At 47.0% G+C, this 124,768-nt stretch overlaps 2 protein-coding genes across 2 annotated transcripts; one reads left to right on the forward strand and one right to left on the reverse strand.

The window, feature by feature from the left end:
• Positions 1 to 12,261: 12,261 nt before the first annotated feature.
• On the forward strand, positions 12,262 to 113,653 carry EFR3B (EFR3 homolog B). Its single transcript, XM_055400291.2, has 23 exons — positions 12,262 to 12,507; positions 54,223 to 54,299; positions 55,307 to 55,434; positions 63,334 to 63,484; positions 77,493 to 77,614; positions 86,800 to 86,949; positions 88,408 to 88,542; positions 88,991 to 89,069; positions 89,806 to 89,941; positions 90,219 to 90,380; positions 91,573 to 91,684; positions 92,247 to 92,298; positions 94,532 to 94,704; positions 95,227 to 95,302; positions 95,770 to 95,931; positions 97,414 to 97,545; positions 98,971 to 99,038; positions 99,886 to 100,013; positions 100,761 to 100,852; positions 106,375 to 106,423; positions 107,677 to 107,783; positions 109,109 to 109,158; positions 109,601 to 113,653. The coding sequence occupies exons 1-23, from the start codon at positions 12,501 to 12,503 to the stop codon at positions 109,704 to 109,706; spliced, it is 2,454 nt and encodes an 817-aa protein (XP_055256266.1). The 5' UTR covers positions 12,262 to 12,500; the 3' UTR covers positions 109,707 to 113,653.
• Positions 113,654 to 115,516: 1,863 nt separating this feature from the next.
• Positions 115,517 to 118,896, reverse strand: POMC (proopiomelanocortin). The gene is made up of 2 exons (XM_055399757.2): positions 118,750 to 118,896; positions 115,517 to 116,349 (listed from the first exon to the last, which is right to left on the reverse strand). The coding sequence occupies exons 1-2, from the start codon at positions 118,879 to 118,881 to the stop codon at positions 115,690 to 115,692; spliced, it is 792 nt and encodes a 263-aa protein (XP_055255732.2). The 5' UTR covers positions 118,882 to 118,896; the 3' UTR covers positions 115,517 to 115,689.
• Between the last annotated feature and the right edge of the window lie 5,872 nt (positions 118,897 to 124,768).

Genomic DNA, 124,768 nt, shown 5'->3' on the forward strand with positions numbered 1-124,768 from the left:
TTTTACTAATTTCAATATAATATAATATTACACTTGGATAGTTTTTGTTTTTTAGCAGATATATCATACTGTTGAGTTATATTGACCTTGCATTTAACAAAACCTTCAGACCTTTCTGTGTGAGTTTCTGTCCAAATAGCACTTACCCTTTCTGTCTCTGGACAGTTGATTTTTTAAAAAACAAATCCAGAACTTTAAGATTGTTCCTATCAGTTTTAATTTTGTTGGTTTGGACCAAGTGTTTTAACTCATACAGATCATTTTGAAGTTTGATAACATTCTACTATATTTGTTATTACTCTTAGATCTATCTCATCTGAAAGTTAAGTATGTCTTTTAATGTTATATTTAAATCATCCATAAAGTTGTTGAACAGAAGAGACTTTCCTGGTGGTCTAGCGGTTAGGAATCTGCCTTGTAATGCAGGGGACGTGAGTTTGATCCCTGGTAGGGGAACTAAGATTCCCACTATGCCACAGAGCAACTAAGCTGGTGTGCCACAGCGGCTGAGTATCACAACCACTGAGCCCAAGCACTGCAACGGAAGATCTGGGATGACACAGCGAAGTTCCCATGTGCTGCAACACAGACCCAATGCAACCAGATAAATAAATAAATATTAATACTTCTCCTCTTTAACATTATTTTTTTAAGTTATTGAATAGAAAACAGACGGCCAAGGCAAAATCAACATAACTTTAGTAAAGTCTCTGTGAATCAGTATCAATGAACAGCAGCATTTTTCATATGTAATCCACTCAGCCTACAAGTTCCCAATTTGTCTATAAATGATGACCAAAATGACCACTCCTTAATAAAGATGTCTGCAAAAATTGGGCTCTGAGGAAGTTTGCTGAGGCACTGTTTATAAAAGCAAAAAATAGAAAACAACTTTAAAGTCCAATAAGAGGTCATTGATTAATACATTTTTTGTACATACTTTTGATGGACTACTCTTTATAATTGCAAAACCAAAAAATAGAATTCTGCAGATTCATAGTTTTCTTTTGTCTCTATATCCGACAAGTCCTTTTTACTGTTGATTTGTCTTGTGTTTTGTTCTCTGTCCTTCATGTTAGATGCTTTTCTTAAAGGTCTGATTGACTGTTAGTTTATATTTAAAAGCAACTCACTAAAATGATTATCAGAAATGTAAACAGGCAGGGCTTGTACCCGGTTCTTCTATTTTTAACTCTACTCCTTACATCTGAGATTCATATTGCCTTTTCCTGAGCCTTTCTGGGGTTCTACTGCCCAAATTGTCTTTCTCTCTTTGGCATCTTCTGTACGCACCTGCTTTCAGCTTTTTTTTTCTCTGCCAAATCAGTTACCACTCCTCCATTTATTTTTCACCTTCCAAACATTTGTTGTCATTACTGCTCTTTTTATCTCCTCTCCTAATCACTTTGTCTTTATGAATTTTTATCTTTCTTGTTCTTTTATGGTAATTTTAGTGTTTTTCAGTGGGAAGGAAGCACATAATAGTTGGGGTTATTAAACTAGAATATCTACCTTTTCTATAATTTTCATATTTTACTTTTATACTAAAAGCAAATTAAAGGTATTTTTAATTCTAAAGCTAACAATCTTTATAACAACCTCCTGTTTCCATCAATGGTCTGCAAATCTATTAATTGATTCAAAAAGGAAAGGAAAACATTTACTTTGATTTGTCCTTAACAAACTCATACGGGCTCCAACTGTTCATTTAATTACTTTCTAGGTGTTCACAGCGAGCAACTCTGTTTAACCAGGGGATTCTATTAATTGTCAATATTTACCACCAAGCTGGTAATTAGCAGAACTTACTGTTTCCTTTCATACAAGGTCAACCCTGTTTCAAGTCCTCTCTAGTTTCTCATGAATTTTTAAGGTTTATCAATAGTTACTCTGCAATCCATTTTCCAAGTCTGTCTTATTACATTCTTAGGAAGAAGAAATTTGTCTAGACATGGGAGGCTTTAATTATCAGTTTTGAATAAATTAAAAAAATTAAATGCATTAAAATAAGTTGCTTTAATCAATTATGTTGCTTTAATTCTTTCTTTGCAATGTTTGTTCTAAATCCTTTCTGTTTAAGGATTACAGTAGACTTTTTCTGGGATGAATGCAGTGGGACTACTAGCATGCAAACACCCTTCTCATTTAAGGGAATCCAAAAGATGTGGGAGGGACTTCCCTGGTGGACAGGGACGCTGTGCTCGCAGTGCAGGGGGCACAAGTTCAATCCCTAGTTAGGGAATAAAATTCTACATGCTGCACGATACAGCCGAAAAAAAACAAAAGATGTGGGAGACAGAACTCCACCTCCCACTGTAGAAACCAAAGGGGACAGCTCTTGTTCTCTACTGAAGTTATCAGCATGTGATCTCATCTTGGTGAGTCAGATGCTACTGCACAGGATTTTTAATATTGAGGGAGGAATATGAAGACAGGAAAGGAGAGACTTCTACTGTTGCAATAGTAGAGAAGTCTAGAGTACTAATATGGGGAGGGGGCATCCTTTGTGACACCAAGAGTGACAGCAGCCAACGGCGGTGGTGCCAGTGACGGTGGCCTTATTCTGGTGGCATAAGCTTGACTGTATTTGGACGCTCCATCTCTCTTGGTTCCTGGCTGGATTTTTATCTTGAGCTTCCCATTGACTCTGTGATCCTATACCATTCCAATGAATTTTTTTTTCTGCCTAAGTTAGCCAGAGTTAGTTTATGCTATTTGGACCAAGAGCCTTGACTAATACAGAGAAATTGGTGCTGGGAGACGGTTGTAGGCAACAGGACCTTGGGGAAATGGATGGGAAAGGAACTATGCTAGCTGGTTACTTAAGACCGAGAGCAATAAACATTATGTTAGTATACAGCATAGAGATGATACGTCCATGACATACTGTGGTAGAAAAATTAAAAGATAAATAAAGTCTTTGATTGTTGCTCATTAGAAGCAACTATTTGCTCCTGCCAAACTACAGGAAAGTCAGAAAGAATTAAAGGACTATGGATGGTGTCACTTCTTCTGTTGCATCTAGTTTATTTAAACAAAAATAAATGACAAGCTCAAATTCTTAGGTTTTCAGCTCATAATGGAAATTGTAACATTTTCTAAGACTGTGCCAAAAAAGAAACGCATTTCTCACAGAACAGAGGTGACTGAAAGCCGAACTCCGTGAGTCGTCAAATGACAAAGTCCACTGAGCCCACAGCCTCAGCAGGTCACTTATGTGAATGGGCACTGATCGAGAAAGTGCTGCCGCTCAAGAACTAGGGTGGGGGTCCATGTGAGTGTTTGAAGAACTCGGGACCCTTGTGCCCCTAAACCTCACTGGGCACTTCACCAGTCCAAGCACAATCCGCCCCTTATTTAATGAGGCTGTTATTGCTTTATGTGAAGCGTCACCAAAGGGAGTCATCGAGCAGAAGGAAGCCGATTATCCTTATTCTCTACTCCCTTTCCTCCTCATTAACTCCAAACATTTGACTAAAATTAGGTACCAGCACGCTCAGGGAGGCCAATTATAAAGGATAACCTGGGATTAGTGATCAGCACATGCTGTAGACAAGGTGTACACACACACAAGCATCCATACACCAAGACTTGCTAATTTACAACAAAACAGGGGAAACACACATGGGGATGGATTTTCTAAAGAGGAAAAAACCCAAAATTTTAGATACAGGCTGAATTTATCGACAAGGGTATATTTGCTAGAAATTTGTATTTAACTTGTTGGCTTGAGTAGTTGGAAGTATTTCTAAACATTTTCTTGGTGGGTTGCCTAAAACCTAAATAGCAGAAAACACTAAACACAGCTGAGGTACAGTAGGGTATAAAGTTGAGGACAAAATTCAAAGACTTTGGAAGACAGAAATATCGGAGTCTACTTATCATGTCCTCTTTCTGTGTCTCTAAGATAGCCCAGAGAATGCTCATGAAGGACGCCTTAGAGAGTGCTTTAGTGGCTATTCTAAGTAGGCCAGGAATGCCTGTGATATCTACTATGGCAAAGCTCCCTCCCCCCTTATTTCAGTCACAATGGACAGATTCTGGCTCAGCAGAGGCTGTATGTTGATGCTTAATTGCCAGTGATATGGGGACATAATTTCCATTTAGGGCATCAAGGTCACCATGATAATCAGAAGTTTCACACCTTCATGGTTTTGTTTTTTTTAAACATGGGTCCTCAGTACCAAAATAAATAATTAACTAGTGGGATCTCGTTTGATTTAAAATATATTTTAAAAAATAAAATTCAAAAATTTAAAAACCAGACTCCAGTCAAAAACATTTGATTCAGGCAGAGGTTCCTGCAGTGGTCACTGGCTCTAGGGTGTGGAACTGTTCTCTACCCTTCGATCAGACCCTTCCAGTGCCTGGCTCCCATGCCAGCCTGCATTGCTTCTCAGTACCATGACCTCTACCACCACCTTCAAGGGCATCGACCTCAGCAGGAGGAATAGCTCCTGGGTCTTGCAGCCTCCACAGCTTTCAGGTGGTGGATCCAGCTTTTCACTATATATATATATATATATATTTTTTTTGTAATATTTATTTGAGCTTCCCAGGTGGCTCAGACAATAAAGAATCTGCCTGCAATTCAGGTAGATTTGAGTTTGATCCCTAGGTCAGGAAGATCCCCTGGAGAAGGGCATGGCTACACACTCCAGTATTTTTGCTTGGAGAGTCCCATGGACAGAGGAGCTTGGCGGGCTACAGTCCATGAGGTTGCAAAGAGTTAGACATGACTGAATGGAACTTAGCACACACATCTCAAGAATTTTAGGTTTTTTTTTTTCCCTCTAAGAAAAATGCCATTGGAATTTTAATAGGGATTGCATTGCATCTGAAGGTCATTCTAGATACTGTGGATACCTTTTGTTTTTTTTAACTTATTTAACTGTCCTGGGTCTTAGTTGTGGCACACTGGTTCTTCTGTCTTCATTACAGCATGTTGGATCTTGGGTTGCACCACGCAGACTATTAGTTGTAGCCTGTGGGATCCAGTTCCCTGACCATGGATTGAACCCAGGCCCCCTGAATTGGGAGTGCAGAGTCTTAGCCACTGCACCACCAAGGAAGTCCCTGGACATCTTAACAATATTAAATCTTCCAATCCATGAACATAGATGTCTTTCTATTTATTTGTGTTTTAATTTTTTAAAGCTGCATTCTGTAGCTTTCAGAGTCTACATCCTAGGACTATTTTTATCTCTCCTCTGACATGTCATTTTTCTGTCTTCACTTACCTACTCTCCTAGACTGTCACTTTTCTGGATGGCAAGGATGTTCTTAGTTCTCTCTCTTCTCTGCATCTTACAGAATCTCTTGCATGTAATAGGCTTTCGATAAATGCATGTTCTGTAAATTAGAACACAAGTCATCCTGACCTAACAGGCATCAGATATTAACAGGTTCAAAATCAAATTGACTTTTTTGGTTACATGCGTGTTGGTATATATTAATAGATGTCTGAGCTTCTCCATTATTTTCACCTGGGAATTGCTAAGCATCCTGTCATGAGACTGAAGTGAGCTGTCATCCCTGAGCCAGCAAAGAGAAAACTGGGCTAGAGATTTAGAAGCTGATAATTGGGTTGCTTATCAAAGAGGAGTCTTGTGGCCTCCAGAGTCCAGGGAGTAGAAAAGGAGCCAGGGATTTCTAACTTCAGGGCTGCCAAAAGCTGAGCAGGTAAACCAGCATCATTTGGGGGAGAATGAGGGGTGATTTCAAGGTCCACAGCCACTGCGAGGCAGTGAATAGACATGGTCAAGGAGCCAGGGTTTGGCTCAGACTGGCCAGGGTAATTTCCTCAGAGTGTTGGCATCTGGCCCAATTGAGGTCCTAGGGATCTTCCTCCCCAGTGCCACTTTTCAGGTCTTAGAGTTAGGCATCATCTTCTATTTTCTTCCCCAGTAGCCAGGTTTGCAACTTTCTGGAGGTGTTTTTCTTCCTCTCACCCAATTTCATCTAAACCACTCTTTAGCCAGGTTGGCCAGTCTCTGTTCAAGCCTGTTCCTTCTGGATGTGGTTTGTTTGATGCAGTTCTCCTTAGCCATGGCCTGGAAAGCCAGATTTGATCTGAGATCATCTATCTGACCAACTAGATGGTTTTTTTTTTTTCCCCAGCTGTGCATTTTCCTGTGTTTTCTTTTCTAAGTCACATCTATCAGTAAATGAAAATGACACAAAATGGGCTTTCAAGTCATTCAGAGTGTGAGTGGGCTTTGGTCTCCCTGTGAGGGCAAGGATCACACTTGGAGATGGGAGGTAATTAGTGGGGAGCAGGTGCCTCCCGACAGCTGGGAGCAAGGAGAGAGTGCAAGAATGGAAGAGTCAGGCTAAGGGCATGATAAAGCTTGAGCTTCTTAACTGCAAGCAGCATGGACATGGATTTGAGCTTCAAGTAGAAGAGGAAACTCTTCTCCAGGGACCATAGGGAGCCGCAGCCAATGAAGGGAGCCTGACCTGTCTGGAGAGTAAACACAGGGTAAACAAAGGCAGAGAGGAGGATGGCGGCCGGAGATCTGACTTAGTACTTTTAAACCTCAGCTTGTCAATAATCAATATCTCAAACTTCACAAACTCTCTGGTGAACTCTGGTTTAGAGGAGGTAAAAATCTGTCTGAAGTAGCCTTCTCCACCCTAGACAATCAGGTCCTGCTCTCCCAGCAGCAGGAAGCTCTCTGCCCTCTCAAGACCTCCCTTCAAGCCAAAGCAGCTCTCAGGGATCTGGCCAAGAGCATGTTCCCCTGACCCAGCTCCTGAAGTGTCCTGTGTTGTGGAGATGCTGTCTTCAATCAGCCCTTGGATACTTATCTGCCATTGTATTTGGCTATGGTTTTTATAGGCTGCTCTTTCCCTGCGGCTTCTGAGAAGTAGGTCAAGGTACATGCTTTAAGGGAGAGGTGCCAGGGGTTCAAGTCACCAGGCCTGGAGTCAGGAATCCTGACTATTTCAAGCTTCACAGCAAATCAGCTACCTGACATCTCAGGGGCCCATTCTCCCCTCTGGTTCTCCTTCAACCCTTCACTGGGTCTCCTGACATATTTTCCCTGAAGCTGAATTCCCTGGAGCTGTCACTTTCTTCCCTCTTGCATCCCTCTGGAAGGCCCTTTAAAGCTGTTGGCTGCTCAAGGCAGGTACCCAAGCAAAAGCTGCTGCAGTTGTGTGACTTATGGGGAGATGAGAAGCTTCTGTGAAGGCTTGGATGAGCTGGGGCCGGGAGTGGGGGTGAGGGGCTGGGGGGGTGGGGGGGCGGGGAGGGAGGGTCATGGGAGGCTGAAGATTCAGGAAGCCGAAGCCTTGGACTAAAGAACCGGCCTGTTGGCATGGAATCTTGGGTACAAGTGAGGGACCTGTGTTTTGTGTGATTGTGGGAGACTGCTTCCTGCTTCTAAGCCTGCCTTTCTCTGTTACACAGAGCAATTTAGTCTCTGGTTCAAAAGGAAACTGGGAATTGTGGTGCTTGCTCATGGCAGAGGGGATTCTTTGAGCTGCTGCAACAAAGGACATTGTTCAGAGTGACTGTGCTAATCAGGGCAAGTTTGGCCAAAGAATAATAAGCTTTTCTAAGGCAAGTTCCTCTGGCCTGATCCAACCAGTCCCAGGAGGCCCCTGGGCTCTGAAGGCAGTGGCTGCCACAGCAGGTGAACTGCTGTTAGCCCAGGAATGGGGTGGAAAGTAGAGCAACTGCTTTGGTCTGTTCAGCCCAAGACCCTCTCCAGTCCAAACCCAAGTAATGAGGGAGGGAAATACAGGTGAAGAGGAGGAGCAAATGCCGGTTAATTGAGGAAAGGGGGCATGGGACTGAACCTGCATCCCCAGAAAATGGAAGGTAGATTCTTAACCACTGGACCCCCAGGGAAGTCCTTGCTCTTTTGTTTTGACCTGTGAGCTGGAAGACTGTGTTCCAGTTTCCTTGTATGTAACATCACTACCCTAGCCTTCTACAGCACCATCTTTTGCACATATTGTATCTAAACTTCTTGATTATACTTCAGAGAAGCTGAGTATGGGCCAGATTCCTTCACCACTGAATGTATAGACCCAGAGGGACCTGAGTGCTCAGACCAAAGCACCCTGGCAAAGGATGCAGGCTGGCCAGAGTGACTCCATCCCTGGGCCCTTAGGGGCCACATACCTATGGGATCTAATTGGGAATAGAGGTTGGGGGGAGGGTGAGGACCACTCCAGATCTGGTTCAATTATGAGGATCCAGAATCACTTTCCCAAAGGATGGTACCAACTAAAGTTGCCAGATAAAACATAGGTTGAATCTAAATTTCAGATAAAAAATTTTTTTAGTATAACATGTCTCCCATATTTCATGAGACATACACTAAAAATTATTCCTTATTTATTCAAAATTCAAATTTAATTGCTAAATCTGCCAGGCTTCGATTGAACAGGGAAACCTTTGGATTGGGTGCGCAAGGCCCTCCCGATATGGCCCCAGACCACCTTTCTTGCCTCCCTTCCTACTTGGCAGCTTGTGGGTATTTAGTTCTCGGACCAGGGATTGAACTCGAACTGTGAGAGCAGTGAGAGTGCAGAGCCCTAACCACTAGACAACCAGAGAATTCCCCTCCTTTCCCACTTCTGTTCCTCATCCTTAACTCTGTTCCAACCAGATGAAACTCCAGGCTGTGTCTCACATTCTCTCCCCTCTACCATCTTGACCTTTGCAAACTGTTGTCCCTCTGGCTGAAATTATTAATCTTTACATTATCTCCACATCTAATATCCTACCCATTTCTCAAAGCCCATCGTGAATGTTTTTTCCTTCCTGAAGCTCTACTCTGCTTCCTCTATGGATCTTCACCATAGTAATTATTACATTTTGTTATTATTTTTGCATGTCTCCCCTCTCCTAAGCACCTTCCACTGTATAAAACAGATAAAACAGAGTTATCAGTAAATATTTGATAAAAAGAATGAATTAGCCTATCAGCCCTCTGAAGGCCTAAATAGGGTCTATATTGTAATGTCTAAATAATATCTGTGCTATATTGTATGTCTAAATGAGATCTGTTCTTCTTATGCACAATTTACCATATTCTTCCTTGTCATGTAATATTTTTCTCAGCATTTGTCTTGTCATCTCTGCTAGAGATTTCACTCTAAAGGCAGACACTGGGTGATGCAGACACCAATGTTTAATGAATATATTTTGTGCTGCACAGATTGCAGGGGTAGGAGTCTCTCTGCGTGTCCAGACCAAGCTAGACTCCACTCTTTTGCTTCTGCCCTGGTTCAAGGGCATAAGTGACTCTCAGTAAATTCAAAGTCACCTGACCTGATCCTAGAACTGAACAACAGAAGATGAGCTTCTTTGAGCCACCTGAGGGTCTCCGTTAAATGTGAGCTCCAGGAACCTTCTCAGAATTTCCCATGGGGCCCCTAAAACTTGCATGTGCTGCTAAGAGAGGTAAAGAGACAAAGGGAAGGTACAAAACCTGGAAACATCAAGGGAGTGGGAGAGGGTGGTGAGGCCATAGAGAAAGGGGAAGTATGGGTTTGGGATAAAACATAGAGCACTGTTCCAAGAGTCCAGTGACCTGGATTCTCTCCCTGGCTCTGTCTCTGCCTTGGGTGAAAAAGGAAAGAAAAGGTACACAGGAGGGCCAGTGTGTACTTACATAGGTTTTACATAAATTTTCTAACACCCCTGTAGGAAGCTGATGTTCAGAGACAGAGATGACTGGCCTATGGACACACAGCTCAGTGTACCAAGGAAAAGAACACAGATTAACCTCTCACAGCCTCAGGTTCCTCTTCACTAAAATTAGAGACATGATATCATCTTTAAGGGTCAGTTCAGTTTAGTTCAGTTGCTCAGTCGTGTCCAACTCTTTGAGACCCGATGGACCGCAGCACACCAAGCTTCCCTGTCCATCACCAGCTCCCAGAGCCTACTCAAACTAATGTCCATCAAGTTGGTGATGCCATCCCACCATCTCATCCTCTGTCATCCCCTTCACCTCCTGCCTTCAATCTTTCCCAGCATCAGAGTCTTTTCCAATGAGTCAGTTCTTCGCATCAGATGGCCGAAATATTGGAGTTTCAGCTTCAGTACCAGTCCTTCCAATGAATGCTCAGGACTGATTTCCTTTAGGATGGAGTGGTTTGATCTCCTTGCAGTCCAAGGAGCTCTCAAGAGTCTTCTCCAGCACCACAATTCAAAAGCATCAATTCTTCAGTGCTCAGCTTTCTTCACAGTTCAACTCTCACATCCATACATGACCCCTGGAACAACCATAGCCTTGACTAGACAGACCTTTGCTGGCAAAGTAATGTCTCTGCTTTTTAATATGCTATCTATCTTGATCATAACTTTCCTTCCAAGGAGTAAGCATCTTTTAATTTCACGGCTGTGGTCAACATCTGCAGTGATTTTGGAGCCCAAGAAAAGAAAGTCTGTCACTGTTTCCATTGTTTCCCCATCTATTTGCCATGAAGAGATGGAACTAGATGCCATGATCTTGGTTTTCTGAATATTGAGTTTTAAGCCAGCTTTTTCACTCTTCTCATTCACTTTCATCAAGAGGCTCTTTAATTCTTCTTCGCTTTCTGTTATAAGGGTGGTGTCATCTGCGTATCTGAGGTTATTGATATTTCTCCTGGCAATCTTGATTCCAGCTTGTGCTTCATCCAGCCTGGCATTTTGCATGATGTACTCAGCATATAAGTTAAATAAGCCGGTGACAATATACAGCCTTGGCGTACTCCTTTCTTGATTTGCAATCAGTCTGTTGTTTCATGTCCAGTTCTAACTATTGGTTCTTGACCTGCATACAGGTTTCTCAGGAGGCAGATCAGGTGGTCTGGTATTCCCATCTCTTTAAGAATTTTCCACAGTTTGTTGTGATCCACACAGTCAAAGGCTTTGGCGTAGTCAATAAAGCAGAAGTAGATGTTTTTCTGGAACTCTTTTGCTTTTACAATGATCCAACGGATCTTTAAGGGTCTCACCTCCTTAACTTTTGTTGTTACTGTTCAGTCGCTCAGTAGTGTCCGATTCTTTGGGAACCCATGGACAGCAGCACACCAGACTTCCCTGTCCTTCACCAACTGCCCGAGCTTCCTCAAATTCATGTCCATTGAGTCGGTGATGCCATCCAACCGTTTTATCCTCCGTCATCCCCTTCTCCTCCTGCCTTCAATCTTTCCCAGCATCAGGGGAACTTCTACTAGCAGAATTTTGAGGACAAACCCCTTCAACCATGCTGCTGCTGCTGCTTCAGTCGTGTCCGACTCTGTGTGACCCCACAGACGGAAGCCCACCAGGCTCCCCCGTCCCTGGGATTCTCCAGGCAAGAACACTGGAGTGGGTTGCCATTTCCTTCTCCAATGTGTGAAAGTGAAAAGTGAAAGTGAAGTCGCTCAGTCATGTCCGACTCTTTGCGACTCCATGGACTGCAGCCTACCAGGCTCCTCCATCCATGGGATTTTCCAGGCAAGAGTACTGGAGTGGGTTGCCATTGCCTTCTCCGCTTCAACCATGCGGTAGATGTGAAATGGAGCCTGGGTGAGAAGCCTTAGGGAAGCCATGAGCTGGGCTAGAATTTGTCTTCAGGCTATGGGCATGAGCCTTCTGCCCCTCTGTGTCTGAGTCCAGAGAGTGATCCCTGAGGCACAGGTAGAGAGTATCCTGGACACGGAGCATGTGAGTTACACGTGTGAATCCGGGAGAGGAAGAGCAAGTGACTTCCTGCAGCGCTTGAGGGGTAGTCCGGGATGCATTTCCTGCATTCCTGGCCCAGGAAGGACGGGATTTGGTAGTGAGCATTTGACCAGAGAGTGGCTGGGAGGGTAATAGCTAAGGGCTTGATTAGGAAACGGGGTCTATTAAGGGGGCCAAGGGAAGGGGTGATACTCCCCCCAATTCCTCTTCCTGGCGCCCCCTGGCTTAGCCAACACATTCTGGATAAATTTGGGGGAGGGGCAACATCTGCAGTTTCCAGCACCCCTGCCGACCCTCGGGGCCCCCTCACTTTACGGGAGCTCTTAGCTGTCGGCCTAAGCATTCCAACCAGAGCAGGGCGGGTCACTTGCCCTAGGGGACGCTGCCGTTGGAAAACGCTCTACCCAGCACCTGGGGGCGACAGCCTGGGAAAGGTGCTTCTAGGGACCTGGGTTTCTAGGAGGGTGGGAATTGCAGGGTGGGGGGCGGGGTGGGGCGTGGGCGGGGCGGCCAGGCAGTGACTGAGCCCGGGGGGAGGGACAATATTAGCATAGCCTCCGCCCCTCTCGGCGCAGCCCAGCCCAGAAACCCGAGCGGAGGCCGGCCGCGCTCAGCCCGGGCTGCTGAATGGGCGCGCGGCTCCCGTCCCCTGCCCTCGCGCGTCGGGCCCCCGCTCGAGCTCCCGAACCCGCTCCGGCTCCCGCCCCGCCCGGGCCTCCGCCGCCCGCCGCCATCCGCCAACCCGGCTGTGAATGAAAGGCCGGCGCCGCCGGGGGCTGGCTGCAGGCGACGCGGCCTCCCGGGAGGCGCTCGCCCCGCCAAGATGTATGGTAAGGAGGGCTCTCTGCCTCCGGGCTGGCAAACTTGCAGGTCGCGGACCATTGTCCCCCTGCGGGGCCCTGGCGAGGCCAGGGGGTGCGGACTCGGTGCCCGGCTGGGCTCTCTCTGTCGCTCGGTGTGCGCGCGCCTGCGTTGGGAGGACAAAGATGCTCAGGACCGGAGACCCAGGGGTCCTTGTGGTCCTTCGGGCCGCTTGTTTGAGGGCTCTGGAGCGAGTGGGCGGTGGTCCGTCGGGGTGCGGCGGGGCTCGGGGGATCCGAAGCAGCTGGGTTTCGGGGAAAGCGAGTCTCCCTTGGTGCCGAGGAGACAGGGGGTGTTGGTGGAGGTGGTCGTGTGACAGCATTTGCAGAATTAACAAAAGCAGGTTGTACTGGGGAGTTTTATGCGGGAAACCGGTCCGGAATTGCGGGGAGACGCTCACTGGCTGCCTGGTGCCGGCTCCGAGGATGTGGGAGGCGGCGCCCGCGGTGCAGAGGGCTGGCCAGCGAGCCAGTTCTGGGAGACTGGTCTCGCCGCCCCTGGATGGACCTGGCCTCTGCCCGCCCCTGCCCCCCGTGGGACCCAAGCTCCCGAACTTCCGGGTATACCCTCGGCGGTGCTGAAAGGCAGAGACGCTGCCGAGGGTGCCAGGCAGCTCTGGGTGGCCACCTCTGTCTTTCACCCGATCTCTCTTGCCCCCTTCCACGGCCATCCCCTCAACTGATGTGCAACAGTTAGCCAGACCCTCATGATGCCCTGCCCTGCCTTAAAATGGTCCAGGAATTCCTCTGGGTTTGGAGGCAGCGTGGGTGAAGAAAAGAGCACTGGGGGTCCAGATTGCAGCCTGGAGGAATGGAGCACGGGAGACCCAGACCAGTTTAAAAATCAACTGCATTATAGAGCCTCCAGCTGCTGTGTGTGTGTCAGAGACCAGAGACAGACAGGCAGGGACAGAGAAGAGAGAGAGGATACCTATGGACTAAAGTCGTCAGAACTCAGGCTCTGGTAGCTATTTAGGGCCAGCAGAAGAGCTGGAGCTATGCTCAGCTCCCACCCCCGCAGCCAGGTAGGGGCTCAGGTGGCACCCGAGGGGTGAGTGTTGGAAGAAAAGCACATTCTGGATTTAATCCATCACCGAGTCTGCTTGGCTGCCTCACTCTGCAAACACTGAGTCACAAAGTTTGTTGGAGGCACAGGAAGCTGAGAGCGGAGTGCAGAGAGGCTCAGCGGTCGGTGAGCCTTGTCATTTAGAGACACTCCACCTTATGATCAGCCTCCTCTCCTGCCCTCTTTGGTCACACATGTGCATTTCTGAACCATGGGGAACATCAGCAGGTCCCTTCAGCAAGTATCCTTTCTCTCCCAATGGACCAAGGTCGGGGAGTGGAGTGGGAGGGGATTGACTTCAGAGCGTGTGCTGCTGGCCAGTGTGGACTCTGCAGAAATGGTAGCAAGGCAGTTATGTTTTATAAACTTGAAGCTTGTGAGGTTCCCAGGAGAGAGCTATATTTTCTTACTCTCTGTCTCCCCCCCCCGCCCCCCCAATTCTTTTCTGCAGAGTGAGCAGCCTAAGGCTGCAGATCACTTGACCAAAGCATGTGACTGCAGGGGCACCTGCAGTGGGGAAGGAGTTAGGACAAGGCCCATCAGAGTGGGTAAGAATTAAGAGTGCTAGTTCTGCTGGGTCACCTGGCAGCATGCAGTCCAAGACTGTTTGATGACTGATCCCAGGATACCTGAGCAGTGGGGGTCCCAATCTACCCCTGTTGCGTGAAGCAAGTCAAGGAAGAGTTGGATAGTACAGAAAGGTGAGCTGGGAAGCTGGCGTATCTGGGTGCTATTTTTGGATACATCACAGATTTTCAGGTCTTTTTTATAATATGTTCTTATTCCTCCAGACACAAACAGTGACGGTCCTCACCCCTGAATCATTCATAGAAAGATTATAATGAAGGAAACCTCTGGGCAGTTGCCTGCAGCAGAGTCTTGCCAGTGCTGGTTGGGAGATGATTACTGAGTTTTAGTGCAAAGCCTTGTCTCAGGAGTTGTGAGAAGCACCCACTCTCCAAGGGGAGGGCTCGTTGGCCTGGATTTTAGTATTTTCTTGATGCTTATGAAAAGAAAGTGTCCACGTCATACTTTCAGTCATTCTGTCCTCAGAGGCAGTCAAATGATGAAATAAGAAGTGAATAAGGAGATTGGGAAGGTGTAGAATAATAGACTTCTTATATTTGGTTCTTATTTTTCTAGTGATTTATCCAGGATGACACAATTATATAGAAAGGGGCAAAATGAAAATGGGGGCTTCCAAGCCCAGTACCCCACCCCTCCCCTAATGCCCTAGGTAAGTGCTCATTAGGAAAATGCCACCAGGGATTTCATTCACTGTTGGGCAGTGAGGCCTCTGTGTGGAGCCAACAGTCATCTAAGAGCTTTAGGTAAAGATGTCCCTCGACCATGCACGTGGTTACGGGATCCATTACCAACGTGCATAACCTCACTCCCATTGCCGCCTCTCAGTTGCATGGTGATGCTGGACAGATCTTCATCTCCCCTCGTGTCTCCTCCTCACTTCCCTCTGTCCTCGACATCTCAGTCTCTCTGGGTCCTCAATGTCCCCCATCTTCTTCCTCCCATCTATGGGAGAATAAGGGTCCCTTGTCTTTGCTAGAGGACATGGTATCATCTGGGACAGAAAGAATCCTAGACCTGGCATCAGCCCATCTCAACCCACAGTCAGATGATGGCTATTTCACCTTAGACAGGTGGGTTTGTCTCTTGGAATCACATCTCTGTTTTAAATGACAAGATACCCATGTATCCCCCAGTTCTGTGCGAGCCTCAGGGCTGGCCCCTGGGTGTGACAGTGCATTATAGGAGGTTCTGCACTCACAAGACAAATCACTCAAGAGCCTGTGTCCTTCAGGTTCTCCTGGGCCTTTGCCCTTCTCTCTTCCTCTCTGAGGCTCCTGAAGATGCGTGTTTGCATCATCTTCCCCACCTCCCACTTGAACACACAAGTCACCTTGACCTAGCTAACCACTCAAGCCATTGAACCACTTCTGCTTCCCTTCACCAGCCTTACTCATGCCTCTCTGAACCATCACTCATTCCTAAACCCCAGTCACTTTTTGGAAATGGCTCTCCAAAAGGTCACAGGTGACTCCCCACAATCTTGTTTATACCTATGAACATAGATTGACAAGGGACCTGGGAAAATAAAAGCACTTTATACTGGGATGGGAAGACTGTGGGCAAATTCTCTGCAAAAAATGGATTCCCAATAGGTTTTTCTGTGTGTGTGTATATGTTAGAATTACATAATTAAAAGTTTCCCTAACCCTTTCCCCGGGGATGAAGCCACAGTGGTCTTGCCTAGAAGCCGCCAACTGAGCCCCCGAGGTGAGGTCAAGCTCTCTAAGAAATGCTGCACTTGGAATCAGGGCAGCTGGACGTGAAGACAATTGGGATGGCTTTCCCCAGAACCCCTGTCTGGGTGGCCCCAACCCCCTAAAACTAAAGCTGCCCTAACAAACCCCTCCTCACCTCTAGGTGCTGCCCGATCCCCAACACATGCCTTTCTTCATGCTTTGTGAGCCAGAAAGCTGACTGTAGGGAAAATAGCTGTGGCACACAGCTTCCTGTAAATGTGCCTTACAGAGCGCTTGTGTGTGACTTGTGGATGGTGGGGAGATGTGCAAGGGGGGGCTGACTCCACCTGTGACACAACGGCTCACCTTTGCAGACAGCTCCATGGATCCTGCTGCTCCTCATCACAGGAGACTCCCACAACATGCACACAGGCACACACGCTCCACCCTCGTCCCCTGAATCCTGAGGCGGCCCCATGATGCAGCATGTGGTTGTGAGACTCCTCCCCCCTTTCCCTCTGACCCCTGTATTCCCCTTAGGAGGGGATTCAGGATGAGTAGAGCTTATTTTCTCTCTTGTTGCTCACAGTTCAGTGATTTCAAACGGCTGCAGTTTTCTTCTTGCACATAAATAAAAACAAAAAGTTCATATCACCTTGTGGAAACCATGGAAAAGTGAGGAGGGGAAAAAACCACCCGCAATCTTACCCACTAGAACCACCCTTTTATACTGTTCTATAAATTACCCCTGAGATTTTGTGCTCACCTGCCTTGCCCTTTCTTTTCTCTTTCTCTTGCCTGATCCTGGCGTAGTAGCCTGGTTGTGATGGCACCTCTGCCCCTCAGGTAACCTTGAACTTGACTTTCTGAGCCTGTCTCCTGGCTCTACAAGATGACAATGCTTGTTTCATGGCAAGGATTAATCAGAGTCAGAGAGCTGCCCTCACTCTCCCTCTCCTTCCCTTTCTTCAACTTTCTCTCATCTCTCTGTTTCTTAGCTTTAAAACAGGTGCAACAACAAAACAAATGAAAACTTATGTCTCAAAGCTCAATAACAAACGGTGCTTGTGATGCTGTTCCTGGTATAAAGAAAAGGAAAAAAAAAACCTACTTGAAAAGCATCTTTTGGGAATGCCCTGGCAATCCAGTGGTTTGGACTCTACACTTCACTGTGGGATGTGGGGGTGGGGTGGGGACAGATTCGATCCCTAGTCAGGAAACTAAGATCCTGCAAGCCACGGCACACTGCCAAAAAGGAAAGAAAAGCATCTTTTCCGCACCCCCCTCCAGTAGTCATCCAATCTTTCTAGAAAACCTGGAAAGCACAATAAACTATAAGCAAGTATAACTGCTTTTACTGTTTTGATATCGTTTCTTTCATGCATTTGTTTATGTGGTTAGAATTATTCATTTCCTATAATCTGGTATTTTATTTTTTTTCTACTTTACATATAAGCATTCCCCCAGCCCCAAGTTAACACAGAATCATTGGCTGCCATTTTTAATGCCCTGTAACAGTCCACTTAATGGACATATAATTTCCTTATTGTACATTTAAGTTATTCATAAAGATTCAGTATTATAACCCTGGGAGGAGTCCCTGGTGCCCAGGGCTTTCTCTGGACTTTGAAATATGTCCCTAACCCTCCAGTGAGTTGGGACTTCCCACGTGGCTCAGCAGTAAAGAATCTGCCTGCAATGCAAAAACTGCTGGAGATATGAATTAAATCCCTGGGTTGAGAAGATCCCCTGGAGGTGGGCATGGCAACCCATTCCAGTATCCTTGCCTGGAGAATCCCATGGACAGAGGAGCCCAGCAGGCTATAGTCCATGGGTCGCAAAGAGTCAGACACGACTGAAGCAACTTAGCATGCATACATAAATGCACACACCAATGTGTATAGACATTTTAAAGCTTTTACATATTGACAAGTTGTTTTCAATTTGTACTGATTACACCAGCAGTTATGAGAGTATCTATCTCCTTTCGCTCTCAAAAGCTTTAAAAATTGAGATTTTTTTCCTTATCTTTGTTAATTTGATAGCAAACAACATTTTAACTTGTATTCTTTATTACTAGTGAAGTTAAACACTTCCTATGTTTTTTAACCTTTTGTGTTTTAGTGAATTATCATATGAATATGACTAGTTTATTTATTGAGGATTTAACCTTTTGTCTGTCATTTGCTTTATGCTTTGTATTTTGAAGGGAAAGAGACATGAACTGTCAAGTATTTGTGGAGTATCAACTTTATATGATACTACACAGAGCCACAAAAAGATGCCGATTCCAGTGGGCAAATGAGTTCTAAAGACCTGCAAAAAATTAAACAATACAGAGACACGATCGGTAAAATTACCCAGTTTTGCAAGGTGGAATGGAGTTACTCTTCAAATAGTCAGCCAGCAATATTTTGATTTGGAAGAGACCCCTGGGAGGTGGAGCCATTAGGAGAGCTTCAGAGGACAGCAAGCATTTGTGTGAGGTTTTGCGGGCTGTGAGGATGGGTCCCCGGGGTCGGGGGTCGGGGGTGGAGCGTGCCAGGTAGACACAGCAGTGTCAGCGCACAGAGGTGGGGAAAGAAAAGACATATCCAGGGACAGTTAGGGGAGCTACCTGGGATTGGGCAGAGTTTAGGTGATGGAGTGTGTGATGAGAAGGAGATTTTGTCAGGATAAGGAGTTTTCACTTATCCCTATGAGCAGTAGGAGCCAGGATGAATTTGAAACTGTCAAATGGCTGATTTTGCTCAACTAATGCTTTAAAGAAATGAAAACTAGGGGGCACTGTGCAGAATGTGTGTGGGCGGAGGGGGGCAGATGATGGGAAGATGAAGAAAAGAGAAAGAGATAGCTGCTACAGCTGCAGGAGTGAGAAAGTTTTGGACCAGTTACAACTGTGCATATGTAGTAGAAGATGTTCGCCCCTTAAAAAAAATAGTGATGGGAGTGGGTGGGAGGGAGTGGGCGCAGGTGGGGATAAGGTGAACTGAACCTTAAAAAATTCCCATGGTACATAAAATGTGGGTTATATAAGAAGATATAAAAAATAGTTTGTTTATTTTGAAATAGGTGCTAAATTACCTCAAACAGTACATTTATTATAATCTAGCTAGTACTAAGGAGAAGGCAATGGCATCCCACTCCAGTACTCTTGCCTGGAAACTCCCATGGATGGAGGAGCCTGGTGGGCTGCAGTCCGTGGGGTTGCTAAGAGTCAGACATGACTGAGCGACTTCACTTTCATTTTTCCTTTCATGCATTGGAGAAGGAAATGGCAACCCACTCCAGTATTCTTGTCTGGAGAATCCCAGGGACGGGGGAGCCTGGTGGGCTGCCGTCTATGGGGTCGCACAGAGTCGGACACGACTGAAGTGACTTAGCAGCAGCAGCTAGTACTAAAGAGGATTTGGAGCGTATATTTTAAACATGCACACACAAACACACACACCTGTGCTATGATAAATAAAGAGATCAACTCAAAGAAAATCTTAGAGTAAAACAGAGGGAAAAAAGCCAAAAATAAAGTCGTATCAGGGAAAAAGTACCTACCACCTAGCCCTGTCGCAAATTCAGTTTTGAGCTTCCTGAGCTCACAGGAGAAAAGTCATTTGCAAAACTCATGGCATCTATAAATTTTTTTTTAAAGATGCAGTTGCCTTGGACAAATACAGCTTTTTGAGATGCTAAGATAAATTCCTCCCCGAGTTCCTCCTTAAGGAGGAGATATTTCAAAAGTATTGACCTAAATTCTATTTTTCTTTTGAAAATATAGTTCCCCTCATTGGCTGTATTCCAGTTCATAGAGTATGAAAGAAAAGAAAGAAAGAGAAAGTCTCTCAGTCGTGTCCAACTCTTTGCAACTCCATAGACTATACAGTCCATGGCATTCTCCAGGCCAGAATACTGGAGTGGGTAGCCTTTCCCTTCTCCAGGGGATCTTCCCAACCCAAGGATCGAACCCAGGTCTCCAGCATTGCAGGCAGATTCTTTACCTGCTGAGCCACAAGGGAAGCCCCTTGTAGAGTATGAAGACTGGTTCAAATTGGAGTTTGTGGTTTTGATTCCTCCCTCAGACTCTGCTTGTGGCTTCCTTCCTAGTTCGGATAAGCCAGGACTTGCCGAGGCTCTTGCCCACATTTGAAGCTGTGGATATTATTTTCTCCCTCCATGGATGAATGTCACTCCGTGTGTCTTTTGAGAATATGCTCCCTGGAGAAGCTATTCTTGCCTCTACAATCCATGGAAGCTGTCTATCCCTCTCATTCACTTGCCTTACAGTAAGTCCCCTACATACGAATCTTCAAGTTGCAACCTTTAAAAGATGCAAACATGTATCTGGTTCCAGCAAGGAACCTGAACCTGTGCCATCGTGGCATGAGTTAAATTGCAGCTTTCCCTCCGTCTCCTTTTGCTGAAGATCCTTCGGCTCTACCGTCTCCCACCTTGTCTCCCTCCTCCAATCAGTAACTCTTCTTACCTGTTCACTTGAAGCCAGCTCCTGGGTGCCAGCTGTTGTACTGTACTACTGTACTTTTCAAGGTTCTGAACTCTTAGATTTAAAATGTTTATTTTTGTGTTTGTTTTTATGTATGTATTATTTATGTGAGAATTATTAGAAACCTATTACAGTACAGTACTATGTAGCCAATTGTGTTAGTTGGGTGCCTAGGCTAACTTTGTTGGACTTATGAACTTGCTCTTCAAACCAAACCCACTTGTATGTAGGGGACTTAATATATTTTAATTCACTGCACAGCCATTGACCACAATCTAATATTCCTCTTGTCTGCGTTTCCCACCGTTCACTTCTCTTGTTCCTTACTGCATCTTTAGGGCACAGAGCACTGCCTGGTAAAAAGCAGATGCTCAAAAACCTACTCTTTCATCCTCATTGAATGAATGAACCCTGAGCTAGAGGTCTTTTCTAAAATTTATCTCTTTATAATTTCGTTTCCATTCATTGGGCACCACTATGTGCCAAGCAGTAGTCTAAGCACTTTTTAAGTATTTACTGATTTTTTTTGTTGTTCAGTGGATAAGTCATTTCCAACTCTTTGTGACCCCGTGGACTGCAGCACACCAGACTCCTCTGTCCTCCACTCTCTCCCGGACTTTGCTCAAATACATGTCCATTGAGTTGGTGATGTTATCTACCCACCTCATCCTCTGCTGCATCCTTTTCCTTCAGTCTTTCCCAGAATCAGGGTCTTTTCCAATGAGTCGGCTCTTCTCACCAGGTGGCCAAAGTATTGGAGCTTCAGCTTCAGCATAAGTCCTTTCAGGGTTGATTTCCAGATATTCAGGGTTGATTTCCTTTAGGATTGACTGGTTTGATCTCCTTGCAGTCTGAAGGACTTTCAGGAGTCTTCTCTAGCATCAGAATTTGAAAGCACTTATTGATTTACTCCTCCCCAAATTCTGGGGATTGGGAATTATTATTCTCATTTTAGAAATGAGAAAATTGAGATGCTGAGAGTGTTAGTGACTCACCTGTGGCTGCACACATATGTGACTGCACTGGGATTTGAAGCTCGACTTTCCAACTCCGGACTGTGGGCTCACCCCTGCCCCCACTCCTACACTGCTGTCCCTAGAATATTCCAAATGTTTCAGAGGCTATAGGTCTTTCCTTTGCAGAGCTCCCTGTACCACAGAGAGTGACACATGTTGATCTGGGGAGAGAGGAGAGTGCACACAACATGCATGAACTCCTGAGGGGACATGCCTTCTGGGTGGTTACAGGCCAGTCAGCAGAGAAGCTGGGAGCTGTCACTTCTGGTTGGAGCCTCTGCTTCTTGGCACCTTGCCCACCTCCTTTATGACTGTTTACTTTGTCGGAGAGAGAAAGGGCCCCAGGAAGAGTCTGGGGACCTAGATGAGGAAAGGGCAAGCAAGAGAGGAGTCAGGAGAGTAGGCTGGTGAGAGTGGAAGACAGAAGGCAAGTGCCAGGGACGTCATGAAAAACGGGAGCGTGGGCTGCCTCTCGAAAGAGAGAGAGAAGGGGATATATGTATACCTATGGCTTATTCACATCGAGGTTTGACAGGAAACAACAAAATTCTGTAAAGCAATTATCCTTCAATTAAAAAATAAAATAAAATTAATGATCCGGAAAAAAAAGAGAGAGAGATGGGCAGACAGGGCGGGGCTGTCAACCAGCACTGAGTCACACACATGCCTGCTTTGCAGTGTTCTTAACAACATGGTCCATGGTCAGGGCTTGGAGAACCGAGAAAGATTCTAGAGATTGAGACGTTCATTCACGGGAGGAGCTTCTGCTTTTCTGATAGTTTGTCCATGAATTTAAAACTCCTTCCCTACATCTTCAGGTCCACCCAGTCTAGAAGCAGCAATTGCTGCCTCTAAGAGGCGGGTTGGGACTTGGCTGTGTGTGAGAGAGAGGGATGGTGGTCCAAGTCCCCAGTGGCCACCTGCAAGCCATGGGTCCCTAGTTCTCTCTCTGAGCATATTTCCTCCCCGATAACAATGGGGATAATTAATTTGCTTTGTATGTGCATGCTGCATGCTAAGTCACTTTTGTTGTGTCTGTGTCCAACCCTTTGCGGCCGCATTGACTGTAGCCCACCAAGTGCCTCTGTCCATGGGATTCTCCAGGCAAGAATTCTGGAGTGGGTTGCCATGCCCTCCTCCAGGGGATCCTCCTGACCCAGGAATGGAACCCTCATCTCTTACATCTCCTGCATTGACAGGCAGGTTCTTTACCAGTAGCAACACCTGAGAGAGGGGTCAAATGAGAAAATGTCCCTGTGCGTGTATTTACTTTACAAAACATGGTACCTATGAAGGGGGATATTGTCACTGTTTGAGTAATTTTTGTGGATGCTTCTGGGGCATGGCCATGCCCTCTCCAGAAACAGTGATAATCCCTGCTTACGAGGATGCATATGTCATACTTCGACTGTATTTGTTAAAATCCTTAGACAGAAGTTTTGGTAATAAGAATACAAACCCGAGAGCTGCTGCAGAATTGGCAAGCTGAGCCCCTGGCTCTGGGAAGTCTGCCTGCCAGATGGGAGCCCTGAGAGGGGACATAACACCCATTCTGTTGAGCACTTGCTTGTCTCCAAGAGGACCATCCAGAGACTGGTGGGCCATGACTGTGTCCCTCTCATCTCTGTACCAGAAAGAAGAAAAAATCTCTTAGACCACAAAGAGGACAGGAATGACATCTTCATCTAAGTCCTTAGAATATGCTGAATCCTTGTGCGTTAGTAAACTGTAGCGATGTTTAGTCATTTTGGGCAGTATCTGCACTCAGAACAACCATTATGGTGGTGGACGTCAGTGGTTATATCGGTGGCTGAGCTGGGGACACAGAGATTCGGAAGACCAATCATCTGGTCAAGGTCACGCAGCTGGGTGAAGTTCATTCTCTCCACTGTCTCCTGAGCAAGTGTTCACATGTGAGATTAAAACACTGCTTTTGTACCTGATGGCGTTGACGAGTATCTTATGCCAAACAGCACATTTCACCACAAGAGAATTCCAAACAGAATATTTTAGTAGCTTGTACGTAGTTTAGCTGTGGCTTTACATCTAGGAATATGAGTGCCTGGTGAGGACTTGGAAGCTCAGTGCCCTAATGCACATCCAGAAGTCTGCCTATAAATCTGAGAATTAGGATTTCTGGGCTCAAATGCCAACTTTTTCCTTACCCTAGAGAATGACTCAGGTAAATTCAAGCACCTGGGAATCAGGAGATTCGTAGTTTGGTAGGGCTCCAAGCTTCATCATAACTATTTGGAAAGACTTCTCTCCATGTCCCAACTTTGTTTTTAGGTGAATGGTATGTGAAATAGCATTTATGAATCAGAACCTCTAAGGTACAACCACATTTATAAAGATCTTGGGTGAAGATCTGTAGAAAGGCCTTGCTTGTAATAAAGCGATGCCTTCCTAGCATCACTCCTAGCCTCTCACTACTTGTGCGGGAGGTGCTCCTGGAGCTGAATCATACAGGATGGATGCTGAAAAAATTCAGAGCTCTGCTGCCTCCGCCAAGTCCTCTTTGTGTTCCCAACTGTATCTTATACTTTGCTGTTATTTTTATCATGTATTTGTCACACTAAATGCCATTTATTTCTTTACACAGTAAATCTGTGAACCTCTTGAGGACACAACCTCTATCTTAATCTTCTTTGTTTTTCCTGGCACCTAGGGGAAATCTCTGGTATGTAGTAAGAGCTCAGATATTTGCATTGAACTGTAAAATATTTATATGTGTCATTCATCCAACTAAACATATACACGTGGCAATCCAGGTTTCCAAGAAACCAGTGATGGTGGGCTGAGGAATCTCTCCAAGGTCAGAGACAATAGTATTTTATCATCTTACTATGCCTTCCTGCATAGATCATAATTTTGTATAGAATAAAATATTCTTTATAGAATAAAGAATATGCCAGAATATAACCATTTTGCTTTTCCTCCAGATTTTAATGGTGTTAGTCATGAGAAAGAGCCACTTGGCCTACTGATGAGATGGTTAAGGCAGTTAGAGAGTCATTCCTACACATTTCTTTCTTGGTTTGTGGATCTCAGAATAAATGGCACAATCATTTTCTTCAAAAAGCAAGGTTACTTAGTGGCATAATTATGGGCAAATCTTTATTTTGATTGCCATTCATATCATCTGTGCATTATTCCTTCACAAAACAAGAAAGATGAAAAGGCCTTTTGAAGCAAAAGCAATGAAATGTCTGTTTCTCATTGCTTGGAAGCACTTGGCCAGAATGTTCCTAGATAAAGCACTCTGCTCCCTTGTGCTCCTTCCGTCTCAAGGCTGGAGTGCAAGGGCACCTGCAATAATTGGTGTGCTGACCTTGGCTGAGGGGCTTATACAGCAGGGTAGACAGGGTAAAAACTTCCAGCGTCATCCCATTGTTTTCCTCAATACCCGAGAGAGGCCTGGCCCTCCTAGCAGGCCTGGACCCAGGGGCTGCTAAATAAACATGTCCAGTTGTCTGTCTGTCTTGAGAAATTTCACCCCCAAATCTATTCTGTTCCCCAGCACTGCTGAGAATGTCCTATTCTCCCCCAGACAACACTGTCAGAGGAGAAAAGGGCTGAGCGTTCTGGGGAGGAGTGGGTGGTGCTGGACCTGGTACAAGGCCTCCCTTCTGCTCTCTCAAGGGCATTCATTGCTGCACTGGGAGGGAGGGTTGGCCGGCAGGGTGACTCAGGCAATGTTGCTGTGTGAATCTGGGCAAGATTCTCAACCTCCTCATATTCTCTCATCTATAAGGTGGGAGAGCTGGACTGGATGCTTTTTAAGGGTTTCCCAGTTCTTATGTCTGCACCGGGGTTGGCACCACTGGTCTGTCCTGTGCATGAGACAGCAGGGACTGGGGGTGAGGGGTCCACCCATAGCAGAAGATCTAAGTAGTAACTGTATAGGCGTTGCGATCTTGGGTTCTTTATGTAACCTGGCCATGCACCCATTTCCTCATTGATAAGACCAGGATAGTGATCCCTTTGTTAATTCAAACAGTGCCTGTCCTGGGTCCTGTTGAATGAATTGATACTTGCTGACAAGTATGCTTGGGTAGGCGTGGAGAAGAGGCGTGTGTCTTCCAAGTGCTGGGCACTCTGATTCTTGCTCTGTGTGCATTCACATTTCACAAAAACCTTACGTGGTAGATATTCTTTTCCCCTCTCCCATCTTCATATAGGGCTTCCCTGGTGGCTCAGATGGTAAAGAGTTTGCCTGAAATGCAGGAGACCAGGTTCAATCCCTGGGTTGGGAAGATCCCCTAGAGAAGGCAATGGCAATCCACTCCAGTATTCTTGCCTGGAAAATCCCATGGAAAGTGGAGCTTGGCAGGCTACAGTCCATGGGGTCACAAACAGTCGGACATGACTGAGTGACTAACACACACAGTCTTCAAATAAGGATAATGAAGTTCAGAGAAATTAAATGCCTTGTCCAGGGTCATCCAGCTCATTAAGTGGCATAACTAAGAAAAAACCCAGGTCTGGATTTTTTTTCCAATACTTTTTTCTTCTAGTCCAAATGTATTCTTATTTAAAATACCATTATTAATTGGACTACATAAAAATTTAAAACTTTGATGTACCAAAGGATACCATCAACAGAGTGACAAGGCAGCCCGTGAAATGGCAACCCAGAAAATATTTGTAAATCCTGTATCTAATAAGGGAATTCTATCCAGAATATATAAAGACTGCCTACAACTCATCAACAGAAAAACAACTTGGTTAAAAATGGGAATAGGACTTGAATAGATATTTCTTCAAAGACGATATCTAAATGGCCAACAAATACATGAAAAGATGCTCCATATCACTAATTATTAGGGAAATGCAAATCAAAACCACAGTGAGATGCCACTCCACGCTGATTAGGATGGCTATTATATATTTTTTTAAAAAGCAGGCAATACTTCGGCCGCCTCATGCGACGAGTTGACTCACTGGAAAAGACTCTGATTCTGGGAAAGGTTGGGGGCGGAAGGAGAAGGGGACGACAGAGAATGAGATGGCTGGATGGCATCACCGACTCTGTGGACATGAGTTTGAGTGAACTCCAGGAGTTGGTGATGGACAGGGAGGCCTGGCGTGCTGTGATTCATGGGGTCGCGGAGAATCGGACACGACTGAATGACTGAACTGAACTGAACTGAAAAAGCAGGAAATAACAAGTGTTGATGAGTGTGTACAGAAATTGGAAGCCTGTGCACTGCCAGTGGGAATATAAAATGGAAATAATTTGCACAATGGAAAACAGTATGGCAGTTTTTCCAAAAAATTAAAAACAAAACGACCATATGATCCAGTAATTCCATCCCTAGATATGTACCCAAAAAAACAAAAACAGAGCCTCAAAAAGATACAGTACACCCACACCCACAGCAGCATCATGAGAAACAGCCGAAAGTGGAAGCTAGCTAAATATGTCTAGACAGATGAATGGATAAACAAAATGTGGTATACACGGTCAGTGGAATATTATTTAGCCTTGAAAAGGAAGGGAATCCTGACACATGCCATGAAAGTGATGAACCCCAAGGACGTTGTGCTAAGTGAAATAAACCAGTCACAAAATGACGCACTGTATGTGATTTCATTCATGCGAGATACCTAGAGCAGTCAGCTTCATGCACAGGAGGTAGAACAGAGGTCACCAGGGGGTGGGGGATGGGGTGTGGAGAGTTGTTTAATGGGTACAGAGTTTTGCAAGATGAAAAGAGTTCTGGAGCAAAATTCATGCTGGGAAGAAGACCTAGCATTGGTTACGTTGTTGCTTGGGATGTATATAAAAGAAGACTCAGCATCTAACACCATCATATTCTTGGGATCCTTAGAAAACTCCTCCAACTTAAAATTAAGAATGTTATTAAAGTGCCATCTTTCAAAGAAAATCTATATAATATCAAGGGCATGTCTGTGACTGCGTTCTTACGAAAGTAGCTAGGGAAAGATTGTCCAGTTTGGAGATTTTGTTGCAGATGATCTTTGTGTGTGCTATGTCGCTTCAGTCGTATCCGAGTCAGTGTGACCGTATGGACTGTAGCCCACTAGGCTCCTCTATCCATGGGATTCTCCAGGCAAGAATATGGACTTGGTTGCCATTTCCTCCTCTGGGGATCTTCCCGACCTAGGGATCGAACCTGCATCTCCTCTGTCTCCTGCATTGGCAGGCGGATTCTTTACCAACAGTGCCACCTGGGAAGCCCATAGATGGTCTGATTTAAAGGCAAATGTGTTTTTCACATTGTGGAGGTATCAGTTCAGTTCAGTCGCTCAGTTGTGACCGACTCTTTGCGACCCCATGAATCACAGCATGCCAGGCCTCCCTGTCCATCACCAACTCCCGGAGGTATAGCTCAAGGTACATCTCAAGGAGCTAGCCACTGTCCTTCTGAGCAGTAAAACTGAGGTACCAGGAGAGGTCATATGACTGCCAGTGGAAAAAAGAGTGCCAGACATATCCCACCAAAGAAAACAAGCAGTGAACTCAGATGTTGGCCCCAAATGAACCACAGAGTTGGTGCTTGAAATTGAAGATTGATTTTTGGTGGAATTGTCTCTTACACAGGCAAATCCAAATGACCTGCTCTGAGGTCAGCAGCAACAAGCTTTATTTATTTACAAAAAAGGCTAATGCCATGCTAGAGAACCTATCGTCGATGCCTGTGTACCAGCCCTGAAAGAAACCCACTAGATACTAATAGTGGTTATTTCCGGGTGATAGGATCCCAGGTGACTTTTAAACTCTTTTAAAAACTTTTGGTATATATCTAGGGATGGAATTACTGGATCATATAGTAGCTCTGTTTTTAATTTTTTGAAAGTTTTTAAAAGAGTTTATAAGAGTTTTTAAAAGAGTCACAGATGTAGAAAGCAAACTTAGGCTGCTGCTACTGCTGCTGCTAAGTCGCTTCAGTCATGTCTGACTCTGCGACCCCATAGACAGCAGCCCACTAGGCTCCTCTGTCCCTGGGATTCTCCAGGCAAGAATACTGGAGTGGGTTGCCATTTCCTTCTCCAGGGAATAAATGGGGGGATGAACAAATTGAGAGATTGGGATTCACATATGCAAACTATATAAAATAGATACCTAATAAGGACCTACTGTAGAGCACAGGGAACTCTGCTCAATACTTTGTAATGGTCCATATGGGAAAAGAATCTAAAAAAAGAGTGGCTATATGTATATGTGTAACTGATTCACTTTCCTGTACACCTGAAACTAATACAAAATTGTAAGTCAACTATGCTCCATTGAAACTTTTTTTAAATAAAATAACACACACACAAACCCTCTTATTTTATATTTTTCACATGTTGTATAGTGAGCATGTCTTTTAATGGCAGAACATAGATATGATCCAAAGTGTTTTTCATCATCAAAGGCCCGTGGATGGTTATTGAACATCTTCTAATTATGTTTTAGATATAATTAGGCAAGTTCAGTTCAGTCACTCAGTCATGTCTGACTCTTTGCAACCCCATAGACTGCAGCACGCCAGACTTCCCTGTCCATCACCAACTCCCAGAGCTTACTCAAAATCATGTCCATTGAGTCAGTGATGCCATCCAACCATCTCATCCTCTGTCGTCCCCTTCTCCTCCTGCCTTCAATCTTTCCCAGCATCAGGGTCTTTTCCAATGAGCCAGTTCTTCACATCAAGTGGCCAAAGGATTGGAGCTTCAGCTTCAGCATCAATCCTTCCAATTAATATTCAGGACCGATTTCCTTTAGGATGGACTGGTTGGATCTCCTTGCTGTCCAAGGGACTCTCAAGAGTCTTCTCCAACACCACAGCTCAAAAAGCATCAATTCTTCGGCACTCAGCTTTCTTTATGGTTCAACTCTTACATCCATACATGACTACTGGAAAAACCATAGCTATGACTAGACAGACCTTTGTCAGCAAGTAATGTCTCTGCTTTTTAATACACTGTCTAGGTTTTTCATAGTTTTTCTTCCAAGGAGCAAGCATCTTTTAATTTCATGGCTGCAATCACCATCTGCAGTGATTTTATAGCCCAAGAAAATAAAGTCTGTGACTATTTTCATTGTTTCCCCATCTATTTGCCATGAAGTGATGGGACCAGATGCCATGATCTTAGTTTTTGAATGTTGAGTTTTAAACCAGCTCTTTCACTGTCCTCTTTCACTTTCATCAAGAGGCTCTTCAGTTCTTCGCTTTCTGCCATAAGTGTGGTGTCATCTGCATATCTGAGGTTATTGATATTTTTCCCCACAGTCTTGATTCCAGCTTGTGCTTCATCCAGTCCAGCATTTTGCATGATGTACTCTTCATATAAGTTAAATAAGCAGGGTGACAATATACAGCCTTGACGTACTCCATTCCCAATTTGGAACCAGTCCATTTTTCCATGACCAGTTCTAACTGTTTCTTCTTGACCTGCATACAGATTTCTCAGGAGGCAGGTAAGGTGGTCTGGTATTCCCATCTCTTTAAGAATTTCCCACAGTTTGTTGTGATCCACATAGTCAAAGGATTTAGGGTAGTCAATGAAGCAGAAGTAGATGTTTTTCTGGAGTTCTCTTGCCTTTCCTCTGATCCAACGGATGTTGGCAGTTGGATCTCTGATTAGGCAAGAATACTTGCAAAAACAAATCAATGCTGATAGAAGTTAGAAATCAGATAGTGGTTGGATGCAGGGTTTGGCTGGAAAAGAGAATTCTTTGGGGGCATCCCAAAGTTTTCTCTCTCATTTGGGCGGTGGTTACACAAGTGTACAAACAGTTGTCGAGACTCTTAGCACTGAACTGGTAAGATCTGTGCATCTACTGCGTGTGAATTATATTGCAATAAGACAGCAGGAAAGCCGGGGAAAGAAGAAAACAGGCATGCAAACAATCGCGGGTCTGTTTTGCATCGCTGGCAGTTGGTGTGCCAGAAGACAGCCAGGGACCTGTGCCAGCCAGCACCGAGCTCTTATCCGAAGCCCAGCAAGGTCCCCAGCACCCCAGTGAAAGCCTCATTGAGAGCTGCTGGTCGGGGCACACACTGCTGGAAAACTTACATACTGAGCAGAGAGTGAAAGAAGCTGACCCAGGAAGTCCAGCCTGGCATTGGCAGCTGGGAGGCTGATGGTGCTGACTGATGGAGTAGGCAGAGGGCCTGTAAAGAGAGCCATCTGGTGCAAGGCCTTTTGAGCACTGCCAATGGCTGCTGACTGTCGCTGGACCTTAAAGACAGAACACAGGCCGGCTTGACCAGGCCTGCAGCCCTGTCTCAGCATCAGCACAGACACGGCCAATGGCTAAGCAGGGCTGGGTGTTTGTGCAGGACTGATTTTTCCATTTCTTCCTTGGGGCTTCTGTGACCTCCCAGGGATGTCATTCTCCTAAAAATGCATAGCTTTTAATAGCCTTATTATTCACCTGTTTCTTAATAATATGCTGTCTTGTGACGTCTCTGCACAAAGATCTACATCTTCCTAGCTAAAATTGGATTTTTTTTTTCTAATGGCACATGGAAGTGGATAAATCTCAGTATCTCCTTTGCAGCCCTGGGGTGAAGTGTGAAAACCCTATAGTCAGATAGACCTGGATTTGAATCCCACTATCCCAGGTAACAGTTGTGTGATTTTGGAGAAGTTTCTCAACTGTGTTAAGCCTCGTTTTGCTCATCTGTGAAACAAGGACATAGATCCCACCTCAGTGTTGTTGGGAGGATTGAATAAAATAATTCATTCAATGCTGTTAACAGTTCCAGATGCAAAGTGCAAACTTAATGTTAGCTGATGTAGATATTAATAGGAGAGGTCATAATACATATTTTACTCTCAACAGATCCTTTTTAATGACAACATAGCATTAACAGAGCCACCCCTCCAGAGGCTAAGGGTCTGATTTAGAGAATATAATCACCACTCCTCATTCAGAACTTTTTAAGAAGCTGTCCCTGGCCAGCTGGGTTTCTGCTTTTGGGACGCAGCCTGCTCAGCTGCTTTTTCACACTGTCTGCTTTTTGCTTCTTGTGATGTGGGCAGGCCCTGCTGGAGGGACACTCTTCTTCATACAGGTATATGCTCAGTAGACCCATGTACACTCAAACTGCGTCATTAAAAATGGGTCTTGGCTGTGTTTGGACTGTTGCTTACATGGCAGTTTTAGTGTGGCTCAACCTAGTACTTGTTTTGCTTTTTTTTTTTTTGCAGAATTCTGGTGCTTGTTCCTAATTCTGTTTTGCATTTCAGAAGTGTTGCTTCTGAAACTCCCCTCTGGCGCCAGGGTCACCCCGTGGTCCGGCTTTATCTTTTAGCAGCTCCGGGCATGGTGCCTGTTTTGTGTTCCAGCACCACTGCTCATGCTGTGACAGACTCTCTGATTATATATTTGGACTTTTGAATGATTGATCTTGGAATCTTAGCCTTTAAGAGTCTGCGTCTTAAATCTGTTAGTTCCTCTGTATATTTAAAGCACTCACTCTTGCTCTCAATCATTTTGGCTCCATAACAATGAAGCTTCCTCCGGTTTCTATATTTGATACGGTGTGCTCAGTTGGAAACATAGAGGTGAGTAACCTTACTTTTTATAGGCTGCCTGGTGACCATAGTAGGAAACTGGACATTTTAATATCATGGGAATGGGGAAAGCATAAATGGTAAATCCCGAGTCCTAGTGTATGGTTCTTAGCTCCAAACTTAAACCAAATCAGCAGTGAAATTTCTAACACTGTATTGTTTTCATGTGATGGATTCTACTCCCTGAGCCGCAGACCCTTTGAGGGCACGAGTTATCCATCGGAAGCCTTCTTAACCCCATAGTTTCTGTGTTCTTGGGGAAAAAAAAAGTGAATGCCTCAAGGTACTGAGTTGTAGATATCCAGATGGATAAATTTCAGATGAACAAATTCTTGTCATGAGCTCAGAACACCTTACAGACAGCTATGTACAAAAGCATTATTAACCCCCACCCCACCCCACCCGCCTTGATCTCATTTATTTGGATTCTCTCAGTTTTAAAGGCCCACAAGTACTTCCTTCCATATATGTAACCAATGCACTGCTTATACTGATGAAGTTTATAAAGTAAGTACCAATTAAACTCTAAAATGCCAACAATGCTCTGCTAGTGGTAATTCTATCATCAAAGCTATAAAAATATCTCCAGGGTCCTAAGGCCACAATGGAAGCAGAAGGTCTCAAGGCCACCTCAGAAGTTCACCCTCAGCCCCAGGGCCTGTGCTGCTGCTGATCTTGGAGGCAGCCTGGACTTCCTCAATTATTCACACCTGGTAAGGGCTGAGCCTCTAAAACCCTGTGTTCCCATGAACCACGTAGAGGCAGACCAAGCACTGTCGGGGGTATTGTTTTTAAATCAATGTTTCATATAATATTTCCCGATGCTTCTAAACCAGCAGTCATGGAAGCTGAGAATACCTCTTATCTTCCCTTAATAGTCATTTTGGGAATTCCCTGGTGGTCCAATGGCTTAGACTCTGGGCTCTCAATGCAACAGAGTCTGGGTTTGATCCCTGGTCAGGAAACTAGATCCTGCATGCCTCAACTAAGACCCAGAACAGCCAGATAAATAAATATTAAAAAAAAAAAAAGTCATTCCCCACTTGGCTCATTTTATTTGAGATTCTGAGGTCAACTCTATTGAAAACCTGTCTGGAAGATCACCAGTTGAGGCTGGATTGCTGGGCTCTTTGCCTTCGCCTTCTCAGTTCTCACTGTTTTTTTTCCTCTCCAGATTTTTTCACTTTTCGAAACTCACTCTCTGCCCCAAATTGCAGTGGTCCGGTGCCCTCCGGGTTCCTCACCTCCCTCCGTGATGGCGGATACTGTGCCAAAGCCAAGAGGTCCAGCCATTCCTGTCTCTAACGTGGCTCATAGGAAGCCCCTCCACTCCCCCTTCAGCTGTCAGCTCTGTTTGGTGACCCTCTTGTGTAAAGGGACGGAGAGAGACTGAGGTTAGCCTGCATTCCGCCCACCCCGTCTCTGGTCCTGCTCCCAAATGTCATCCCTCGGCTCTGGGGCTGGTGAGACCCCCATCAGAAGCCTCTGCTTCCTCCTGATTCCCCTTTCCACTTATTTCTGCTTCATCATGGGCCAGAGACTGAATATTCCTGCCCGCCTGCACTGCAGACTCACCCTGTGTGACTCCCTCACATGTGTCACACCTCCAGCTGCACATATCTAGTTCAAGGTCTTGTCTTACTCCTCTGCCAGGGCTGTCACATTCTTCGTGACTTCCTGGACATGTCCCAACCAGTAGATTCCTTACGCATTGTAAAGCACAGTAAAAGGTGACCTTATTGTTATTTAGTATAATGACAGTCCCCCCCACCTTGGCCTGGCATCTGGGGTAATCTTACCACCTGGCCCTTCCCTGACACTCCAGCTTCCCTGCATCCAAGGGCATCTCACCACCTGACCCTTGCCTGTCACCCCAGCTTCCATCACACAGCCCTGGACAGACTGGTCTGCTGACTTCTCTCAGAGGCTCTCTTGGACTTGGACTTGGCTCCTCCAAGCTTTTGCAGATGCTGTCCCCCCTGCCTGGAAGGCCCTCCCTTCTCTTTGTCACCATGTTATCTGTTCCTCATTTCTGTTGGGAAGCACCTAAGCTGAAATGACACTTCCACCCTCTGATGTCCCAGCGCGCTGGCTCTCTTACTCAAGTGACACTTGTCCTTTTGTTATGGCTGCTTGAGAGCATGCCCAAGGGGATGAGGACTTGTGTATCCTGTTTTGTTTTGTTTTTCCATCTACGTCTAATGGACTCGATTCATTTGTGTTGTTTGCCTGGTGTGTGCATGAATAAACGAGATGATGCCAGGTTTTTAATCAGCTCCAGTGAGAACCAAGCTGAGCAAGTAGAGAAAACGGTCCGTGTGTGTGTGTGTGTGTGTGTGTTTTGAACTCTTGGATTCCATATCTTTGAACAGAAAGTGATTCCCATCAGATTTTGTGAGGAGTTTCATCCCGAAGGAAAAAAATGGGAGAAACATTAAAAATTATATTTATTTTAAATTAGGTGAGGAGTAATATAAAATATTTTTGTGGGGGAAGGAAATTCAAATAAAAAGTAAAGCTTGAAATGAGAGCTTTTCCAGGACCTTTGTGCGATGATGCAAATGTTCTTTATCTACACTGTCCAATAAGGTAGCCACTAACTAGCTGTGGCTATTGGACACGTACAGTGTGGCTAGTGTGTCTGAGGAAGTGAATTTTAAATTTGATTTGATTTAAATAACCACAAGTGACTGGTGTCTCCCTTATCTCCTCATTCCACGCTGGAGGTAATCCCTGACAACCATGCTCTGTGTGACCTTACAGGTCTTTCTTTGTGCATTCACAGCATATTTCACACATGTATTTACAGATGCACCAGTGACGGTTTGGCCAGTGAGGGTTTTGCACACATGACATCAGGAAGAGCTATCATAGTGGCTCTCTCAGCTCTGCTTTATTCATCTCAACTGCTACACAGTGTCCATTGCATGAATGCTCCCTGGTCTATTTAGTCATTTCCCTATTGAGGTACATTTAGGTTATTCCAAACAAAGCCACCATTTCATTCATATCTGCTTCCTTGTACACATGAGCAGGTGCCAGTACTAAGAATGGGATTTCTGAGCCAAGGAGAGGAAAAGTGCTCATATTCCATCTGTGAACCTCCTAGCGCTGCTTCTTCTGAGCTGATCGTACAGGGTCAGGGCTGATGTGACCTACCAGCCCCCGTATCTGAGACAGTGTTGGGGAGCCCTTGTTATTATTATTACTTTTTTGTAGGAAGCTGGCAGCTGTGTTCTAGTCTGATCTTTGTTTTCACTCCCCATGCCAAGAAGCTGAAACCTAGATTTTTATCAAACAGGCTGTGATGAGCTCTGAAAATACTGAGACATTAATAACAGTTTGAAGATGACAGGCACAGACAGCATCCATCTACAAGCTGAGTTCAGTGCAAACTTGGACAATCTGGAATGTTGAGTGCCTTGTATTCAGTTAGATTTCCTGAACCGTGTTCGCTAGACCCATCTTGGGACACAAATATACTGATAAGATAACTCGGTTTAAAGATCTGTGTATTTGCTAGCATTTGATACTGGGTGTTGAGCAATGAGTAAAACAAAGACTGATTGTCTGATCTGTACCAGAGTCACTTTCTAAATGAGGGAAAGGAGGTCCAGGCCCTAGGGATGGCTGGGATTCAGTGACATTAAAGTGAGAAGAGAAGCCGTCGCGCACTTGTGGCGGCCACAGTTTATCTCATGCCATACTTCCCCCCACCTCACTCCCCTTTTCAAAGTGTGCGGAAATAAAAGTTATTAAAGATTCCACAGCGAGTTTTTCCTCTCCCGGTAGTGATTTAAAATTCAACCCTGGAGGGGTTAGTGATGGCTGAGCTGAAATGAAAAATGGAGGAGGAAAAGGGTGAGCAGCCCATAGCATCATTTAAATTAGAAATGTCCCATCACAGCCAGGAGTGGGAGTGGTTCCCTGTGCAACAAAGAGCTGGGGAAAGGAGAGAGGAGTGAAGTGAGCCCAGGAAAGGGAGCAGAGGCTCAGAGAAAGCAGACCCTGCTCACCAGGCTCACTGTTGTTGTTGCCAGTCGTTCAGTCGTGTCCGACTCTTTGTGACCTCATGGACTGTACCCTACCAGGCTCCTCTGTCCATGGAATTTCCCAGGCATCAATACTGGAGTGGGTTGCCATTTCCTTCTCCAGGCTTACAGACAAGCAAAATTGAGACGAGAAGGAATTGCAAATATCCATACAGCGTTCATGGAAATGAAAATCAAGGAGAAAAATTCACTGGGGTTTGATACACTAGCAGGTCAAGCTGTTTTTCTTTTCTCCAAATCCCCTGTCCTAATTTAATCATAATTTTCATGTGAAAGTATATGAAGTATGTGAAAGTGAGTCTCTCAGTCATGTCCGACTCTTTGCGACCCCATGGACCATACAGTCCATGGAATTCTCCAGGCCAGAATACTGGAGTAGGTAGCCTTTCCCCTCTCCAGGGGATCTTCCCAACCCAGGGATCGAACCCAGGTCTCCCGCATTGTGGGTGGATTCTTTACCAGCTGAGCTATCAGGGAAGCCCTTAATTTTCATAGTTTGGTCCATACTGTGGATATAGTTTTGTGCATATATACCTTTCTCATCCAACACTCCACTCTTGGCATTTTTCCATGCTGTCACCTGGTCTTCCAAAGTATGCCAATAAGGTTTGCACTTAAATTATTTATTCAAATGTGTTGCAGCCAGCTGGCTAAGTTACACTGGGTTCCTTCATTTGCAAACATCATGGTGGTGGTGTACATCTATGGTTAATAGAGATCAGAAAACACAGTGCAATGCTACAGGCTTCTCTCTGTTGTTTGCCTTCCAGATTTGTAATCGGCTTTTGGTGCATTGATTTTACTGGGTAGTGTTCTGGCCCTAATCTACCTTCTTTCTCATGGTCAGTCCCCAACCTCCCATGTCACTGTGGTGATGTGATATTACTGACATTGTCATTCCACAGTGGCAGGAAGAGTTTCTAAGCCCACTTCCAAGACAGTGTGGGCAGGAAGCCACCGCTGGGGGGTGAAACATCCCCATTTCTGTCATTAATTCCAAGCTCCGGGCCCCTCCCCCCACCTTTGTGCTGTCAGTCACGGCTGTGGGTTGTTCTCACTCAGGTTTGGCCTATCTGGCTCTTCCTTTCTCTTTTGCCACTACCCATATTTCCCAATGTCTTCATTCCAGCGCCTTTAAAAGAAAAATTATTTATTTGGCTGCCCTGGGTCTTAGTTGTGGCATGCAGGATCTAGTTCCCTGACCAAGGATCAAACACAGGCCCCCTGCATTGGGAGCATGGAGTCTTAGCCACTGGACCACCAGGGAAGTCCCAGATTTGGCATTATCTGGCTCTTTCTTTCTCTTTCTTTTCCCCACCACCTGTATTTCCCTATGTCTTTGTTCCAGCTCCTTCTCTTGATGGCCTTCCTTCTTCTGCTGTCTCTAAACTCAAACTCCAGTGGTCATATTACTCTTTATTGGTCTTCCTAGAGTACACTGGTCTCATCCTCTTATACCTCCTTTTCAACAAACCCTCAAATAATTCCCCCTTACCTAGAAGATCAAATCTGGAGTCCTTACCTGGGCAGTCAGAGCTTCTTGTATCCTTGGACTTGAGAGGCCTCTGCTTGGAACCTCTTCTCGATCTAGTCTTGGCCATTTCCTGTCCCTGAAGAGGCAGTTCAAAGTCTCAGGTCTTAAAAATATCCATATCTCTTGACTCAAATTCTGGACATCTATCCTAGGAGATAATCCAGAAAGTGAAACAATCTGTAAGGTACACACACTCATTTCAACTTTGTATTTTTATTTTTTTAATTTTAAGTTTATTTATTTTTTAATTGAAAGATAATTGCTTTACGGAATCGTGTAGGTTTATACCAAATATCAACATGAATCAGTCATAGCCAACCTTATTTTTTAATAGCATGAAAATATAAATGAGATAAATGTCAAATAATATGGAAACAGTTCAGTAAATGATTATAGATCTTCTCCCTGGAAATTCAAGCCGCACTAACAATGATAGTTCTGATGACAATTCAGCAACAGGAAAAATGCTATGAAATAGGATGAAGGGACCAGAGAGCTCACATTTATGGAGTGCCTACTGTGTGATGGCTTCCTTGGTGGCTTAGCCGGTAAAGCGTCTCGCGCAATGCGGGAGACCCGGATTAGAACCCTGGATCGGGAAGATACCCTGGAAAAGGAAATGGCAACCCATTCCAATACTCTTGCCTGAAAAATCCCATGGATGGAGGAGCCTGGTAGGCTACAGTCCACGGGGTCGCAAAGAGTCAGATACAACTGGGCAACTTCACTTTCCACTGTGTACCAGCTCATGCTAGGTGCCTTGCTCACCTCCCACAGATGAAGAAATCAGCAGAGAGCTTGGATGACCTGTCTGAGGTCACACAGCTCAGAGTCCCGTGCTGAGTCACTTCAGTCATATGTGACTCTGTGTAACCCTGTGGACTGTAGCCCACCAGGCTCCTCTGTCCACTGGATTCTCCAGGCAAGAATCCTGGAGAGGGTTACCATGCCCTCCCTCCTCCAGGGGCCCCAGATATCGAACCTGCGTCTCTTATGTCTCCTGCATTGGCAAGTGGATTCTTTACCACTAGAACCACCTGAAAAGCCCCATGTAATCCTTTACTTAACAGTTTCTCTTGCCTGGGCTGCCCCTCCCCTGCACTTCCTTTAAGACTGTTGAAATTCTACCACCCCTGAGAAGTCTTCCTTAACCAACTCAGCCTAGGGAGCATGCCCTTACCTTTGAGTTGCTTCTGTAACACGTGAAACTTTCCTTGAGAAACATCAAGAAAAGTACACCCAGGCTAGCTTAGATTTTATTGACTGACTACGCCTTTTCTCTCCAACTAGACTGTAAGAGCCCCGAAAGCCAGACTTGTGTCTTGGTAACACTTTCACATTCCCAGGAAGCCTTTGGCACAACAGGGGCCCATGATAGGCGCTCAGTATATGTGTTGGCAAACCTTATTTCTCCCTCCAGTTGTAGGCAACTGAGTGTGGGGCTGGCTGGCCACCCAAAGGACTTGTGGGAGAGGCTCTGGTGTGACACCATGCTCCCCACCTCACTAGCAGATCAGTCCTGTGTCAAGTTCCTCTACTAGTTCCTGTCTCCACTCAGAGGAGGGGAACTCTGCCTTTGTTATATGCCAGCCTTTTTTTTTTTTTGACGGACTTTCTGTAGTTGCAGTGACCGGGGGCTTCTCTTGTCGTGGCGCACAGGATCTAGGTGGGCAGGCTCAGTAGTTGTGGCAATGGGCTTAGCTGCTCTGCAGCATGTGGAATCTTCCCCGACCAGGGATCAAACTGGTGTGCCCTACATTGGCAGGTGGATTCTAACCCACTGTACTACCAGGGAAGTCCTGTATGCCACCCTTTAAAAAAAACTTATTTTGAGGGCTTCCCTGGTGGTCCAGTGGTTGAGAATCTGCCTTGCACGGGTTCAATCCCTGATCCAAAAACTAAGATCCCACATGCTACAGGGCAACTGGTCCCCGGGCCACAACTACTGAATCCTGCACACCCTAGAGCCCTTGCTCCCCAACAACAGAAATCACCACAGTGAGAAGCCCACGCCCTGCAACTAGAGAAAGCCAGAGCATGGCAACAAAGACCCCAACAAAGACCCAGCTCCACCATAAATAAGTTTAAAAAAACTTATTATTTTGAAATATAGATTCATAAGTAATTGCAAAGAAATGTACAGGAAGGGCCCCTGTACCTTCCAACCAGCCTCCTCCAATGTTAGCATCTTGCACAACGATAGTTCAGTATCAATACCAGGAAACTGGTGTGGGTACAGTCCACAGAGCTTGCTCAGATTTCCCCCATCATCAGTTATACATACATTTTATCATTTTCTACTCAAGTACTTTTTCTTCATATCCCTGCCTAACATATTTACTCTCACTTCAAATTGTATTGCTCTGAAATCAGAGGGCCTTCCTCGTTCTGTTCCTGGCCCTGTTCATTGCTCCCTGAGTGATCTTGGGCAAATTAACCTCTCTGAGCTCTGCTTTTTCTCCCCTGGAAAGTGATAATACTTCATGGGATTTTTACAAAACAAACAAAAACCTGGAAAGTGTTTAAGTTAGGCACATAACATAATAAGACTCAGGAACTGTCAGTGTTTTCTTTCTACCCTCTTGCTTCACGGAAAGCCCTCTTTTTGTCACAATTGAATGGGATCCTTCTCTTATAAATAATGTTCAAAATTAGCCTCCTCTGATATGTTTCAATTCTGTTTCTTAGCAATCCTATTCTGTGGGTGTGTAACACTTAATTAGAATGATCCTGATTATTTGGTCCACATTTATGTTGATTGCATTTTCATTTCTGTTTTTACCTATCAACAATATGTGGTATTTGAGGCCTGAGACTTCAGTGCTTTATTTTCTAAAAACCAACACGTTGAAAGAGCCTTGGTTTGGTGCCATCTACAGAACAAGGATACTTGTATCAACCTCATAGACTTTTGTAAAGAGTGAATGCATGGACGCAGGTGAGACACGTAGGGTGGTGCCTGGCACAGACCATCTGAAAACATGGTAGCTGCTGCCGTTGGTCAGAATAACCCCTAATCCGTTGTGCTTCTACGCGGAGATTTGTCCTCGGGCATCCCAGAGGTCATGTTTGTCTATGTGGATTTGGATTTAGATTTCTTAATAGCTGTTTGCGCATTCCAAGTATAAAATGAAAACAAAAGGCTTTAAGGGCCGTTCTTGCTCTAAAATTCCATTTTATTCTATCCTGCCTTCTTTCTCCTAAGTAGGTGGCGCTAGTGGTAAAGAACCCGCCAGCCAATACAGAATACACAGGAGACCAGGGTTCAATCCTTGGGTCAGGAAGATCCTCTGGAGGAGGAAATGGCAATCCACTCTAGTATTATTTCCTGGAGAATCCCATGGACAGAAGACCCTGGTGGGCTACAGTCCATAAGGTCACAAAGAGTCGGACATGACTGAAGCGACTTAGCACACCTTCTCTCTCCTAAGTTAAGGAAGAGATTTTAATAATAACTACCATATTGGTATCGATGATGATAACAGCTACTATTTTTTAATGCCTATTATATGCCAGGAACAGTTCTAATAACTTCACTTGTGTTACGTTATCTAGTAAGAGTTGAATGAGTGCAAGTCGCTCAGTTGTGTCCAACTCTTTGTGACCCCATGGACCATACAGTCTATGGAATTCACCAGCCAGAATACTGGAGTGGGTAGTTGTTTCTTTCTCCAGGGGATCTTCCAACCCAGGAATAGAACCCAGGTCTCCTGCATTGAAGGCAGACTCTTTACCAGCTGAGCCACCAGGGAAGCCCAGGAATACTGGAGTAGGTAGCCTTTCCCTTCTCCAGCACCTTATCTAGGCTTCACCACAAACCAAAGTAGGTTCTATTGTTCCCATTTTGCAGATGAGTAGCCCAAGGCACAGAAAGCTTGAAACCCTGCCTAAATTTGCACAGCTTGTGAGAGCTGAAACTAGGGTTAGAAATTAGGCTGCCTGCTTCCTGAAAATAGTTGGGATACATTTTTCCTGCTGTTAGTGTTTCCAAGAGACAAGGAATGGAAAAACATTCTGTTTATTTTTATCTATTATTTGCTTGAAGTATGATACCCAAGCCCAGGAGCTTACATTTAGTAAAGAATAGAAGCCCAACTGGACACATTTCTCTGTTTTTAAATGCCCATCCTCAATTAAGATGGCAATCAGATTAGCCAAGATTGGCCGGAAAGCAGTGAGCGTATTGGAAGTGATGGAGTTCAAAAAAGTCAGGTTACTGACAGCTACTGGTTGTCTGTGAATTCAGACACAGCCTCGTCCAAACTGTCTCCCCAGGGAGAATTCAGCTGCTGTTTAATTCCACTTCCAATAACCTCTGTCTGGAAACTCGGACTCTGCCTCATTCCCCAAACACGTTTGCATCAGCACCTTCTCTTGGTCTTCCGATCCTGAATCATCCTTGGACAAGACAACCAGGTCCTGGTGCCTACAGATGCCCCCTCCACTGCACTGCTGGCCTCTCAGCCACCTGGCGCCATTTGATTTCCTTATCACCAATAAAACCAGATCAGGCTCTCCCTGTACAATGTCTGGCTTTAATTATCGAAGGCAAATCACCATATCATTCAGAATAATGAAAAATTGGAAACAGCCATGAGGATCTGGTCAAAAGATGGAATAATAAGTAACCTCTAAAATGAGGTTCTAAAAAAATTTAGTGAGATGACAGGCACAGTATAAGAACATAGGTTTTAATGCTATACTGAATGATCCCAGTTTTATGTGCATATTTTCAAAATATGCATAGACACAGAAACTAGAACAAATACATTAAAATGTTAATAATCACAAACAGTGAGATTATAAGTGATGTTTGTATTCATTTTAATTTTTTTTCCCATTTTACACTTTTATAGGCATGAGCATATATTCATTTGAAAATCTGAAATAAGGAAAAAGACAAAAGAGAACCTTTATGATTTTCTTAAAGTTTTTCCCTTTGAAGACCTGTTGACTTTTCCTTTCAGGAGTTCACCAGTACTTACCAACTCTCTCCGCCTCAGGTCTTGCCTCTTCCAGGAAGCCTTCCTGGACTCATCAAACTCCCAGAGATTTCTTCAGTTTTTGGGCTTCTTAGTCTCATTGTGAAATATCATCGACTTTAAATGTAGGTGGGTTTTATGTCCTAAACTAGAGAGTAAATTCTTTGATGGCAGAACCTATCTATTTCAAACTTTTTCCCTTTCCCCACCCCACCCAGCAAGAATACTGTACAAAGTGCTAAAGTTCAGTTCACATCAGCTGGACACAAGACCTGGTCCTCATGGGAGGTACTTGAATCTAACGCCCCTTTCTGTCTGAACTTTGTTCTGTTTCCTCCAATTCATTTCAAAGGAGTGTCTGTGCCATTAGCCGTGGGTTAAGTTTTATTGTAAATTGTTTAAAAAGAATTCAGTTTTCTTTGGTAAGGACGAGCAAGTCCAGCCCTTGCCTTTACAAGGGGATTGTAAAGCTAAGAAAATAAATATGAACTATTTTGAGCAAAAAGGCATTTTTCTAGGTGAATGGGGATAATGGCATTGATGTTTGTAAAAAGGAAACCGAGGTCTAGGAGAGGAGGTGACTTCCCTGGATCTCACGCTGATCAAAGGCATCACGCGTCATGCCAGCTTTCCTAGAGTCCTGCTGGGCTCCAAATACTGTACTGAGGTTGGAAGGAAATGAGACCTGAGGAATTTACAGTTTATCTGGGGGGGTAGAAAATATGATTCACTGAAAAACAGCTTGAGCAAGCAGGAAGCAAGTAGAAGATTGTGTAATATAACATGGTACTGGACTTCGCTGGTGGCACAGAGATTAAGAATCAATCCTCCTGCCATTGCAGGGAACACAGGTTTGATTCCTGGTCTGAGAAGATTCTGCATGCTGGGAAGCAACAAATCCTGTGTGCCACAATTACAGAACTCTGCTCTAGAGCCCATGCTCCGCAGCAAGAGAAGCCACCACGATGAGAAGCCGGCTCACCACATGGCAGAGTAGCTCCCACTTTCCACAGCTAGAGAAGCCATGCTGAGTAATGGAGATCCAGCACAGCCAAAAATAATTAATTACTTAATTTCTAAAGAAAGATAATATGGTACAAGGGGTATACAGAAGTTAGCTGGCAGAGGGGAAGTAAAGTCTAGAGTTGGGGGTATTTATTAATGAAGGTCTTCTAAGGAGGACTCAGCAGGAGCTGGGGTCTGCCAACCCCTCAACCCCACCCAGTGTGATGGCTTCTAGGCCCCCAGGACACTCTGGGGGCTCTGACTCCCCTGCTTCTTTACTGTCTCCAGTTTTTGCCTGGTCCCTATCACCTGAACATCCTGTCCTCCGCAGCTGTGGGCCTCATCATGGTTGCATGGCCCCCCTCAGTCTGCTCCTCAGACCACCCCGTCCTTCTCACAGCTGGACTCTGCCGTGACTTCTGGCTGCTGGACAAGAGCTGTGCCAAGAGGAAGGATGTGAAGGCGGAACAACCCTCACCTTTACAGGGCATCCCTTGTTGAGTGCTAAGTGGCAGCGTTGACGTGTAATGGAATGGTGAGCCACGTTCACAGCTTGGCTGTGCAGCAAACTAAATCAAGCGAAGATTTACCTCAAAACTAACCCAGAGAATGAATGGAAGCAAGGAAATGGACCCAGTGGCATTCACTAGGACTGGATATCGGGTGTCAAGGAGGTGATCTAGCATGGCAGCTGTGGCAAAGGAGAGTGCAAGGTGAAACTGAGAAACTGTTGAGGATTTATTTTGAGGGAAAGTGATGGGAAAAAAAAAATTAGGGGAACCTTATTGCAGAAATGGAGAAGGAAATGGCAACCCACTGCAGTATTCTTACTTGGGAAATCCCATGGACAGAGGAGCCTGGTGGGGGTCCATGGGATAGTCCACAGGTTTGCAAAGAGTCAGACATGATTGAGTGCACACACACACACACACACATTGCAGAAGAACACATGCTGTGTGACTTTGAGCAGGGCATCTGACCTCTCTGATCCTGCTTCTTTATTGATAAAATGAGAATAATAGTGCATACCTTAGTGCTTTGTTATGAGTATTATACATACAAAAATATTTGTGAAGTGTTTGGCCTAGTGCTTTGCACAGAGGTGGTAAACCGTGGTATTTTTTAGGTATTAAAGATCAGCATGACAGAGGCTGGATCGGCGATGAATCAATCCAATGAATCTAATATTATATCTCAGGGGACCTGGCAGATGATGCTGGGTTAGAAATAGGGAATTGAAGGGAAAGTGGCCTGGATGTTTAGAAGCATGATGTGCTTGGTGTTTGAGAGTTTTTTCTTGTTTCACGCCTCCCATTACCCTAGGTAGTGAGTAAGCTCTGATCAGGGGTCAGTTGAGTCAAAAAACAGGATCAGGCAAGCAGGGCAAAGGAGGCCAGGGCAACGGCATGCGGGAGGTGTGAGGACACAGCTGCTGCCAGTGAGAGGTCAGAGTCCACAGACGCTGCTGCCAGCAACTGTGAGATCTGCCGTCGCATGCTGCCAGGCAGAGAGCTGGGCCAGGGCTTCTTACTCTGGCCGTGCGCCAGAGTCACAGAGGATCACCTCGGGCCCCTCCTCGGAGACAGGAGGAGATTCTGATAGCAGGCTGGACCGGAGCCAGCAAGCAGGGCTGAGGGGGTTTGGGGCCAGCAGGCAGAGGGCCAGCGGGAGGCAGGGGCAGAGCAATGGAACCCAAAGACCCGCTTCCCCCACTCACACACCTGGAGGGAGCTTGGCCCCAGCGAGCCTGGCTCTGAGCTTCAGGTGCCAACCCCAGAAGACAAGCTTCAGGAACTGGAGCCAATGGTTCTCAATAGAGACATTCCCCTAGCCCTCCCAGGACAAGGTCTTGTGAGTACCCGGGGATCTTTTGCTAAACGCCCTGTCGTTCCCTTAAAGTGAGTGAAAGTGTTAGTCGCTCAGTTGTGTCTGACTTTGCAACCCTCTGGACTGTAGCCCACCAGGCTCCTCTGTCCATGGGATTTCCCAGGCAAGAATACTGGAGTAGATTGCCATTCCTTTCCCTTACTGACTTTGAAATCCATGATTACTTTTCTCCCAATCACACACTCTTTTCTTTATTCGAGAGACGTGTGTGACCATTCCGCCCACCTCCCTGCCACAGGTTACACCCTGTTCAGGCTCCAGGATGCACAGGGTCAAATAGACATGTCTCCTGCTCTCCAGGAACTTACCTTTGAAGGGGGGGAGACAGAGTGTGGACACTAACAAAGGATGTTGAGTGGTAAAAAGTGCTATGAAGGGAAATAGGGATAGAAAATTAAAGGAGAATGGTGGTTGGGGAAATTCTCTAGTTAGGTGACACTGGGGCAAACCCTTGAGGGAAATGAGCGTGGGAGCCTGGAGGAAATGCAGAGAAACGCTCCAGGTGGGTAATATTAAGTCAAGGGCCCTGAAGCAGGATCGTGTGCGAGGAGGCCCCTGAGGCTGGGGCAGGATGAACTATAGGGAGATGACTGAGACAGGTCTAAAGTTAGAGTTTGGAAAGTTGGAGGAAGCCACTGAGTGTCATTAGACACTGTTAATCTCACTGATTTGATTTTTCAGTAAAACCAGAACAGCTGTATATTTACTAGTGAAACGGGCCATATGACGTTTCCCTCTCTTTCTTAAAAAATAGGTATAAAAATATTAGGTAAGACAAGTCCTAGTGACAGAAAAGCATCCTTATTAAATTTACTTTTGGCATCCATGGTTTAATCTGCAGACCTGATTCCCAGAGAGGGGGAGAAGGCCCTAGCAGAGAGTGCTTCTCTCTTAGAAATAAAATGGCTCAGAATCTAAAAGGTTCTTTTAATAGGCACTTGGCTGTGAGTTGAACTCCATATACTTCTATGTATGAACATTAAGAATAAATACCATTAGAAGCCAGACTAAAGAAATGTGCTAAAATGTATCACAATATCTCATAACAAAGAACTGTTTTCAATTTCTTTAAATATCTTCTATTCTTTGGGCTTCTTTTCCCTTGGCCTGGTTGTGGCGACTTTGAGATGACCTTCTTCTGGTGGGAAGCTTTCGAGGGGTGCCTGTGGGTTCCGGTCACCTCCTGAGCTGCTGTGGCATGCAGAAGCCAGGGGTTCCTGACAAGGCCCTCCGGCTCTTTGCCTTATCAGAGAGGAGACCTTTATCTGCTGCTTTGATTATCTACCCGGGAAGCTTGGTGCCATGGTGCCACTCAGGGTTTTCTGCCCTCTGGCTAAGATTCCAAATCTCTTTACTTATATGACTGATCATCTACTTTCTAAGCAGAGCAGATTTAAATTGGTAAATAGCTTTGGGTTTATTTCCCTCAGTGATCCTTTCTTGTGTTTCTTTCCTTGAATTAGGATATGGTCACCTCCATGGCTTCATAGTTATCTACCCCATCCTCTTGAAAATTACTGTGATTACTTAAAAACAAACAAAAAGTGGTTAACATTTTCTATACTCCCCCACTCCCAACCCCTGGCTAAAACAATACTATTAACTTTGCTTCCCACTTTTCTTAAAACTGGGTATGTAAAGGGTTAAAAAACAAACTTTAGAGCCCAACATAGTAGAACAGTTTTCAGACACTTGTATGCTGAAATCCTCATGTAAATACTCTCCACTACCTAAATTTTTTCAAAGTTCAACTATTAGACATTATTTTACTTGGCTTCAAGCCTTTATAAATGCATATGAAGAAAAATGCGTAAACCCTCTGGAAGACAATTGATCAGCTTCCAGCATCTCTTGAATTAGATAATCAGACAGGGATTTTGATGGAGTAGGTGCTAATAAGGGAGTATTTCTGGGGTCAGTGTGAGCAGCTTGAAGTCCCCAAATGCCTTAGCTTGGAAGACCTTGGGGAATGGGCAGAGAAATAAGAGAAAGGTGAAAGGCTTTATAGGAAAGTAGTGGGTGGGGAAAACAGGAAGAAAGTGACAGAGGAAGTGGACAAGGCAGCCATCCTTGGGGATCTGCTCCTCCATCCTGCTCCTCCTTCCCTGAGCAATCAGGTTTTCCCTGATGCACCAGCGGTCACTGAGCACCAGTGACCCTTAGATCTTCAGCCTGCTCTCTCCTGTGAGTCTCAGCGCTCCCCACGACTAACTGCATGATCTGAACTAGATGACGCCGCTCCCCTAGTCCCAGCCACCCCCGTCTCCTCCATTTCAGTCAAGGGGGTTGTGGTCTCCAGTCGCTGGAACAGAAAGCCGGCAGTCATGTTTCATACCTTCCTCTTCTTTCCCATGGAACCCCTCATGTCTTGCTGATTCTTCTGATATCACCCAATTCAGATATCTGCCCCTCACCTGGGGCGATTCACGAGGTTCCCAGAGCTCACGGTTCATCTAGGCAAAATCTAACCACTTCAGCCTGTTGTTCAAGGCTGTGCTCAGTCTGGCCCCAGTCTGGTCTTCTGTATTTTTCCTTCTAGGAATTTAGAGGAAAAAAAGAAAAAGAGAGAAGCCAGGAAGATGCTATCATTTAATCTCCAGCCCTCTAAGAAGGCGGGAGAAGGAAATGGCAACCCACTCCAGTACTCTTGCCTGGAAAATCCCATGGATGGAGGAGCCTGATAGGCTACAGTCCATGGGGTCACAAAGAGTTGGACATGACTAAGTGACTTCACTTTCACTTCCCTCTCAGAAGGAACCATATCACCTTCATTTTTCATATGAGGAAACTTGGATTAAGTAACTTACCCAAGATCAAACAAGTAAGAAGTTAGGAGAGCTGAGGTTTCAACCTGAGCCTGCCTGACTCCAGAGCCCAAATTCTTAGCCGCTGTGCTCTGGTGCCTTGCAGTCTCAAAGTGTGGTCCCTGGACCAGGGCCATCAGCATCACCTGGAGCCTGGTGGGAATGCAGAGCCTCAGGCCCCAGCCCTGGTCTGCTGAAGCAGAATCTGCATTTTAATAAGATCCCCAGATGATGAGTGTGCTCTTTACAGTTTGCAGTTGTAGAGGAGGAAAAAGTTTTCTTTGATCCTCTTAGGGTCCCTGACTGGGTCTGAAAATGAAGCTGACAGAGAGATTAACAGGAGAGATGCAGACAAATGTGACTGAATTCTCACATGTGCATGGATGCCTTCGCAAGAGAATGAAAACCCAAAGAAGTGACCAGAGCAAAGAGATTTTATGCCTTTTAGGCAAAGAAACAATGCATTTGTGAAGAACTGACCTATGGGTAGTGAAGGGTGAAGAAATAAGTAGGAGGATAAGGGTTAGATTAACAAGGTTTGTTTGCAGATTTCTCTGGTGACTTCTTAAAAATCTGCCTCCAGTTTGTTGTTGTTGTTTAGTCGCTAAAGTAAGAGAAACATTTCCTGTCTTTAGGCAAAAAGCGGGGAGCTTTTTCTGCCTTTTGCTGCCACTTAATTGCTTTCAGCTCAAGACAGTTTTTTATGTCAAAGAGGCATATTTGGGATGACATACTCTGGTTTCCTTCCAGATGCACTGCCCCAGTGGTCCTTGCCTTTCTGTATAAGCCTGGTCTAGCTCCCTAGCTAATGCATCCCTTCCCTGGAATAGCACCTAAGAATATCAGTGTCTCTAGAGGTAGATTTTGGGGTTTCAAATCCTGCCACTTATTAACTGTGAGGCTCTAGGCAGGTAATTTAACCTTTTGGTGCCTCAACTTCCACATTATAAAATGGGAATAAAACCAATACCTACCCCACAGGGTTGTAGGCTTAATGAGCTGATGCTTGTAAAGTATTTCAGCACTGTGTCTGACACATAGGTCCATCTAGTGTGCCAACAAAGGTCCATCTAGTCAAAGCTATGGTTTTTCCAATAGTCATGTATGGATGTGAGAGTCTGACCATAAAGAAAGCTGAGCACCAAAGAATTGATGCTTTTGAACTATGGTGTTGGAGAAGACTCTTGAGAGTCCCTTGGACAGCAAGGAGATCAAACCAGTATCCTGAAGGAAATCAGTCCTAAATATTAATTGGAAAGACTGATGGTGAAACTGAAGCTCCAATACTTTGGCCACCTGATGCAAAGAACTGACTCATTGGAAAAGAACCTGATGCTCAGAAAGACTGAGGGCAGGAGGAGACGGGGACAACAGAGGATGAGATGGTTGGATGGCATCCGCAACTCAATGGACGTGAGTTTGAGCAAGCTCTGGGAGTTGGTGATGGACAGGGAGGCCTGGCACGCTGAAGTCCATGGGGTCACAGAGAGACACAACTGAGCGAGGGAACTGAACTGAACTGACACATAAGAAGTAAAGCAGCCGCTGCCCTGTGACTCCTGCCCCTCATCGTCTTGTGTGTCCTCTCCTGAGAAGCCTTCTCCCAACCAGCAGAGCCAAGGTGCTTTTTCCCTTTCTAGATTCTATTGCAAATGGTCTGGGACTTTAATCACAGGGTTGTACCTTAGGGGAAAATCTTCTCTTATTATATTAATGAGAAAACTGAGTCTCAAAGATCAAATGGCAGAACTGGGACTTGAACTCAAAACCTTTTAAACTCCAAAATTAGCACTGTTTCTGTTAATAGTGACTCTCTGGAGCATAATTGCCACCAATAACCCCTGTTGTTTGAAGAGTTGACAACAGTCACCTTGGTGCCTTCTGTAGAGACAGATCAATAATACCATTTGGATTTCTTTTCTGGTCTTGGTCTATTCAAGTATACTACTGGGCCAATTTCATTAATTTTACACTTTTTAAAAAGTGTCCATTTCACCTGATATTAAGGTGTTCCTTTTTCAACACTTTTCTCCCTGTGTATGTTCCATTTTTGTTCCTAAACTTATTATTTGGTGTATCTCTTTGTCTTTGATAATTGGCAATGTGTATCTTTTGGTGTTTGTCTATGAGTATTTTCAAATAATGAGGTCGTATTTTGTGATTATTTTGCTATTTGTTTTCTGTTTCCTTAACATCTTCTCATATTTTAACTCTGTGTTTCTCTTTTCATTTTGTTAAGTTTCAAACTTAATCCACTTATTTTAATTATTTCTTATATTCTAAAATAAAATCCTATTTAAGACCTTAAAAAAAAAACACTGTTTCCAATGCACTCTTTTTACAATAGTGTATAGCTTTCTGTTCCCATCTAGTGCATGCGTGTTAAGTTGCTTGTGTCCAACTCTGCAACCCTATGGACTGTAGCCAGGCTCCTCTGTCCATGGGATTTCCCAGGCAATAATACTGGAGTGGGTTGCCATGCCCTCCTCTGGGGGATCTTCCTGATGCAATGGGTCGAACCCGTGTCCCTTGCATCTCCTGCATCAGCAGGCGGGTTCTTTACCACTAGCGCCACTTGGGAAGCCCTCCCACATAGTAGGCAATACATATGCCTTGAAAAAAGAATATTAAAAGTATTCATCATGTTGCTGTTTATAACAGTGAAAAATGGGGAGATGTTGATTTTAAATTTTAAATAGATTTCTTTGCCTTATGACTTTTCAGAGGCTTTAGTGAGCTTATTTGCCTGCGAATCTAAAATGGGGGATTTGGTGTGCATGGCTTCATAGATTTATTTGTCCTCAGACCCTTTTTCTGAAGAGTGCTTGTTAGTTACCCACCACAGCTGCTCTCCTGGTGACCCTCCAACAGCCAGCTAGTCCCATGGGTTCTCTCCAGTGAACCTCTTGCTTTATCTTTCAACAGCATTTGACTCTGGTCTGTTGTATATGCTGGAAATATGTCATATTTGCATTGAGGTTTGTGGAGCTGATGCTGAGGCAGGAAAGTTCGGGAATGCTGACTTTGAGAAGCTGGCCGGCAGTGACTGGAGGTTCAGCTCAAGTTATCATTGCAGACCTATAGGCCAGTGAGGTTAGGGCTTCTGAAGGAATGTTCTGGGACTCTCACTTCTTAGGCCTCCAGTTGTCCCTTGGCCTTGGTCACCATTACTGAGTAAGTGAATAGTGGGGAAGCTGCACTAAGATGTACCAGCCAGCATGGACCAGCTGGCAGTCTGGGGAGGGCTCTGCCACCCTAGGCTGAGGAACACGGAGGTAAGGGCGGCTGGTGGTGATCTTCCCTGAGTGCTTTGCAGCATAAACTCACTTTGGCCTCACAGCAGCCCCAAGTGCTAAACCAGGACACCCGCACCCACAGAATGCCACTCCTTGCGCAGCATCACATCTGGGAAGTGGCAGTGCCAGGATTTGATTTGAAACTTATGCTGTTGCCCACTTGGCCTCAACTAGCCCCTGCCCTCCAGGGGTCAGAGGAGGCTGGAATGAAAGAATGGACAAGAAGGAATCACTAGGGTGTAGGTCAAGTCAGTTGCTCAGTCGTGTCCGACTCTTTGCAGTCCCATGGACTGTAGCCTCTGTCCATGGGATTCTCCAGGCAAGAATACTGGATGGGGTTGCCATTTCCTTCTCCAGGCGAAACTTCCTGACCCAGGGATTGAACCTGGGTCTCCTGTGCTACAGGCAGATAGTTTACCGTCTGAGCCACCTGGGAAGCCTGTAGGTCCAGAAGCACCCAGAAGCAGGACGGCTCTGCTGACCGGGCACCTGCTCGCCTCTCTTGTTCTTCAGTCTTCTCACCTCTCCTCCCAGGAGGGAAATGCCCAGGCCTCCATGTGATGGGTTCTCCCTGCCTTATGGCTTATGGGGGCCTCAGTGCTGGAAGAGGGATGGAGCACTGAGGTTTCTACCCTGAGTACCCAAAATAGTCTTGTGCTTTCTCAGACAAGCCTGGGTTTCTAACAACCATGAGCTTGGCCTCAGTGCAGGGCAGGTCCCAGCTCATGGGTCCTTCAGAAAGGTTTGAAAATGGGACTGACATTGGAGGGTTTGGGGGCTCTAATTTCTCCTGTCTCTAGTTCTGACTCCCTTGAAGATGCAAACAGATCCACGTTGCTATTTTAGCGCGCAGGACCCATGCTCCGGGGCATCCTAGGAGAAGTGCCCTGATGGCTGCACTGGGCAGAGGGACCAAGGGCAGGTTTCAGTCCTGAGCCTCGGGGTCAGGGCCCCCCCAGGGAGCTGCCCCATCACAAGAGACAGCCCTGGATGCCAGCAAGCTGCAGCCCTCACACCTTCTTCCAGGTGGGCAGGGAGGAGATGAGGTGACGCCAGTGCCAGTTCAGCCCAGAAAGATGGAACCCAGAGGCCAGTGTGCAGCTGTGGGCTGATTCTACCATCCGCCTTGTGCCTGGGGTGTGTGAGGGAGCGGGGGACACACTGGGACCCTGGTGGTCCCTTGATATCAGAAATCTGATATCCTGCCTTTGGAGTGCCCCATTTCCCCAAGGACATGCCCGTCCCCTAACGCCCAAGTCTCTCTGGGAGCCCAGATTGCCCCATTCCTTCCCCCTCCTGGCGGTGCCGCCCACCCTGACCCCCTCCCAGTCCAGGTCCCCCACTCCGCCCCCCAACTGCTTTTCTCTCCACTGTAAAGCTCTTTGTGTGATTAAAGTAATTCCCACTAAAGTAATTCATTCTTCTCTGAATGACCCGTAGGCTTGATTTTTCCAGGGCACCTTCGCATTTCAAGTAGAGCATTTGTACAAACAAAATTAAGCGTTAATTGGTAGAGTGAGAAGGCAATTATTTTGGAAGGGGGTGAACTTTCCCAGGCCCTTCCCTGCCATCCTCTCCTCTCCCTCAGGGGTCACTGCCCCCCTTCCCAATTCTGGGAGGGCACAGCTGGGATATGCCAAGGGAGGTGTCTGCCGAGGATGAAAGGGAGGAAAAGAGCAGTGGTTCTAACTGAAAACTTTTTATGGTGGGACCTCTAGAATCATCAACTTCTTATTTTCCCAAGGTTTGTTCTATTGTCACTGATTTCTTAACACTGTCTCACAAAGGAGCTCACATCAGTCTGCAGCTTTCTGAAAACGTACATTATTCTTTCGCTCAGTCACTTCGGTCGTGCCCAATTCTTTGTGACCCTGTGGACTGTAGCCCACCAGGCTCCTCTGTCTATGGGATTTCCTAAGCGATAATACCAGAGTGGGTTGCCATTTCCTTTTTCCTTTCTTCCCGACCTAGGAATCAAACCTGAGTCTCCTATGGCTCCTGCATTGCAGGAATCTTTACCACTGAGCCACCAGGAAAGCCCACGTTATCTGAGGTTTTCATTTTGCCCCAGACTGGTGAGAATCTCCTGCAGTGGGAGAGGGCTGGTGTTGGGAACCACTGACCAGGTGGCCTCTGGAAACCCTCCAGCTCTCAAAGACCACGGCTTTCAAACACCGTGGTCTCGCTGTATTAAAGATGCATTTTCAAAGGTTAATAATTAATGGCAATGTTAATTTATCATAGTTTCACATAACATCCTGTAATAGAAATGGCCCCAGGAGAGAGGATGGTAAAGGAGATTGGGGACCAGAGTGGAGAAGAAGTGGACAGAAAACGAGAAGGTAGGGTAGGTGGAGTAACCGCTCTTCCCAGCTGGATGATCTCCCAGGACCTGGGGAAAAGTCTTGGGCTGCAGGAGACAGATTTATATAGTCTTGGCCCAGAGTGTGTGTGTGTGTGTGCTCACGCGCGTGCAGATGTGCACACACATGTGTGCTCAGTGGCCTGGCTTCCTGAACAAATTCTCATCTGCTGGCACTGATGCCTGATCCCCAAGCGAAAGACACCAAACAAGAAAGGCAATGTCTTAGAGTGGGGGTGACGTGGGGAAACAGCAGGAAGAACTGAGGCCCTGGTGCTCTAACGGAGGACCCTTCTGTTTCCAGCTTGGATTTGGTTTCTCAGAAGCCGCCCAGCCTGGCCCCGGGAGGCTTAGCTCACAGGGCATTCTCGTTGCCATTCCAGGTGTGTGCGGCTGCTGCGGTGCCCTGCGCCCCAGGTACAAAAGGCTGGTGGACAACATCTTCCCTGAAGATCCCGAGGTGGGTCGCATCTCCTGCCACCAGCGTGCCTCTCACCGTCTCACCCGATCCAGGGCCCTAGGGGCTGCCACAAGGAAAGGCGAGCCCCCCAGGGTCACTCAGACACACCGAACCCATAGCCACAACCCTGTCAGTGACCAGAGGCAGTTGGAAGCCTGAAGGCTGAGGAGCTTCGGACCCCTCTGAAGGCAAGATCTGCAGAGGGCTCAGAAGTTTGTCTTGGTGCTTTGGGCTGCTGCTGCGCATCTTGCTCCCTCGTTGCTCTCTGGGTGATATTTCCTAGAGCCGCTAACTCTCTGGAGGGTACTATTTCCCTGGCGTCAGATGTGAGCATTTCCCCTCCTGGGTTTTGGCTCTGGAGCTCATGGTCTTCTGTGTGCTCCCTCTGGTATCTGCCAGGTGTCAGGTGGGCACACGGCACGCCTGGTTTCTTGGTTTTCCAAGCCGCCACTCAACTGTCAGACTGCAACGTGGGTCATGTGGTTTCAGAAATGTCAAGGTTTGATGTACTTGACTTGCTCTCTGGAAATCAGTAGCCCTTTCTTGATGGGCAGGGGTGGGGGTGTCACATTTCCAGCATCCTCTGGACAATTCCCTGAAAGCTATAGAGCTGCCTTCTTTCTGTTCACTTCTTGATTTTAGAGATCCAAAACGTTTTAATTCTGGGTTGCTTTCACTGAAGTCTTGTCATCCGTTCATATACAGATGCATTCACACACATATATGTACATTCATGAACAAATGCATATGTGTGTAAACCCATATCATATACACATGCACACATATATGTACATTTCTATCACTTACTATTTTTATTTATAGCTAGCACACTTTGGGCTAAGTTGTAAGCTCCTAGAGAGTGGGGTCTATGTTTTCATCATCTCTGTATCCCCGAAACCCACATTTTACTTGTCACATACATGATGGGCACTCTGTTAAACTTACCTTTGGACTTAAACTCTTCTAGCCATCACATGGCCACAGTGAGGATGACCTGTCTTTTACAGGATGGCCTGGTGAAGACTAACATGGAGAAGCTGACCTTCTATGCCCTCTCAGCTCCTGAAAAGCTTGATCGCATTGGCGCCTACCTCTCCGAGAGGCTCATCCGTGATGTGGGTCGTCATCGATATGGGTAAGTAGTATGAGGGGGAAGAGAAAGTTTCAGAAATTATATAACATTATATTTTTAGGGCAGTACCTGGGGTCCTCAATGAAAAAAGTCAACTGCAGGAGAGACATGTCTGTTACCTAGTGTCACAATCTGGAGTGGATGTAAAGGGAACACTAAGATGTTTCTGATGGGACAGAGGGAAAAGCAGATCCAGGGCAGTTGTTCATAAGTCCCATTGGTTCTATTCTCCACGAAGCATTTTATGTCTATCCTCTACTTTCCTCTGCTCCTACCTTTTTCCTGGTGCAGACTCCGGGTTACTGCAGTGGCCTTGGAAATAGTCTCCCTACTTCCCATCTTTCCTGTTCTGGCCCTTACAGATCAATACTGCTAGCTATGATCTTTAAAACATAGACCCAAAGCTATACTTTCCTGGCTCCTTTAGCTTCCAATCCAAACTCCTCAGCCTGACTTCTAAGGTCTTCCACTACCTGCCCCCAAATTGCCTTTGCGTGCGTGCTCAGTCACTTCAGTCACGTCTGACTGTTTGTGACCCTATGGACGACAGCATGCCAGGCTTCTCTGTCTATGGGATTCTCCAGGCAAGACTACTAGAGTGGATTGCCACACCCTCCTCCAGGGGATCTTCCTGACCCAGGGATCGAACCTGCATCTCCTATGTTTCCTGAATTGCAGGCAGATATTTTTTTACCACTGAGTCACCAAGGAAGCCCCAGACTGCCTTTCAGTTCAGTTCAGTTCAGTTCAGTCGCTCAGTCGTGTCCAACTCTCTGCGACCCCATGAATCACAGCACGCCAGGCCTCCCTGTCCATCACCAGCTACCGGAGTTCACTCAAACTCATGTCCATCGAGTCGGTGATGCCATCCAGCCATCTCATTCTCTGTTGTCCCCGTCTCCTCCCGCCCCCAACCTTTCCCAGCATCAGAGCCTTTTCCAGTGAGTCAACTCGTCGCATGAGGTGGCCAGAGTATTGCAGTTTCAGCTTTTGCATCAGTCCTTCCAATGAACACCCAGGATTGATATCCTTTAGAATGGACTGGTTGGATCTCCTTGCAGTCCAAGGGACTCTCAAGAGTCTTCTCCAGCACCACAGTTCAAAAGCATCAATTCTTCGGCGCTCAGCTCTCTTTATAGTCCAACTTTATAGTCCAACTCTGACCACGGGAAAAACCATAGCCTTGACTAGACGGACCTTTGTTGGCAAAGTAATGTCTCTGCTTTTTAATATGCTATCTAGGCTGGTCATAACTTTCCTTCCAAGGAGCAAGCGTCTTTTAATTTCATGGCTGCAATCAGCATCTGCAGTGATTTTGGAGCCCCCCAAAAAAGTCTGACACTGTTTCCACTGTTTCCCCATGTATTTCCCATGAAGTGATGGGACCAGATGCCATGATCTTTGTTTTCTGAATGTTGAGCTTCAAGCCAACCTTTTCACTATCCTCTTTCACTTTCATCAAGAGGTTAAACTGCCTTTAACCCCAGCCAAACCCACCACACCTGCCACAGCTGCTCCACACCTACTCCAGATGGAATTGCTAATGACCCCCCACCTTGCTCTCTGGCCCCTGTGCTTTTGCAGTGATCACCTCCCTGGACCCTCTCTGTCCTGCCCCCCAGCTACCACCTGTCACCCCCACCACCCTCCAAGGCCCCTTCCTCCTGATGAGGAAAGTGGAGTGAGAACCAGAGGGTGAAAGTCTGCACTGTGCCGACAGTGTATAGAGGTCCACCCTCCATAGGACCCACCAGCCACTCTTACATCAAGCCATCCCTGATAGAAAAACAAGACTGAAAACAATTCATTTCTATGATCCCTTTCTATTAATATAATAAAATTAGGTTAACATGCTCAATAAAAAGGGCATGAATATACTGAACATGCTGATTATATAAATCGCCTTGACATATTATAAAGCAAGCTCAAGCAAGTACAATAAAATTATCTTTATCCTAGATTGAACCTGAAACTAATATGCGAGCAATGACATTAAACATTTAATACTAATTTTGCCTGCCCTCGCTGCAGTAATGGTTCTCTCAGTAAAAAATGTCCTGTAGCCAGCAGAGCCACTTAGAAGCATTCCACTGCCCTCAGAACTATCACTCAAAATTGGCATCATTCTGTTAAAAATAGCCATTGCAGCATCTAAGTATTTAAAGCCTTGATGGCCTCACTGGGGGCTTTAATCATAAACATTGGGAGAAGAGAAATCTGTTAGATCTGTTCTCTGGGTCTCTTTCTGCTTCTTCCCTGAGTTTCCTTACCCAGCGCCACACTCATCACCATTGTCCTAACCACTGATGGCAGCTTTGGAGTATCAAAATATTCACCTACAGATAGGTGAGATGGTGTGAGGAGCTGTCTCCCTGCCTTCATTCAGGTGTTTGTGTTTATGATTTGACCATATACATGAGAACTTCGGGTGTTGGACCGAGTGGTAGAACCACCCTCCTCGACAGGCATATGTTTAGCATCAGGGGTGATAACTCAATGTGGGCAGAGAGAGAATAAGAAGAATTTCAAGATATTTCTTCTTGGTGTGGGCTACGATGGACAGTGAGATGCAGAGCAACAAAAAGCAAGAATTCCTCCTATTTTCCTCCTTTCAGTTCAGCCCGATTGCTAGAACACCCTTAGAAACTGAAGAGCAAGGGAGGTAACAGCAGTTGTGGCTGAGACTCGGGGTTGACTGACAGTGACCCCAGAGCAATGACCATGTGTAGAAGGCCATTTTAGAATCTGTCAGATTGGGACTTCCCTGGTGGTCCGGTGGCTAAGACTCCAAGCTCCCAGTGCAGGGGGCCCAGGGTTTGATTCCTGGTCAGGGAACTAGATCCCACATGCTGCAACTAGGAGTTTGAACACCATAACTAAAAAAAAAAAAATCCCAAATGTCACAATGAAGAGCCAAGATCCTGTGTGCTACAACTAAAGACCTGATTCAGCCAAATAAATCAATTTTTAAAAAATTATTTTAAAAAGTGAATCATCAGTTTCCCCAGTGACTGGAGGATGGAGACACCCATACCAAAAGAGTTGGGCTACTTCCCCAGGAGCCTGGCCCTGGTACTGACTTAGTGGGGCTCCCAAGAGATACACAGTCCCCAGAGGGACTCTGAACCCTGTTAGAGAGTGGAGCTGACCCTTCAGACAGAGATTTTGCAGATTCCTACCAGACAGGAAGGTTCATCCTTCCCTCCCTTGGCTGACGTCAACCCCTGCTTCTGGGCTCCTAAAACCAGGAAGTTTCTGTTCGGTAGGGAGGGCTTGACTACATACATTCAGACCGCCCAGAATGAGAGGTTCTGCATCAAGGCTGCCGCTCTCTGAGTGATTCACAGTCGATGAGTGGCCCAGCTAAAGCTGCCCCCTCTCTCTGCTAGCTGTTCCCCATCTCTGACCCTGGATCTGCACTCCTTTCCAACCAAGTCTGGTTCCCAGAACTTGCATGCTGGCTCCTTCTTTCCCAGAGGGTCTTAAGGCCACTCCTTGCTGAATAAGAGGTGTTCAAGCGGCAAGTGTGACAGTGTTAGCAGCTCCGTTGTGTCCGACTCTTTGCAACCCCATGGACTGTAGCCCACCAGGCTCCTCTATCCATGGAATTCTCCAGGAGAGAATACTGGAGTGGGTTGCCATTTCCTGCTCCCAGGGATCCTCCCCCACGGAGTGAACCTGGGTCTCCTGCATTGCACGCAGATTCTTTGCCATCCCAGCCACCAGGGAAGCAGAAACAGCTGCCTAGTCTAGAATTCAATTCAAGGAACTTCCTGCCTCTCCCCAAGCACCAGGCCCCCTGTGTCTTTTTCTCAGTTGTTATAACTCACCTTCTGCTTTGATTGGCCCATGACCCTGAGTTCCTGTTGTTGTAACCTACTAACTTGCCACTCCTGACCTTGGTTACTGCCCATGAACTCCAATCCATCCCAGATTCCTTGATTTCTGCCTTCTCCACCTGCTGGGAAGTCCTACTAGTGGATCCAAGACCCTTGGTCATCCCCTGCTGCTGTGGTCTGCGCCCTGCTCTTGCCTTCTCCCTTAGGCCTCTGCAGTAGGTTAGTCTTCACCACCTTCGACCTTCCCCACCCTGCTCCAACAACACAGTCAGGTCTGTTTCTCAGAACTGTTATTACACTGGACCCCTTTCAGGATCCCAGGTTCAGATTAGATCTCTGCTGAGACTGACCAGGTCCCAGTCCTACTCAGTGAGCATCGCCCTGAGAAGCCTGTGCTCTCTCCCTTTGAGAATATGGATTTAAATCATAGGATGTACCCAGGAAGGTTATGGTAAGATAGGACCAAAGCAATGAGCATTAGACTAGGAGGTTCCAAGATCCCACTAACTTCTAGTCTTTTAAGATACTTTGAAAAGTTTAAGTTCTCAATTACAGTCCTTCCATCCCTAGTGTTAGGATTAAAGATGAGGATTGAAAAAGAGTGTATTCAAAGGGGATTCCCAGGTGGCGCTAGTGGTGAAGAACCTGCCTGCCAATTCAGGAGTCCTAAGAGATGCAGGTTCGATTCCTGGGTTGGGAAGATCCCCTGGAGAAGGAAATGGCAACCTGCTCCAATATTCTTGCCTGGAGAATTCCATGGACAGAGGAGCCTGGTGGGCTACAGTCCATGGGGTCGCACAGAGTCAGACACAATTGAAGTGACTTAGCACACAGCATATATGTATTCTAATAACAAGGCTTTAGAAATTCCCTAGTGGTCCAGTGATTAAGGCTCTGTCTTCCAATGCAAAGAGTTCAAGTTTGACCCCTGGTTGGGGAGCTAAGATCCTACATGCCTCATGGCCAAAAAGCCAACACATGAAACAGAAGCAATATTGTAACAAATTCAATAAAGACTTCAAAAATAATCCACATCAAAAGAAAACAAAAATCTTCAAGAAAAAGAAGGGGCCTTAAACTTCACTTACTTTTCAGTTTCACTTCTACCATAATTTTCACTTTCCATCAAAATTTCCACTCCTGGTAATTAGCCAATTTTTTTTTTTTTCCCCCGGCCAGCAAAGGACAGTTTTCCTTATCAGGATTTTCTGGGAATTTTTTACAGGAAAAGGAAAAGCAGCAATCTAAGCTCTGGGGTTTTGGAGGCCTTCTAGTTTCTTCTCTTGCCAAACCCCACCCCATCCCTTCCTTTCCCTCATTTAAATCTGGAAAATAATGGTGAAACCCTTCATATTGAAGGACGCTGGGATGATTCGTGTTATGTCTGACTCTTTATGACTCCCATGGACCCTAGCCCGCCAGGCTTTTCTGTCCATGGAATTTTTGGAGTGGGTTGCCATTTCCTACTCCAGGGGATCTTTCAGCCCAGGAATTGAACCTACATCTCTTGCATCGCCTGCATTGGCAGGCAGATTCTTTACCACTGTGTCACCTGGCATGCTCTGGGATGATTCACAGAAGAGAATTCCATGCTGCTGCCTGCTCCCATTTCCCACCTGCCGTGTTTCATTGCCAGAATGTGTCCATGTTTCCCTGCCAGCCCTTTGGAAGGGCCCCACCCCAGGCTGATCTCTTAACCCTGCAAGAGTCAGCCTGCTTCATGACCTACATGGTGGACCCAAAATGTGCCGGGCTTGGGTCTGCAAGATCTTAAGATTTTAATAACTTAAGATATCTTAAGTTGTTTTCAATTTTTACTTATTTGTTTATTTTGGCATGGGTAGGATCTTAGTTCTCCCACCAGAGTTTGAACCTGCGCCCCCTGCAGTGAACTCTGCAGTTTAACCACTGGGCTGCCAGGGAGGGCCTCAGAATAAATCTTTTAATTCGTCGCCTATTATACACATGGCCTATAAACCTGATGCTGGGCAGCTTCTCGAAGAGAGGCCTTTTCCTGCTTTGACTTACAGGCGTCAGCCTGACCCCTCAGCACCCAGGTAGGTTTGGAGTTGTCCACTCTCTCTGTCTGGCCTGCGTTTTGTTTATATCAGGAAGTACTTTTCTGTTCCATGTGGTCTGGCTCTGAGGGTAGAGGGATTGCTGCCCTGTAATAGGCACATGAGCCACACTTCGCATCCACGGAGTCTCCAGTGACTCCCTGCTCCTGCAGGATGGAATCATGTTCAGCCCTTATTTCTCTTGCCTGTGAGTTGCTTTGGATTGCTCAGGATTCATTTTATTTGTGCCCTCAGGTTTCTAAAGCACTCCTAAATCTGATGATCAGATACTTGTGTTATTTAGGTATAAAGAGACTTAAATATACTGGCTCCAGCAGTAGAAGGAATCGACCCTGAATATTCATTGGAAGGACTGAAGCTGAAGCTCCAATACTTTGGCCACCTGATGCAAACAGCTGACTCAGAAAAGACCCTGATGCTGGGAAAGATTGAGGGCAGGAGGAGAAGCGAGTAACAGAGGATGAGATGGTTGGATGGCATCATCGACTCAATGGACATGAGTTTGAGCAAGCTCCGGGAGACAGGGAAGGACAGGGATGCCTGGCGTGCTGCAGTCCATGGGATTGCAAAGAATCGGACAAGACAGAGCGTCTGAAAAACAACCAGCAGTAAAGAAGTGTTTTTTCTCTCTCTCAAGCAATAATCCAGTCTGGGCCAGTGGGCTCTGCTCCCCAAGGTCATCTGGGGCTTTCACCTCTTGCCGTCCAGTTGCTCCCACTCCGCAACCAGCAGGAAGAGAGAAGAGAGGACTCGGAGGACAGGGCAAGCCTGTTTTTCAAGCAAGTGATGCTCGACACTGCTTGCATCACTCCCCCTCATTTTAATGGCAATGTTTAAGTCATGTGGCCTCACCTAGCAGCAGGAGAGGCTGGGAAATGTTCCCAGTGAGCAGCCACAGTTCAGATAAACTTCTAAATAACCAGTGAGAAGGGCAAAAATAGTTTCCAGGGGAGACATCTAGCATTCTGCCCCAGACACCTAACTCCTTAATGAAAACTATTACATTTTTAACCAGGTTAGTTTTGCTGAGGCTCCCTTATTAGAAGTTAAAAATAACCTTTGTCTGTGTATGTCTGCCTTGCTTTCTTTAGAAAGCAAATGCTTTGTAAGTGGGGGATGTATCTTTCCTGACATGCCTTACCTGACCGTATGCTCTTTACATCACTATCATGGAATAAATGTTGGGTTTGAGTTTAGGCATGCATCCTTAATTCTCAGTAGGAATTTGATTTGTGGCATTTTTCTTGGGATTTAAGAGAGGCCTTGAAGAAGATAGCAATTAGGGGTTGTCCTACAAAGGCTAGCCTGGAAAGTATTGGCTATTTTTACTTTTTCAATGTAATTTTTTTTTTTTTTTTTTGGTCATGCTGTGCTGCTTGTGGGAATCTTAGTTCCCTGACCAGGGATTGAACCGAGGCCCTCAGAAGTGAAAGTGCAGAGTCCTAACCGCTGGACTGCCAGGGAATTCCCAGGACTGGGTATTTTTAGCACAGAGAAGAGAAGAACATGGTAACAGAGACTGTTGTTATCAAGTGGTTAAAGGGCTGGCAGGTAGCAGAAGGTTCAGTCCTCTTTCTTGCTGCTTCTGCAAGTAGAATTGTGAATAAAGGATAGAGGTTATTAGGGTTTGCTTGCTTTTCTTTCTGCTCAAATTTCCTCGTGAAATGGTATACCTCATCTGTCCTCATATTCTTCGTGTGTAAAATAAGGGGCTTGATGAATTCATCTCTAGGCTCCCTTGCAACTCTGCTTCATTCTGCTTCTCAGTGCTGGGCTGGAGTGGGCACTTGATGGAACAGCTGTCCAGACATGGCAATCTGGGAAGAACTGTATTAGCTGAATGCTGCCCAGGTGGTCACTGCACTGCCATCGAGGTTGTCCCAGACATGTGGTGTGGGTGATTAAGTGATGAGGCTGAGTACTTTGTGATGAGTATTGAGTACTCAGCGTGAGGCTGAGGGATGGCGGTGGTGCTGCTTCCCCAGATACGTGTGCATCGCCATGGAGGCTCTGGACCAACTGCTTATGGCCTGTCACTGCCAGAGCATCAACCTCTTCGTGGAGAGTTTCCTCAAGATGGTGGCCAAGCTGCTTGAGTCGGAGAAACCCAATCTGCAGATCCTCGGCACCAACTCGGTAAGGAGGTCCGAAGGGCCCTGGAGGGTGGGCATGGTAGGGAGAGTGGGGCAGAACCTCTGGGTTAGAGCTTTGTTATGATCCATTCCTATTTGTTTACTGATTTTTAAAAATGATTTTTTCCCTTAAATAATTGTAGGTGGGGCCTCAATAGATATTAAAGTAGAAAGGGGGATATTCCTTTGAGAGCAGGCGGTGCCCAGAGCCCTCGAAGCTTGGCCCCTGACTCCATGGGGCATACTTTGAAAGCTGTCCAGGTTGTGCTTCTTTCAAAGATAGAATAAATTGATGTTCACAGGACAGAGACATCAGATAAGTAGAAAGATCACGGGGAAGCAGGAAGCTGGGCTTCTGGCTTAGTTCTGCCCTTTCCTAGCTGGGTAACCTCGAGAAGGTTATCTTTCATGAGCCTGGCTTTTCACTGATAGGATGAGCGGATTGAACTCGGTCCAAGCTTTGTAAGATAACTTGTCCCTGAACAAGTGGCTGCTATCTGCTTCTGGTGTGTGAAGAGAAGAACGATCACTTGTGTCAAGAATTCCCAACTTTGAAGGGATAGTTTGAGAGTTTGGAATGGACATGTACACACTGCTGTGTTTAAAATAGGTAACCAAGAAGGACCTACTGTATGGCACATGGGACTCTGCTCAATGTTATGTGGCAGCCTGGATGGGAGGGGAATTGGGGAGAGAATGGATACAGGTATACGTATGGCTGAGTCCCTTCGCTGTTCACCTGAAACTATCACAGCACTGTTAATCAGCTATACCCTGATACAAAATAAAAAGTTTAAAACAACAACAAAAAAGAACTCCCAACTTCCTAAGCATCTGTCCTACTTGAATATCCCAGTTGCTTTCTTCAATGTTTTGCTCTCTCTCCCAGTTCCTTTCCCTTCAGGGAATCCTTTCAGCTCTAGGCCTTCAAGCAGCTTGGTGTTGAAAGTCCTGACATGCAACTATTTTACAGATATCACCAGAAAAAAAAAAAAAAGGAAAGTGTAAGGTTTGCGCTCTTAGCCTTCCCAACCTGATTTTTCTGAATTCTTATTGCACAGGTCACAACTGCTTCCCTCTTCTAAAGTTGATTTAACCAGAAGATAGTCTTTCAGCTCTTCTTTCAAAGGCCAAAACTAACCACCTATTCCCCTCTTTCCTCTCTCTGTGAACCAGCTGCCTTTGACAAATTACATATACAGTAGCAAGGGTAAAGTCTTTTGTCACGTTGCCCTGGCAACAGCTTCAGATACCGTTTTACTTGCCCCGTTTGAGATAACTATAGTCTGAAAGAAAACATCTAAATGGAAGATAAACCAGTCATCAATGTGTCCACAGGGCATCTCCCCAGGGGGAGATATAGAAGCAGGTGAGTGCCAGCCCCAGAGTGCCCTGCAGCACATCCTGGCCCCTGGTAGGCATTTTATTAGCAACAGCCTTGAAAATTCCAGGTCCTGCAAATTCCTCGATTCCTCATCACAGTGAATCACTGCATTAGCAAGAGAACAGTTGACTAATGATTAGTGTACTGCAGACAGTGGAGATTATATAAGGGCAGGTGATTATAAATGAGTCAGATAATTGCAGTAGGTTCAGAGTTCAGCTTCAGAGGCAGCCTTTGCTAGCGGAAAAATGCTCTTTCCAGCTCTCCAAGTCTGAGACCTCTCTGTTTCTTCCTTCTTTCTTAATGGATATTTATCTGGCCTGTACTTGACACCCCAAGGGTTGAAGCTATGCTGAAATGCGTCACCAAAAAATCTGATTTTGCTCATACCATTCCTGCATATCATATGTAGTATAGTTTTTTAAATTTATTTGATGCCTTCAAATAAATAAATAATGAGAATATCTGAACTTGAGGTGACGTTGAGGGATCAGGAGTCAGGAGATGATGGAGCCAACTAAGCTCAACTATTTGCTTAGAGATTTACTTCTACACACCTGCCTTATTGCCTGGTGGGTCCAAATGTAAGTTCTGGGAACAGTACAGTCATCATGACTTTAGAGGTCACTCTAAGGATAAACTGAAAATATTAAATATGAAAATGCTGAGGTTATTTACATAAACGATCTAATATATGAAGCTAGTGTAAATAACAAAATACTATGAAGGATCATGGATTTAAAGTTTGTACTTTCATCCCTACCTCACAGCATATATAAAAATTAACTGAAGGACTTCCCTGGTGGCCCAGTGGTAGGGAGTCCACCTTGTAATGAAGGAGATGTAGGTTCAATCCTGGGTCCAGGAAGATTCCAAATGCCCTCTGGTCACAACTAAGACCCAATGCAGCCAAATAAACAAATAAATATTTTTTTTTAAAAATTAACTCAAAATAGATCAAAGACCTAAATATAAGAGTTAAACTTATAGAACTCTTAGAAGAAATATATGGGTGTATCTTTATGGTCTTGAATTTTGCAATGGATTCTTAGATATGATAGTAAAAACAAAAGCAACAACAGAAAAAATAAATTTGACTTCTTCAAAATTAAAAACTTTTGTGCATTAAAGGACACTACAGAACAGAAGACAACTACAGAATGAGAGAAAATGTTTGTGATTCTCAAATACAATAAGGGCTCAGTAACCAGAATATATGAAAAACTCTTACAACTCAACAACAAAAAGAAAACCCAGTTAAAAATGGGCAAAGGACTTGAATAGACATTTCTCCAAAGAAGATATACGAATGTCCAGAAAGCACATGAATTGATGCTCAGCATCACTAATCATTACAGGAATGCAAGTCAGAAATCATAGAGAGATACTTCTTCACACCCACTAGGTTGCTTACATATTTTAAAATCCTATAAAATGACATATTGGTGAGGATGTGTAGAAATTGGAACCCTTGTACCTTGCTAGCCGAGCTGTAAAACAGTGTAGACACTGTGGAAAACAGTTTAGTGGTTCCTCCAAAAGTTAAACATATAGAATTACCATGTGACTCAGCAATTCTCCCTAGATATGTACCAAAGAGAACAGAAAACAGATACTCAAACAAATACTTGCATACCAGTGTTTCTGGCAGCACGATTCATAGTAGCCGGAAGGTGGAAACAACCAGAAGGTCACATATTGTATTTCCATTTCAATGAGACACCAGAATAGGTGAATCCACAGAGACAGAAAGCAGATTAGTGTTTGCCAGGGGCTGGGGTGGGTGGGGGGACAGGAATAGAAAGTGACTGACCAAGACGTGTGTTTCCTTTTGGGGTTCTGCTTTAGTTGCAAAACATTGTGAATGTCTTGAATGCTACTGAATTTTGCACTTGAAAAGGGTTCACTTTTTGTTTTGTGAATTTTACCCGAATTTTTAAAAATTGTGCTTTCATCTCAGGTTGTGGCATACAGCCCTTTGTGTTTACACTGCACCCCTGCCTGAAGGCAAGCACACTCAGAGGCAGCATAGAAGCAAGTCCCTTGGGAGGGAAGGGAAACTCTTGAAGCGTGTTGGGGTGATGTGGGACCTGGTGCAGGGAGGTCTCTCCTTCAGGTAAAGCAGAGGGGCTGTGACTTACTTGCCTGGAGGCTCTGTGAATGTGAAAGTGGCTCAGTCATGTCCGACTCTTTGCAACCCATGGACTGTAGCCCACCAGGCTCCTCTGTCCATGGAATTCTCCAGGCAAGAAGACTAGAGTGGGTTGCCATTCCTTTCTCCAGCGTATCTTCCCAATTCAGGGATTGAACCTGGGTCTCCTGCATCGCAGGCAGATTCTTTACCATTTGAGCCACTAAGAAACTACCCTCCCCCCTTCAAGACCTCATCTCTCAGACGCCTTCCCTTCCCTCTACTCAGGGTCAGCTCCCTCTGAGGCTCCCTTTCTTGGCCTCCCGCCAGACCCACTAGGAACCAGGCTCCTTGCCCACCTTCTGCAGCCATGCTCTGCCTTCTGCACCCAAATGCCCCACGCAGAGAACCACCCTCAGAAAACCGCCTGATGTGAGGATTGGAGCGTCTACAGATGCATGCTTTAAATTTAGACTTGGGCTTTCAAGGCAGCTCCTTATCCATTCTTTGACCACCGCCTTCTCTCGTCTTCTCAGTGGTCACTGGAGACCTTCTGTTGTCTCCTCAAGCACCATCCTGAATCTGCTTCCTGAGTCTCAGAGGTGGCCTTGCCTTCTGTCCACTGAGAAAACAGGGACTATCTGCTGGGGGTCCCTCAACTTGTATCCATCTTTTTCTTCCCCAAAGGGTCCCTTCTCCTCAGAAATCGCCCTACATCCATTATTTTTCTCCCCATGTCTCCACCCTTCCCCTTTTTCTGATTCCTTCCCTTAGTCTGAATATAAGTTCAAGTCTCTTCCAGCATAAAATGAAAGAAACAAAACAAACAAGGGAAAGAAAACTAAAACAATTTACATTCTGCATAACCACAAGGTACCTTTTGCTCACCTGGCAAAACTTGCCATCATTCCCTGATTTTAAAAAATTATTTGATTCAAATTAAAATTTCCCTCATAGTCCCCGCGTTGTCTTGTATTACTGTCTTTCAAATCAGGGTTCAGTATAGATCATGTGTTTATTTTGTTTTCTGTGTCTCTTATGTCTCTTAACCTGTCCCAACCCCTCTCCCGTCCCTCTTCATTTTTCATGGTATTGACCAGGTCATCACTTTTTTGTAGAACGTCCCACATTCTGGATTTGTCTGATTATCTCCTTGTGGTGTTCTTCGTTTTGCTCTCTTGTCTCCTATACTTCCCACAGACTAGAATTTGGTCTGAATGTTTGATTGGATGCAGTTAAATACTTTGGGGCATAATGCTTCATGGAGAGTGCCAGGCACTGAATATCTAAAAGAAGCAGGAGTGTCTGGCAACCCACTTTTATGGATACTAAGTGCCATCCCAAGTCAGGGTGGTTACAGCCAGCTCTCTCAGTTGTAAAAGTTTGTGTGTGTGTGTGTGTCTTTGCACCTAGAAATCTGTGGAAACCATGCAAACAGCCCATTCTTCACTCAACTTCCAGCTGATGTTTCCATCTCTGGTGGCATTTCCCCCTGTTGATTGCACCTTCTTCATACTCCCTTGACTTCCTGGCCCTGTCACCCCAGCTCTTCCCACCTGGCCCATCCTTCTTAGTTTCTATGGTTGGCTGAATAACGGCCCCCTGCCTGTATCCACATCCGCATCACTGACACCCATGAATGTACCTTAGATGACAGAAGGGACTTGGCAGGTTTGATCAAGTTAAGGATCATTCCTTAAGGAATGATAAGGAGATTCTCCATGTGCTCCCATCTTTCTAAGAGGGAGGCAGGAGGATCACAGTCAGACAGCAGATCAGGAATAGAGAGAAAGAAATTTGAAGATGCTCCTCTGCTGGCCATGAAGATGGTGGAAGGGGGCCATGAGCCAAAGGATGTGGGTGGCTTCTGGAAGATGGAAAAGTCAAGGAAACAGATGCTCTCCTGGAAGCGTCCAGAAGGCATGAAACCCTGCAGACCCATTTGAGACTTTTTAAAATTTATTTTTATTTTTGGCTGTACTGGGTCTTCATTGCTGCATGCGGGCTCTCTCTAGTTGCAGCCAGCAGGGGCTACTCTCTAGTTGCTGTGCTCGGGCTTCTCACTGTGTCGGCTTCCCTTGCAGAGCACAGGCTCTAAGGCGCACTGGCTCAGTAGTCACTGCACATTGGCATAGTTGCCCCGTGGCACATAGGATCTTCCTGGACCAAGGATCTAACCTTATCCCCTGCATTGCAAGGTGGAGTCTTAAACACTGGACCACTAGGAAAGCCCCCATTTTAGACTTCTGACCTCCAGAACTATAAAGTAATAAATTTGTGTTGCATCAGGCCACTAAATTGTGGTATTTATTATAGCACTAAATTATTACGGCAGCAATAGAGACTAATACAGTTTCCTTCAGTGATTCTTTTCTTCCCCATCCCCCTGAAATGTTTGTGGTCTCCAAGGTTACTGCTCTATCCTCTTCTCTATGTGCTCCCTCTGGACAATTTCATCAATTCTTGTGGTTTTAACTGTCACCTATAGACTAGAAATTCTCTTGTCTCCCACACCAGGGTAGAAATCAGCACTGCTAAAAACCAGCAGGGTAGAAGTGGGTTCCATGAAGGGAGGTGGGGGCAGAAATGTGTTGTTGGGGGAGCAGCTCAGGTCACGAGGGTCAGCCCCAGCAAATGATGGGGGTGTCAGAGCAGAAGCAGTCCTGGCTTCCCTGGGTCTGTACTTCCCGAGTGTAGGCCTTGGAGCCTGGCTAGCACATGGGGCTACTTGGGACCAGAGAGGTCACCTTTTCAAGCAGCAACACTGGGCTTTCCCAGGAGTTTTTAAAACCACCGTCAGTTTTGCAAAGAATCTTGAAGGAGGAAAACTGTACTATGGGTCAACAGGGGAGGGTGTCCTAGGGCTTGCCAAGTGGCACTAGTGGTAAAGAACCTGCCTGCCAATTCAGGAGATGTAAGAGACACGAGTTCAATCCCTGGGTCAGGAAGATCCCCTGGAGAAGGAAATGGCTACCCACTCCAGTATTCTGGCCTGGAGAATCCCATGAACAGAGGAGCCTGCTGGGACAGTCCATAGGGTCACAAAGAGCCAGACACAATTGAAGTGACTTAGCACTCATGCACACAGGGGAGGGTGCCCTAGGTGGAGGGACTCACCTTGGCCGGCAGTAAGGCAATTTGCAGGGCACCAACATGTCACAGCAGGACTGTTCCTTGGGCTTTAAGGAAAACTTCTCCCAGGAGTAGCTGTAAACAAAGGCAGATGGAAGAATGGATCGGGGATGTTAAAGTCAAACTGTGTGGTTCTACTGGGTATATATCCTGAGGAAACCATAACTGAAAAAGACCCATCTACCTCAGTGTTCAATGCAGCACTATGTACAATGGCTAGGACATGGAAGCAACCTAGATGTCCATTGACAGATGAACGGGTATGGAGGTTATGGTACATATACACAGTGGAATATTACTCAGCTATAAAAGGAACGCATTTGAGTCAGCTCTCATGAGGGGGATGAACCTGGAGCCTATTATACAGAGTGAAGAAAGTCAGAAAGAGAAAAACAAATATTATATATTAACACGTATATATATATATATATATATATATGGAATCTAGAAAGATAGTACTGATGATCCTACTCACAGGGCAGCAAAGGAAACACAGACATAAAGAACAGACTTTTGGACACAGTGGGAGAAGAGTGTGGGATGATTTGAGAAAATAGCACTGAAACATACACATTACCATGTGTAAAATAGATAGCCAGTGGGAGTTTGCTATATGACGCAGGGAACCCAAAGCTGGTGCTCTCTGACAACCTAGAGGGGTGGGATGGGTGGGGGGAGATCAGTAGGGGTTTCAAGAGGGATGGGACATATATATACCTATGGCAAATTCATATTGATGGATGGCTGAAGCCATCACAATATTGTAAAGTAATTAGCCTCTAATTTAAAAAGAGAAAAGTGCGGTTTATGAGATCTTTTCCAACTAGGGTCCATCTTCGTGCAGCAAAACAACTTTCTTCTCATGAAAGTGAACAGAGTGAAAAGGCCTGCAGTCCTAGATCCACAAAAGAGTCGGGGTTTCTCTATACCCAGTATTTTAAACCATGGTTCTGTTGTTGACAGCAGGAAATTGTGTGGCTCAGAATATCCAATTACAGAAGAGAGAAGGCTGGCTTGTTCTTGGAGAGACTTGGCTAGCACTGAAGTAAGGCCGACCAGTAATGGCTCAGCTTCCATTTTCCAGACCCAGGGAGGGCTGGTTTTGCAATGTCAATATTTGGAGCTTGCTTTCTCTCTATTGACCCAACCCCTTAGTAACTCTCAGTTTTCATACAACTGTGGCTCTTTCCTGCCTGTGCCAGAGGGTGGGTGAGCAACTCCTGCAAGCATAGCACCCTTTGTTGTGTATGAAGAGCTGAAACTTTGATCATGAAAGGGTGGCTATAGCGGTGCCCATGGCCTTTGAAGTGTCACATCTTCACAGTCTCCAGTTTGTTGCTATGGAGACCTTCCTCATCATGACAATGTCTTTAAAAATTAAAAAACCCTACTTTATTATTTCACAATCTTATGCATTAGACAAGTAGCATTTTAACGAAAGCCATCCTTAAGGTATGAACTAGCGGTGATCAGCGTGAAGTAGACAGGAAGTTCCTGCTGTTTCAGGCATATAAAAACATTAGTGGGTCACACAAGTACAGGGGCCCAGTGGAAACTCATGGAGTACTGACTGCAAGCCCAAAATCCACTGTGGGGGAAATGGGGTGGCAACTGTTAACGGTGATGGACTGGTCATACAGTTCTATGAGGCAGCTGCCCTTGCTAACCCCATTGTACAGATGGGGTGGCTGAGGCACAGAGAGCCTCAGATCAGCCTCCTGGTAGTCTGGCTTCAAACCTCTTCTCATAATCATGACTCTGTTCTGCCTCTAATAGGAGGAATGGAGGCTCTGCTTTAAAGCCCAGGGTCTCAGCCCTCGTCTCAACCAGCTTTGGGCATGTTTCCCACGTGGACTTCTACAGTGAGTGTGGCCCCATGACCAGGGCCCTCTGATTTGATCCTCTGAACCACGATTACCAAAGTTTCCATTTTGGCCTCTTCTCATCCGCCCTGGAGGACTCAGGAGCAGCTTAAGGTGGACTCTCTCGGAGCAGCACCCATGGGGATACTCAGAGCAGCATTCCCTGACCAGGTCATCCTGTTGTCCAACTTTCAGACTCGGGGAAGGGAAGCTCCTCCTATCAAGCTACCAAACCAAAGGTTCCCAAGGATGCTCAGAGATCCTGGTACCAAAAAGTGGCTGTTTTATTAGCCCTGATGCCACTCATAATGTAATAAATGGGGCTCACACCCTGTGGACGGCATCAAGTACAGTCTCGTCCCCAGATCTTGTAACAGAGCAAGAACCTTAGAGAGCAAGGCAATGGAATAATCAGCCTGAGCTGGGAGGCTGTAGCCTCCTGGGCAGTTCTGGGCCTCAGAGACAGAGACACTTGCTCCTTGGAAGAAAAGCTGTGACAAACCTAGACAGTGCATTAAAAAACAGAGACATCACTTTGCCAACAAAGGTCCGTATAGTCAAAGTTTTCCCAGTAGTCATGTACGGATGTGAGAGTTGGACCGTAAAGAAAGCTGAGCACCAAAGAATTGATGCTTTTGAACTGTGATGCTGGAGAAGACTCTTGAGAGTCCCTTGGACTGTGAGGATATCCAACCAGTCCATCCTAAAGGAAATCAAGCCTAAATATGCATTGGAAGGACTGATGCTGAAGTGGAAGCTCCAATACTTTGGCCACCTGATGCAAAGAACCGACTCATTAGAAAAGACTGATGCTGGGAAAGATTGAGAGCATGAGGAGAAGGGGGCGACAGAGGATGAGATGGTTGGATGGCATCACCGACTCAGTGGACATGAGTTTGAGCAAACTCCAGGAGATAGTGAAGGATAGGGAAGCCTGGCGTACTGCAGTCCACAGGATCGCAAAGAGTCAGAAAACTGAGCAATTGAACAACAACAAAGGTCCCCTCCTGGGCTTCCCAGGTGGTGCTAGTGGTAAAGAACCTGCCTGCCAATGTAGGAGACATAAGAAATGGAGTTTGATACCTGGGTCGGGAGGATCCTCTGGAGAAGGTAATGACAACCTGCTCGATTATTCTTGCCTGGAGAATCCCTGTGGACAGAGAAGCCTGGCAGTCTACAGTCCATGGGGTCACAGAGTCGGACACGACTGAAGTGACTTAATTTACATAAGGTCCTCTCCAGTGGTGTCTTCATCCTCTGCCCGTTCCCACTGACAACTGCCCCCATCCCAAATCTACTCTCCTGGGTCGTTTGGTCTTTAGTCGCTAGAGGAAGCCAGGATCAGGAGCAAAGCCAGAGGTTTTCTGGGCAGAGCTCTGCTGGAGAGACCTTCAGTGAGTCCTCTGTGCTGACACCTGGGTTTTCCTACAGGACCCTGGGCAATTATGTTACATTTGTGGGTCTTGGTTTCTTTGTCTTCAAAGTGAGAATAGTAATCTCTCTCTAAATTAGAGTCATTTTACTAAATGAACTAGCTGATGCATATAAAATGCTTGGGGTAGTACCTGATACATGTATGTTCTAAGCATCATTGCTGTTACCTATCAACTCCCACACCGGTGACCATGAAGTCTGATTATTCATTCTCCCGATAAATATTTGGGTCTACGCAGTCAATATATATTTAGGACCAGGTCTTTTTTTTAAGTTATTATTATTATTTTTTTAATTTTGGCTGTGCTGGGTCTTCATTGCACTGCTCAGGGTTTTCCTGTTGCAGAGCTCGGGCTCTGAAGTGCACAGGCTCAGTCGTTGCCCGCAGGTGGGCTGGTTGCTCCGGGGCATGTGGGATCTTAGTTCCCCGATCAGGGATGGAACCAGTGCCCCCTGCACTGGAAACCAAATTCTTAACCCCTGGACCAACAGGGAAGTCTCAGGGACCAAGTCTTTCTTTAACTATTTCTCCTTCTTTATTACTGGCCTCTTTTCTTCTTCAGTCTTGTTTTAATTATTTTGAAATGCACACACTCTTGCATACACAGTCTTATCTTAAACTGCCTTATCATATTTGAAGAAGAGTATCAACAAAAGAAAGAACTATAATGAATGAATAGGAAAAGGAGTACGTCAATGCTGTATATTGTCACCCTGCTTATTTAACATATATGCAGAGTACAGCATGAGAAACGCTGGGCTGGAAGAAGCACAAGCTGGAATCAAGATTGCCGGGAGAAATATCAATAACCTCAGATATGCAGATGACACCACCCTTATGGCAGAAAGTGAAGAAGAACTAAAGAGCCTCTTGATGAAAGTGAAAGAGGAGAGTGAAAAAGTTGGCTTAAAGCTCAACATTCAGAAAACTAAGATCATGCCATCTGGTCCCATCACTTCATGGGAAATAGATGGGGAAACAGTGGAAACAGTGTCAGACTTTATTTTTTTGGGCTCCAAAATCACTGCAGATGGTGATTGCAGCCATGAAATTAAAAGACGCTTACTCTTTGGAAGGAAAGTTATGACCAACCTAGATAGCATATTAAAAAGCAGAGATATTACTTTGCCAACCAAGGTCCGTCTAGTCAAGGCTATGGTTTTTCCAGTGGTCATGTATGGATGTGAGAGTTGGACTGTGAAGAAAGCTGAGCGCCAAAGAATTGATGCTTTTGAATTGTGGTGCTGGAGAAGACTCTTGAGAGTCCCTTGGACTGCAAGGAGATCCAACCAGTCCATCCTAAATGAGACCAGTCCTGGGTGTTCATTGGAAGGACTGATGCTGAGGCTGAAACTCCAGTACTTTGGCCACCTGATGTGAAGAGTTGACTCACTGGAAAAGACTCTGATGCTGGGAGGGATTTGGGGCAGGAGGAGAAGGGGACAACAGAGGATGAGATGGCTGGATGGCATCACCGACTTGATGCACATAAGTTTGAGTGAACTCCGGGAGTTGGTGACGGACAGGGAGGCCTGGCGTGCTGCGATTCATGGGGTCGCAGAGAGTCGGACACGACTGAGCGACTGAACTGAACTGACTGATAATGATGAAGACAGGGCTGCCTATTCCTCACGTGGGAAGACCGAGACATAAGAGAAGTCAGATGTCTCACTCAGAGGTCTTCCCTCCAGTTAGAGGCAGATCTGTAGTTAGAACCACGTCACTGCATGACTCCTCTCACTTGATGGACCGAGTCAGGCTTCGATGCGGGGAGTAAAGCCTGGGACCATCTCGGTGGTGGTTGAGAGCAGTGATGCACCCGTATTTAGCTTCAACCTCTGTTTCAACTCTGGTAGCTCAGCTGGCAAAGAATCCACCTGCAAGGCAGGAGAAAGAAAGAAAGAAAATGAAGTCGCTCAGTCGTGTCCAGCTCTTTGAGACCCCGTGGACTGTAGCCTACCAGGCTCCTCCGTCCATGGGATTCTCCAGGCAAGAGTACTGGAGTGGGTTGCAGTTTCCTTCTCCAGGGGATATTACTGACCCAGCGATCGAACCCGGGTCTCCCACATTGCAGGCAGACGCTTTACCCTCAGAGCCACCAGGACCCCAGTTCAATTCCTGGGTCAGGAAGATCCACTGGAGAAGGGACAGGCTACCCACTCCAGTATTCTTGGGCTTCCCTGGTAGCTCAGCTGGTAAAGAATCCACCTGCAATACCGGAGACCTGGGTTCCATCCCTGGGTTGGGAAGATCCCCTGGAGAAGGAAACAGCTCCAGTATTCTGGCCTAGAGAATTCCATGGATTGTACAGTCACAAAGAGTCAGACATAACTGAATGACTTTCCCTCACTCTGTATCAGCCTGACTTGTGTTCTAGCCTGCAGGGCTTAGGAAGTTCACATAGCCAAACAACAGCTTTATCGTTGTTTCTGGAACTCCCGAACTTATGTCTAATCAATGATCTTGTGATCACATGGATTACCACTACACTTCTTCTGCATTACCACATCAATAAATCAAGCAATGTCATTTGGATTTATTGCTAATAGCAGAATAATCACTTCCAAATACATATATACATTTTAGATGTATCTTTGAAGGAAAGATTTCCTTATTTGCTTTGCATGTTGAGATCTTTGAGTCAGCAGAAAATAAATGTGTATTTATTATTGCAAGAACAAAACACTATAATAATTAAGAATGCTTGTGGGTTGCTAATTTTCATCCGAAAAAAGTTATTAACAACTTTTAATTATTTAAATGGGGAAAGCAGTTTTGATAATTGATACTGAATATTGTGAAAGTGTACTAACTAGATAATTTTAGTAATAACAGTATGTCCTTTTTGAACCAACAAAGGTTTGTAAAAACTGAATAATAGTACAAGGCAGAATAATGGAGAATATAGTCTAAATCAAATCTGTTTAGAGTTGTTTGTGGTACTAAGCAAAATAAGCTATAAGAATTATATTTCATTTTGGGTAATTTAACTCCATTTAGTCTGACTCTCGCTTCTCTGCGGGGCTCAGTAGAAATCAAGTCCCTATTTAGAACTGCAAATGCACAGCGATGGCAGAAGGGATTCAGCAGCTGCGAATGCTGAGCAAGACTTAATGAACTGAAATGGCACACCTTCAACATGTACTCAAATTTTTCACAATAAAACGTAGTTACGGTTTCTAATCAAAGTTCAGATTTGCCCTGGTTTCACAGAATGCCTTCTAGGGTGGTGCTCTATGGTTTAGGATTGGCTTTTGCTCAACTGTAGCGTTGCTCCGCGAAGCCTCTCAGCCTGTATGTTTGGGGCAGCTCTGGATGTTAATGGGAACAGGAGTGTAAGTGATGGAGCGCCCCTTTTATCTTCCATTATCTGCTCACCTAGCAGGGAAGGGCCAGGGATTCCTGTCTCACGGAGACAAGAAAGGGGAGCAGAATTTGGTACTCAGATCTCCAGAATCTGGTTTGCAAATCTCACAGTGTAAGGTAAGCGAGTTAGAGGAGGCGAGGTTCAGAAAAAGAACGAGACCGCCACTTTACAGGAACAGATCACCTTTAATGAGGCGAGAAGGGGCGGCAGTCAGATGAGTGAGCTGCCGCACTAACCTAAGAAATGAGTAAGTATATGTAGGCATATGTGTAGAAAGTTACTGTCTTAAGGGGCCTGTTTTTCTCCAAGGTTGTTCAGAGTCGTTATCTCTTAAAGGGCTGGGGCAAGGAATTTTGGAGATGGGTCAGAGGCTGGACCAGCTGGGAGCAGGGTGTAATCAACCTTAATGTCCAGTTTTTTCTTCGGGTGAGAGTGTTCTTTGTTTTGCATAAAATGGTGGGGAAGACCTGGAGGGGAGTTTTAACTCCAGGCTATTTTGAGCCATGTAACTTTCCTTCACACAGTGTGCTCTGGGAAGCAGACTAGAGCTGGATCCAGGGGTGTGCGTGTTTCCCGAGATGTGTTATCCTGTGCCTTAACTATGCAAAGGGTCTGGGGACACCAAGTGCCAGAGCCCAAAGGTAGGGAGCATAGCGGATCAGCTTCCTGTCGTTTCTCCCTCTCCCCACCCCCACACACAGTTCGTGAAGTTCGCCAACATCGAGGAGGACACCCCGTCCTACCATCGGAGCTACGATTTCTTCGTGTCTCGCTTCAGTGAGATGTGCCACTCCAGCCACGAGGACTTGGAGATCAAGACTAAGTGAGTATAAGGCAGGGGCATCAGCGGGTCCCCAGAGCTCCCAGCCCAGGCTGCGTGTCTGATTTTACCACATTTACCACAGCTCTGGTGTTGTTGGCAGGGGAAAGTTTCCCAGCGGGACTTAGGCGAGTATGTGGGCAATTGTGCTCCCAGTACATGCTTTCTAAAGGAATAGCCTCAAGGGACAGAAAACAGTGAGGTGTAAGGTCATGGTCCTCTGAGCCCAATCTGAGAGCCAGTCACACACACACACAAACACCCATGCTCTCTTTTGTTCAGAAGTGCATGCACTTACATACCCCAGAAATAGTCCCACTTACCACCCTCCATCAAAACACTGTGTTAGTGTTAGTATTAGTTGCTCAGTAGTGCCTGACTCTTTGCAACCCTGTGGATTGTAACCTGCCAGGCTCCTCTGTCCATTGGATTCTCCAGGCAAGAATACTGGAATGGGTTGCCATTCTTTTCTCCAGGGGATCTTCCTGACCCAGGGATTGAACCTGGGTCTCCTGCAATGCAGGCAGATTCTTTTCTGTCTGAGCCACCAGGGAAGCCCACAAATATACACCCAAAAATAAAAAGTCAAAGTCCTCGCATTGGCCGATCCCTGCTGCCCTCCTGACTTCATCTCATCCCCTCTCCCACTGCACGTTCCCCTTCAGCCACACAGGCTTTCCTGCTGCCTTGGAAACACACCATGGATATTCCTGCCACAGGGCCTTTGCACTGTCTGTTCTTCTGCCTAAAATGCTTCTTCTGTGGATCTGTACAGCTCATTCCTTCACCTCTTCCAGGCTTTTGCTCAGGCCTTGTCAACAACACCTTCCCCTGAAAATTCCCACATAGCCCGTCCCTTTCTCCCTCGCCCTGCTCTGTTTTTATTTCCCCTCCAAACATGTTTCATCACTTGCATGTGTCTCTCATCCATTGTCTCTCTCTCCCCACTAGAATGTCAGCTCTGTGAGGGCAGGAATCAGTTTCATTCACTGAAGCATGCCAAGTGCCTGGAGAGCAGCAGGCACTCAAGAAATACTTGTTGAGTAAGTGAATGAAGGAATAAGTGTTTCTCAGATGAACATCTTAAATGACAGAGCACACTTTTGCACAGACACATGCACACACACTCATACAAAAATACTTCACTCACAGAAATAGACTCGTTGACATAGAAATTAAGCCCCTCAAATAACATCACAGAGAAATTCACACAAATATAGGCTGACACAGATAGACAAATCATGACACAGCATCAGGCTGATGAAGCAGTATATTGGTGTTTCGTGCCAAGCATCGTCCTTGGAACTGAGAGGTGCAAACGATGAAAAGTAAACCCCTGCCTATGAAGAGTATGTTATCACCTCTGGGAGGTGATATGAAACCAAGGAAAAGGAGGAGGGAGGAAGGAGAAGGGCTGAGCCATTTACCTGACAAAGCTTCAGGAGTCGGAGGAGGCAGGGGCTGGGAGGCTGAGGCTGGGTGGCCAACACGGCCACAGGAGACCAGTTCTCCATGGCTTTTTTCTGGAACTCAGCTGCTGGCTCCTTCCTGCATCACGTCAGCACCCCAAGGGACCTGGAGCGCCACGTGATGTGTGATGGCAGGGTCAGGGAGCCCCGTGTGCCCTTAATGACAGTTGCAAACCATGGCCAATGTTCTGAGGAATATCAGGACGCAAACCCCTCCACCCCCCAGGCTGCCAGTTCCCAAAGCTTCTGAGCCTCAGGACTGCTCTGGGGCAGGACCCATGTGACTGGCCGGCAATATCCCAGCTCCCCAGTCTCCCCTCTCTGGAACCAGCCAGGGGCTCCCTGGGGCTGTGCTGCTGCAGTGCCTCTGTGAGGCCAGTGGGGTCAGGGGAGGAAGGAGCTTCCTGTCTCCCCAGTGCTGATTCCCGAAGCAGGCAGCTCACTCCAGATGGCTGTGAAGAGGCAGAAAGAGCTGGAGCAGGTGGTGTGTGTCCAGAAGCAGGTGATTAGGAAGAGGCAGAGCGGTAACCAGGTGTGACTGTAAGGGATGCTGATCACACAGGCAGAGCCCTGCTTTGGGAAAGGGAGAGGAGGGGACACTTCTCATGCCTCTCCACACATACTCACACACATACACAATCACATACATGCATACCATCACACAATACACAATTGCATACACAACCACACACATACATACAATGACATCCACACACACACAGTCACGTTCACTACACAAACCCACGTGTCATGTTGTGTTAGTCGCTCAGTCATGTCAGACTCTTTGCGATCCCATGGACTGTAGCCTTCCAGGCTCCTCTGTCCATGGAATTCTCCAGGCAAGAATACTGAGGTGGGTTTCCATGCCCATCTCCAGGGGATCTTCCCTACCCAAGGATTGAACCTGGTCTCCTGCATGGCAGGCAGATTCTTTACTGTCTGAGCCACCAGGGAAACCCACACACAGTCACACACCCATACACATACAACCCAACCATGCACATATACACAATCCATGGTAGGAGGGGAGAAGGCGCAGTCACAGCATGTCCTGATGACGTGGACAGCGAATGAACATTGGCAGAAGGGTGCTGAGGTTTGCTCCTGACAGCTGGGTAGTGCCCTCAGCACCCACAGCCTGGCACCTGCCATCCATGGAAGGGAGGCTGAGGGGTGAGAAGCGATTCTCCCCTCTTGTCTCCCATCCGTAACGTCCCTGCATCCCTTCTCCAGGAGCTCTCTCCTGGTCCTTCGTAGCCTTTGCAGAGCCCAAAGCTCCCTTCTAAGAACTATCCTTGGGTCTCGTAAATAGGGGTGTGGGGTGTGTGTGAGTGTGTGTGTAATCCCCTTGGGTTCACACTCTCTAGGTCCCCCGCATGCAGCCTGATCTCCACTGAGCCCATTACAAGAAGAAGTAAGAAGCTGCTTCTCCTTCAGGCCCAATCAGTCAGCACCGGGTGTCATGGAATGAAACGTGTTCATATGTGGAAGGGATTCTGGAGAAATTGAAGGAGTGAATAAAAATTAATTCATAGTCATGAAGAACAAAACCCTGAGTAGAAAATTTTCCACGCCCCCAGGCCTGGTTTCCCTGCCAGCCAGACTCTCTTGGGTGGGACAGGAGTCCAGCATGTCTGGGATTTATTTCTGTATTGCACGAGGGAGAACCTTTAACCTGAAGCCAACAATAGTTAACAGAACTGTATTCCAGTTAATTTTTCCTCCAATCTGGAAAGCCTCGGCTCAGGGTGCTGACTGGGGGTCAGGATGGGAGTAGCTGAGTGTTTGCCCAGAGAATCTGTGTCCATTGCCAGCAGCCTAACTGGTCCTGGGCCAGGGCATCTTGGTGCATTAGGCAAACCCCACTACCCATTTATGTTCTCTGGGTTAAAAAGCTCAGCATAGCACCCTGGTGCGCATGTGCTCAGCCTCTCAGTCGTGTCCGACTCTTTGCAACCCCATGGGCTGTAGCCCACCAGGCTCCTCTGTCCGTGGGATTCTCCAGGCAAGAATACTGGAGTAGGTAGCCATTCCCTTCTCCGGGGGATCTTCCTGACCCAGGGATTGAACCTTGGCAACAGCACTTAAAACTGAAGTTACAAATGGCAACTAAATGTTTAGAAAAACTGCTCAACTCCAATAAGGGGTACAGGAGTTGAAATGGCTACAAGATGTGAGGATTTTTCTGAGCTACAAAATTAGAGCAGTTATTTAAAATGAGATCCCCAGTGCTGAAGCAGAAACAGTGAGGACAGCCATCTCCTGCAGCTTGTGCAATGAGGGTGGGGGAGGAATCTGGCAAAATTGGGAGCCTTTTATTTCTTATCTTTTGACTCAGTAATTCCATTCACGGCAATGATTTGGAATGGCAACCCACTCCAGTACTCTTGCCTGGCAAATCCCATGGACGGAGGAGCCTGGGAGGCTGCAGTCCATGGGGTCGCTAAGAGTTGGACACAACTGAGCAACTTCCTTTTCACTTTCATGCATTGGAGAAGGAAATGGCAACCCATTCCAGTGTTCTTACCTGGAGAATCCCAGGGATGCGAGAGCCTGGTGGGCTGCCGTCTATGGGGTCGCACAGTCAGACACGACTGAAGCGACTTAGCAGCAGCAAAGTTGGACTTGGCTTAGCAACTCCAACTGTGCAACTCAACAACAACAAAGTACTTTATACAAGGATGTCCACTGTAGCATTATTACAGAAGCAAATTTACAAACAACCAATGACCAATAGGAGACTAGTTTAGAAAGTTCTTATAACAGTGTATTAAGTAACCATTCAACATGTTTGTGAGTTAATGATATAGGAAAATTCTTGTAATAGAATGCTATGGGTGAAAAAAGCCAATACAAATTAGATATGCAGCAGGTTATTTATTCTGTTACATATTATACACAGAAGAAAAGCAGGACACCAAAATGCCAATGATAATTATCTTTAAGTGGTGATGGCGGGGGATAAATCATCTTTGCACTTTTCTATAATTAGCATGTATTATGTTATAATCAGAAAAACATTGGTTAAAAAAAGGAACCTCAGGATGAAATAAACAGCCAGGAAAGAGGGCCCCCCTTGCAGGGCCATCCTGTCACCTGTGTCAGCACAGTGGATACTCAGTTCAGTTCAGTCGCTCAGTTCAGTTCAGTTCAGTTCAGTCGCTCAGTCGTGTCCAACTCTTTTCTACCCCATGAATCACAGCACGCCAGGCCTCCCTGTCTATCACCAACTCCCAGAGTTCACTCAAACTCATGTCCATCAAGTCGGTGATGCCATCCAGCCATCTCATTCTCTGTCGTCCCCATCTCCTCCCGCCCCCAATCCCTCCCAGCATCAGGCTCTTTTCCGGTGAGTCAACTCATCTCATGAGGTAGCCAAAGTATTGGAGCTTCAGCTTTAGCATCAGTCCTTCCAATGAACACCCAGGATTGATCTCCTTTAGAATGGACTGGTTGGATCTCCTTGCAGTCCAAGGGACTCTCAAGAGTCTTCTCCAGCACCACAGTTCAAAAGCATCAATTCTTCGGCGCTCAGCTTTCCTCACAGTCCAACTCTCACATCCATACATGACCACGGGAAAAACCATAGCCTTGACTAGACGGACCTTGTTGGCAAAGTAATGTCTCTGCTTTTTAATATACTATCTAGGTTGATCATAACTTTCCTTCCAAAGAGTAAGCGTCTTTTAATTTCATGGCTGCAATCAGCCTCCACAGTGATTTTAGAGCCCCAAAAAATAAAGTCTGACACTGTTTCCACTGTTTCCCCATCTATTTCCCATGAAGTGATGGGACCAGGTGCCATGATCTTTGTTTTCTGAATGTTGAGCTTCAAGCTAAACTTTTCACTCTCCTCTTTCACTTTCATCAAGAGGCTTTTTAGTTCCTCTTCACTTTCTGCCATAAGGGTGGTGTCATCTGCATATCTGAGGTTATTGATATTTCTCCCAGCAATCTCGATTCCAGCTTGTGCTTCTTCCAGCCCAGTGTTCCTCATGCTGTACTCTGCATATAAGTTAAACAAGCAGGGTGACAATATACAACCTTGACGTACTCCTTTTCCTATTTGGAACCAGTCTGTTGTTCCATGTCCAGTTCTAACTGTTGCTTCCTGACCTGCATACAGGTTTCTCAAGAGGCAGGTCAGGTGGTCTGGGATTCCCATCTCTTTCAGAATTTTCCACATTTTATTGTGAGCCACACAAAGGCTTTGGCATAGTCAATGAAGCAGAAATAGATGTTTTTCTGGAACTCTCTTGCTTTCTCCATGATCCAGCAGATGTTGGCAATTTGATCTCTGGTGCCTCTGCCCTTTCTAAAACCTGCTTGAACATCTGGAAGTTCACGGTTCACATATTGCTGAAGCCTGGCTTGGAGAATTTTGAGCATGACTTTACTAGCATGTGAGATGAGTGCAATTGTGCGGTAGTTTGAGCATTCTTTGGCATTCCCTTTCTTTGGGATTGGAATGAAGACTGACCTTTTCCAGTCCTGTGGCCACTGCTGAGTTTTCCAAATTTGCTGGCATATTGAGTGCAGCACTTTCACAGCATCATCTTTCAGGATTTGAAATAGCTCAACTGGAATTCCATCACCTCCACTAGCTTTGTTCGTAGTGATGCTTTCTAAGGCCCACTTGACTTCACATTCCAAGATGTCTGGCTCCAAGTGAGTGATCTCGCCATTGTGATTATCTTCCTCGTGAAGATCTTTTTTGTACAGTTCTTCTGTGTATTCTTGCCACCTCTTCTTAATATCTTCTGCTTCTTTTAGGTCCAAACCATTTCTGTCCTTTATCGAGCCCATCTTTGCATGAAATGTTCCCTTGATATCTCTAATTTTCTTGAAAAGATCTCTTGTTTTTCCTATTCTGTTGTTTTCCTCTATTTCTTTGCATTGATCGCTGGGGAAGGCTTTCTTATCTCTCCTTGCTATTCTTTGGAACTCTGCATTCAGATGCTTTTATCTTTCCTTTTCTCCTTTGCTTTTCGCTTCTCTTCTTTTCACAGCTATTTGTAAGGCCTCCTCAGACAGCCATTTTGCTTTTTTGCATTTCTTTTCCATGGGGATGGTCTTGATCCCTGTCTCCTGTACAATGTCACGAACCTCCGTCCAGAGTTCATCAGAGTTCAGTCACTCAGTCGTGTCCAACTCTTTGCGATCCCAAGGACTGCAGCATGCCAGGCCTCCCTGTCCATCACCACCTCCCGGAGCTTGCTCAAACTCATGTCCATTGAGTCAGTGATGCCATCCAACCGTCTATTTTCTGTCATCCCCTTCTTCTTCTGCCTTCAATCTTTCCCAGCATCAGGGTCTTTTCCAGTGAGTCAGTTCTTCGAATCAGGTGACCACAGTTTTGGAGTTTCAGCTTTAGCATCAGTCCTTCCAGTGAATATTCAGGACTGATATCCTTTAGGATTGACCAGTTTGATCTCCTTGCAGTTCAGGGGACTCTCAAGTCTTCTCCAATACCATGGTTCAAAAGCATTAATTTTTCGGCTCTCGGCTTTCTTTATAGTCCAACTCTCACATCCATACATGACTACTGGGAAAACCATAGCTTTGGCTTGATGAACCTTTGTCGGCAAAGTAACGTCTCTGCTTTTTAATATGTTGTCTAGGTTGGTCATAGCTTTTCTTCCAAGAAGCAAGTGTCTTTTAATTTCATGGCTTCAGTCACCATCTGCAGTGATTTTGGAGCCCAAAAAAATAGTCTCTCACTGTTTCCATTGTTTCCTCATCTATTTGTCATGAAGTGATGGGACTGGATGCTATGATCTTAGTCTTCTGAATGTTGTGCTTTAAGCCAACTTTTTCACTCTCCTCTTTCACTTTCATCAAGAGGCTCTTTAGTTCTTTTTCTATTTCTGCCATAAGGGTGGTATCATCTGCATATGTGAGGTTATTGATATTTCTCCCAGCAATCTTGATCCAGCTTGTGCTTCATCCAGCCCAGCATTTCGCATGATGTACTCTGAATATAAGTTAAATGAGCAGGGTGACAATATATAGCCTTGACCGTGTATTGGAATGGAAAGAATGGACTGGTTCCTTTTCCAATTTGGAACCAGTCCATTGTTCCATGTCCGGTTCTAACTGTTGCTTCTTGACCTGTGTACAGATTTCTCAGGAGGGAGGTAAGGTGGTCTGGTATTCCCATCTCTTGAAGAATTTCCCACAGTTTGTTGTGATCCAAACAGTCAAAGGCTTTGGCATAGTCAATAAAGCAGAAGTAGATGTTTTTCTGGAACTCTCTTGCTTTTTCAATGATCCAGCTGATGTTGGCAGTTTGATCTCTGGTTCCTCTGCCTTTTCTAAATCCAGCTTGAACATCTGGAAGTTTACGGTTCACGTATTATTGAAGCCTGGCTTGGAGAATTTTGAGCATTACTTTGCTTGTGTGTGATATAAGTGCAATTGTGTGGTAGTTTGAACATTTTTTAGCATTGCCCTTCTTTGGAATTGGAATGAAGACTGACCTTTTCTAGTCCTGTGGCCACTGCTGAGTTTTCCAAATTTGCTGGCATGTTGAGTGCAGCACTTTCACAGCATCATCTTTTAGGATTTGAAATAGCTCAACTGGAATTCCATCACCTCCACTAGTTTTGTTTGTAGTGACGCTTCCAAAGGCCCACCAGACTTCCAGGATGTCTGGCTCTAGATGGGTGATCACACCATCGTGGTTATCTGGGTCATGAAGATCTTTTTTGTATAGTTCTTCTGTGTATTCTTGCCACCTCTTCTTAATATTGCCCTGCTTCATTTTGTACTCCAAGGTCAAATTTGCCTGTGACTCCAGATATCTCTTGACTTCCTGCTTTTGCATTCCAGTCCCCTATAATGAAAAGGACATCTTTTTTAGGTATTAGTTGTAGTCTTGTAGGTCTTCACAGAACCATTCAACTTCAGCTTCTTCAACATTACTGGTCAGGGCATAGACTTGGATTACTGTGATATTGAATGGTTTGCCTTGGAAACGAACAGAGGTCGTTCTGTCATTTTTGAGATTGCATCCAAGTGCTGAATTTCAGACTCTTTTGTTGACTATGATGGCTACTCCATTGCTTCCCTTGTGGCTCAGCTGGTAAGGAATTCACCTGCAATGGAGACCTGGGTTTGATCCCTGGGTTGGGAAGATCCCCTGAAGAAGGGAAAGGCTACTCACTTCAATATTCTGGCCTGGAGAATTCCATGGGCTCACAAAGAGTGGGGCTCGACTGAGCGACTTTCACTTTCATCAGAGACTGAACCTGTGCAAAAGGGGTCCCCTCTGTGCTGTTACTCATGTGTCCTCTGATTTCTCAGCCAGCTTAGTCCCAGCCAAGACCCCCTTGTGCCTGAGAGCCTGACAGCTCTGTGCCTCCCCCTCCAGATCCCTTCCTCCTGTAAGTTGCCCTCAGCTCTAGTTTCTGCCTTGTCAGTTCTTGACAGCCCTTTGGGCTCTTATATCTTAGTCTCAAGCTGGAGAAAACTGGCACCCTAGGGATGAAACCTGAGTGGTACAGGGCAAGAGCAGTCTAGGAATCTCCAAGACAAGCTGGAAGACATGGCTTTCAGGCAGCCAGCCAGGAGACCCAGTCACACGAAGAGTAGAAGGTGGGCTCCCCTCTGCCTTTATGGGCATCTGTCAACCCGTCACTATGCTCCCCTCCTTGTCACAGAAGCTAGACTTGCCAAGGTTTGCAGACGTAATGGCCCCTGTCTTCCTTTTCTTCACAGAATCCGAATGTCAGGCATCAAAGGTCTACAAGGGGTGGTGAGGAAGACGGTGAATGACGAACTTCAGGCCAATATCTGGGACCCACAGCACATGGACAAGATCGTGCCATCGCTGCTTTTCAATCTGCAACACGTGGAGGAGGCAGAGAGGTGAGCAGGCGAGGAAGCTTGCATGGCCACTCTGCAGCCCTCCCAGGATGCTCGGCAACCATACAGCTGGGGCTGGTTGGTAAAACCCAGCTCCAAGGCCAGTGATCTTGGCATTTGTGGCTTGTTCCACAGTGCATCCAAAGCTGATTCCTTGGGAACATTGGCTCTGGCCTTCTGCCAGCCCTCTGTACCCCTTAAGGTCTGCATTCCTGAAGGAAAAGCAGTGATGGTGTTGGGCTCCCTGGGGTGAGTGTGTGCTGAACACAAAGAACCAAGAGTCGGGTTTCCTCGGTCTTTCAAGAAGCAGCAGGACAAGGAGGTTTTTAAATGCCAAAAGAACCCAATGCTGGGAGTTAGGGCAAGAGGAGAAGCAGGTGGCAGAGGATGAGATGGTTGGATGGCATCACTGACTCAATGGACGTGAGTTTGAGCCAACTCAGGGAGATAGTGAAGGACAGAGGAGCCTGGTGTGCTGCAGTTGATGGGGCTGCAAAGAGTCGGACTTGACTTAGCAACTGAACAACATGGTTCCATTTGCTGAGGAGGGCCCTTCTCCCTCACTTCCTAATGGTGTTTCAGGTCCTTAAAAAATGCCCACCAGCCAGCAGCCATTTGACATGAGCTCCAGATATTAGATTTTCATCTGGGAACCCCCAGACATGAATTCATCCTGATCATGACACTTGCTCTTCCCCTCTGTGAAACTGGATGGAGAGAAAGGTTCCTGGTGCTGTCCACCTCCGCTGTGCATGACACCAAGTGATGATCTTCTGAGTTCCCCACTTTATTTCCATTGATACTGCATTACTCGAGCTGATTGGGAAAATTAGTATGCCCTCTGGTGGTTGTTCCTGGAATAGCATTATCTCTGACAAGCTCCTTGGTGGTCTCAGGTGGTCTAAGGATGAGGAATCCTGGGACTCCTGTCCAGATCTGAGCCCACTCCCTGTGACTCGGGTACCACTGAGTCACACCCAGGCCAGCACCCGTTTTTCCCTCCTCAGCCTTTCTTTTTTTCCCTCCTGCTTTTTGCCCTCGCTCCTCTCTCCCCTTTTCTTTTGCTTTCTTCAACTCTGCTTGCATCCCCTCTCTTCTTATCTCATCTCTTGTCCCTTCCAAAGCCTTGGGGGCATGGAGATACCTGTGGTCTGCACCTCCCCAGGTCTATGGTGCCCAGGGCACCTTCCTTCCCACAGAGACCCATCAGGCCTGTCCCTAGGGTGTCCAGAAAAAGAACTTTATCCCTCCTCCCACCATCTTCCTCCACTCTGGGCTTCCTTACCCCATTTAACTTCTGAGAGCCTGGCCATCTCCCTGTGACCTCGCACAGCCTACATCAAGTTCCTGTTTGTCCTCCTGGGTCTGTTTGCGTGAGAGAAGCACAGAAAGCCTGCACAAAGCTGACTCTCAGACTGTGCATTCCATCCTTCTTCACCCACGGGCTGTGTGTTTCCACAGCCGGTCCCCCTCCCCTCTCCAAGCACCAGAGAAGGAGAAAGAGAACCCGGCAGAGCTAGCCGAGAGGTGCCTCCGGGAACTGCTGGGCCGGGCTGCCTTTGGCAACATCAAAAACGCCATCAAGCCTGTTCTCATGTGAGTGTTCCCCTTCCCCGCCCCCCCGGCCTCCAGCTTTGAACTGTTTCAGGTCTGGCACCTCCTTGCTGACTCAGGAGGAGGGAAGGAGGTGTCACAGTTGAGGGGCTGCCGCCAAGTTGGTCCCTTCTCTGTGCCCACGTTCTTCTGCATTGTGGCATCAAAAGCTACCACGTAGTGGCCAAGCACAGTTTTGGGGAGAGGAGTTGGCAGGAGGAGTCCCGAGGCTAAGGAAGGCGCTTGGCTTCATTCCTGAGTCCACAGCCACAGACCCTGTTCCTTGACTTCTCGTGCTTCTCTCACCTGCACCTGAAAGCCCTTGCCACTTTCCTGGAAGCTTCGAGAGGGACTGGGTCTCTCAGGACAGGTTATGTTCCCACCAAGCTTCTCCTCCTTCTTCGCATCACCTGCATTTCATAGTTACTCTCCACATTTTTTTCCCTCACAGCCATCTGGATAACCATTCTCTTTGGGAACCCAAGGTGTTCGCCATCCGTTGCTTTAAAATCATCATGTACTCAATTCAGGTATGATGGTTCTCCAGGTTCAGCTTGTCCCCTTGGCCAAGGGTACCCCTGGGAGCGGGATGGTGCACGCCTGGAGAAAACCAGCCCCTAGTCGTCTGCACTGGTGCTGCTTGACCTAGTCGTGGAGAAGGACTGGTTTAAAACATTTTATTTCTAATATGTCACAGACTTATACTTTATAAAACACAAAAAGAATTCCTAGAAAAAGTAAGTGAAAATCTCATGCAAAATAGAAGCCCACAGACCGTAACTGGCTGCCACGGCTTTGTCAAATTGCTTACTCAACACTTAATCTCAATTTCCGTCCTTAGCTCAATGTAAACGGGCATCAGACAGATCTTGAATTGGCACCAGACCATGAGCCACACTTTGAGCAGCACTGGACTAAACCATGTGACCGCTTGTGGCCCTTACTTTAGACCTGGCACCTGGGGGAAATGAAAAGGAAGACAGTATTTTTAAACTGACTTTTGACCCACTTGAAGTGAAAGGGCCCAGGAAACACGTGGAAATCCAAGTCTTCACTGGGATTTGACTCAGCTCCTCCTTGGACCAAGGAGAGGGGAGAGACTCAGGAAGAGGAGCCAGGGTATCTGGGCGCTACCTCGAGTGCCCGCTAGCTTTGGGACCTCACTTTTTGTCCACACAACTTTGGGTCCTCCTGGAGGGCTGCCCTGGCTCAGAGGCCACGTGGGGGGTTGCTGTTTGGGGACCAGCACGTCTTCCTCCCCCCCAGCCGCAGCACTCCCACCTGGTTATCCAGCAGCTCCTGAGCCACCTGGATGCCAACAGCCGCAGCGCGGCCACGGTGCGGGCGGGCATCGTGGAGGTCCTGTCGGAAGCTGCCGTCATCGCCGCCACCGGCTCTGTGGGTAAGGGGGGTTCTTGAGCGGAACGGGGGCTGGGAACCCTCTCAAGGACGAAGAACTGCCCCTAGCGGTGGGCTGTCCCTCCTTCCAGAAAAGGGCAAGGGTAGGGAGGTAATCAGAGCGGTAATCCTCAGAAGCAGAAATCAGCCGGGGAAGGTAGTGGGGCAGAGGAAGCCCCTGGCTGGAAGTGGGCCTGGACTTGCCCGGTAAGCCTGGGCAGGGGACAATGAGCCAGGAGTGCCAGCCCCAGATGTCAGGTCTCCCACCCCGCTGCGCTCAGGGCCCACGGTGCTGGAGATGTTCAACACTCTGCTGAGGCAGCTGCGGCTCAGTATTGACTACGCTCTGACCGGGAGTTACGACGGGGCCATCAGCCTCGGCACCAAGATCATCAAGGAACACGAAGAGCGCATGTTCCAGGAGGCAGTCATCAAGACCATAGGTGGGCCCTGGGAAGGGCGGGGTGGGGGCGGGGCCTGGGAGGGGCGGGGTCCGGGACTGCGTAGGGGGGCGGGGGGCGCCCGGGCCAGGCCTGCTGAAGGAGGGGCATATGGACGGTCCCCATTCCCCCAAGGATGTTAGTCCCTGGCGTTGTAGGTTTGTCATCCACTCAACATCGCGTTAGGGCTTCCCTGGTAGCTCAGCTGGTAAAGAATCCGCCTACAATGCAGGAGACCTGGGTTCGATCCCTGGGTTGGGGAAGATCACCTGAAGAAGGTCATGGCAGCCCACTCCAGTATTCTTGCCTGGAGAATCCTCATGGACAGAGGCTCCTGGTGGACCGCTGTCCACGGAGTCAAAAAGAGTCGGACACGGCTGAGGGACTAAGCACACACGCTCGCACTTCGTCTTAATGCAGGGACACTGGAAGAAGTGGAGTCGGCCCACGGTGCACACAGCTCACAGCGTCCCTGGGGCCAGGCCTGAGTTAGATCACCGAACAATCTCTCTGGGTTTCTCAGCCTGGAGTTCAGATCAGAGGCTAAGAGAGGCGAACTCTTCTTGCACCCTAGTCCCCATTAGGCCTGCCTGATCCTTCCACATTTGAGCGATTGGAGGGGTTCAGTTCAGTTCAGTCGCTCAGTCATGTCCGACTCTTTGTGTCCCCATGAACCACAGCTCGCCAGGCCTCCCTGTCCATCACCAATTCCCAGAGTTTACCCAAACTCATGTCCATTGAGTTGGTGATACCATCCAACCATCTCATCTTCTGTCGTCCCCTTCTCCTCCTGCCCTCAATCTTTCCCAGCATCAGGGTCTTTTCAAATGAGTCAGCTCTTCGCATCAGGTGGCCAAAGCATTGGAGGGGAGGGGAGAGAAAGAAAGACAAAAAGAAGGAAAGAGGACAGGGAGAAAGCTGTGGGTATGCACACGGATATGGAAGGGGAGAACTCTGAAGTCCACACGTGATTGTAAGGACTCAGAGTCTTCCTGTTCCAGTGCCACTGGGGCGTCCCCTCTAGGTCCCACAGACCTTCACCACAGCCACGGGCATAAGAGGTCAAGGGAAAGGAGCCTGGAAGAGTCAGCTGGCACTCCTCACAGTAGTTTGTTTGGCAGAAAGGCTGAGCAGTGACCCCCCGCAGCTGCCGGCCTTACCAGAGCCAGCCCTCTCCTCTGTCATTTCCCTGCAGGCTCCTTTGCCAGCACATTGCCTACTTACCAGCGCTCCGAGGTGATCCTCTTCATCATGAGCAAGGTTCCGCTGCCTTCCCTGCACCACCCCATGGAGGCCGGGAGGACTGGGTGAGTCTGCCCTGCTGCTTCTCCCTTCGTGGATTCCACCAACCCCCCTTCCCATGTTTCTGGGCTCTCTCCCTTCTCTGCCCTCACATGTCTTCTCTCATTCTGCTCTCAAATCCCTCCACGGCCTTTCGTGGGCCTTTGGATCCTACATAACTCCACTGACTGTCCCATCAGTAACAATCTCCCACCTTGAGGGCTGTGTGTGCTAAATCGCTTCAGTCGTGTGCTATTCTTTGTGACCCCATGGACTGTAGCCCACCAGGCTTCTCTGTCCATGGAGATTCTCCAGGCAAGAATACTGGAGTGGGTCGCCGTGCCGTTCTCCAGGGGATCTTCCTGACCCAGGGATTGAACCTGCATCTCTTTATGTCTCCTGCACTGACAGGCTGGTTCTTTACCACTAGCTGGTTGGCGTCCTTCCTCTGGAAGTCACTGTCCTGGGTAACCCAACAAGTTTAGCCTCATGGAGAATCTAATCACAAGAGAGAACTGGGAACACAAGTGTGGGGTCTTCTATATCTGTACCACCATCCTGGTGATCTTCTGTATCTCTAATCTACAGGGAGAACAGGAACCGACTTACCCAGATTATGCTGCTGAAATCCCTCCTTCAGGTAAGCCTCTCCTGTCCCCATTCCTGCGCTGCCTCTGCAGAGGCAGCTCCTTCCAAGGGACCAAGAGAAGGCTGCCACTTTCTGCTCTGCAGGTTGCACACTGCACAAACACGCCCAGCCAAAGAAGTGAGCAGGAGACTGAAATCTAACCTGTGTTCCACTCGCTAGGCAGGCTGGGCACCCACAAGGCTGGGTTATCCAGAGCAGGCAGGACACCTGATTCTTACTTTCACAAAGGTACCTTCTCAGCTACTGGTGGTCTTGTCACTCAAACCTTATCTCTGTATTGAGATGAAATCTACTGGTTCCTGCCCTTTCTCCTTCCAAGTACCTCACCAGGTGCCCTCCACCTGTTTCTCCCTTGGCATTTATGCCCACCTCAGGCTCCCAGGCACCATCTTTCCCTTTATCAGTTTTTTAAAAATAGTAACTGTAATTATTTTAGGTAATTTAATTTTAAAATTAATTTAAAATTTTTTTTGGCCATGCAACATGGCTTGCAAGATTTTATTTCCCTGACCAGGAATTGAACCTGGGACCCAAAAGTGAAAGTGCCAAGTGCTAACTAACCACTGGATCACCAGGGAGTCTCCGCCCCCACCCTCCACTTAGCAATATTTTTGCATTTGTCTTCTTTCCATCTTTGCAGCCATCACTGGAGCCTAGATTTATTGTTCTCAAATGCCATTCCTATGACCAACTTGTTTAATATATAGATTTCCTAGAGACTTTGAACCATCAGTTTGAGTGAGGTCCTAGAATGTGTATTTGTAACAAGCGCCACAGGTATTTTTGTGAACAGCTCTGGCCTAAACTCTGGACATTTTGCAACTAGATTACTCTCTTGGTTTCTCCCTCCCTCCTTGCTGCTGCTGCTAAGTAGCTTCAGTCGTGTCTGACTCTGTGCGACCCCATAGACGGCAGCCCACCAGGCTCCCCCGTCCCTGGAATTTTCCAGGCAAGAACATTGGAGTGGGTTGCCATTTCCTTCTGCAAAGCATGAAAGTGAAAAGTGAAAGTGAAGTCGCTCAGTTGACTCCTAACGACCCCATGGGCTGCAGTCCTCCGTTCATGGGATTTGCCAGGCAAGAGTACTGAAGCGGGTTGCCACTACTTTCTCCCCCTCCCTCCTTACCTATGTTAAATACAACCAAGAAGAATTTTCTAGAAATGTTGTTCCTCATGGATTGCTCCTTGTTAAAGTGTAGATCTCAGTTTCCAATTGATGTACATCCAGATTTCAAACTTCTCAGATTGAAATTGGAAGGCCCTCAGTACCCATTCCCTCCCTAGAATCTCCATGTCACCCCTCAACCTGTCTCTGTGCTAACCACACTAGTCAGCACAGCCCCCTCACTCCTGATCAGGCCTTCCGTCCCCCCTTCCCAGCCCACACCTTTCATGTCACCCCTTATTATAAAGGCTTTTCCTACTGACACCCACACCTGGCTACCTTGGTCTATATATTCCGGCCATTTCTTTGCTGAGTTTCCCCTCGTTAATTTGTACCCAGCATCTTACCAAGGTGATGGTTGGGGACACACCTTAAATACATCCCCCTTCAGTGAACACTGATGCCACCAGGCTTTACCAGAGCCTCAAGGGCCTGCTGAATCATCAAAGGCATTGTTTTGCAATATGGACTTAACAGTAAATCTGTCTGCTTGCTTTTTGACAACATCACGGATGGGATGTCTCAGTATGCCAACAGGCTTTAATCCAAAGATCACCATCATGGCCTAGCTAGAAGAGGTGTAAACAAACTCTTATGTGTGTTCTCTGACTGTGACTATGTCTGTGGTTTCTAATTCGTCAGCCCAGCTGTAAGTTCTTCCGCTATCTCCCCTTTTCTCTGTGGCTGTTTGTGCTCCTGATGAAGTGTGTTTATGGTGGACATTCACCATGTGTGCCTTAATGGGTTGGAACTTTAGGTTCAGATACTCTCTGGCTTCTTGCTCCCCTCCAGTGCTCATCCTCTGCTTGCTTTTAGCAGCTTAATGTCCCTGGATACTGTCCCCATCTGCTCAGCTAAACTGAGCTGAGCAGGTTGCCTCAGTAGATGTTGGAGGGTTCCCCAAAGCTGCCTAAGGTGAAGGACAGGGGGAACTGGACTGGGAGATGTTTAGAGAGGATGGCTGCTTGGGACCCAGCTCCTGCTGGCTGTTTCTCCATCTCTGCACTGCTGCCAGGAGTACCAGTGTTCCTAGGCATGCGATCCCAGGCTCCCTTGCAGGTATCCACTGGCTTCCAGAGCAACAACATGATGTCTGCTTTGCCCAGCAACTTCCTTGACCGCCTTCTCTCCACTGCCCTCATGGAGGATGCAGAGATCCGTCTCTTCGTTCTAGAGATTCTCATCAGTTTCATTGATCGTCATGGCAACCGTCACAAGTTCTCTACCATCAGGTGAACTTAGGGTCTCCCCCCCCAATTTGATATGTGATGGGGGAGAAAGCTCCCATTAGGGTCTCACCCTTAAGTGGGAGGACAATGCAGATCTTCACTGGGGACCCCTCACCAGGGAGTTGACCATGGACGTGGACCCAGGGTTCTTGCGAGGGAAGGAGACTGAAAGGGTGCTTGTGTCTAAGGGAGCAAGGGAGGGAGTGGAGATTTGGGAGATAAAGAGCAGGTACTCACCGGAGCTCTTTGGTAGGAAGGGAAGAAGAGGATGCAGGGTTATCAGTAGACTGGGGGCTGAAAGGGAGGAAAGAAAGTGAGGAAGAAGATACTCTGGATCAGTATTTAAGGAAAAAAGAGACAGGAGCCTGAGAACTGGAGAGAAAGTAGCGATCAGGCTAAGAACCAGGGTGGGAGGACACGGGGAGACATTGATACAACTAAGGGCGGGGGCAGAGCCCAGTGATACCACATGAGCCCTGCTGGCCTCACAGCAGGGCTCAGGTGACCCCTCACATCCCCTCGCAGCACCCTCAGTGACATCTCTGTCCTGAAGCTGAAAGTGGACAAGTGCTCCCGGCAGGACACCATCTTCATGAAGAAGGTTAGCAAGCGTGACCTCAAGACACAATGAAACCTCGGTGGGTCAGGCCCTGTGAACTCCAGCCTTCCAGCCCCCAAGTCGCCACTGGCCATGCCTGTAGAGCCCGCTTCCTCCTCTCTGACTATGATTAGTCAGGATGACCGGCCCACCCCTCTAGGGAATCAAGCCCCCAGGTCATACTCATCCCAAGCCAGAGGAGGACCATCACTTGACCATCTTCCCCTGTGTTTGGGCAGCAGCCTTTGTTGCTGGTTTCACTGGCCCCACCTTCCCTAAGCACATATTCCTGTGTGTGCTCCATTCCACTGGGGTCTGCTTTAAAGGTATCCTGTCCCTGAGGGCGGAGAAGGGGTACAGAAGGAAGGAGGTGGAGCCACGTCACCCCCTTCAGACTGCTCTTCCATGCCCCTGGCCCCTCCTGTCCCCATCCACCATGGCCTTGCTCCCACCCTCCCCCACTTCTCTAGCACTCCCAGCAGCTCTACAGACACATCTACCTGAGCTGTAAGGAGGAAACGAACATACAGAAGCACTACGAGGCACTCTACGGCCTGCTGGCACTCATCAGCATCGAGCTGGCCAATGAGGAGGTGGTGGTGGACCTCATCCGCCTAGTGCTGGCTGTCCAGGTGGGGCCTGTTGTGGGCAGGACACAGAGGTTAGGGTCAGGGGAGGGGACCTGTTTGGGCCAAGCACTAATGAGAGTGCCAAGTGGTCACTGTTTTAACTATTGTGTTTTGGAGCCCAGGTATGTTGCAGCCTTAGTCAGCCATTCCTCTGAACACCACAAACCATGGTCCTGCTGGGGTAACCACCAAAGAATGCTGAATTCATGGCTTTGACCCATCCTCAGAGTAAAGGAGACCCAGGGAACAGGATCTTTCAAAAATATCACTTCACCCCTAGTATTTCAGGTCTCTTGCAAGGTCTGAATGAGACTTCATGGATCACCAAGAGAATACTCATAGCCTGGTGCTATGCTTAGTCACTCAGTCCAACTCTTAGTCCAACTCTTTGTGACCCTATGGACTGTAGCCCGCCCAGCTCCTCTGTCCATGGAGATTCTCTAGGCAAGAATACTGGAGTGGGTTGCCATGCTCTCCTCCAGGCGATCTTCCCAAACCAGGGATCAAACCCAGATAGTCACCAGAGAAGCCCAAGAATACTGGAGTGGGTAGCCTATCCCTTTTCCAGGGGATCTTCCCAACCCAGGAATTGAACTGGGGTCTCCTGCATAGCTGGTGGATTCTTTACCAGCTGAGCTACCGGGAAGCAGTGATCCCCAAACAAACTTGTTTTTCTAAATGCCACCTGGTTCCCAAAACTGGCTGTGCTTTCAGAATTGCCTTAAGCACTTATTAAAAATATATAATTCCTGTACTGTACCCAAGCTCGGGGACCTAGAGATTCAACAAGCCCCAGTCATGACTCTCAGGCAGCCAGTGTGGCACTAGATAGGGTTTAGACTTCCAAGGTCTGTCTGCCTGGGTGAAAGTACACTCCCCAGGATGCTAAGAATTGGAGCAGGTTCTTAAGACCTCAAAGGCCAGGGTCTGCAGGGTCCTGAAGCTAAGTGGGCATCATATTCTGAATGGTGGGAACCTGGGAATTCTGTCAGGGAGACTCTTTAGCTACCTCTTGATGGTGCTAAATCCTGAAAGACCAACCCAGATGCTATGATAGTCTTCATTCTAGAATGTGAGATTCCTCTGTGTCCTAGCCCCTAGTAACTCTCATAGCTTTGTCAATTTAATGTGTGAATCCAGCACAGCAAACCAATCCAGTCCTCCAAGAATTATCCAAGGTCTGTAGTGAAGGAAACAGCATCCTTGACGTGGGGATTCATGAGGGTTTGGACAATCAAGTTGCTACAGCTGGAACTGCAAAGTGGGGCATTGAGTTTATCACCTCTCCACTAGAGTATGTATGGGCATCCAGCTCATGGATTGTTCTAGGGACCATTTGCTTCAGTGACTTCTGTCCCTCAGAAGGTTATGGGACAAATGCACAGAGAGACGTCGCCTAGAGTGGTGGGTCATCTCTAAGGGAGGTTGGGAGAGGTTGTTGGAGAGTGGGCACCCATATGGGTTGTTCCCTCTGTCTTGTCCCAGGATGTGGCCCAGGTCAATGAAGAGAACCTACCTGTTTACAACCGCTGTGCCCTCTACGCACTGGGTGCTGCCTACCTGAACCTTATCAGCCAACTCACGACGGTGCCTGCCTTCTGCCAGCACATCCATGAGGTTGGTGTCCTCATGACCCCAAGAGCTCAGGAAGCCCTTGACTTGGGGTTTCCCCAAAAAACCTTTTGCTGAATTGTATGAGCTCCGTGCTTAGTCCAGGCGTGAGAACTAATGATGAGAAATTCCCAGCAGAGCATCTCCTGCTGCAGGACATGACATAGCAGGGTGGGATCAGACATAGTCAGTATCCTGTACCTCTTCCCAGCCTGCTACCTGCCCCCCCCTGTGCTTCCTGCCCCTCTGTGCCCCCCTCCCTCCCAGAAGCACACATGTACACACCTCTCAGGTCATCTGGGACTGAAACTACTTTTAAGAAACGTTTCTGTTGTGAAAGTTTTCAAATATCACAAAAGCAGTGTGAGTAGGGCAATGAACATCCACACAGCTATCCCACAGATTAAACACTTACGAAGGTTTTTCCACATTTGCTTCATCTGTCTCTTTTTCTTTTCCTTTGCTGAAATATGCTTAAACAAACCTTGGTTATCATGTCGTTTCACCTCTAAATACATCCGTATTCATATCTAAAAAAATATGGACACCTTCCTGCTCAATTGCTATGCTATTTACATAATAAAAGTATTAAATGACTGATTATGCCTTGGTATTATCTTATAGCCAGTCTACAATCCAATGTTCTCAGTTATTGCAAAAAGACATTGTAAAACATACTGAACTATCTATAGGTAGAATGATATCATATATAGGATTAACTTTAAAATATACCAGCAAAACAAAAGTAAACAAGAAAGCCTAGGTCTCGGCTAACCTGACCGGCTGAGGGGCATGGAAGAAGGTGCTACAGCACCTTTGCTATGCCAAAGACCAGCCTGAATGAAGCAGGACCTTGCCAGCTGTGGGCTGATCCAGGAGGACAGGAAAAGCAATGCTGACATCCTCTTCAGTACAAATAGTCACCTCGTGGCTTCCTCACCTCCTGCACATACTTTGATGCCAACTATCCTCCCACTTCTCACCATCTTAATAGCTGTCACTTTTCTTGTCAAAAATTTGCAAAGGATGATGAGGGAAACTCACTGTGTCACTTTCCATCGAGATGCTTTGCGATGCCTCTGGGTTTTGGGAACAGCGCGATCTGAGCTTCCTCTCTCATGCATAAACAGAAAACAGGAATAGGACATGGGAGCAAGACACTGAACTCTCCTGGGAGCAAAGTCCCCTGCCTATGGAGTACATTTAGTGCGTGTGTGTCACTGGAGACAGCTTGAGCAGTCCTCCTGGGCTTCTTGAGCTGCCCCGAGGTCCTAGCTGGCCTGAGTTTCTCCCTCAGCTCTGGGTGCTCTGCCAGGAACTGCATGGGAGGGAGGAAGTGCTCTGTTGGGGCGGGAGCTCTTTCCTTGGCCCATTTGCATCTCCCTCTCCCCACTGAACTCAGCTCTTCTCTCGATTCCTCCCAAACCTCAGGTGATAGAGACCAGGAAGAAAGAGGCCCCATACATGCTTCCAGAGGACGTGTTTGTAGAGAGGCCCAGGTGAGGATCACAGTGGGGACATGGTCAAGGAAACACCCAGGGCATCTGAGCAAGAAAGTGGGTGATCTGAGGCCAGGGACTCGGGCTTCTGTGGGCTCACAGGCAGAAAATGGACCCTGCCTGTGATGCAGAAGTCCTGGGTCAAGTTTAATCCCCCTCACATGCCCATGATCCCTGCCTTGCGCTTTCTCAGCATGCTGTATGATCGAGTATGGGATAGAGCCTCTGGGTACTTTGGCCAAGCCCAGGGGAACACATCCTGGAGAAGCCGCCCCACCGATCCAAGCGGCCTTCTCAGACTGTAGTCTGTGGGCCAGCATCACTTTCAACATCAGGGGAACTCAAGGAAAAGATATTCTGAAAAAACAAAATATCCCACAGCAGAGGATGGCTTTATAACTTATGGCCTGTTCATACCATTAGACAACTGGTAGCCCATCCACAAGGTTTTGGAAGAGTAGTTCATGTGAAATGGTCACTGCATAATAGGTGAATAAAATAGGTCCTGGAACAGGACTGTGGAATGGGGGAATGTTCGCATGTGTGAGGGAACCTACACAAAATGTGGATATGCTTCTCTCTGGGAAGTGGGACTGCAGGTGTGTTTCTTTTTCCTTTTGCTCCTCTGTCATTTTGTATAATAAGTGTTACCTTGCTACAGCTTGCGGGATCTCAGTTCCCCGACCAGGGATTGAACCCAGGCCACGGCAGTGAAAGCCTGGAATCCCAACCACTGGGCCACGAGGGCACTCCCTTGAGCATTACATTTATAATAAGGAAGGGCATCCAGAAGTCGGCCTGGTCACCCAGGGCTCTCACGTGCCTCTCCCCACTCTCTGTCTCCCAGGCTGACTCACAACCTTGACGGAGTGGTGATTGAGCTGCTCTTCCGCCAGAGCAAGATCAGTGAAGTCCTGGGCGGCAGTGGTTACAATGCCGACAGGCTCTGCGTGCCCTACATCCCTCAGCTGACAGGTAGGAGCTCTGCCCGAGCACTTCCAAGCCTGCCTCTGGCTTTTCTTGGCCAGGTAAGGGCCGGAATGGAAGGGACCTGTGAGACCTTCTGTCACCTTCCACGCAACTTGGATGTCACACTGGGAATCCGTGGTGAGATCCTCAGCATCCCCACCTCTGCCCCCCAGTGCAGGGTCCTTGGGAATAACTGGCCCATGAGATAGCCTGGCTTGTGCGTGGGAGACGCCCCCACTGTGCTGTAAAGAGCGCCCATGGACTACGGAGTCAGAGACCCAGTTCTCTGCAACTTCCCTCCTGAAAATTCTTAGCTGAGTCCCTTAGTTGAGGCATCTCTGAGCCTCAATTGCCTTGGCTGTAAAATAGGAATGTTAACAATACCTGCCTTAGAGGGAAGAGGCAAATGTCCATAGGAGCAAATGCTATGCAAATGACAGCTTCTGGAGCTGTTAGCAGGCGACGCCCATGCTTTCTGGTTATAAGCAGCTTCTTTGTGCTCATCAATGATTGCAAAATCTTAGCCCTAAAGAGCAAAACTCACCAGCCTAAGAGGGGCAGAGAAGTCTTGCAGCCCTCTATAAACTCCAGCTGTAGCGCCCAGGGTATAAATCCCTTTGAGCCCTCCAAGGACCCGGCCAAGCCAGGAGGGGTTGGAGGAGGGCGGGAAGATGGGAGATGGTGCTGGAGGCGTGCTTCTGGCTCCCTCTCCGGGGCTGGGGGACTCTAGCTTCCAGGCTTCTCTTTTCCCAGATGAGGATCGCTTATCCAAGAGGAAGAGCATTGGAGAGACCATTTCCCTGCAGGTGGAGGTGGAATCGAGGAACAGCCCAGAGAAGGAGGAGGTGAGTGTCCCCTTCCTGATCCGCTGTCCTGGAGAAGCTCAGCAACCCTGGGGGAGGGGACTGGTTCTGCCTCTTTGGCAGGTGGTCAGACACTCCATGATCCAGGCCCCCTTAACTGCACTACGCATTTAAGGATGCATGGAAGATAAATTTCTCAAGTAAGCTCTGTTTTCTTTCTGACTCTCATCATATATATTCCAGACATTTCCATCCATCTGGAAAAAGTAATTGAACCTCCATACACTCCCATGTTCAGTTCAGTTCAGTCGCTCAGTCGTGTCCGACTCTCCGCGACCCCATGAATCACAGCACGCCAGGCCTCCCTGTCCATCACCAACTCCCGGAGTACACTCAAACTCATGTCCACAGAGTCGGTGATGCCATCCAGCCATCTCATTCTCCGTCGTCCCCTTCTCCTCCCGCCCCCAACCTTTCCCAGCATCAGAGTCTTTTCCAGTGAGTCAACTCGTCTCATGAGGTGGCCAAAGTATTGGAGTTTCAGCTTTAGCATCAGTCCCTCCAATGAACACCCAGGATTGATCTCCTTTAGAATGGACTGGTTGGATCTCCTTGCAGTATAAGGGACTCTCAAGAGTCTTCTCCAACACCACAGTTCAAAAGCATCGATTCTTCGGCGATCAGCTTTCTTCACAGTCCAACTCTCACATCCATACATGACCACGGGAAAAACCATTGCCTTGACTAGACGGACCTTGGTCGGCAAAGTAATGTCTCTGCTTTTTAATATACTATCAAGGTTGGTCATAACTTTCCTTCCAAGGAGCAAGCATCTTTTAATTTCATGGCTGCAATCAGCATCTGCAGTGATTTTGGAGCCCAAAAAAACAAAGTCTGACACTGTTTCCACTGTTTTTCCATCTATTTCCCATGAAGTGATGGGACCAGATGCCATGATCTTTGTTTTCTGAATGTTGAGCTTCAAGCCAACCTTTTCACTCTCCTCTTTCACTTTCATCAAGAGGCTTTTGAGTTCCTCTTCACTTTCTGCCATAAGGGTAGTGTCATCTGCATATCTGAGGTTATTGATATTTCTCCCAGCAATCTTGATTCCAGCTTGTGCTTCTTCCAGCCCAGCGTTCCTCATGATGCACTCTGCATATAAGTTAAATAAGCAAGGTGACAATATACAACCTTGACGCACTCCTTTTCCTATTTGGAACCAGTCTGTTGTTCCATGACCGGTTCTAACTGTTGCTTCCTGACCTGCATACAGGTTTCTCAAGAGGCAGGTCAGGTGGTCTGGGATTCCCATCTCTTTCAGAATGTTCCACAGTTTATTGTGATCCACACAGTCAAAGGCTTTGGCATAGTCAATGAAGCAGAAATAGATGTTTTTCTGAAACTCTCTTGCTTTCTCCATGATCCAGCGGATGTTGGCAATTTGATCTCTGGTGCCTCTGCCTTTTCTAAAACCTGCTTGAACATCTGGGAGTTCACGGTTTACATACTGCTGAAGCCTGGCTTGGAGAATTTTGAGCATGACTTTACTAGCGTGTGAGATGAGTGCAATTGTGCGGTAGTTTGAGCATTCTTTGGCATTGCCTTTCTTTGGGATTGGAATGAAGACTGACCTCTTCCAGTCCTGTGGCCACTGCTGAGTTTTCCAAATCTGCTGGCATATTGAGTGCAGCACTTTCACAGCATCATCTTTCAAGACTTGAAATAGCTCAACTGGAATTCCATCACCACCACTAACTTTGTTCGTAGTAATGCTTTCTAAGGCCCACTTGACTTCACATTCCAAGATGTCTGGCTCTAGGTCAGTGATCACATTATCGTGACTATCTTGGTCGTGAAGATCTTTTTTGTACAGTTCTTCTGTGTATTCCTGCCACCTCTTCTTAATATCTTCTGCTTCTGTTAGGTCCATACCATTTCTGTCCTTTATCGAGCCCATCTTTGCATGAAAAGTTCCCTTGGAATCTCTAATTTTCTTGAAGAGGTCTCTTGTTTTTCCTATTCTGTTGTTTTCCTCTATTTCTTTGCATTGATCACTGAGGAAGGCTTTCTTATCTCTCCTTGCTATTCTTTGGAACTCTGCATTCAGATGCTTATATCTTTCCTTTTCTCCTTTGCTTTTCGCCTCTCTTCTTTTCACAGCTATTTGTAAGGCCTCCTCAGACAGCCATTTCGCTCTTTTGCATTTCTTTTCCATGGGGATGGTCTTGGTCCCTGTCTCCTGTACAATGTCACGAACCTGATGTTCTAAAAACCAGTCTTGAAAGGTTTGCTGGTTGTCATTCCCCATTCACGATGGAGGTGAACCTGATCTGTGTTGGAAATTGGAAGGCCTCACGGAGAGGATGAAGGCAAAAATAGCTTTCACGATGTCTCTTCCAGATATGTCAAGAAAGGTGCTTTTTAAAGAGAAAGATGTAGCTTAAAGATAACTCTTTCTTCTATCAGAAGAAAGAAGAAATTTAAATTTCTGTTTAAATTAACATGTGGTATCGCTTCTGCCATTATTACTTCTGCCTCATAAAATAAAGCAGATATACCCATAAATAAGAGAGAATAAGGAGTCATATTGGAAATACCACATTTATTCCCTCAAATGAGAAAGAAATGGGAACAGGGCCAAGAGGAGGGAGAAAGGCCTCCCGAGGGAGCGGAAGCTTCAGGACACAGTACACTTGTTTTTCTTATAGTTTTTTTTGTTGGGGTGTAGTTGATTTACAAGAGAAGGCAATGGCAAGCCACTCCAGTACTCTTGCCTAGAAAATCCCATGGATGGAGGAGCCTGGTAGGCTGCAGTCCATGGGGTCGCTGAGGATCGGACACAACTGAGCGCCTTCACTTTCACTTTTCACTTTCACACATTGGAGAAGGAAATGGCAACCCACTCCAGTGTTCTTGCCTGGAGAATCCCAGGGACGGGGGAGCCTGGTGGGCTTCCGTCTATGGGGTCACACAGAGTCGGACACGACTGAAGTGACTTAGCAGTAGCAGCAGCAGTTGATTTACAATGTTGTATTCGTTTCTGCTGTACAGCAAAGTTAATCAGTTGTACATATGCGTATATCCACTTTTTTTTAGATTCTTTTCCCATACAGGCTTTTACAGAATATTGAGTATAGTTCCCATGCTATACTATTTTCTATTTCATATATAGCAGTGTGTATATGTCAGTTCCAATCTCCCAATTTATCCCCTCCCCACAGTACAGACGCTTCTAATGGCGACTCTGTCATTTAAAGGCTTCCCTTGTGGCTCAGCTGGTAAAGAATCTGCCTGCAATGCGGGAGACCTGGGTTCGATCCCTGAGTTGGAAAGATCCCCTGGAGAAGGGAAAGGTTACCCACTCCAGTATTCTGGCCTGGAGAATTCCATGGACTGTATAGTCATGGGGTGGCAAAGAGTTGGACACAACTGAGTGACTCTCACACTTCACTGCCAATTAAGGGAATTAGTAGAGACGAGGGAACTTAGCAAGAAGTGAGGAGGACACACATCTGGGTGGAACTGGGACAAGAAGATGTGCAGGGTCCTACAGCACAAACAGCCTGGCCTAGCCATGGAGGGCAGCTTGGACACCCAGCCTCTCCCCACTGGACTTGGGGCAAAGACAAATCAATGGGATCAAGATCAAGCCTCCCCCAACCATGCCCTCAGCCATTCCTTCAACTCCTCAGTTACCAGGGCAGACCTCCAGGGCTGGGCTTTTCAAGGCTTGTCTGGAAGCTTCCCCTGGAAGGAAGCAAGCTCTGACTAGGGCTAATTGAAGAAGCAGAATGAGGTTGAGCCAGGTGTCCTCCAAGGCCCTTCCAGTTCTGTAGCACTGGAAGCCTCACATGTGTTAGAACCACAGTGTAGTTGGCTGCTGTCCCCTCCATAGTTATACTTCTTCCTTCCCGAGAGACCCTTAGAAATGGATAAATAAAGTAAATCAGGAGAAGGAAGAGAAATGCTCCCCTGGGTACACAGCCACCTGCTCCCTGCTGGCCTCCCTGTCACTGATACGGGTTCCTCCCGCTCTTTGAGAGTCAGCTCAGCCCAGGGATGGCTGAGTAGCTAGAGCAGAGGTGTGGGGGCCTCCACCCTCTGCCATGCTTTTCCACTTCCTTTTCCACTTTTACTCTGAAGACTCATTCACTCTGAAGGTTTATTCTTTGTCTGTCCATCCATCCGCTGTCCGTACTGACCAACATCAGATATTCACAGGTGAGGTGATAGAGAACCATGCAGTAGTGAGAGAGTAAAGGAAGACTGATCCCTGGGTAAGGACAGGTAGAGAGAAGCCGGTGGAGGAGGTGGGCCACAAGCCAGGTCTACAAGTCAGCCCACCATGCCCCTTCCCCACTCCTCCAGAGTCCCTCAGTGACTTCCTGTAACCCTCAAATACCAGGCTCGTGGCAGGTGATCAGCAAATGCTGGTTTGGTCAAATTCCCAACCCAGTGCCTGGCATTCAGAGCCATTTGGAGTCAGAGTGCCCGGGCGTTTCGACTCCCCTCCCATCTGGCTGGTCTGTACCCAGTCTCCCCCACGCCATCTCATTCATCTCCACGTCTGCTAGAATGGAATCCCATGTTGCAATGCCCCGTCCTCTCCACCTCCACATTCATGAATCGCCCTTTCTTCAGTGCCCAGCTTGTGGCCCACCTCCTCCATCAGCTTCTCTCCACCTGCCCTTAGCCTGTGATCTGTCTTCCTTTCTTCTCTCACTGCCACATGGTCCCCTGTCACCACCTGATGTTGGTCAGTACTGACCGTGGATGGACGGGTGAATGGACGGATGAATGTGCGTACAAAGAATAAACCTTCAGAGGGACTGAGTCTTCAGAGTATAACGATTGCTCTCTGTGATAACATATTTTGCAGTTGCAATTGAGTGACTCGCCGAGAATCCTACACATATGTTGTTGTGAAAATCACTCAGTTGTGTCTGACTCTTTGCGACCCCATGGACTAGACAGTCCATGGAATTCTCCAGGCCAGAATATTGGAGTGGGTAGCCTTTCCCTTCTCCAGGGGATCTTCCCAACCCAGGGATTGAACCCAGGTCTCCTGCATTGCAGATGATTCTTTACCAGCTGAGCCACAAGGGAACAAAAATGTTAGTCAGTTTTTGAAATTTTCATATGAGATTATATTTGCTAACCGCCTTCTCTTGTTTCGAATATTTTCTGTGACGTTTTTCTGAAGACTTGTTTGAATTACAGTGTTTTCTTCCCAGGGGACTTAAGCAGACCCTCTGGGAGGAGGGAGGGGAGAGGGAAGGGACGGTGAGTTCTTTGAGGTGAGACTTGTGGCTCTTTGAGGAACCAGCCTCCATCGCTCACTGATCCCCTTCAGTTAGCGGGTCTGTGCCTGCTCAGAGGCACAGAATTTCCAGAGACCCTGGAAAGAATGTGGGTGTCCCAAGGGAGTTTCTGCCCTTTGGGACAGTCTTCTGAGAAGTGAAGGGGCTACCAGGTAACTAAGGAAGCCGAGGCTGCCGCCTCCTCCCTCTCCCTCTCCACCTTCCTGAGCGTTCTGTGCACTTCTGTCCCTTCTCCCCCAGCGAGTGCCTGCCGAGGAGATCACCTACGAGACACTGAAGAAGGCCATTGGTGAGTGGGAGGCCCCCGGGGAGAGGCAGGCGGGGCTGGGGCCTGGGGTGTGTGTGGGTGTGTTTGCGACTTGTCTGCTGCCCTCCCAAGCGTGGTTCACACGGATGTCAGGGAGGAGGCTGGCCGTTTCCTCTAAACTCTCCACAACTACCGAAGCTGCAATTAAAAGTCCCCCTCTCATAACAGAGGTCAGTGTCCTATGCCAGGAACCCTTTTTCTACTGATGGTTGCCGTTAAAGTAGCTGGTTGAGGGTTATGGCCAATCAGACAGGTAAAAAAGGAATTTTAATTTGTATAAATACTTTGACAATTTTTTTGGTGGCGTATGATACAAAAGAGTAAGTTGATCAATGAAAGCTATTAAGACCAAATCCTATTAATATTTAATAATGGCAGTGGATTTTAAAATGCAGTATTATTACCTCATCTGAATTATTAGATAGCGAAGTATCCCGAATTAGAGAATTTTTCTGCTGATAACAATTGTTTATTTTTGTCGTCATTCATGGCACTCCTTCTGAATGTTTCACTGCTCTGTCTTTTTAAGCTGGGCGTGATGAACATATTTCATACCTTTCTCTCTCTCTCTTGTTTTTTTCATTTTGGAGGCCACAAGGAATATGTAGAAGCCTTAAACTAAATGGCCGCAGACTGCTCTGCCACAGGAGTTTTTCCCTGGCTTTTCCATTGTTGATGTCCCTTTTCATGTTATCCCCATAGTACTTCCTGCTCCAGAAGCTTAGTTTGAGTCCCAGTGGCAGATATGTTAGTTAATGTTATTGTAGTAATAATTTCACAATACATATCTGTATCAAATCACAACCTCTGGTGCTTTAAAATTATACCATGTTATATGTCAGTTAACTCTTGATAAAGATGGAAACATTTTATTTAAAGTCTCAAAGGAGTGGGAATGTACAATACATTTATGTGAGTGGGGAAATGAATCATCATTTTGAAAAATAAAATTCTGAGTAGGACAAACTGAAAAAAAAGAGAGAGAGAAAGAAAGTCCCAGTAGCAAGTGCAGCTCCATGGAGTTTTAGCCCCAATTAAGGGTCTAGTCTACTAGTTTTCCGACTCTTAGGGAAGGGGGCTGACAATCAGGAAAGGGTCTAGCCCTCCTGGGGCCAAGTGATGGCACCGCACCCTCCGTGCCACCCTGCCCCTCGTCGGCAGAGGGGAAAGCTGGTGGCCATCTGGGGCCGCAACAGCGGGCAGGACCCGTGTGCTGACCCGGCTCTCCGCCACAGTGGACAGCGTGGCCGTTGAGGAGCAGGAGCGGGAACGGAGGCGACAGGTGGTGGAGAAGTTCCAAAAGGCGCCCTTTGAGGAGATCGCAGCACACTGCGGGGCCCGGGTAAGTGAGGTGGAACGGGGCCCATCCCAGGACCAGCTGGACACAGGATGCATGTCCAGGGCAGGACTGAGTTTCTAGGAGATCTTGGTACTGTTGTCACCAGACACTAGGGTTTAGATCCCAACACTGCATTGATTCCCCACGAACCAGAAGTCTATTAGTCATACACCCCTTCAGATGTTACAATTTTCACATAAGGGAGAAATCCTGACCTCAGCACCTCCTGTACTGAACAGATTATAATAATAATCATCATCAGAGGAAGAACATAAATAGCACTCACTGTTCACCAGAGGGTCTTCCATTTATCAGCTTATCTCCTTCTCATGATAACTCTGTGAGGTTGCCATTAGGAATGTCACATTATGGAGCGAGGACAGGAGGGGCTGTGGCACAGGAAAGATGGCCAGCATTAGGGACGGGGCCACTTCCAACTAGCGGACACTGGTGGGTAGAATGGAACAGCCTGGCCTTGGAAAAGAAATTTAAATGAGAGGGCACCAGACAAGTAGAAAGATAGTCTGATGTCTCTGGGTAAGGGAGGAGTGCAAACATTTCTTGAAAATGATAGACCAGTATTTGTTCGACCCAGGGTCCATCTTAGTAACAATGAAACATAATTGTAAATATCTGAAGATAAGATATCTACAGATAACATACTTTATTGTACAATTTCTTCCCCATAAAAATAAATATAAATTTCTAATATATGTATTTCTAATATATATACATATATTCAAACCTGTCATATGTTATAATAATTATAGTAATATGCATTATGGTATATAAAAATACAAGTAAGTATAATACAGATTTTTCTGGGTCTATATTATACTAAGTTCTTGTCCTATCTCAAGAGGTGCTTATTTTGTGAGCTCAGAGTTGAGCACAGTCTCACTCTTTGTGTCCATGGGCTCAGTTGGAGCCAGAGGGGACCAGAGAGAGTGTCTTCCCTAACACACCAGCTTTGCACAGCTGCTCCTTGGGAGTTAAGGAAAGAGCTGGAACCAGCTCTGAACCTCCAGACTCTGCTCAACAGGCCCTGTTGCCTCACCTGGAGGAGCTAAGGGCCCTTCCAGAACTGCTGCTGAAGTCCTTTCTGGGGTGCCTGGCCTCTGCGCTGTCCCCGGCAGGCCTTTGCTGGGCCCCTCTGTCTGATCTGAACTCACTGTTGGGGTCTACCAATAAGCTCTGGAAACATGCTCACAGCAGTTTCTTTCCCAAGATTGCAGCTGCCCCATACCTGCAGTGCATGCTGGACCGGTAGGCTTGGGAGTCGAGGTGTGGGGAGCCCCCAGTCCACTTTCTTCTCTGTTTGTCTCTAGGCCTCACTGCTGCAGAGCAAACTCAATCAGATCTTTGAAATCACTATCCGGTAAGTGGCAGCCCTGCGCAGGGGATCCCCACCTCGGTGGTCCAGCTGTAGGTACCCCTTCCCCCAAGTCCTCCTTTCACACCTGTCTTTAGCCCTCCCTGCCCCCAGCCTCAGTCTCCAGGACTCGGCCACCAGCTCTCCCAGATAAGGAAACAGAGACTGAAGGGAAAAAGACAGCTCAGTGATCCCTGGAAAAGAGCCAGGGGTCTTAGTGCCCCAAGCTAGTACTTTTACTTTCTAAAGCAACAGTCACTGAAGAACCAGCAATGAAGCTTGACTTCAAGCTGAAGATTCTAGAACAGCTTGAAACCTTGGAACCCGCGGAGTGACAAAATCTCTGATCCCTGTTCAAAGAGAAACCTCAATCAGCTGCTCTGTTGCACAAGGTGGGACCCTTGGACCCCTTCCTCATGTCTTTCTCTTCCTTGTGTTTCTGCCCCAGGCCCCCTCCAAGCCCATCAGGAACCATCACTGCAGCCTATGGCCAGCCTCAGAACCACTCGATCCCTGTCTATGAGATGAAGTTTCCTGATCTCTGTGTATACTGAATTCAAGACACAGCTTCTCCGAGGGGCAGGGTCTGAGGGAGGAGCTCGCCTTCACACCCGTCCCTATGATATGGAAATCTAACTGGGATCTCAGAGAATAAGCACCTTGGACAGCAGCACCTCCCCAGTGAAGCAAGGTCGAGCCCCGGGCCCCCTTACCTCCTAGGGGCCCCTCCCCTCCCCGCTTCCTCCTTGTCTTCCCTGAGGGAGACCCGGCCACCTGCCCCTCTGGGGCCAATAAGCATACCACCCGTGCCCTTTGTCTCCTACTCTGTGTCAGCCTGGGGCCAAAAGTGAGGGCGCAGGAGTGGAGGGGAGGTCTTCCAGAGAGAGGCTGAGGTTCCAGGAGGCTGTGCTTAATGTAGTGAGTGATGGCTTTCACAATGTGGGGAGAGGGGAGGGGAGTCTTGGGCAGGGAGCGGCACAGTTCCCATTCCCCCAGGAAGGAACTAGATGGAGACACAGTTGGTCACAGGAAGCTGAAGACGTGATAAGGAGGAAGCCAGGCCAGCTCCTCCTGCAAAGCAGTGGCGTGTGGGAGCTGGAAAACGGGGCGCTGATCTCCTCCAGAGCATCCCCTCCTCCTCCCCGACTTGAGGGACCAAAGGCCTCCAAATCTTTGATGTCTCTTCCACTCCCTGGCTTACCCTGCCAGTTGCCTCTCCTTGGTTCTTTCTAATGTTGGTTAATATTGAGCCCTTATAACAGGAGCTGGGGTAGACACCCCATGGTAGGGGTGGGGGGCAGCAGAAGATGAAGCCGTTGATAGAGGGGGCTCCTGCTCCCCAACTGCTGGCCTCCTGTAGGGGAGCAGCAGGCAGAAGTGGGCAAGTCTGTCCCCCTCTGTAGCGTCTCCCCTCCTTCGTCCAGAGGGATGTTCTCCCAAGTTGATTCTCTCTCTTTGATGCCTTTCTTCCTGAAGATCCCAATGTGAGCCACCTCTGGCAGAACCTCCTCTGGGCCTCTTCCTGGGGAAGCACCCTCTGGCCCAGGGTAGCCCTTTGTTTCTTTTCCAGTCTAACCTCCTATAACTTTTGAGCTTATATGACTCACAGGAAGGGGAGAATGGTCAAATGATTCCTCCCTGGAGAAACTGCTTTTGAAAAGAGGGAGAGTGAGTAGATTTCTTGACCCAAAGAAACCCCTTTTGAGGGTACAGTTTTAGACAGCATGGGGTGGGGTCAGAAGCAGGCCATTTCTGCTAAGGAGAGGGCAGTCTTCTCGAGACCCCTTCAGATCACACCCCTGTGCCTGGCCCAGCACAGGTGCACTGTGAGAGCCTGGTTATCAGAACAGAGAGGTGTATTTGCCCAAACCAGGAGACTCTGAACCTAGGTACTTTCTTACTGTATGTGCAGTAAACTTGTTGGATAGGACCCTCATTCCTGTAGTTTCCTGCCTTGATCGCTGCCTCTGTGCTGTAAGCCTGCAACTTCCAGAAGGTCTATGCGACTCTAGGGCCAAGGGGGGCTGGCCCCTGCTCCCAACATGGCCTTTGGCTCTGCGCTATGGCTTTTGGCTAATGCTCAACCCAACTTTACAAGCATGGACTGAGATCTCTCCTTACTTTAATATCTCTTTATTAAGAAACCAAGATTAAAATAACTAGAAACAAACTTGAAGACAAGTAACCTTTGGAAGACATGTTGGAGAAAATCTAAATCTTGAACCACAACCATGTCTTCACTGGCTCCTCCCCTGCTCAGCTTTGACATGAGGCCCTGTTTCTCTCTCATGCTTCTCTGACTGTGGGGTCCACCCCGTGCCGTCTGTACTCTGAGCCCTGCCTGGGGTTCCTGGCTCTGGGACTTGGGAGCCATTCCCTAGAGCCTCCTTCTAGTGCCAGCCCCAGAACCAGAGACCTCCAGGTCCATCTACCGTCTCTCCCTTATCCCCACCCTGGGATCAGAGTGAAGGAAAAGGTGCAGGAAGTCCATCTTCATCCACTCCACTGCTGTCTGCTCTGTCTGAAACAGCTTTCTCTTTATGCCATCGCTGCCTAGCAGAGATGTGCTGCTTTTGGAGACCTGACTGCACCTTGAGTGGCCCTCTTCTCAGTTTCCATTTAAAGTCACACAGTGAAATACTGTCTTGCCTGCTGACATGCTGTAGAGTCTGGCTTCTGGCCAAAGATGCCTTGGAATCAGAAAGTTTAAGATGAACAGTAATTCAAACAATTCAATGATAAATTAAGCAGTCTCCTTCACCCTCCCCTGCCCTCCCAAGCCCTGGGAGAGAAGCCAAGCAGAGAATGGTGGGTACCCAGGCCTTCAGCTTAGCATCACTCTTTCTGCCTTCCAAACCCTACGGGATCTAGTGACACTGTGTCAAGTGACCAGCCCTGTTTGCTACCCTTCTGTGTTATGATTTTGAGTTAACAAAGCCATCCAAACCAGTTACTCCCCCAAACCACTGAAGACTTGTCTTCGTGGGCAAGGAGTAGAGCCCATTGGCTCGAATACTGACAGAACCCAGTAGCATGGATATACTGGGGATTTGGAAGTTCACTGAACTTGGTTGAGTCACATGAGTGTGTCAGAAGCAGCTGAGAGGAGAGCCCCAGTGTGACCCTGGAGGCTCATTCTGGTTTTCCTTGCAAAGTGATCCACCATGGCCTGTGCCTGTTCCCATTTTCCTCTTTCTGAAAAGTAGAAATAAGTGGTTTCTTGACTTCTGAACACTTCCTCCCCAGAGAAGGAGCCTGGGTGGATCAGAAGAAGAAATAGAAAAGTCCTCAGACATTCCTCTGTCCAGCCCTCCATATCAAGCATCAGTATAGACAAGTGAGCAGTGAAAAGGCAGGGCTGGTACCATCTAAACTGCCTGAAGTGCAGGGGTCACGGAGGCACTGCCCTTTGCCCTGGGTGTTCTCAGTCCCAAAGGATATGTTTCAACTGGCTTAAGGATCAGAACAGCCTTACAGTTGCTTTGATGCCTAAAAGGCCAGACCTCTTGGCTTCACTTGGGGCCCCTGGGTCAGGAAATCTTCCAGATACTATCCCATTGTCCCTGGGTAAAAAGTGTCTCATTGAGAAGTGAGGCTATTTCTCCCAATTCCTTTTCATGACCATGAAATGGCAGCTGGCCAGTTGGGGCTTATGGGAAAAGACTAGACCTGAGCTGTTAGGCTGAATATTAAGTTTGATGGTAGACAGGGAGGCTCCTCAAGGCAGGCCATACCCAATTCTCTGGACCCATAGACCCTGGAAGGCAGGCTGTGGCTGAAACAAGATATCTGCCTTAAGTCCAGGGAGAAAGCTTAGGGCAGCGTGTTACTTCTTCATCTCATGACCCTAGAAATCTTCTAGTTAAAATGCCCCTTATTCCAAATCTGGCCTAGGACTGAAGTCTGCAGAAGAATAGTGGTGGTGCTGCCTGCCAGCTGGGGGAGCAGGGAGGGGACACAGACCTGTAAGAGGGCTCTGTGGTCTGTTTTCCATTCTGTCTTTTATCGCCAACCAGGTTGACCAAGTCTTTTCTCCTTCAGGGGACCTTGTGGCCCCAGCCTATCACCGTCCCCTTTTGAGCTCTTCCTCCATGGCTGTTGATTCTGGCCTGTGGAGTGCAGAGCTGTAAATCCACAAATGCTGCAGCGTTACTCATACATTATAACATGTCTGTGTCCACTTAAGACCTTCATGACCCGGTTGAGTGTGTGTGCGCCCATGCGTGTGCATGTGTGTATAATGTAGTTCATAGTTGACAGTGTTTGTATATAATTGCTGATGTATTTATATGTGAGTGCAGAATTAGTGCCTGTGGAAGTTTTCTGTATTTTGAACTCATTGAATCAAAGTAGTTTGAAAGAAGGGAAAGGGGAGGATTGGAGTGGGGGAGGGGGGTGTTCGGTGTGTAGGAAGAAGGATTCTTAGCAAGATTATTCTTTAGGACTATTAGTTGTGAATTCCCAGTGCCCTTTTCAAATAAATGTTAATGTTGTCACTGCACAGTTGTGTGTTTGATTTCTTTAAAGTAAATGGTTTTCTGAGATGCAAACAGGATCTGAAAATACCACCAGCATTAACCAGTGACATTTAGCCACCCCCACCTACCATTACTTTACTTGCCTTGAACGGAAGGGGAGTAAGTGAAAGGATGCTCCCAAGATGCAAACAGGAGGCCCAGGATTCCCAGTGTGGGAGCATCCTCAGATGGGAAGGCCTGGGACATTGCTTCATTACAGCGACTAGGATACAACCCCGTTTCATGGAACCCACATTGAGGGATACTTTATCTTGCGTCTGGCTTTCTTGTTCCCTTTATATCAGGACTTCCCAGGTGCATTCCAGTTTTAATTGTGAACGTCCATATCAAAATATGGAGGTCAATATGGAAGCGCCATCCAGAAATAGTCCCCAGCCAGTTTTGATCTGTATCATCCACTGATGCAGTTGACATGGCGACGTGCATCTCTGTGTATGCACTCTGTGAACGTGTGACTACAAACCAGTGGCCCCAACTTTGTGAAAACATCTTGGGGACATAAGAAATACAACCCCTGGCCTCTGCCCTCATGGAGCTTAGTTTCCTTGAAAGAAAAGAGCACAATATGTGTGAACAGTAAGAAACTTGCAATCCAAGCTGGACCGCACGCTCTCCAGTGCAGAGGGACTGACTGCAGGAACCCTGAAAATGAGCAGGCTTGGCTGCAAAACATCCCATCTTTCCCCGTAGAAGTGGAGTTGAGCCTGGATTCATGTTGAAAACAGTGTAACATTCAAAATAGAGGTGAATGGTGGAGAATTCCAGGCAGAGGATGGAGGAGGATGGAAGAAGTGATAAAACCAGGGAAGTGGAGTTTGGAAAGGAGAGTGAAACTGACAGAGAAGTGCCCTTGTATATGTCATGCCCAGTTGTTTGGAATTGATGTAAGAGTGGGGGTGGGGTGATTGTATCTTGAGCCAACTAATGTGGAAAAAGCAAGATTTTGTATAAATACATTAATTTTAAGAATTTGTACAATGGATTGGGGAAAAAGCAACTGGAGACCAGGATACCAGTTGGTTAGGAAGCTATTAGGCTAGTTGAGGCCTGAGTGAGAGCACTGAGCATGAAGAGAAGGCTGAAGCTGGGCAACCTAGGGAGGAGAGAGCTTGGGCATGACAAGCAGTTCAAGACAGACTTCAATCTTGAGCCCCAGAGGCTGGAAGAAGCATCTGTGCATACTGTATTTCTACAGATGTGTCTCCATGGGTATATGTCTATGTGGGTGAGACCCTGTGTTTGAGAATATCTGAGGGTAGCCTGGGAGAGCAGTCAAATCTGAACACATACCAACCCTCAGGTCTCACACTTAGCCTCTCAGTGATGAAAAGATGACCTCTCCAGTTTCTCATTTACCCTCACGTAGCACTCATAATAGGAAGGAGAACTAAACTTTGGAGAAGTTCAGAGACTTGCCTAAGTTCTCACAGACTGCTAGATCCACATAGAAATTAACCACAGCGTCCCACCTCGAACCCAGAGACCTCCCAGTTCCCGTGGGGGCTCATCTGTGTCCCACTGGCTCTTGGACTTAGGTGGGAACCAGGGTAATAGGAGGAATCCTGTCTTTTGGAGGAATCATCAGCCGGCTGATCAGTCTTTTCGCACTCAATGGAGAGTGGGAAATGCAGCACACTGAGCCATCACCTCATTTGACCCCTAGAAGACCCATTTGCTAGGGGGGGGGAGGAAGTACACTTTCCTTTGATTCTCAGTATATCCTGTTAAACATACTAACACGTAGTCACATGGAAACCACTATCGCCCCTCCAATATGTGCTGCCCTTTACTTGATGGATATGCGTTTTTAATTCACCCAGTCAATATTCGTGAAACTTGAAAGGTTTTATTTCTTAACTACAGACAGCTTTAAGAGGCGGGATACCTGGCGCCATCACTGCCTGGGCGAGTCCTCACCCGGGCTGCGAGGCGGCAGGAGGGCAGAAGAGAGGCCTTCGGGGTCAACTTTTCGCGGAGAGAGGCCTCTGCCGCTGCGCCCTCACTGGCCGTTCTTGTGGGCGCTCTTGATGATGGCGTTTTTGAACAGAGTGACAAGGGGCGTTTGGCTCTTCTCAGAGGTCATGAACCCGCCGTAGCGCTTGTCCTTGGGCGGGCTGCCCCAGCGGAAGTGTTCCATCTTATAGGGCTCCGCGTCCTTCTTCTCGGCCGCCTCAGCTTCCGCCACCAGGCCGTACTCCAGCTCAGCCCGGGCGGCCGCGCTCTCAGCCTGGGCCTCGTGGCCGCGCGCCTGCCCCAGCCTCTCCCCGGTCAGCTCCCTCTTGAACTCGAGGGGAAAGGCCTGGGCCGACTCGTCCTCGGCGCCGTTGGGGTACACCTTCACCGGGCGCCGCTTCTTGCCCACCGGCTTGCCCCAGCGGAAGTGTTCCATGGAGTAAGAACGCTTGTCCTCGCGCGGACCCGTCTCGGCGCCATCGCCGCGGGGCCCGGGGCCTTCGCCCACCGCCACTTCCTCCTGGCGCTTCTGGGCCGCGCCCCCAACTCCACTGCCGCTGCTACCATTCCGACGGCCGAAGCGGTCCCAGCGGAAATGGCCCATGACGTACTTCCGGGGGTTCTCAGTCAGCGGCTGCTCGTCGCCGTTGCCGGGAAACACCGGCGTCTCGGCCGAGAGGTCGGGCCTGCAGGCCCGGATGCACGCCTGCGGGAGAGCGGCGAGCGCGTCAGGCCCCGCCCACTCGGGGCCGCGGCGTTCCCCCGCCCTTCCCGCGCGCCGCCTGAGTCCCCCGCTCCCTCCGCACGTGCGGGGTCGCCCACTGGGCGCCTGGGAGCTTGGGCCCACTGGGCTAAGTGCGGAGGATGTCTACCCACGCCCGCCTCTGAGTATCCCCAGACGTCAGAGACTCAGCTCGGACAGCGCCTTTTTTGTCCCCTGGGCTCCTGATACCCCTGCCCAGCAGCTACAACAAAATCCCGGTCCCACTCGGTGGTGTACTTGCGTTGTAGCTTTGTGGGTCGTCTATTCAGTAGTCGTGGCTCATGGGCTTAGTCGCTTGTCAGCATGTGGGATCTTCCTAGACCAGGGATGGAGCCCCTGTTCCCTGCATTGGCAGGCGGATTCTTAACCACTGGACCACCAGGGAAGTCCCCATCTCTGCTTTGGAGTGACATGGCTTAGACAGTAAAGCGTCTGTCTACAACGCGGGAGACCCCGGTTCAATCCCTGGGTCGGGAAGATCCCCTGGAGAAGGAAATGGCAACCCACTCCAGTACTCTTGCCTGGAAAATCCCGTGGACGGAGGAGCGTGGTAGGCTACAGTTCATGGGGTCGCAAAGAGGCGGACACGACTGAGCAACTTCACTTTGTGGGTAGGGTAAACATCCTAAACTTTATAAGCCAGATATATAGGAATTCGTCAGTAAATGGCAGGTGGTTGGGAGTTGTCGGCACTTAATGAATAGTAAATAAATATGGTTCACTTCAAGTCTGGGAAGATGATTGGGTTGAAATTTGGGAGAAGTCTGGCTTCCAGCGCCTGTAGTTTCAGTAATGCGTCAGCCTTACCCCAGTGGTCTGCAAACGTACCTCATGCCCTCCCCTAGCTGTCTCCCTCCATACTTGCCCACACCCATCTGGCACTTTCTCTGGTTCTTTAAGGTCTTCTGAGCTGATCCTGTCTTTTCCTCAATCAGTGAGCTTAGGGAAGGGGCGACTCATTTCCCTGTGCCTTCCTAACTAGATGGAAGGATAGACAGGATCATTTCCATCGCAGGGGTCATGGAGTCCTGTACATGGAGCCCAGTCTGCTTTCTGTGACTAGAGAACTGTGGCACACATTTGCTTAGGAAAATGACCTTGAGGCTGCAGCCTTGAGTTTTCAGTTACTCGGGACAACAAAGGAGGAAAAAGAAGAATCCCACCTGCTCTGTTGAGTTGGGAACTTCATACTCCAGGAATTTAGAATTGTAACACTGCAGAATAGTAACAGTGGAAAAAAAAATTATCTAATACTTCTCTCCCCTGGACAAATGATACACAATTTCTCAGAGAGGAGAAAGGAACTTGGTAAGGTTCCACAGCCCATTGACAGAACTGAGACTGGGACTAGAACCCACAGACTCTGACCACAGCCAGTGCTTCTTCCCTGGTGAGCTCTCAACAGGAAAGACTGTGCAGTGGGTGGCTCTAATCAAGAGTGCCTTGGGTCTCTCGGAAATAGAGCTCACAGGATTCCTGGGCTCTTTACTTCTATTTTATATTCTACATGCAAACTGCTCTGTTTTTGAGAAAGTCTTTCTCCACCTTAACTCAGATTCTCTACTGACAAAACACACAGAATGTAGTGATGTGCATTCCACCCTCGCCAGGCAGGTACAGGCAATAGGACGGAACTCAATCATGGCCACCAGAAGTGTTTCTACAAGAAACACTTTATACTTCCCAATACAAGTAAATAATAACAAATACACACACAAGCTATGGTGACCTAGAGGGAGTTCCAGCCTGGCACAAAGGGCTTTTATATGCTATGAAAAGGCTGCAGAAGGTCAGTCCTTGAGAAGCAGGAGGCATTTGGCACCAGTTAGTGGAAAATGGCACCTGAATTTTTCCTTCTAGAGATGGTTTGTGGTATTATCTTCCTGACTTTGTAACTGGTAGCAGATATAAGGAAAGAAAAATGGAATGAAAATGGAAAGTCATATGAGGTTATCTAAAAAGGAATAATTTGAAGGCTAAGAGATTGAAAGAATAGGTAGGGTCAGTCGAGGGAGCAATTATGGTTATTACTATCATTAGTATTATTTATTTTAATGGCACTATCTCTAAATAGCTTAAAAGGAGTAGATCTCTATACAATAAGACAGGGCAGAAGTAAAGAAAATCAAGAAGACATTATGGTGCAGATCCATCTCCCTAAAGCTGCTTCCTCCCTTCCTTGGCCCAATTCTTATTTCGCCCTAGAGGTCTATTCCTGCCCTTGGTTGAGTCAGCCATATCTCTGGAAATGAATCTCCCCTTTTGCATGCTCCTTTCTTTGTGCTGTCCCCACCCCAGTACCATCTGATACCCAAATCAAGATGGTGGCCATGGCCCACGTACCAGCAGGTTACTTTCCGTGGTGAGGTCCTGACACTGGCTGCTCTCCAGGCACCAACCAAGCACTTCCATGGAGGCCTGAAGCAGCAAGACCAGCAGCAGGGCGCCCGAATGACTGCTGCACAATCTCGGCATCTTCCAGGCAGGCTGAGGCTCTGCAGAGGCAAACAAGATGAGTGGGACCCCTGCAAGGAGCAGAACAATGTTGGCCACTCATCAGGAAGGACCGTGAGCCAACATTAACAATACTCTCATTTGTGGAGCTCAAGGCTTTTTGAGGACAAGAGCAGCTCAAGGAGCAGGTTGGTGTGCAGGGTGGTCGTGTGAGTTGTAATAGAGAGGAGGGCAGTGGGACCTGGGTAAACTGCACAATTTTTCCTTTTATCTCCTATTAAAAATTAGATCCCAAAGGATGTTAGGGTTGGAAGCTATTTTAGGGGTCATTTGGTATGGCCCCTTATTTGAGAGATGAGAAAACTGAGACCCAGAGAGAAACAATGACTTGGGTTTTTCACAATGACGTATGGCCAAGTTCTCTTGTTTCCATCACTGAGCTTTTCTATTTCCCCGTCATCAGGAAACTAAAGTTCTAACACTCCAGATTCAAGAAGTAACTTGGGAAAGACAAAGGACTGTGAAACTCCTGCTCGAGATGATCTACTCCTCTCCACCAGGATTCTATCATTCCTCAGAAACAACACTTCCTATGAATAGTAGGTTTGCATAATGGCAAATGAAACCTCTCTGTCCAACTGAGCCAAAACCTTAGCTAACCCAGTTTGATGTCCTGTACATAAATCGCTCAGGGAATCACTATTTCCCAGAGTCACCCCTGTGACTTTGGAGATTTATTTTTAAAGTAGACCCCCATTTAAAACTAGCTCATCTCCTGAGTACAATATACGTCAGACCCTCTCTTGTTCTCTGAGTCCCTCAAATGTAGTCTGAAACAGCTGGCCTTGAAGATGCTGTTGGTGTGGAAAGGAAGGACATGGTCACACAGAGCAGAAGGGAACTATATCACATCATGAACTCCTGCCAAAGACACTTTCTCAGAGAAATCAGGAATCACCACTGGGCAGATGCTTAATTAAAGAGGTCCAGATGCAGTGAAAGGGAGAATCAATGCTGCCTTTTGCCTGCTGTGCCCAACATTTTCCCCATCCCTCTAGCTTTCACACTACCCTGCCACCCCTCACAGAGGTCTCCCCTCCAAAATGACCCTAAGCTCTGTTACCATGCACTCCACAGTCATTCTAGATTTCAGATCTTTTCAACCCAGCTGTTGTGGAAGAAATATAATTAGATAAGAAAAGAAATTTATATTAAGGTGTAGATGACTAATTGTCTCTTCTGATTTAAAAATATTTGCCCAAAGGAATCTCCTATCTGTGAAGGCATGGGCCAAATCTTTTTTTTAGGGATAGCTTTGGAAGTGAAATTTCCCCCTGGCTTTCATTGTCTGCTTCAGGAAGCCACTTCCTTCTCTCTGTCCCACCCCACTCCTTTCCCCAAAAGCTGAGCCAAAAGGGCTCCCTTCTGAGTGGTTGCCAAGCACAGCCCGAGTGTTTTCAGAGCAGCCATTAGATGGTGCTGGTTGCCAGTGAGCTGGCCTATCTGCATCACAGGGTAACTAGGAGAACGTTGGTCAACCTGGTGTCCAGTTGTGACCGAGAACAGGCTGCTCCTTTTGTAGACTTTTGGTGCTCCAGTTCAAGTACAAAGCCTGAATTTGGTGGACAAGGTAATTTACATTAAATCTCTGAGACCAAACAGCACATTTTGGTCAGAAAAAATGCCCAAGTTTAAAAGAGAAGCAGAAAAGTGGTAGTTTTATATTACTATGTTGTTGTTGTTATCGTTTAGTCACTAAGTTGTATCAACTCTTTTGCAAACTCATGGACTGTAGTCCCTCAGGCTCCTATGTCTATAGAATTCTACAGGCAAGAATAACTAGAGTGGGTTGCCATGCCCTCCTCCAGGGAATCTTTCCAATCCAGGGATCCAACCCAAGTCTCCTGCATCTCCTGCATTGGCAATTGTTTTGTGGGTTTTTTTTTTAAACCACTAGTGCCAACTACGGAGAAGGCAATGGCACCCCACTCTAGTATTCTTGCCTAGAAAATCCCATGGATGGAGGAGCCTGGTAGGCTGCAGTCCGTGGGGTCGCAGACACGACTGAGCGACTTCACTTTCACTTTTCACTTTCACACATTGGAGAAGGAAATGGCAACCCACTCCAGTGTTCTTGCCTGGAGAATCCCAGGGACGGGGGAGCCTGGTGGGCTTCCGTCTATGGGGTTACACAGAGTCAGACACGACTGAAGTGACTTAGCAGCAGCAGTGCCACCTAGGAAGCCTTATATACTATGGACAAGTGTAAAATAGCATCTTAGTAGAGAAGAAGGTAAAGTCATACAGGTCTGACAGGCCCCTCAACTATATTTCAATTCTCAAAGTTGGCCATTCTGGGATGATTTCCATTTTCTAAAAACCTACCTCATGATATCAGACCTTCCTGAAAAGTCTCAGACAGTGTTTCCTCTCTTGCCCCATGGGCTATATAATACAACACAATAACATCCTCATTCCCCACCTCTCAGAGCTGCAATCTCCTGCTAAAAAATTAGTTATCTTCCTGAAAGCAACTTATCTTCTTTCTGCTCATGTATATTTTGTATTTTTCTACAATAAACAAATATTACATTGTCATGTTTTTAAAGCAATAAAGTAATAGGTAGATGTCAAGTGTGCTTTTTGTAAGTAGGGAGTGTCGGATAATTGAGGGCTTGGAAAAATAAATATAAACTTGTAATTTTCTAATCTTGACATTAAGTTTTAATAGAACTACACTAATTGGAAATTCATATGTGTTGGTGAATTCTCTATGAACTAAACAAAACATATATTGTTTAATTTAATTTTTAATATTCTTTTCCATTATGGTTTATCACATGATGTTGAATACAGTAGGACCTTGTTGTTTAATCCATCATATATATGATAGTTTGCCTCTGCTAATCCCATACTCCCAGTCCTTCTGTCCCCCACCCCCCTCTAAAATCGGCCCTCTAAAATTGCACACTGGCCATGCCAGTCTGTAAAGATTAGAAGAACAGAGATGCAGAGTTTCGTCCTGGCACCATGATACACACCCATCAAGTCCTAAAACAATGTCAAAGGAATATCACATCATTAAATAAGCCATGATCTGTAGATCTTAACACAAACAAGACAAGTGCTTCTTCCAGCACCTCTGTGAGAACCACCAGCTCCCCATTTATACACGAAGAATTTGGAGGATCCAAATACTCTGCAGACTCTCCCTCCCTCACTGGGAACCCACCTTGCCTGAGCCTGCGTCTTGCCTGAGCTTCCATCGCCTCCTACGGCTGCTGGGGCTGCTGCCCTGCGATCTAAGGTCTGCGGGATTGGAGGTCCGTTCTGCGGTCCTATTGATGGCAGAGACGGGGTGGTTCAGGACCGTGGACAGTTCCCATCCGGGCCACCTGTTTTTAACACCAGCAGCTCCTTTAGAGCAGACGGTATCATTCTCTAAGCGCAGCCCCGTCGGGGGCGCTAAGGTAGGCAGGGAAACGAAGTTTCAGAAATCTGAATTCAAAGAAGCCTGGAACGCAGGGAGTTTGTTGTCACTTTTAGCCTCTTCTCTTCTGCCCCCGTTTCCAACATCAATTTATGCTAGAGTATATGGTATCTTTTAAGAAGTGACACCTACCCGGAAAATCAGAAGTCCCAAAAGACTGGGTCTCCTGGAATCTCCCCAGAATACGGGTAGGACTCCCTCTCCCCGGGACAGATGCGGCCGCCAGCTCCTGAAAGGCACCACTTTCAGCGTCGCAGCAGCTTTCCGGCCGTCCAGAGAGGCCGGTCCTCGGCTGCTCTGCTGCCAGCGGCTTCCCACGCCGCGCCCAACACAGAAAGTTTTCACAGTATTCAGGACAGCGGCGAGATAAAAGATGCCTCTGAGATCGGAGCTGGGCGACAGCATCCCGAGGCCCCCGGAGCAGGGGATCTGGGGATAAGATTGAGGTTCCGTGCCGCCGCGCCCTTACCTGTCACGAGGAAGCTGCCTCGGGCGGCTCCCGCTGCACCGGGGCGAGGATGTTCAGCGGCCTCTCGGTCACTTTTCTTCCCTTCGTTCTCTTCCGTCGCGCCGTCTTGTCCCACTCGCTCTCCGCGGTCTTTATATTCTTGCAGGGCCCGCCCGGGTGGGCAGCAGTGGACTTCCCGGCAGCTGCAACGTAACAGGCAACTCCCCCGTCCACAGGAAGGGGGGGCCGTGGGGGCGCGGGAGGGGGTTTCCAGGTAGGAGCTGAGCTGGATAGCAGACGTGCCCGGAAAGGGGTCTGGATCTCTGTCCCCCGGAGGCTGGAATTAACACTCTCTTGCTGAAGAGCACACCTGGCAGCGGTCAGGAAAGAACTTAATTAAGGATGGTTTTGGTTCTCCAGTTACGATGAGCGGGAGACTTAGCACCCCGGTGTGGGGCTGGCCTGGCCGGCCCGCTGAGATCATTAACAAGAGGGCAAAGTTACCTGTGTGCCTGCTTGGGCTGGCATCTGCCTCTTTCGCATTTGGAGGTAAATATCACCACCCAGGGAGTGCGTCTGTGATGCCTCTGATTTCCCCAACGTTTGGAAACTGTGATGAGAAAATGTCAGGAGTCGTCACAATCCCTCTGTTACATGTTGGAGGGCCCCAGTGTCAAGCCAAGGAGAAAAGAATGGCACTCAAACCTGCAATGGAAGAGTCTGTACCTTAACCTGGAGTAAAGAAGCAAAAGCAAATTGTGGGAAGCAGTGGGGGTGAACAGGAGTGCTGGAACTAAACTGAACTTCAAAAAGGTTCTTGCTTAATGTGTCATTTGCAGGAAATTTCTTTATTCCCAGATGCTCTTTTGGACTCCAGGACACCGTTGAGAATTTCTGGTTGGCAACATTGGCTTTATACTCAGCAGTCTTTTTCTTTGGGGTCACAAGAGAGATTCACGCTCCTTAACAGTTAAATAAGGTTTTATTACCTGGCCTTGGCCTCTTTCCAGGGTCATCTCTCACCTCTCCATCTTGTATCCTGGCACTTTGACCATTCACAGCATTCACATTCCCATAAACACTATTTCCTCAAGCCCTCACCTCCTTGTCTATGTTATTCCCTCCTAAAACACCCTTTCTCCTTCCAACCACCTGGGAAAAGTAGACTCTTGCATTAAGATTTAGCTTATCCATCATCACCAGTTCCCTGAAGATCTCCTTGGTCAGTTGTCCTTCCAAGGCATGAAACATGATCATCTCTGTTTTCCAGAGAAGCCCACACTCATCTCATCTGTATACGTAGCTTGCACAGCTGGAACAAATTCCACTCTGTTTTCCATCTTTCCTCTTCCAGCCACTCCTGCCCCACCCCTGCCACTGCCAGGCTTATGATCCCGCTCAATCAGAGATTCTCATTTTTCTCTGTATTATTTTTATAACTTTAAGAGGCAGCTGATTGTAGCAAAAGAGCTAAACCAGGAAAAGTTCAGATTGACCCAGCTTCTGTCCTGCTCTGTCAGTTGGATTCTTAATTACATGCAGCAGAACCAACTTTAGAGGATGTAAACTGACAGACCATTGAATCACATTTAGAATCACTGGGAAGGCTGGGCAACCAGGATCCCAAAATGGGCAGAGACAAGAGGTGGCTGGAGTCATGGCCACTGATCGATTCCAGTGAGAAAGACAAACAGACCACTACTGGGAACGAGAGGCCACAAGTCAGGCACTGGACACAGATGACACGTCTATGTCCAGATTGGGAACTTGCGATTCCCATTTTGACTGATGTCACCAGAAAGGATGTCATTGCCCTTGCTTCGTTGCATCACTAGCTCCTCTTTGAAAGCCTGGAGCAGGTGCTTCTGATTGTCTGAGATGATGATAGGATTTACCCCTCTGTTCTCTGATAATGTGGTAAATTACATTGTTGATTTTTAGTGTTGCACCTACCATGCATTCCTGTTCTA

This window comes from Moschus berezovskii, chromosome 11, assembly GCF_049115385.1.
Source record: "Moschus berezovskii isolate FMDL1 chromosome 11, NW_MosBer_1.0, whole genome shotgun sequence".
Classification (NCBI taxonomy): domain Eukaryota; kingdom Metazoa; phylum Chordata; class Mammalia; order Artiodactyla; family Moschidae; genus Moschus; species Moschus berezovskii.

Excerpts from the sequence above, each read along its gene's own strand:
- EFR3B (XM_055400291.2), top strand. Across the intron at positions 97,546-98,970 it reads TCTGCCAGCACATCCATGAG|GTGATAGAGACCAGGAAGAA; the intron begins GTTGGTGTCCTC and ends CCCAAACCTCAG. Across the intron at positions 106,424-107,676 it reads GACACTGAAGAAGGCCATTG|TGGACAGCGTGGCCGTTGAG; the intron begins GTGAGTGGGAGG and ends TCTCCGCCACAG.
- POMC (XM_055399757.2), bottom strand. The coding sequence starts at position 118,881 with ATGCCGAGATTGTGCAGCAGTCATTCGGGCGCCCTGCTGCTGGTCTTG. Across the intron at positions 116,350-118,749 it reads CCACGGAAAGTAACCTGCTG|GCGTGCATCCGGGCCTGCAG; the intron begins GTACGTGGGCCA and ends GCTCTCCCGCAG.